The following is a 144179-nucleotide window of genomic DNA, read 5'->3' as shown; positions in this document are numbered from 1 at the left end:
GATCAGTAACTGTTTCACTATCAGTGTAGCCAGATAATCTGGTTAAAAAGGTGGACTGTGCAAAATGGATGGATGGATGATGGAAGCAATGTGTTTTCTAGATAATCTGGTTGAAGACAGTGACGGAGCAAAATGGATGGATGGATGGAAGAAATATGTTTGCCAGATAATCTGGTTAAAATGGTGGACTGTGCAAAATGGATGGATGGATGGAAGCAGTATGTTTTCTGGATGGTCTGGCTAAAGAGAGATGGTGGAAAATATACAGATGGAAGCTCAAGATGCACATTTCTTCCAGGGACGTTACTCAGTTTTGTGTCTTGTATAACTGTATTTTTCCTGTTTTTGATCAACACTGTCAACGCCATCAGGTGTATGACAGCTTCTTTTATGCAAGTTTTTTAAATGTATTATTGTTTGTATACATAAACACTGAAATGGATAAGAGTACCTCAGTATTAGCTGACGATCTCACATATCCGGTAGAGGTATTTGCTCTAAGCAGTGCTGCTCTGCTTTCACGTGCTCGCTGTAGTTTGAGCCTCTGCTGCCACCACCAGCTTCCTCGACAGTCGTTGTCCTCTCGTCGCGCCTGTGAGCACAGTGTGGATTATCATTTATTAATACACAGTACATCAGGACTCATGTTCTGTCTGACTGTGCAGCTGCTTCTTAAATTAGACCGCTTCAAATCGGCCACCGCCCCCGCCTCCCCCCTTCCCCACAGAGATTAAATTCAATCAGCATCCTCAAATACACTCCATGCTCAACAGGATTACGGTTCAGCCTGCAGCCGCACACCAGCATGCATGGCAAGAGTCCATATTTGTCACAGATCACCATTTTGCTGCATATAAATGAGCTGACACCGTCCATCAGGGGGCAGTGTTTACAGCAGTGGTTTCAAACCACTGGCACAGGGGCCTCATCTTGTCCATCAAAGATTTCTCCTATGAATTTGGAGATCAAATCCAGCCCAGGGTCACCACACTACCCTGGGATGGATAACTACAATAATGCAGGTACGATAGGTACATTTATCTGATTTATTGTATTTTTTTTAAACAATTAAACTGGTGAAAGGGTGCATGATGTATCCTAACTGTATAATGACCTTTTGACCTTTATGGCCAATGCCAGCAAAATGTTTGTGCACTCTTGGGTTTTTACATGTTTTAATTTAATTTTAATACAGTTCATCCAGAAAGTATTTACGGCGCTTCACTTCGTCCACATTTTGTTATGTTGCAGCCTTATTCAAAAATGGATGAAATTCATTTTTTTTCCTCAAATTTCTACACACAATACCCCATAATGACAATGTGAAAAAAGTTTGAGATTTTTGCAAATCTGTTAAAAATAAAAAACTAAGAAGTCACACGTACGTAAGTATTCACAGCCTTTGCCATGAAGCTCAAAATTGAGCTCAAGTGCCTCCTGTTTACACTGATCATCCTTGAGATGTTTCTACAGCTTAATTGGAGTCCACCTGGGATAAATTCAGTTGATTGGACATGATTTGAAAAGACACATCTGTCTACATATAAGGTCCCACAGTTGACAGTCAGAGCACAAACCAAGCATAAAGTCAAAGGAACTGTCTGTAGACCTCTGAAACAGGATTGTCTCAGTGCACAAATCTGAGGAAGGATACAGAATTATTTCTGCTGCTTTGATGGCCCCAATAAGCACATCATCCCTAAATGGAAGAAGTTCAGATCCACCAGGACTCTTCTTAGAGCTGGCCGCCCGTCTAAACTGAAAGATCAGGGGAGAAAGACCTTAGTCAGGGAGGTGACCAAGAACCAGATGGTCAGTCTGTCAGAGCTCCAGCATTCCTCTGTGGAGAGAGGAGAACCTCCCAGAAGGACAACCATATCTGCTGCAATCCACCAATCAGGCCTCTATTGTAGAGTGGCCAGAATGAAGCCACTCCTGAGTAAAAGGCACATAACAGTGCGCCTGGAGTTTGACAAATGGCACCTGAAGGACTCTCAGACCATGAGAAACAAAATTCTCTGGTCTGATGAGACAAAGATGAACTCTTAATTTCTTTTTTTTTTTTATGGTGTCATTATGGGCTGTTGTGAGTAGAATTTTGAGGGGAAAAATATATTTACTCCATTTTTGAATAAGGCTGTAACATAAAATGTGGAAATGTCAAGTGCTGATGCACTGCATATCCACTACTATAAGCAACATGTTTGTCATTGTGTTCTGCAGCAAGGTAGGAGGTGATGGTCTAGTGGTTAAGCGTTGGGCTTGAGACCAGAGGATCCTCGGTTCAAACCCCAGTGTGGTTGAAAAACCACTACGAACCCTTGGGCAAGATCCTTAATTCTCAAGTTGCCCCCTGTGTGTAGTGAGCGTCTTGCATGGCAGCACCCTGACATCGGTGTGTGTGAATGTGAGGCATCATTGTAAAGTGCTGTGAGTTTCTGATATAGATGGAAAAGCACCATATAAATGCAGTCCATTTATTTATATATGTCATGTGAAACTCATCTTTATTAATTCCCAATACAGGGTCCTCATTTATCAAACTGTGCATCAAAAATGTTCTAATTGCTGCCATATGAACAAAACTTAGTATGACTGCAAGTACAAAAAAATCTATTTATCAAACAGGCCCATGCTGGTCATACGCACATCAGGAAGTATCAAATGTTCAAGAGAACCACGCTGGTGCATGTTCATGGTCATTTGCTTTCAGAAATGCCCTCAGTTAGCATTTAGGAATAAAGTTAGGAATAAAAGAAAAAGAGAGTTAAAAAAAATCAACTTTAGTGAAACAAAGATCGAGGTGCTCGTGTGTGGTCACAGCAGTGGGATGGCAAAATAAATACACAAGGTGGCAATGATGAGTCTACAAGTACTTCTGAACCTAAACATTCGTAACGACCATTCACTCATGGTGTCATATGTTCTTTCCTAATTTAGACAACAAAATATTTTATGGGCATAATTCTAACAAAAGTTATGAAGCTTCAACAAAGTCACCACAAATAAGTAATCAATTATTTCTTGTTACAGTTGTCCCAGAATCTTTTGTGCTCTCGTGACAGCATAGCACTGCTACTGCTGTCTTTATTAAGATAAAAGCTTTCCAAATGGGCCAATTTTTAATGTAAAACTGGAAGAGGAGAAATTATTTGATTCATGACTTGTCATAGCAGGTGGAGATCGATTGTTGTTGAGTTCAAAAGCTGCACTTTAGCTCATGCAGGTGTCTTTTGTAGGTTTTGACACCAATGAAGCCACACGTCTGTAACTCGATAATTACTACTTGTGTAAGTATTAATTTGAAGAAATAAAGAATGTACTTGGGTGAGGTTGCGAAAATGTGCAGTACTCCAGGCCCCAGGATTGGGAACCACTGCTCTACAGGTAAGGAATGCAATAGCCTGTTACACTATGACAAGCAGATGGCGCTGTGGTTCTCAGGATTTGTTTCACTCCAAAGTGTGAAAAGTCAAAATGAGGTATGCTTCTGTCTTAAGAAGAGGCGGAGCTTCTGTTTGGTGCTGTAAACAGAGGCGGATGATGCTAGTGAGCAGTTATGAATGTCGGTGTGGCGGCGGAGTAATGCATCAATCCGCTTAAGGGCGTTTGCAGCCGTATCATGTTCTACATCTGTAGTGGAGGAGGAGAAGAGAAATGACCTCAATTATACGATTTCTATAGGATACAGAGACTCCGCGGTAACAAAGCACTGCTTTCATTTCCCTCCTTCGTTCATGAATCAGTGTGGTGGGTCCGTGTCTGTGGACACTTTTCCCCACAGAGACACACTGTTTTCTTTTATGATGCTTGTTTTTTCATTAAGGCCCAGCTGTGCCGTCCAAATTAATTTAGATTCTAGTTTCCTATTTCGCTTCACGCCACAGGCAAACGTATCAGGCTTTATTACTTTTGCATATCACCCGCTGTTTGTGTGGAGATTTGACTCAGTCGTTAAACCAGGACACATACGTGAGGAACTATTTCAGGAACCTTTTCAGGAACTTTACTACAAGAATCCAGGAACCAGTTCATCAACTTTCTTAGATAAGTCGGTGCATCCCAGAAGGTCGCGGATTTTAACTGCAGCCAGCTGGTGTGTGAAAATGTGATGGAGAATGTGGTTTGATGTTGAAATGTACTGGACTTGTACAGTGTAACATTTGCACAAATGCCTGCAGTTCATTTTTACAACAACCGGTATGTCTGTGATGTCACTGGATGTACAACGATGTGATGGGCTGCACGAATACCACAAGTGTTTTAGTTGAGTCCACCTCCCCCCAAGGCAGAGTCCAAGTCAGAAACTGGTTTTGGTTGGGTGGACTGAGACAGTGGAGATAAAGTGTCTTGCCCAAGGACACAGACGGGTACCCTGAGCAGGAATCAAACTCAGGTCTACATATTGGGAACCCAACGCCTATCCCCCTTAGCTACCTGTTCTACATCATAAGAAAACTGGCTGAAAAAGTGAGTGTTTGATGAACAATAATCTTTATATCTGGTTTGTCTAGTTATTTATGACCCTGGCTGCACATCCCAGTGTGCAGCAGAATAAGAATGAGACGGTGACCTCCCTGGAGGTCTGATGTCTGTGTGCAGGCTGTAAACTCTACAACAGGATTTGGTTTTCCACGAGAAATAAAAACATCCAGACGACATTTATTTCCAAACATAAGCTCGGTGAAAATTCCTTTTTGTGGACACGCGTGATGGACTGTTCCTGAGGTTCATGAGCCGTAAACACAGATGACGGCCAGCCTCACCATGTGCGGGCAGTTTCTGGGAAGCATGGAAGAGATGTTCGTGCTTTTTCTACTCTCCCCTCTCACACTTTGAGCCGTTTTTGTTTTCTTCTTTGTTATTCAGTCCAGACAACCTTAAATACATAGTGAGGGTCCTAATGAAGTGGACAGTGGATGCGTCATGGACCACATCCCAGAGGGATTCCTTACATTTGAACATGTGTGTACAGGTCATTCCTGTCTACTGTTGGACGGCGTGACGAACGATCACTGCGTTTCTGCACCATTTAAAAAGTCCGAGAAATGACAGAAGTGACGCAACGGCTGAGAAGTAAAAACATATAGATGCTGTAAACACTGAGCAGACAGAACCTGAACCCCAAGAAGAAAACCGAAACTGAATGGACATGTAGATCCTGAGCATCAGCAAAATTCAACAGGAAGGTTTTCAAATGAGGGATCGAAGAGATTGATCAAAGAGTTCTGCTAAAAACATTTTGAGTCAGACAGACAGATAGATTAGTAACAAGGCTTCATAAACAACATGCAAACAAAAGTCCAGACACTGTGCCTACATTGTTATTTAATATAAAAAGGACAACTATTAATTATTATGTTTAAAGATGTTAACATCAGTCAAAATCAGAGGTTTACTGGTCTTCACCCGTCTATTCGAATTTTTACAGGCCGACTAACTCTCTCTCTCTCTCCTTCTCACCCCCACACAGACTCCGTTGTAGTCTGTCCAAGCTCTGCTAATCACAGGGGAAATTATGAGCAGATTTCACTGCCTTTTCTTTACAACAACAGACAAACGTTGACACAAAAACCCAAACTACCCAGTGATCGGTGCGGCTAAAACTGATACCTGATGCCATCATGTGCACATCTGCACATTTTACATCCATGTTGGAAGCTGTTGTGACATTTTACCAACTGTCTCACACACGCTTTTGTTCATCCAATTTCTGAGTGTAAAGAGGGCAAAAAATAGCTCCAGATGGAACATTTGGCATCAAATGGAGATTGTAGTGAATGTGGATTAAGAAACAGGCCAAAGTAAATATAGAACATGGAACACCATATTGTTGAAAGAATGAAAATATTCTTTCCAGTGCACGAATGGAAAACATTCATTGTTTTACGTAGCGCAGAAACAAGTTGTAATTCCACATGCTATAGATAACTTCCACATGTCACCCATGTATTTTTACGTAAAAGCACTGAAGACGTTCAATGGAGCAAAACGTATGGAACCAAAATAAACAGTACATACATAGCATAAATCATACCGTGGAACTTTTGTCTGGAAAACAGGACAAATAAACTATGTCACGTGACATATAATCCATGGATACACAACATCCGTGTCATACAATGACAAGGATGTATTTCAGTGTTATATAACACAAACACAACATAATCCCGTGTCAAACACTTAAACAAGCAATGAAGGATTTAAAACACTGACTCAGAACTTTTCGAGTAACTTAATGATTTATTTATTGTGATTCCGTGATTTGTCACATCCACGTCTCCCTGTCAGCAGTGGAAGTCTTTGTGGGTCGCCCCCCCCGAGGGAACATATTGGAATTCCACTGGCGTTTCCCTTTATCCCCCCGTTTGCTTCATTTTGTGTGAATTCCATCCAGATTTCTCCCACTTGTGTTTTCCTGACGTCTAATCCTGCTGTCAGGCACAATTTCAAAGAACTGTGTCAAAGAACAGTTTTTTAATGACGTTTCAGTGTAAACTGAAGCCTTTCCTGACTCTGTCGTCACAATTATTCATTTTTTGCAGTGAAGCGTGTCCAAACCTGATGATGCTGTTTGTATTTTTGACAGCATATAAAAATACCACAGTTCAAATGGAGGAAAAAAAATTCTATCCAAGTAAAAAGAGAAACACCTGTAGAACCGTGTGCTGTACTTCAATATTGGTTACTGTGTATAGACACACACATGCACACACAGAGACTTTAATTCCTTATTCTCAGTTTTCATTTTGTATTCTCCAAATTTCACTCAATGTTTTATTTAATATCCTTAAAGCTACAGTATGTAGGAGGTAGTGCCATCTAGTGGTCAGGTTGCACATTGCATATGCCAATAATCCCTTCAAATTTTTGCTTCTTTGGTAACAGGGATTCATGCTCTCTTGCCTTCTCTTCTTATAAGCAAAATGTATGATCATTCATTTCACAAAAAAATAAGAGTTCCCAAACTTGTTAGCTAGCACTAGCAACCAGTAGACAGCATGCAGGGGAACAACGTCTGATTCTTCTTCTTTTTTCTTCAGTCATCCAGCCCTGTTGCAAAATGCAAAAGGCAGAATAAGTATGTCCCTTTTGAGCTACTGTATCAACATGGTGGTGCAGCATGGCGACCTGCATGAGGGGACCTGCTACCGTGTAGGCATGAAAGTCTCATTCTAAGCTCATGAAAACACATGGATTTGTTGTTGCACGTAATTACACGATGGAATAGTTATGAATGCTATTCTCCATCCACCCCTGAATCCTGCACACTGCAGCTTTAAGTGTAATTCTATATTCTCCTGTTTTTATTCCACATGATGGCAAGATTTAATTTCCATCAAACGTGATATGTGGATGATGGTCAACCAGAGCTGTCCAGGCAGGGTCAGTGTGAGATGAATCATTTGGCTTCAGGTCAAGTTCACTGTTTGTCTTATGCTTGGGTATTTTCACCCAGTATTTATAAAGCATCTTTTGAGGTACACTTGTGCAGTTTGTCCCTCCTTCTTAGGAAGCAGCAAGACAAACGTCTGCGTCTCTGAGACATGTTTCTGGTGAAGTGGGCCGTCCCTCTCTAACTGTTCTGTGGAGTCTTTTGTTGGCGGTGTTTTGTAAAATATGTAATTAGAGGTGTGAAAACGTTGTACTGCAATTCAGTAACTTCTTAAAATTGAGTTTTCAGTGATGTCCTCCCACATGACAATCCAAAATGTGAAATATAAATGTCTCTACGTTGTCTGGTTGATAAACTCTACAAATCTGATAGAAGACGACCATGACTTCAGCTGTCACACAGATTGCACAGGATGTGCGCCATCAAAGGGTTCACCGTGCAATCAGTCCAATCTCGCTCACATGTCGCAGGGCTTTGTGGACGGGGATTCAAGATGGCCCTGCGTGGCCCGTCCCTTACCTCCTTCATGCACCCAGGTCGTAACAATACAAGACCAAATCAGAAAGTTAGGCTGGTTAGGACAATGCAAATAAAATATATATATTTTTAAAAACAGATTCATTGAATAGTTTGAACAAAAAATATTTCATTTTATGTTTTACGTGGTCAGTTTCATTTCATGTGTTAATATTTACATTCATTTGTGCACTTATAGTCTGCAACACATTCAAAAAAAAAAGTTGGGATTTGCAATTTAGGCTTTTACTGAGGTAATAAAATAAATTAATAATGACATTATTTCAAACAAATGATGTCAACAGGTGACTGTAATCACGATTTGGTGCTAAAGCAGTATCCACAAAACCCTGAGTGCTTGAGGAGCAATGATGGGCAGAGAATTTCCAGATGCATGTTTCTCCATCTACAGTGTATAATATCATCCAACAATTCAAGGAATCTGGAGGAATTTCAGTGCATAAAGGGCAAGGGCGCTAGCTGAACACCCATGATCTCCGAACCCTCAGATAACACTGCATCAAGAACAGTCATTCATCAATAGCTGATATAACCACATGTGCAAAGTTTTACTTTGGCAAACCTTTGTTAAGCACTACAATCAAATCAAAATCAAATCAAATCAATTTTATTTATATAGCGCCAAATCACAACAAACAGTTGCCCCAAGGCGCTTTATATTGTAAGGCAAAAGCCATACAATAATTACAGAAAAACCCCAACGGTCAAAACGACCCCCTGTGAGCAAGCACTTGGCGACAGTGGGAAGGAAAAACTCCCTTTTAACAGGAAGAAGCCTCCAGCAGAACCAGGCTCAGGGAGGGGCAGTCTTCTGCTGGGACTGGTTGGGGCTGAGGGAGAGAACCAGGAAAAAGACATGCTGTGGAGGGGAGCAGAGATCAATCACTAATGATTAAATGCAGAGTGGTGCATACAGAGCAAAAAGAGAAAGAAACACTCAGTGCATCATGGGAACCCCCCAGCAGTCTACGTCTAAAGCAGCATAACTAAGGGATGGTTCAGGGTCACCTGATCCAGCCCTAACTATAAGCTTTAGCAAAAAGGAAAGTTTTAAGCCTAATCTTAAAAGTAGAGAGGGTGTCTGTCTCCCTGATCCGACTTTGGAGCTGGTTCCACAGGAGAGGAGCCTGAAAGCTGAAGGCTCTGCCTCTCATTCTACTCTTACAGCAGCAGCATTAATGCAGAAAACTACTTTGAAATGGCTGCAGCAGAAGAGGGTACAGATACTGGACTGGCCTGCCTGTGGTCCTGTCCCGTCCCTAAAACAGAATACGAGGTCTGTCCATAAAGTATAGGTCCTTTTTATTTTTTTCAAAAACTATATGGATTTCATTCATATGTTTTTACGTCAGACATGCTTGAACCCTCGTGCGCATGCGTGAGTTTTTCCACGCCTGTCGGTGACGTCATTCACCTGTGAGCACTCCTTGTGGGAGGAGTCGTCCAGCCCCTCATCGGAATTCCTTAGTCTGAGAAGTTGCTGAGAGACTGGCGCTTTGTTTGATCAAAATTTTTTCTAAACCTGTGAGACACATCGAAGTGGACACGGTTCGAAAAATTAAGCTGGTTTTCGGTAAAAATTTTAACAGCTGATGAGAGATTTTGAGGTGATACTGTCGCTTTAAGGACTTCCCACGGTGCGAGACGTCGTGCAGCGCTCTCAGGCGCCGTCGTCAGCCTGTTTCAAGCTGAAAACCTCCACATTTCAGGCTCTATTGATCCAGGACGTCGTGAGAGAACAGATAAGTTTCAGAAGAAGTCGGTTTCAGCATTTTATCCGGATATTCCACTGTTAAAGGAGATTTTTTTTAATGAAAGACGTTGCGGACGGGTCCGCGCGTCGGGACGCAGCCGTCGCGGTGCGGCGGCACAAGAAAAACACCTCCGTGTTGATAACCATTTGTAAAATCCAGGCGGCTTTTGATGGCTTTCAGTGGAGTGAGTATATGAGAAATTGTTTAACAACTGGACATATTCCAACTTGTCCTTAAGGCTTCCAACGGAGGTGTTTTTCCTGTGGCGGAGCGTCACGGCGGCTGCGAGCTGACACTGCAATCCGCCCGCACGTCTTTCATTAAAAAAATCTCCTTTAACAGTGGAATATCCGGATAAAATGCTGAAACCGACTTCTTCTGAAACTTCTCTGTTCTCTCACGACGTTCTGGATCACTTTTATCCATCATCACTTCTATCCTTTATTATTGGTATTGAACCACACCTGCCTCCCTGATCTCATGTCACAGCCAATTACAGCTGCTTCCTGCTTGTCTGACAGTAAGTGAGCAGCCAATCATTGCCAATCAGTGTCAGTCAGCAGCAGCCGCCCTGCAGCTGTTGCCATGGTGTCCAAACCTCACATCTTGACCCTGGACTCCAGAGGCCGGCCGGAGGTGTGTCTGCAAATGTATGTGGAAGCACACATCTTATTGTGAACACACTCCTAAGCACTCACACACACACGCACGCATCACCGTGTGTTTGATTGACAGTTCCTCGCCCCGGCTGTGAGAGCTCTGTCAGTTGAAGCCGCAGGAGAAAATAAAACGGTTTTTCATTATGTTGGGTTTAATGCCCATGAACTATTAACCCTGTGATTCCAGCACAGTCGCAAGTATCTCATCACACCCACAAAAACCTGCACTCGCCGCTGCTCGACACCATCCGAGGAATAATGTGCAACTGTGTTATTCTTTCATTTTCATTCAGAGGAAATCTGACAGTCCAGGTCACAGCTGAACCCACCAGATGACGGAGTGACAAAAACGGCACATGAATTAAAGAAAAAAGAAAAAAAGAACTAAATGGCAGGGAGGTATCTGTCCCCAACAGCCAAAAAACAAAGATGTGAAGAAAAAAAATATTGAAACATGTGAGTGTCATGACTGGGTATAAAAGGAGCATCCCCAAAAGGTTCAGCCATTCACAAACAAAGATGGAGTGAGGATCACCACTTTGTGAGCAACTGCGTGAAAAATAGTCCAACATTTTAAGAACAATGTTTCTCAACGTTCAATTGCAAGGAATTTAGGGATTCCATAATCTACAGTCCATAACTCAGCCACATGGGGTGTGCAGCCAGTACATTCTGAGTCCAGGTCCCAAGCACGGATAAATGAGGAGGGTTGTGTCAGGAAGGGCATCCGGCGTAAAACAAGCCAACCCAACTATGCAGACTAAGAATCGAATTTCCATACTGGATCGGTCGCGGCCTGGGTTAATAACGTCCGCCACCGGTGCCGTCGCTCAACAGGGTGCCGGTGGAAATTGGGCTACTGCTGGGCGAAGACGACGACGAAGAAGAGGAGAACGTTTCCACAAACAGCGGGAGAAGAAGAAAAAAACTAGAAGGGTGGAAATTAGAGTAGGGACTTTGAATGTTGGTAGTATGACTGGTAAAGGGAGAGAGCTGGCTGATATGATGGAGAGGAGAAAGGTAGACATATTGTGTGTGCAAGAGGCCAAGTGGAAGGGAAGTAAGAGCAGGAGCATCGGTGGTGGGTACAAGTTGTTGTACTATGGTGAGGACAGGAAGAGAAATGGTGTAGGGGTCATTTTAAAGGAAGAGTATGTTAAAAGTGTGCTGGAGGTTAAGCGAGTGTCTGACAGGGTGATGAGTGTGAAGTTGGAAATTGAAGGGGTGATGATGAATAGCATCAGTGCATATGCCCCACAGGTAGGTTGTGAGATGAAGGAGAAAGAAGATTTCTGGAGTGTGTTAGATGAGGTGGTGGAGAGTGTGCCCAAGCATGAAAGAGTGGTGATAGGAGCGGACTTCAATGGCCATGTTGGTGAAGGGAACAGAGGTGATGAGGAAGTAATGGGTAGATATGGTATCACAAAATCTTGTGTGTTCTCCACATGGTGGTCAGGTTCACACGTGAGGATGCCAGAAACAACCATTTAGCCTTCTTGGACTGTGATGTTACGATTGGAGAGAACAGGCAGCTCCAGACAGAGGTTTACAGAAAACCCACTCACACTGACCAATATCTGCTCTTTGGCTCAAACCACCCCCTTGAACACAAGCTTGGGGTGATCAGGACTCTTCAACACAGAGCCCTACAGATGCCCACAACTGCAGAGGGAAGGGCTAAAGAACAACAACTTGTATGGAAATCCCCCACAGTATGTGGGTACCCACGATGGTCCCTGGACAAAGTGCAGAAGTCCCAGAGAACAAAGAGACCAGATAGACAGGAGACGGAGACAAGAAGAAGAGGAGTGTCTCTCCCTTATTTAGCAGGAGTAGGGGAAAAACTACAGAGGATCTTCAGACAGCACAAAATCCCAGTTTACTTTAAACCGGTTAACAGCTTGAGACAGAAATTAGTTCACCCTAAGGACAGGATCCCTAGTTACAAACAGAGCAATGTAGTGTATTATATCAGATGTCAGGAAAACTGTAATGAACACTACATAGATGAGACTAAGCAACCTTTAAACAAGAGGCTATACCAGCACCGCAGAGAGGTTGCCAGTGGACCTCAGTCTGCAGTTCATCTCCACCTGAAAGACACTAACCACACGTCTGAGGACAAGGAAGTTAAAATCTTAGGCAGAGAGAAGAAATGGTTTGAGAGAGGTGTCAAGGAAGCATTCTTTGTAAAACAGTTGAAACCCAGCCTTAACCGGGGGGCGGGTCTCAGACACGCTTTGTCCCCTGTTTACAATGGGGTACTCAGGTCAAAGCAGTTTCAGTCTTTTGTTCATGGTAATGAGTCATTCACGTATCAGGAGAGTCATCAAGGGAGCCATCAGGGGAGGCTTCCATCCCATCATTAGGAGAGTGCTAACTAGAGCACAATAGGTGCTAATTAGAGCTATTGTTTAGTCACTAGCCTATAGCAGTCGGCCTCTTGGTAGGACGGGTCTGGTTAGGTTAAAAACTCCAGCTTTTGTTGGCTTCTGGTTTATTCTTCTCTACAAGAGTCAAGACAGAAGTCAGACTATCCGAGCAAGAATATGAGCTGAGGAACCTTATGTGATTTGAAGCGAAACGTCCTCACGTCAAGCAACCCAGTCCAGTCGAAGATTCAAGCTTCTCTACTGTGATGAATACCTACATTAAGAAAAGGGAGGAGCACAGGGTAACATATAAGAGTGGAGGAAGGTGCACACAGGTGGACTACATTCTTTATAGGAGGTGCAAGCTAAAAGAAATCAGACTGTAAGGTGGTGGCAGGAGAGAGTGCCGTTAGACAGCATAGGATGGTTGCTTGTAGGGTGAATTTAGAGGTAAAGAAGAAAAAGAGAGTGAGAGCTCAACAAGGGATCAGATGGTGGAAGCTAAAGGAGGAAGACTGTTGTGTGAAATTTCGCGAGCAGGTGAGAGAAGCACTGGTTGGAAGGGAAGCAGTTTTGGACAACTGGAAAAGTACTGCAGATGTGGTGAGGGAGACAGCTAGGACAGTACTGGGTATGACATCTGGACAGTGGAAGGAAGACAAGGAGACTTGGTGGTGGAATGAAGAAGTCCAGGAAGGCATAAGGAGAAAGAGGTTGGCAAAAAAGTTTTGGGATAGTCGTAGAGATGAAGAAAGTAGACAGGAGTACAAGGAGATGCAGTGTAAGGCGAAAAGAGAAGTGGCAAAAGCGAAGGAAAAGGCATATTGTGAGCTGTACAAGAAGTTCAATAGTAAGGAAGGAGAAAAGGACTTGTACCGATTGGCCAGACAAAGGGACAGAGCTGGAAAGGATGTGCAGCAGGTTAGGGTGGTAAAAGATACACATGGTAATGTGCTGACAAGTGAGGAGTGTGTGCTGAGAAGGTGGAGGGAATATTTTGAAGAGCTGATGAATAAAGAAAATGAGCAAGAGAAAACGCTGGATGATGTGGTGAGAGTAAATCAGGAAGTACAAGAGATTAGTAGGGAAGAAGTGAGGGCTGCTATGAAGAGGATGAAGAGTGGAAAGGCAGTTGGTCCAGATGACATTCCAGTGGAGGCACAGAAATGTCTAGGAGAGATGGCAGTAGAGTTTCTAACCAGATTGTTAATAAAATCTTGGAAAGTGAGAGGATGGCTGAGGAGTGGAGACGAAGTGTGCTGGTTCGTATTTTCAAGAACAAGGGTGATGTGCAGAGCTGCAGTAACTACAGAGGCATAAAGTTGATCAGCCACAGCATGAAGTTATGGGAAAGAGTAGTAGAAGCTAGGCTTAGAAAACAGGTGCAGATCTGTGAGCAGCAATATGGTTTCATGCTGAGAAAGAGCACTACAGATGCAATGTTTGCTCTGAGAATACTGTTGGAGAAGTACAGAGAAGGCCAGAAAGAGTTACATTGTCTGTTTGTGGACTTAGAAAAAGCTTATGACAGGGTGCCAAAAGAAGAGCTGTGGTATTGTATGAGGAAGTCTGGAGTGGCAGAGAAGTATGTTAGGGTAGTGCAGGACCTGTACAAGAACTGTGTGACAGCAGTGAGATGCGCAGTCGGAATGACACTCATTCAAGGTGGAGGTGGGATTACACCAAGGATCAGCTCTGAGTCCTTTCTTGTTTGCAGTGGTGATGGACAGGTTGACGGATGAGATCAGACAGGAGTCCCCATGGACTATGATGTTTGCAGATGACAATGTGATCTGTAGTGAGTAGAGAGCAAGTTGAGTCTAGTCTGGAGAGGTGGAGATATGCTTTGGAGAGAAGGGGAATGAAAGTCAGCAGAAGCAAGACTGAGTACATGTGTGTGAATGGGAGGGAGCCCAGTGGAACAGTGCAGTTGCAAGGAGTAGAAGTGGTGAAAGTAGATGAGTTTAAATATTTGGGGTCAACTGTTCAAAGTAATGCAGAGTGTGGTAAAGAGGTGAAGAAGAGAGTGCAGGCAGGGTGGAGTGGGTAGAAAAAGGTGGCAGGAGTGATTTGTGACCAAAGAATATCAGCAAGAGTGAAGGGGAAAGTTTACAAGACAGTAGTGAGACCAGCTATGTTGTACGGCTTAGAGACGGTGGCACTAACAAAAAGACAGGAGGCAGAGCTGGAGGTGGCAGAGCTGAAGATGTTGAGATTCTCTTTTGGAGTAACAAGAATGGACAAGATTAGGAATGAACATATCAGAGGGACAGCTCAGGTGGGACGGTTTGGAGACAAAGTCAGAGAGGCGCGATTGAGATGGTTTGGACATGTGCAGAGGAGGGACCTGTGGTATATAGGGAGAAGGATGCTGAGGATGGAGCCACCAGGCAGGAGGAGAAAAGGGAGGCCAAAGAGGATGTTTATGGATGTGCTGAGGGAGGACATGCAGGTGGTTGGTGTGACAGAGGAAGATACAGAGGACAGGGTGAGATGGAAACGATTGATCTGCTGTGGCGGCCCCTAACGGGAACAGCCAAAAGACAAAGAAGAAGATCATCTACAGTCCATAATATAATCGGAAGATTCAGAGAATCTGGAGAACTTTCCACATGTAAGCAGCAAGGCCAAAAACCAACATTGAATGCCCTTGACCTTCAATCCCTCAGGTGGCACTGCATTAAAAAACAACATCATTGTGTAAAGGATCTTACTGCGTGGGCTCAGGAACACTTCAGAAAACCATTGTCAGTTAACATAGTTCATCGCTACATCTACAATTGCAAGTTAAAACTCTACACGCAAAGCGAAAGCCAAACATCAATAACATCCAGAAACGCCGCCGTCTTCTCTGGGCCAGACCTCATTTGAAATGGATAGACAAAGTGGAAAAGTGTGCTGTGGTCTGATGAGTCCACAATTCAAATTGTTTTTGGAAATCATGGATGTCGTGTCCTCCAGACAAAAGAGGAAAAAGACCATCCAGACTGTTACCAGCGCAAAGTTCAAAAGCCAGCATCTGTGATGGTATGGGGGTGTGTTAGTGTCCATGGCATGGGCAACTTACACATCTGTGATGGTATGGGGGTGTGTTAGTGCCCATGGCATGGGCAACTTACACATCATCTGTGATGGCACCATCAATGCTGAAAGGTACATCCAGGTTTTGGAGCAACACATGCTGCCATCCAAGCAACGTCTTTTTCAGGGACGTCTCTGCTTATTTCAGTAAGACAATGCCAAGACACATTCTGCACATGTTACAACAGCGTGGCTTCGTAATAAAAGACTGCGGGTACTAGACTGGCCTGTCCACAGTCCAGACCTGTCGCCCATTGAAAATGTGTGGCGCATTATGAAATGCAAAATACGACAACGGAGACCCCGGACTGTTGAACAACTGAAGTCGTACATCAAGCAAGAATGGAAAAGAATTCCACCTACAAAGCTTCAACAATTAGTGTCCTCAGTTCCCAAACGCTTATTGAGTGTTGTTAGAAGGAAAGGTGATGTAACACAGTGGTAAATATACCACTGTCCCAGCTTTTTTAAAACGTGTTGCAGGCATCCATTTCAAATGTCCCAAGTTCATTGGAATTGTGGTTGTAAGTTTGATAACTCTGTTTGCCACAATTTCTTAGTTATCTTCCACTGAAAACAGCTGATCATATCTAACTGTGGTTAAGATATGAAATCATTTTTACATGGTATCATCTGCTAATAGAAGTAGGATTTAAACCTCTGTGATCTGATACTATTACAGATTAAAGTGTTTTCGGAGGTACCTGTGCAATCTGTCAAAAATTCACCGGTGATTACAAAAGATATTCATTCAGCCATTTTCTCTTCCTTCTTACTCCACTCAATGGTCATGGGGGGTGGAGCCTATCCCAGCTGTTATATGGCGTGAAGCAGGGTTCGGGTTAGGGTGTCTCTTTAAGTAAATCTTTAAGTAAGTCCTTCCCGCTCATTTGACTGTAGATTTGTAGATTTGATTAATTTTGTTGGTAGCCCTACATGTTTTTATTTAGCCATGGCAACAGCTGTAGTTTTGTGTGTGTAAAGTATGTGTAAAAAGGTGGAACAGAAAACTGTTTTAATGTGTTGATACACATTTTTTCATCCAGTGTTGTTTTTTTTTAATGTGCCTTTTTTGTTCAAACATCAGTTGTACCTGTTTTATGCCAAAACAGTAAGAACGAAGGTGCCACAAACACTCAATTTTCCCCAGTTTGTCCCCAAATTCAAGGAGCTGGTTTGTTGTTCCTGAAATAATTATTTTGAAAATGTACATATTTTAATTCACTTTGTGCACTGATAATTTAGTTAATTTTTTAAAATTATTAATGTGTATCTTGAAGCTGACTCATTTTCCTGAAACTTTAAAAGGTTTTCTATCAGTTGTAACAAAGTAAATTATTCCTTTATGTGTTAAAGAACAACAAGACTTTAAATTTGCAATTTAGGCAGAAAAGACTGAAAAACATCAACAGGTTTTAAGTTATCAATAATTGATTGGAGTCGTTAGCAGCTGTGCTTATGTTTCCTCCTGAGTTCTGGGTTGTAACAAAGTGAAAAAGCAGAAATGATTCCCAGCAGCGTCTTTGGGTTTGTGTCGCGTCCGTGTTAATATTCAGGACAGAACCTGTGTGGTGAAATGTGTGACAGCTGAATGACGGCGCCGAGCGACCGCGACACACTTTTCTATCAGCAGTGAATTTATTCTGTCACCTCTGCAGAGTTTCAAACCACAGCCGCACTGTTTCAAACACGCGCACGCATAAGTGCACGTACAGCACGACATTCTGCAAACACATTTATACAGTACACTGCATATATTCAAAAAAAACTTAAAGTGGTTATTTGTTTTTGTCATAGCAAACGTCCTGAGTGCAGTTCAGTGTGTTTTCAGACTCAGTTTTTGGAAAATGAACAGAAGTTGTTTTTATTCCCTGGTTGGATGTCAAAAAATGTAGACGAGTGAGTGAGTTGTGGCAGTTAGTCTAACAGTCCATGGACCAAGCAGGTTTTCTGTATGATGTGAGGAGACTAAACAACAGTTAAATTCAGCCTCAGTGTACCATCACGTACACAAAAAATGTATGGAGAGCCACCCCAGGGTGGCAGCTGTAGCCAGGTGGGGATGAACACGAATTACACAGGAGTCAAAATTTAAAAATGCTCAAATCATATTGAAAAGTATACCACATTATTTGTCTGATCATAAAAATTCCAAAAAGGTATAGTTTGGACTATCTAGATGGAATGTTTTATACTTATCAGGTATAAACAGCAATAATGGTGACAAAGGCAAATTACAGTTTGTTCAGGGGTCAAAAGTGAGGGCCCCTTCACACATAGTGCCAATCTGGTTGAATTACGGCAAAACGGTTTGAATTAGTACACCATGATACATCACGCCAACGGGCAGGCATGCATGATCCCGGTGTGACGGTTCCTGCACGCGACAGTGTCTTTAGATAAGGAACACAGTGAGCTGCTGCAGCTGCTCACACTGTGGGACGAGCTGCACCACATGACACTGCTGATGTGGAGGAAAATAAAACAAAAACCAGCTATATAATCAGTGAATATCACTGGGTTGATAAAAATAACCCTGGTTAAATAAAAAAAAATGCCACTCACAGGATTTGAACCCACACACTCTGATTAGCAGACAGAAACTTCACCACTACACCACAATCACTGTCTCATAACAGGAACGTGAAATGGTTAAAATCAACAAGCAGATAAATGTATTTTATAAAAAAAGAAAAAAAGTGCTGCGATAACTGAGCAAATGGCGTTTGGTACGGTGTATTTCTGCTGATATGTGACTGAAAGTGGCATATTTGTCATACTGTTGGCCTGTCATATGTTCCTGCGGCGCACTGCTCACTGTCCTGTCAGACAGACGCGACGTTCAGATCGCCTGCTGTATGTCCACATGAACTGGCAATCGAGTCCAGCTCGAACAGCCTGTCAATGTGCGCGCTCTCCAGCCCGTCGCATACACGATATGTTTTTATGTATTTCGATGTGAGGATAGCAAGCACACACACACGCGCGCATCTGTCAAAACATGGTGTGTTCTGCAGCTCTAATGTCCAGGACCAGAGTTGTCAACAGCTGCCACGCCCCCGTCCGTTCAGTGCACAGACCGAGGACTCTGTGATCAGATTAGAGGTGGCTCTCCTGCGGGGTGGGGGTGGGGGGGTGCGAACCACACACATACACGTGTTGAGGGAGAGCGGGGGGAGCACGCAACACACGCACGTTTGTTGTGGGGGGAGCTGACACTCTGGTGCGTCACATGTGCACTTGGCACCCCTACAGTCGTGAAGCACTTAGACAAATTTCAGATCCAGCTCGACAGTGATTGTCTGCTGACTGTTTTCGTGATGACAGTGCGAATGGCCACACATTTTCTAAGTGCCAAACAAGCGGTGTTAGTATTCGTGTGTGTCAGCTGGAATTTGGCCAACACCTGCTGCAAGAGGGTTCAATGGGTTCGCACAGCGCACACTCTGTCTTTCAGCCGCTGGTGTGCACAAATAATTGTAGCAACAGGCGTTCGAGGCAACTACAAATTTACACTGAGGGTCTGAGGGCTGTAGCTCCAGGAAGTGTTCAACATTTGACATTTCCTAGTTCACAATGGGCCCAAAACTGGCACTTCCTGTTTCAGTGTCAACTTGCCACTGAATTCACACGAAATCACTGTTGTCGATCCAGGAAGTGTTCAACATTTGACATTTCCTGTTTCATTGTGGACTCAATTTGGCACTTCCTGTTTAGGCCTCTCTGTGCCATTAGTGAGCTTGCACCGCTTGCGCAACACTTTGCTCGTATTAAATACATGTATGATTTTGCAACATCTCAGGCAAATCTTTACAGGACCTTTGACCTCTGTCTGACATGACTCCATTTTGCATGTGAAGATGGGATTTGCTCTCTTATGACCCAAAGCAGCTGCGTTGAAAAACAGCGGTTGTGCACTTTTTAGGCCCACTGTGTCATTACAATAGCCGTTTTTCCCACCTTATATAACTGCATCATGTGTCATCCCACAAATGCGACAGGCAGTGAAGGAGGCGGCCCTGAGGCGGGTAGGACCCTTTGAAACATCGCTCTGTCTTATCTCCCGCTGCAGATGAAGCTCACAGCGTTTTGCCACCTCTGCGCTGGTGCGACACCTGAGAGATCTGCTTCCTGTTTGAGTCTCTATAGGCACTACGTCTCTGACAGGATATATTTAAATCCCAAAGATGTTTGTGTTGGCACTGGTTATTGGCACGGGTGCTTTAAACTCGGTCCAAGAAATGTTTTGTCAGGTTCCTTCCACAAGGAATAGCCTCCGTCACCACATTTAGAGCTTTTCATGAGAATAATAGCAAATGTAACCAAAGCAGAACCACTGCAACATTTAAGGGGAAAACTGGAGTTGTTTGTCTCTTTGATGCTTTGATGCAGTTTTAATTCCCGATCTGAATAAAAGTGCTGTTTAGCAAAACCTGCTCAGGTTCCCGTGAAGTTCTTCTGACAAGGATGTTGTGTTTTTAGGACCCAAAAACTTTCATGGTGATTTTAGGAACACGTGGCGAAGTGGTGGAGTTTGCACCAAGGAGAAATCAATTAAGATCGTAGCACATCCAGATCAATGCACAGATCCAAGATTTATTTCTTTTTTTTCCCACTTTAACATAGATCTCTAATAATAAATATTAAAAAAAAAAAAGAAATATGGGCACACCTTACGCAGATGAATAAACTGGATCCCAAAATGCAAAACAGCCACACACTGACTGGGTGAAATAAGTGATTTCATTTAACAAACAAGAAGAATCAGAGCACAAAAACTAGGAATCTGTCCTAGAGTCTAAAGTGTACCGCAGGCGTGGGTGGAACAGACGGTGAGGCTGGGCGCCGCCACCACAGGAGGTGCTTCAATGGACTCGTGATGAGTGGATGAATGAGCTGGACTTTTAAACTGCACTGGAGAAGATGATTAATTGCAGGTGCGAGTAGCAAACAGGTCAGCCACACCCAGCCAGAGACTCACAAGATGAACTGAAAAAGGTCAAATCCTCACAGGATGGGTGTTAAGGTCAAGGTAAGTATTCTGCTGAGATGCTGCCTTGCATGACTTGCACAACTCTACTTGGTTTGCCACTGGTAACACAAGTAGAGTTACACTCACATCCCTATGATACATACACCCAGATTTTATTTTATTTATTTATTTATTTTTTTTGTTTGAGAGGGGGTGGGGGGCATCAAATGCTTCATGTCCAGCATGTTACATCCTCAAACTGCGTGCTGGATCACATTCATGAGCAGCGGATGTGTTCACACTCTGGTTTGTCACAGTTATAGAAGTAAGTCCAGCTCTGAGGTCTGTATAGGTCCTGCTCCCCACAGAGCCAGCTAAGGCCCGTACCCACTGACAGCTGGGTGGAATGACACAATGCAGATGAAGTGAATCTGGAAAACGTGATCTCAGACCATCCTCAGCAATAACATCTATGAATGTGAAGGATTTCAACTTTATTACTGTTCCTGAAGGAAATATATTTGCAAAAGGCATCAGGACATATCAAACATAAAGAAATAAAGAAAAGAAAAGAAAAAAAAAACTACTTCAAGCAATACCCCAAACCAGAACTAAACATTAAACAGCATAATATATGGATGCAATAAATAAATACATGTAAAATCAAGTGCTGTACAATGACAACAGATAAAACACATAAGAATAAATAAATAAACTAGAGCACCACGTTCGTAGAGCACAACCCTTCTCCAACACTAGTTTCCAATTACACAAATTTTTATCTTGGAAAAAATTTTCAAGGTCAAAGTGCTGTTAGAAGTGACTTTTCATAGCTAAAGTATAATACAAAATGTAGATCAAAAGGGCTTTTCAATGTTAAAAAGAATCAAATAACTGGTCAATCAACAATACGGATCAGATGAGGATCAAACTTAGTCTATTCATTGAGAGTGCCACTTTGTACCTCAATGTCACTCACTTCCAAATGAGTGATTGAGGCACTTTTGATTGAGATATAAAGCAAAACGTACACCAATGGGCTGTTCAATATTAAATTCAAATGTCCACAAAATCCACAATCCGGATCAGATCTGGATCAAACTTTGTCAGGTGATAGAGAGTATCAGTCTGCACTTCACTTTCAAATATGAGTGTGATTGTGGCACGTTTGATTAAGATATAATGTAAAATATATATTAAATGGGCTTTTCAATGTTAAATTTAAATGACCACAAAATCTGTAAACTGGATCAAACATTGTCAGTCAAAGGATATCATCCTACATAACACTCTCAAATATGAAAGAAATTAGATCTTTGGTGACAGAGCTACGAAATTTTGAAAATTCGTTCAATTTCAAAGATAGGGATTTTCCCAATTTTCCATGATTTTTCCTGACTTTGCCCTTTGACCTTGAAATCTTAACCACTTCTTACCTATCAGGATATGAACCTTCAGTAAATATTTCATAATGATATATGAAAAATTGTGGGCTCCAGGCCGTTCACAATCACACAAACAAACAGGGGCAAAAGATAACCTCCACCAACAAACAAATCAAAAAAAAAAAAATCCAACTGTTATCCGAGGATAAAAATCAACGTGATAAATTCAGTATCTTAATAGCCACAAGGAATAAAAGAAGCAGTGGGCCACTTTCTGTTCTGTTCTGATCTGAATTAAGTGACTCAAACAAACACACAAGGGCTGTTGGTCCTGGTGGAGGTCAGCGCTCTCAGGAGTGTTCTTCTACTTTACAACTAAAATGACATGGAAGAAAAGTTCAAGCTTTTTAAGAAGCTTCTGCAGATTTTTAATGAACAAACTGTTTTGAAGAACAAACGAAGCTGCCAGCAGAGATTTTGTTTTCCTCTTGACAATTTTTCAGTTTTTCTTTTGTGTTTGTTTTTTTATGAATTTCAGTACTCTGAGCATACAACCCCTGGCAAAAATTATGGAATCACCGGCCTCGGAGGATGTTCATTCAGTTGTTTAATTTTGTAGAAAAAAAGCAGATCACAGACATGACACAAAACAAAAGTCATTTCAATCAATCAATCAATCAATTTTTTTTATATAGCGCCAAATCACAACAAACAGTTGCCCCAAGGCGCTTTATATTGTAAGGCAAGGCCATACAATAATCATGTAAAACCCCAACGGTCAAAACGACCCCCTGTGAGCAAGCACTTGGCTACAGTGGGAAGAGAAAACTCCCTTTTAACAGGAAGAAACCTCCAGCAGAACCAGGCTCAGGGAGGGGCAGTCTTCTGCTGGGACTGGTTGGGGCTGAGGGAGAGAACCAGGAAAAAGACATGCTGTGGAGGGGAGCAGAGATCGATCACTAATGATTAAATGCAGAGTGGTGCATACAGAGCAAAAAGAGAAAGAAACAGTGCATCATGGGAACCCCCCAGCAGTCTACGTCTATAGCAGCATAACTAAGGGATGGTTCAGGGTCACCTGATCCAGCCCTAACTATAAGCTTTAGCAAAAAGGAAAGTTTTAAGCCTAATCTTAAAAGTAGAGAGGGTGTCTGTCTCCCTGATCTGAATTGGGAGCTGGTTCCACAGGAGAGGAGCCTGAAAGCTGAAGGCTCTGCCTCCCATTCTACTCTTACAAACCCTAGGAACTACAAGTAAGCCTGCAGTCTGAGAGCGAAGCGCTCTATTGGGGTCATATGGTACTACGAGGTCCCTAAGATAAGATGGGACCTGATTATTCAAAACCTTATAAGTAAGAAGAAGAATTTTAAATTCTATTCTAGAATTAACAGGAAGCCAATGAAGAGAGGCCAATATGGGTGAGATATGCTCTCTCCTTCTAGTCCCCGTCAGTACTCTAGCTGCAGCATTTTGAATTAACTGAAGGCTTTTTAGGGAACTTTTAGGACAACCTGATAATAATGAATTACAATAGTCCAGCCTAGAGGAAATAAATGCATGAATTAGTTTTTCAGCATCACTCTGAGACAAGACCTTTCTGATTTTAGAGATATTGCGTAAATGCAAAAAAGCAGTCCTACATATTTGTTTAATATGCGCTTTGAATGACATATCCTGATCAAAAATGACTCCAAGATTTCTCACAGTATTACTAGAGGTCAGGGTAATGCCATCCAGAGTAAGGATCTGGTTAGACACCATGTTTCTAAGATTTGTGGGGCCAAGTACAATAACTTCAGTTTTATCTGAGTTTAAAAGCAGGAAATTAGAGGTCATCCATGTCTTTATGTCTATAAGACAATCCTGCAGTTTAGCTAATTGGTGTGTGTCCTCTGGCTTCATGGATAGATAAAGCTGGGTATCATCTGCGTAACAATGAAAATTTAAGCAATACCGTCTAATAATACTGCCTAAGGGAAGCATGTATAAAGTGAATAAAATTGGTCCTAGCACAGAACCTTGTGGAACTCCATAATTAACCTTAGTCTGTGAAGAAGACTCCCCATTTACATGAACAAATTGTAATCTATTAGACAAATATGATTCAAACCACCGCAGCGCAGTGCCTTTAATACCTATGGCATGCTCTAATCTCTGTAATAAAATTTTATGGTCAACAGTATCAAAAGCAGCACTGAGGTCTAACAGAACAAGCACAGAGATGAGTCCACTGTCCGAGGCCATAAGAAGATCATTTGTAACCTTCACTAATGCTGTTTCTGTACTATGATGAATTCTAAAACCTGACTGAAACTCTTCAAATAGACCATTCCTCTGCAGATGATCAGTTAGCTGTTTTACAACTACCCTTTCAAGAATTTTTGAGAGAAAAGGAAGGTTGGAGATTGGCCTATAATTAGCTAAGATAGCTGGGTCAAGTGATGGCTTTTTAAGTAATGGTTTAATTACTGCCACCTTAAAAGCCTGTGGTACATAGCCAACTAACAAAGATAGATTGATCATATTTAAGATCAAAGCATTAAATAATGGTAGGGCTTCCTTGAGCAGCCTGGTAGGAATGGGGTCTAATAAACATGTTGATGGTTTGGATGAAGTAACTAATGAAAATAACTCAGACAGAACAATCGGAGAGAAAGAGTCTAACCAAATACCGGCATCACTGAAAGCAGCCAAAGATAACGATACGTCTTTGGGATGGTTATGAGTAATTTTTTCTCTAATAGTTAAAATTTTGTTAGCAAAGAAAGTCATGAAGTCATTACTAGTTAAAGTTAATGGAATACTCAGCTCAATAGAGCTCTGACTCTTTGTCAGCCTGGCTACAGTGCTGAAAAGAAACCTGGGGTTGTTCTTATTTTCTTCAATTAGTGATGAGTAGAAAGATGTCCTAGCTTTACGGAGGGCTTTTTTATAGAGCAACAGACCCTTTTTCCAGGCTAAGTGAAGATCTTCTAAATTAGTGAGATGCCATTTCCTCTCTAACTTACGGGTTATCTGCTTTAAGCTACGAGTTTGTGAGTTATACCACGGAGTCAGGCACTTCTGATTTAAATCTCTCTTTTTTAGAGGAGCTACAGCATCCAAAGTTGTCTTCAATGACGATGTAAAACTATTGACGAGATACTCTATCTCACTTACAGAGTTTAGGTAGCTACTCTGCACTGTGTTGGTATATGGCATTAGAGAACATAAAGAAGGAATCATATCCTTAAACCTAGTTACAGTGCTTTCTGAAAGACTTCTAGTGTAATGAAACTTATTCCCCACTGCTGGGTAGTCCATCAGAGTAAATGTAAATGTTATTAAGAAATGATCAGACAGAAGGGAGTTTTCAGGGAATACTGTTAAGTCTTCTATTTCCATACCATAAGTCAGAACAAGATCTAAGATATGATTAAAGTGGTGGGTGGACTCATTTACTTTTTGAGCAAAGCCAATAGAGTTTAATAATAGATTAAATGCAGTGTTGAGGCTGTCATTCTCAGCATCTGTGTGGATGTTAAAATCGCCCACTATAATTATCTTATCTGAGCTAAGCACTAAGTCAGACAAAAGGTCTGAAAATTCACAGAGAAACTCACAGTAACGACCAGGTGGACGATAGATAATAACAAATAAAACTGTTTTTTGGGACTTCCAATTTGGATGGACAAGACTAAGAGTCAAGCTTTCAAATGAATTAAAGCTCTGTCTGGGTTTTTGATTAATTAATAAGCTGGAATGGAAGATTGCTGCTAATCCTCCACCTCGGCCCGTGCTACGAGCATTCTGACAGTTAGTGTGACTCGGGGGTGTTGACTCATTTAAACTAACATATTCATCCTGCTGTAACCAGGTTTCTGTTAGGCAGAATAAATCAATATGTTGATCAATTATTATATCATTTACCAACAGGGACTTAGAAGAGAGAGACCTAATGTTTAATAGACCACATTTAACTGTTTTAGTCTGTGGTGCAGTTGAAGGTGCTATATTATTTTTTTCTTTTTGAATTTTTATGCTTAAATAGATTTTTGCTGGTTATTGGTAGTCTGGGAGCAGGCACCGTCTCTACAGGGATGGGGTAATGAGGGGATGGCAGGGGGAGAGAAGCTGCAGAGAGGTGTGTAAGACTACAACTCTGCTTCCTGGTCCCAACCCTGGATAGTCATGGTTTGGAGGATTTAAGAAAATTGGCCAGATTTCTAGAAATGAGAGCTGCTCCATCCAAAGTGGGATGGATGCCGTCTCTCCTAACAAGACCAGGTTTTCCCCAGAAGCTTTGCCAATTATCTATGAAGCCCACCTCATTTTTTGGACACCACTCAGACAGCCAGCAATTCAAGGAGAACATGCGGCTAAACATGTCACTCCCGGTCTGATTGGGGAGGGGCCCAGAGAAAACTACAGAGTCCGACATTGTTTTTGCAAAGTTACACACCGATTCAATGTTAATTTTAGTGACCTCCGATTGACGTAACCGGGTGTAATTACTGCTGACGTGAATTACAATCTTACCAAATTTACGCTTAGCCTTAGCCAGCAGTTTCAAATTTCCTTCAATGTCGCCTGCTCTGGCCCCTGGAAGACAACTGACTATGGTTGCTGGTGTCGCTAACTTCACATTTCGCAAAACAGAGTCGCCAATAACCAGAGTTTGATCCTCGGCGGGTGTGTCGTCGAGTGGGGAAAAACGGTTAGAGATGTGAACGGGTTAGCGGTGTACACGGGGCTTCTGTTTAGGGCTACGCTTCCTCCTCACAGTCACCCAGTCAGCCTGCTTTCCCGACTGCTCGGGATCTGCCAGGGGGTAACTAACGGCGGCTAAGCTACCTTGGTCCGCACCGACTACAGGGGCCTGGCTAGCTGTAGAATTTTCCACGGTGCGGAGCCGAGTCTCCAATTCGCCCAGCCTGGCCTCCAAAGCTACGAATAAGCTACACTTATTACAAGTACCGTTACTGCTAAAGGAGGCCAAGGAATAACTAAACATTTCACACCCAGAGCAGAAAAGTGCAGGAGAGACAGGAGAAGCCGCCATGCTAAATCGGCTAAGAGCTAGTGGCTACGCTAAGCTAGCGGATTCCTAAAAACACGCAAAGTGAATAATGTGTAAATAATTTAGAGGTGATTCAGCAGAAGGAGTGCTTTAGTTAAGGCACGTAAAGATTACACTGGGAAACAAATCGTAATCTAGATAACTAGATCAATCTAACTGCGCAGATTAAACAGCTAACAGATACAGAAAAACACCGCTGTGCTCCGGAACAGGAAGTGATACAATACCGCAGTGAGAGCCAACCACCAGTAGAGGATTTCAAATGGCAACTTTCTGGCTTTAAGAAACACTATAAGAAATCAGGAAAAAAAATTGTGGCAGTCAGTAACGGTTACTTTTTTAGACCAAGCAGAGGGGAAAAAATTATGGAATCAATTCTGAGGAAAAAATTATGGAATCATGAAAAACAAAAGAATGCTCCAACATCACTAGTATTTTGTTGCACCACCTCTGGCTTTTATAACAGCTTGCAGTCTCTGAGGCATGGACTTAATGAGTGACAAACAGTACTCTTCATCAATCTGGCTCCAACTTTCCCTGATTGCTGTTGCCAGATCAGCTTTGCAGGTTGGAGCCTTGTCATGGACCATTTTCTTCAACTTCCACCAAAGATTTTCAATTGAATTAAGATCCGGACTATTTGCAGGCCATGACATTGACCCTGTGTGTCTTTTTGCAAGGAATGTTTTCACAGTTTTTGCTCTATGGCAAGATGCATTATCATCTTGAAAAATGATTTCATCATCCCCAAACATCCTTTCAATTGATGGGATAAGAAAAGTGTCCAAAATATCAACGTAAACTTGTGCATTTATTGATGATGTAATGACAGCCATCTCCCCAGTGCCTTTACCTGACATGCAGCCCCATATCATCAATGACTGTGGAAATATACATGTTCTCTTCAGGCAGTCATCTTTATAAATCTCATTGGAAAGGCACCAAACAAAAGTTCCAGCATCATCACCTTGCCCAATGCAGATTTGAGATTCATCACTGAATATGACTTTCATCCAGTCTTCCACAGTCCACGATTGCTTTTCCTTAGCCCATTGTAACCTTGTTTTTTTCTGTTTAGGTGTTAATGATGGCTTTCGTTTAGCTTTTCTGTATGTAAATCCCATTTCCTTTAGGTGGTTTCTTACAGTTCGGTCACAGACATTGACTCCAGTTTCCTCCCATTTGTTCCTCATTTGTTTTGTTGTGCACTTTCGATTTTTGAGACATATTGCTTTAAGTTTTCTGTCTTGGCGCTTTGATGTCTTCCTTGGTCTACCAGTATGTTTGCCTTTAACAACCTTCCCATGTTGTATGTATTTGGTCCAGAGTTTAGACACAGCTGACTGTGAACAACCAACATCTTTTGCAACACTGCGTGATGATTTACCCTCTTTTAAGAGTTTGATAATCCTCTCCTTTGTTTCAATTGACATCTCTTGTGTTGGAGCCATGATTCATGTCAGTCCACTTGGTGCAACAGCTCTCCAAGGTGTGATCACTCCTTTTTAGATGCAGACTAACAAGCAGATCTGATTTGATGCAGGTGTTAGTTCTGGGGATGAAAATTTACAGGGTGATTCCATAATTTATTCCTCAGAATTGAGTGAGTCCATATTTTTTTCCCTCTGCTTGGTCTAAAAAAGTAACCGTTACTGACTGCCACAATCTTTTTTTCTTGATTTCTTATAGTGTTTCTTAAAGCCAGAAAGTTGCCATTTGAAATGACTTTAGTTTTGTGTCATGTCTGTGATCTGCTTTTTTTCTACAAAATTAAACAACTGAATGAACATCCTCCGAGGCCGGTGATTCCATAATTATTGCCAGGGGTTGTACAAAAGAAAAAAAAAAAAACTGAATAGATGACGGGACTCAGCTCGATGGAAGCGCCATCTGCAGCACATCTGCTGCTCGTGGATTCCATCTGCTTTCCACACACACACACACACAATTATTTACAGTACGCTGCGGCGTACACAGTGCAGAGTGCCACGGGACGTGTAAAGACATGAGGAGGCCACCACTGAGGGGATCCACCAAACATGAAGATGCAAAGGTGGAAAGATGAAGGTGCAGCCTTCATCTTCAGAGGTTGTCGACTCACCTTTGACATTTACATTATATTACAGTAACCCCTCCTCCCCCAGATCCTGATAAATTGCCCAACAGGGAAAACCTGGGTGTCCTTGGGCCACTAAACAAGCTCAAACCACTTTCTCCTGAACCTTAAAATTGCACTGTATAGTTATGACCCTGTTATTGTATTTTATGATTACTAACAGACAAGACAGACAGAATAACTCAAAAACATTACGTATCATCATTTTGTAATTCAACAAATTTAAAGGGCATATAACGAGGGAAAGCAGAATAAAAGCTGGTGAACATTGCTGCACGGCATCGATCCTAAAAGCAACTTTGTAGTGCCCACATTATAGCTCATAGGGGCATGCGCCACCTGCTGGCCGATTTGTGGATGCTGGATTGATGAGAGTGAGACTCCAGACAGATAAATTTGATAATTTCCTGATTCTTTAATAGCATAAATGTGTATGTAAAACTCAAATAACAGCCAGAAGTTGAAGTAAAGACTGTGTAAAGGATTTAGCATGAATTTTGATTAAGCAAACATTTCTTCCTTCCTACCTTCTACCCCAAACATGTGAGGCCATGAAATTATATGCTGCTTGAAGTTAGCATGTTCATTTTTCCCATTTCCAAAGCCTAGATTTGGTGGCTATCATGACAACTACTGTCTATGTTTCTGGTGATATTAGTACATCTCTATTGTGACTACATATGAACTACATCCACGCTAAATAAAGTCACCCAAGCTAACCTCTACCAGTGGCGCAGGCCTGATATAAACCTTTTTCCCCCCTTTTCTTTTTTACTTTGGCTGCCTCGGTTGCCACAACAACATTGTGATTTGGCACAGGTTTTATACTGGATGCTCTTCCTGAAGCAGCACTAAAGTTCAGGTCAAAAAGCACAAATATGATGTGAAAAACAAATATGCTAACAGCAAACATTGAGTGAGAATAAGTAAACAATAAAGGGGGTGTTACTGGATGACGCACTCAGTTTACAGATACTAATCAGTGCTGATGACCTCGGAAAAGCTCCGATTTCCTTTAATAAGTGTCTAATCCTATCTTTAATTGATTAGATAAGAATTAATTAGCTGTGACAGAATTAGCTCGGAGCTTCTGTCTAATATTAGGCTGCACATCATGTGACTGGGAGGCTTTGTTTAATGGCGATGTCATGACACAGACAGTGCTAATTCATATTGGATGAGACGCCAAAGCACACGGCGAGTGTGTGCCACAAAAACCTGCCGGACTCACAGATGTCTCCGTCCCTAACCACGACTGAACAACTCTCAAATGGTAGATCGTCTGTTCTCAGATCATCCTAAAGCCTCCACAAAAAATGTCTCAACATTCCTCTGATGTTGGCAATAAAAGGTTTTGGAGTTTTATAGAAACAAGCAGAATATCAGCTTTTCGACAGGAAGCATCTTGATTCAGCGGCAGGTGAAGTTCAGCTAATCAGCTACAAGCTAACTAGCAAAGCTAATCTTTTTGTTTGTGGATTAGCCTTTCAGCTAACTTTGAAAATCATTAGCAGACCACTTAGCTTACACTAAATGTTGTTGTGCTAACTTCAGCTATAGCGGGTACATCAGCTATTACATTTTTAACAAAGTTTAACAGCTAAAAAGTTCATAAACAATCAAATCAGACATTGTTCCTTTTGACACATCGGACAGACACTTTTTGATCTTCCCTGTTGAAAATCCTGTCTAGTTACTGGCAACAAATCTGACAACTTTTGTTACCAGTCAGTTTGTAAATAGTTGAATGATAAAATTACAAATAATAAACGAATGAAATTTTAAAACAACACAATTACTGCTATACCGTGCGCACTAATCATGGTGTCTAATCAGCATCTTGATATGGCACACCTGTGAGGTGGGATGGATTATCTCAGCAAAGGAGAAGTGCTCACTATCACAGATTTCGTCTGGTTTGTGAACAATATTTGAGGGAAATGGTGATATTGTGTATGTGGAAAAAGTTTTAGATCTTTGAGTTCATCTCATACAAAATGGGAGCAAAACCAAAAGTGTTGCGTTTATATTTTTGTTGAGTATACTTGACCAGTACCGGACCCATAGACACGGCCATAAAATAATCCAACATTCAAGAGACCAGGACGACACTCACCTTCCCACCATATTCAAATTAGAAATTATATCATTATAATAATCTAGCGATTTTAGCAACATTTTAGAGAGCCAAATGACTTCTATTGACATTATATTTTATTTTTTATTTTTCTCAACACTGCACAAAGACAACAAGCGTCACCTCGAGCAGATGAAGAAGCAAAACCAGAGTAAATTTCTGAATGAGATTATTAAACTATTTGTATTTCATCATATTTCTTATTTAGTTAATGTTTTCTGCACTGTGTGAATAAACTGTATGTTGAATGGAAGCTAATGTACATTGTGACCGTGATCTAATCTTAGCATTCAGAAACTTTTTGGGAAGCTCCGTGTTCATGTTCCAATATATTCAGATTTCAGCTCTTAGGTCTGTTTTTGTTTTCTCCTCATGATTTTTGTGCCAAAAAAAACAAAGCCAACGCTAAATTCATGTCATAAAAGTTAGCAAATAGTGGTATCTTCTGCTTTTTTGGCAGTTTATAGGTTTATCATTATCACAGTTAAATTTCCAGTTATCAGACTAACAGTTGTTGAAGCCAACGTCCAGGTTAACGCAACATCATGAGCACGACCCAAACCCCAAGTACACTCTTATGCAGTCGAAAAACAAACAAACAAACAACAACAAAACCACCATACCTGCTGAATTACAGGTCAGTTCGCCTCCTGCAGTTTAACATAATAACTCAAAAGCAATAAATGCTCATGCGGAAAACAATGTTCTGACTTGTGATGGACATCCTGTTTGATTCCAGTAGCATTTTTTGCAGTAGCGTAATGAGTGCTATTAGTTTTTCCTAATTAGTCAAAGTAGAATATAGTAATTAATTGACTAGAATGCTGCATATTGTTGATCTTTTAATACATACTCATTAAAGGGATAGAAAGTTGGCAGTTTTTTTAAGCCACACTATTTCTTTGACAAAGTGCTGTTATTTATTTTGTACCTGTCATGTCCATCTCAGTCTCCTTTAAACAGTGGATGTGACTCATACATGCAGGAGTGACTCATGCACACACTCCCTGCAGAAGACGACCGTTCTCTGCAGCCACAGCAGCTCTCAGTTGTCTCATTAATGTGGCCGTCTTTTATTTAGAATTTTTCTGAACTTTAGGGTTGCTAGCTCTTAGACGCAGGGGAGATGATCAATCTTAAATCATAAAGCATCATGGGAACGTGACTCAGAAACCCACCAAGCTCCGGTGACCACCGGTGTGGAAGTTACACAGCATCACAATCACAACAAAGAAGCTAAATTGTGAAAGACGACAGCGGTCATGTCGTCGCGTCCTCTGGAAGATGGTCACTGACCTTCATCGATGTAACTGGTGACAGCAGCAGCAGGATAAATTCAAAAGTCCATATCAACATTTTCTCTGACGATTCAGGAAATGCACCAAACTCATCATTATGCAATACAACAATTAATCACTTATTTTGGGAACCAGCAGACACATGGAACCCAAGGAGACACAGAGAATCCAGGGAGACACAGGGAACCCAGAGAGACACAGGCAAACACAGGGAACCCAGGGAGACACAGGGAACCCAGGGAGACACAGGCAAACACAGGGAACCCAGGGAGACACAGGGAACCCAGGGAGATACAGGGAACCCAAAGTGACACAGTCAAACACAGGGAACCCAGGGAGACACAGACAACCCAGAGAGACACAGGGACCCAGGGAGACACAGGCAGACACAGGGAACCCAGAGAGACACAGGGAACCCAGAGAGACACAGGCAAATACAGGGAACCCAGGGAGACACAGGGAACACAGAGAGACACAGGGAACCCAGAGAGACACAGGCAGAAACAGGAAACCCAGGGAGGCACAGGGAACCCAGAGAGACACAGGGAACCCAGGGAGACACAGGCAGACACAGGGAACCCAAGAAGACACAGGGAATCCAGGGAGACACAGGGAACCCAGGGAGACACAGGCAAACATAGGGAACCCAGGGAGACACAGGCAAACATAGGGAACCCAGGGAGACACAGGGAACCCAGAGAGACACAGGCAGAAACAGGGAACCCAGGGAGACACAGGGAACCCAGAGAGACACAGGGAACCCAGAGAGACACAGGCAGACACAGGGAACCCAAGGAGACACAGGGAATCCAGGGAGACACGGGGAACACCGAAAGACACAGGGAACCTAGGGAGACACAAGGAACTCACAGTGACACAGGCAAACACAGGGAACCCAGGGAGACACAGGGAACCCAGAGAGACACAGGCAGGCACAGGGAACCAAAAGACACAGGGAACCCAGAGAGACACAGGCAAACACGGGGAACTCAGGGAACCCAGGGAGACACAGGGAACCCAGGGAGACACAGGCAGAAACAGGGAACCCAGGGAGGCACAGGGAACCCAGAGGGACACAGGCATGACACAGGGAACCCAGAAAGACATAGGGAACCCAGGGAGGCACAGGGAACACAGAGAGACACAGGGAATCCAGGGAGACACAGGCAGACACAGGGAACCCAGGGAGGCACAGGGAACCCAGAGAACACAGGCAGACACAGGGAACCCAGAGAGACACAGGGAACCCAGGGGGGCACAGGCAGACACAGGAAACCCAGGGAGGCACTGGGAACCCAGGGAGGCACGGGCAGACACAGATGTAAAGAGACCCATGGAGATACACCAACTACACACAGAAAGGACCAGTTTTGATTGGAACCTGAGAACCTCGAATCCACTGTGCCACCCAACAAGACAACAATCCAAAACAGAATTCTGACTCGGAAAAGAACGTTCACCCACACCAGTATCTAATCCCAACACACCTCCCGAGTCATCCACAGGCTTAACCACACCGGGTTCATTAAAACCAACTCTGTGTCCCAGCGTCTCTCACGTACTCTTTTAGGGCTTCATAGAGGTTTTCCCCTCATGTTCAACTGGACTTTTTTTCAGAAAATGCAACAAAATTACTGTTATAATAAACACCTGCCCTCTTTACCTCCATTCATTCATCAGAATGTTATTTTTTCATAACCTCGTTTCCTCTTTTAGAATATTTCAGCTCATTAGTGCTGACTTTACACACATTTTAATAGTTGTTTCTGCTTAATCAGGGAAAGCTGAAAAGTCAGTCACTGCATGTCAGGCAGAAACTATTAATGGGAACTATAATTATGTAATATAATTTTCCACAAAATACATAGTACACTAAATTATTCCAATTCAATATGAGACAATATAATCACAATCTGAATGACTAAATGTTGATTTTACCAAACATTCTCAATACAGGCAAAAATCAGTAACTGCCGAGCAAATGCTTTGCTGCCCATAGGTTTATAGGTCAGTGAGTCATGAAACACAAATAGTAATTTGACTTTTTCTTTTCACTATGAAAGTTTAAATTACATTCATCTAAATATATTATTGTTACTTCATTGTTGTTGTTAGTAATAAGCGAGTTTAGAAAATGGATGGCTGGAAGAATGGATGGATAGATGGTTGGATGTTTTATTATGGCTAAAGGAGATGGTCACCCCCTCCACCCCCAGAATGCCTGCTGGGATAGTTTACTCTTATAATTCTAAGACTACTTATTCTTATGTAGCATTTCAGACCATGAAGTTAAAGAAGTCCTCTTCTGTGTGGAGGACCTGCTACATCAGGTCCAACTCATTCTCATTCATGCTGGAGCACTGTACTGTTCCAAAAATTAGATCATGCTCCCCCTACCACCAAAGTATATCATTAAAAAGTCTTATATTCAGGGTCTACACTTTTACATACTGGAATCTTCAACAGTAGGTGATGCCAAGTACCCATGAAACAAGTATGGCGTGCTCTAACTAGCTTACACTGCAGAATGATGGGGTGATTGTTCTAAATAGAGAGTGCCTCAAAAGTCAGGTTAAGTTAACCAGTAACTGAGAAAATGTTATGATGCGAACTTGAAGCTCATGGTGATAAATCATTGGTTAAAGCAATAAATTTTCATCTGACTGAAATTTTTTCCTGGCAAAAATCAATGCCAGCAATTCCCTAAAATGTGGCGTAGTGGGGGCACACATGGTTTTTTCCTAAATAAATACAATAAACACATTATACAGCATACAAATCTTTTCTAAATAGCCTCTAAGGAGAGAGAGACAAAGGGTGGTGGGGGACGGGGTGTCGTCTTGATTCTGGAGGGTCTGGGGGTGCACCCCCAGAACATTTTTAAAAGCGCAAGTCAAATTTTGTTTATTCTGGTGCATTTTAATGGGTATGAAGCCCTCTGAAACAAAGAAAACTCACTTCAAACTGTCAAGTAAAAATTCTTTGTCTTCCGTAGTATTTTGATTGGTTCAGTTCCGGTAAATGCGCCAAATGGGTGCTGTGTCACTGGTTGTACAGTCAATAAAATACAAAGTTAGGGCCTAAAGCAACTGACAACGTTGTTCTGCTGTGCACAAAGTAACACTGTGACCAGTTTTGAAAATGCATGCGCACTGAGAAACTCAAAGCTGGCATATTCATATTTAATCTGTAAAATGCTCTCACTCGTAAAACAAAATAGGGCTGCAACTAACGATTATTTTAGTAATGGATTAATCGGTTGATCATTTTTTCAATTAATCATTTTTATTTTTTGTTTTTTACTTACATGTGCATTTTGCAGCCGTCTGCTCTGTGTAAGCCTGATCCTGTCAGATCTCAGAAGCTAAGCAGTGCAGCATCTGGTTAGTACTTGGATGGGAGACCTCTTTGGAACACCAGCGGCTGAGTGTGTTTCTCCAGATGACACTGGAGTTGTGTCAAGAAGGGCATCCGGTGTAAATACTTGTGCCAAGTACCATTGCAGATCTATCCACTGTGGTGACCCCGAATAAAAACAGGGGCAGCCGAATGGACAACAACAACAACTTAATGTGAGTTTTGCCATTATTTCTTTGAGTTATTATTAAAAGGCCTTTATCACACAACATCAACATTTGAGCTTGTAATAAAGTTATGATGTTACATTCTTGTCAAAAACATACCTGGAGTAGTGTTTTGTTTTATTTTGCCCATACATACATCACCGACACACCACAAAGAGATTTCCATCAGGTTTCACCCGATTATGAGCATTTTTAGATGCCTACAGCAACTATCTCAACCACTGACAACATATTACAGCAAGAGTCCACAAAAGTATTTTAAAGGCCTGACTAAAGTGTAATATGTTATATTTAATAAGATATTTTCATGAAAAAAGATACAAATATGCAGTTTACTGCATTTTATTTTTTTCTTGTGTAAAAACACATCCTAGATGTGGTTTGACCGAAACAAATTGTCATTAAACTTAAAACAGGGATGAAGTGGAGGTTTAAGAGTCACTAGGTGTTCACAGGAAACAGCTATTTATTTCTATATTTATTTATTTATGTTGTTGTTAGTTGGTTTAATCTTTTCTGTTTTGTTTTATCAGATTCTTTTTGTCTGTTTCTCTAAAACTGTATTGTGGCATTATTAGTTATTATTACTATTATTGTTGTTGTTGTTATTATTGATATATAAAAAAATAAATGAATAAAATATTACAATTTGTAGTACATTTGACTCTTCTACAGCTTAATGCTAACTAACATTCAGGGATGAGATTTTTCCGCGGATCTGCGGATTTCCGCAGATTTGACAGTCCCGGGGGTCGATTTTGTGAAACGTCCAAATCCATTGAGAAAATTTTAGGGGGGGGGGGTAAGAATGCAAAAAAAAATTAATGCCAGGAGTACCTTTGTTTAATAAAATTGTCGTCTATTCAGAACACTGAGTGGTCTTTGTTTGTTATCGCCGATGCAGCAAGTTCGATCAGTCCGTCAGTCAGCCGAACGCGGAAGTAACGCTGTGCTGATCAGTGACCAGTATGAAGTAGGTGCACAATGATCATGTAGTGTAAGGGAGGTAACTGTGTAGTCTTTCAACTTCCAATATTCGGTAGTTTTCCCTCCAACTAATCATAAAAACCGCGACGGTATCGAAGCGCAGTCGAAGCTATTACTTACGCACGTTTTCATTGGTTATTACAAAGCTTATGACCAATCAGCGCCAAGGTTATATATGCGTTTCTCCCGCCCTTACATGTATGTTTGTTGACAAGTGTGCCATGCTGAAAGTGGAGAATGCTGAAAATCAAGTAAGTCTAGTTATGAAAAAATATTTTGGTCACAAAAATACACATGTACAGTAGATGGTCTTAGTAAGGGTTTACAGTTTGAATTATAGATATGAACACCTGGCATTTATAGTAGTTTTTAATATCATTTTAGTGCAATTTACATGTTTTAAAACAGCAAAAATGCTTTGGCTTCAAGCATTGACCCCCTGGCCAGGGCTCTGCCCTGGACCCGCCGGGGCCTGCGGCCCCTGAACCCTGGCTTATTTTCCTCTGAAAATTGAATTTGCCAATCTCATCCCTGAACACTGAAAATGCCATAGACACGCTAATGTGTTAGCATCGGTCCCGTTTTTAAGTTATAAAATACATCTATCAACTGTTTCAGAAAACCATAACAGGTCGGTTTAACATAAAAAGGTAAATATTACTCACAAATATATGCTCTTTAGGGTTTTAGCCGGGAAAAATTAAGATAAAGTGAAATAAAACAAAGAACCGAAGCAGCAGATCGAAGCATTGCTTCATTGCTTCATTGGTTCAAAGCAAAGCCACATCCTGCTCTACTTGGGGAAGGTCTGCCAATGTTCCCACAAAGACAGGGAGAAGAACCGTGGCTTATAGCAAGCAGGAAACGGAGTGGAGAGGAGTGAAAATTCACAGTCCCTTCCTCCGCAGTCCACACTGACATTGCTGCTACATTGATTAGTGCAGAATGGGATGTTGCTTTGACAGTGAGAGTATCATATTTCGGCCCCAAAACATGCATGACACCACGTGCGTGCTCGTATGTGTGGTTAAATTTTCCAAATGACGGAAATCCGTCATGGTGACGGAGAACTTTAACTCATGTGATAAATGTAGCAGTCATCAAACAACTCTCAAGCAGCCAAAAATACAGTCTGAGTATAATGTCAGAAGATAGTGAATCAAAAACAATATGTCAAAAATGCTAAATCAGAAAAGCTTACCGTTGTCCTAAAATTGTGTCAGTATATGGTTAAAATTTGGAAAGAGGTTCTGACAAAAGTGTGCTTTTATTAGCATTATTTCTAAATAAATAAATAAATTATTTATTTAATTTACTCACTTTAATTTTCTCACTCTAAAAATGTCTTGAAAAAGTTGCAATGTCTTATAATCTGAGTCAGCTTACATTCAGAACAATACAGGAATGAACTCGTGATATCAGCGAAGAGAAGCTTCAGGATGTCAGTATGAACGTCAGTGTGGAGTTGAAATGGGACTAAAGTTCAGACACAATATGCAGAAAAAACTGAGGAAGTGCAACTAAAGGAAGGAAGAGGACGAGTCAGCAAAGAGGAAAAGGTGACGAAGGGGAGTGATGATTCAGTGGTGCTGCAGCGAGGAGCTAATTCTGCTTAATCTTCTTCACGTACTGCTGAGGGAAACAAATTCTCTAATGGGCTTAGAAAACGAGCGAGAGAACGTGTTGGGCGAAGAGGATGCCAGGAATAAGCCGAGAGAGATCAGGACAGATGAAAGAGAGGATGAGATTTAGAGGGATAGAAAGGGCTAAAAGTGAGACACGGACAAGAAGACAGACAGGAGGGAAAAGGTGAGAGGATGGAGGGCAGGAAGGGAGAGCGGGGTCAGTGGTGTTCAGGCCCTGCAGCAGCAGGAAGGTTTTATGTTTGAGTCTCGAGGATTGTGCTTGCTTTAAACACGCCTCCTGCAGAGAACTCTCTGTGGCTGCCAGGTTTCTCTCCATCCGTCACTCATCACTCACTTTTATGTCTCTTGACTGTAGGAAATCACATGCAGCATGGTGAGGTTGAGGGTTTAATTCCAGCTGGAGCTTCTCTGTGTAGGTTTACATCTCCTCCTGGACCTGAGGGACTTTCAAAGTTCTGACACATGCAGGATGAGGTTGGTTTTTAACTCACAGCTGCGTCATTGCTGACCCATGCAAAAAAAACAAAGAACAACAGATAATCTGACGTGCAACACCACCAGCTCGTGCACCATTACCACTGACATGCAACCAAACAATGGACAAAATTAAGGAGTTTCATGTTTACAGAGACAAAAAAAATACATAGATTAAATTCAGAACATCAAACTCAGATAGCAGCGTTCACTGAATTTAGTAGGTTATTTTACTATGAAATGACCGGTGCAATACGACAAGGTGGAAACTTCCTGCAATGGACCCGGATCGCAGCACAATTCTCTGACTGCACAAGACTTCCAGCAGTGTGCAAAGTCATAGCATAATTCTGGAAGTATGTTTCAAATTTTCAGAGCTTTAATGTTTTAAACCCTCAAACTTAACTGATTTGCTAAATGCACGCATGAACACACACACACACACACACACACACACACACTACAAACAACAGATCATCCTCGTGTCCTGAGGTTCTTGAAGTGGAGCAATATCTCCATCTGGTGGTGAACATTTATTAATACAGGTACAATAGAATTTTGCCAAGAGCTCGAGTACCGTATACACACACACACACACACACACACACACACAGAGCACCAAACATTTGGACGCACTTTCCCATTCAACAGTGTCTCATGCAAGAATTAATTTGCAGGTTTTTGTTTCTAAATGGAAACGTTGCACTTCTCAGATTTTGCTGTTACTTTGTCACGTTCAAACCTGTCATGCAGCACAGACAACACGCACAACGTCATCACATCAAAAACCTTCTACATTGTTCGATTGCTGATGATTCTTTTCATTGCTGGGTAAAAACGCCATTGACGTGCAGCAGCAGAGTCACGAAAACTGACCTGAAGACCAAATTTAACTACCTTAACATCCCACATTTGTTTGTTCATCTCTTCTCCTCAAACACCCCCCCCCCACGCCACGACACGCCACAGTGATTTCAGTGTCAAGAAAATAGAAACATTTCTTATCGCACCTTGGTGCAAAAAAGAACACTCAGTTGAGTGAGTGAGTTTGTGTGTGTGTGTGTATAGAATGAGCGAGTGGAGGTTGAACCTCTGCAGTCACGAAGCTGCAGCAGCTGATTTCTTTACATCACTTACATCAGACAGACTGCTTGGAGGGAATTGGGATGGAATTAAGAGTTTCTTCTCTCTTTTTTAAGGTTAGATGGTGTTTATGTGGAGGGTTAGCGTTTGGGTCTGCTGGTCTGATCCAGATCTTGCACAGATAAACCTCAAAGTCAGAGAAACCTCAAAGGTGTCGGGTTAGAATGTATCAATCCCCGTTCACTTTGATGATCTGCAGTCAAAGACAAAGATGTTCTTGAGTGAATCTGGATAAAAGAGGAGATCTCTGCGGTTCTTATTATTTTCTTCTGTTGTTCTATTAATATATTTTTGAGGACGTACTCAGAAATGTTTCACATTTCACCAATATTATAGTCAAGCTTAACCATCAGGTTCATAAGTATTTGGACAGGTACTCGTTTGTTTGTTTTTTGGGGGGGGGGATTTAGACTCCATACACCACCACAGTGGAGCTGAAATAAAAAAAGATCTTCAGCTTAATTCAAGTGCTTATCCAAAAATATCACATTAACCATTTTAGGAATTGGTCATTTTTATTCATAGTCCCTCCATTTTATCAAGTCCATAAGACATTGAATAAGTTCAAAGTAAAGATTGTGAATAAAAATCAGCACTTTTGCAGTCAGTTTTCTTTAGTCAAGTCAGGGGATGAACACGTGAACATTTCCAAGTCAATGGATGTGTTTGGGACTTCATTTACGCCAGTCACCAAGAAATACAAACAGTACTGTGTAGTAAACCTGCCTGGAGTAGATAGCTCTCAAAAACTGAGTGACCATGAAAGAAGGAGATGAGTGAGGGTAGCCTCCAAGTGGTTTCCTGCAACTGCAGGCTGTGATTGAAGAAACTCTCCATAATACAACCTTTGTCTGTTGCAGCTCCGGCTACAGCTTCATGACAGAGTGGAAAAAAACAAGGATTTTCATACAAGAAAACATCAAATCTAGGCCTGAGTCTCCCATATGCCAGAAGACATACAAAGTCATATGACAATATTATATACAATATTAAATATTCTTTATAAATTGTGTGTGTATATTAACCGACTACCCACCCCAGGGTGGGTTTGATTCAGAAAGTGAAATGAAAACTTCATCTTCACTAACACAGCTATCACCTCCCACTACTACTATTCTTGCAAAAATGAAGTAAAAACTTCAAAGAAAAAGAAGTTAATAGAAAAGTATGACACCAACCTTTTGGACATTCTGGATGATGATGCAGCACAAAAATGCCTCTCCCCTACACTACTACTACGACGACGACGACTACTAGTACTATTACTACTACTACCTAGGTGCACAATAGCCTGTGTCACTCCATGTATGTCAAAGTACACATGTGCCAAGTTTGGCTCCATTCTGAGGTGCCGTTTGGACAGGAGAGAGACACACACACACACACACACACACACACACACACACACACACACACACACACACACACAGCTAGCTGCCTGTTAGTATATAGATTGTCATATATTATATAAATAAATGAGGTATATCATATATTTTCCACCAGGAAGAATAAGAGGGCTTGGCCAAGGATAGGGAAGTTTGGGTCTGCTGCCATCATGGCCCAGACCCAGATAAGCAGCAGGAAATGAATGAATGAATGAATATATTAGTTTCAATTTTAATTTTCTATTATAAAGCCCTTTGTGCCTGTCTGTGAAAGATACTATATTAATAAAGATAATATATTAATAAATTGTCCTCCCTTATACACACCAGGAGAGGGTCTCGTACTGTGGTGGTGTTCCGATTGGCCAGTTGTTGATGTTGTTGATATCCCATCAGCCCCATCAGATGAACTGCAGAGCACTTGCTCAACCTCTGGACGCCCCCCCCTGAGACGAAGTTACTTTTATGACAACAGTCTACGTAATTTGAACTGTCACACAAAACGTGCGCAGTGCAACACAAGCAGGAAGCAGACAGTCTGCATAGGCACCAACATTCAAATAAAGATGTATCGTTGCCATGGCAATGCCTCGGTGGCGAGGAAGATGGTCGGTGGCGAGGAAGATGATTCCCAGACGGAACAGTGGACCCGTAGGTGAGTGAACAGGCCCCGTCCTGCTGTGTTTGAGGTTATTTGGACACAGCTCTTGTCCCATTTGTCTGCAGGTGTACTTGATGAAAAACAGGCAAGTTTTAAACTGCTCTGTAAAAATGTGCACAGATTCCATTCTGAGACTCTTCTGTGACTGCTCCACAGACGAGGAGCAGCAGCAGTGATAAGACGTCTCACAAAACTTGGAATGAAAACGAGGACGTCTCTGCACCTCTTTGTGTATGTGCACTCTAAACCAAGCAGAGACTTCTTCTGAAACTTCTCCCAAACACAGCCGTGGTGACTGACAGCTGGGTGAGCGGCTTTGAAGGAGTTTACATGAAAAGCTTCATTAAACTGTCATCCTGCTTCTGCAGCGATCACGTAGGCAAACCCAGTAATTGATCGTTTTATATTCTGCTGGTCCTGCAAATGCTAAATAATTCTATTTGTAAAATTATTTCTTTGTCTAAACAGTTGTTTTTGAAATGATAAAAATGTCTGTAAGTGTGAAAAACAAAAAGAATTGTACAAAAAAAAAATCAAACTACTGTGTTTTTTGTTTTGTTTTGTCTTAAATTCTCATGATGACTAAATGTCTATGAAGCACACTGGAGATTTTTTTTCCAAAACACGATTCTCTTTCTACAGAAGACACTTGGTTTTAAGAAAGTCAAATTGTCGTGCACTGAAGTAACGTGCTCATGATTCTGTGACGGCGGCATGTCGTGTGGATCCATGTCTGTAATCAAAAGAATTAAGACAGATTTCCAAAATAATGGATAAGAAAACAAATGAACATCGTCATATGTTCAGCTTTTCAAGTGAATGAAACAATTTACAAACACTGAATACATAAATACTGAATACCGCATATTAATTTGGTAACTGTACTGAATGTGGGACGCATGGTGGCTTAGTGGTCAGCACTGTTGCCTCACAGCAAGAAAGTCATGGGATCGATTCCCACCTGTGGCCTTTCTGTGTGGAGTTTCTGCTGCTTTGAAGATCCCAATGAGCACAGTGGCCTCTATCATCTATAAATGGAAGAAGTTTGAATCCACCAGGACTCTTCCTATAGCTGGCCGCCCATCTAAACTGAATGATCAAGGGACAAGGGCCTGAGTCAGGGAGGTGACCAAGAACCTGCTTTCACTCTATCAGAGTACCACCATTCCACTGTGAAGAGGAGAACCTTCCAGAAGGACAACCATCTCTGCAGCAATCCACCAATCAGGTCTGTATGGTAGGGTGTCCAGACAGAAGCCAGTCCTCAGTAAAAGGCACATGGCAGCCCACCTGGAGTTTGCCAAAAGGCACCTGAAGGACTCTCTGACCATGAGATACAAAATTCTCTGGTCTGATGAGACAAGGATTGAACTTTTTGGCGTGACTGTCAGGTGTCATGTTTGGAGGAAACCAGACATCCTGGATGAAAACCTGCTCCAGAGCGCTCTTGACCTCAGACTGGGGCGACAGCTCATTTTTCAGCAGGACAATGACCGTAAGCACACAGCCAAGATATCAAAGGAGTGTCTTCAGGACAACTCTGTCAATGTCCTTGAGTGGCCCAGCCAGAGCCCAGACCTGAATCTGACTGAACATCTCTGGAGAGATCTGAAAATGGCTGTGCACTGACGCTCCACATCCAACTTGATGGAGCTTGAGAGGTGCTGCAAAGAGGAATGGACAAAATTGCCCAAAGACAGGTGCACCAAGCTTGTGGGATCATATTCAAGAAGACCTGAGGCTGCAATTGCTGCCAAAGGTGCATCAATAAAGTATTGAGCAAAGGGTGTAAATACTTATGTACATGTGATTTCTTAGTCTTTTATTTTTAATAAATTTGCAAAAAAAAAAAACAAAAACAAAAAAAACAAACAAAAAACAAAACATTTTCATGTTAGCGGTTAGATTTCACTAGTGGTTAGCTTGCGTTAGCGGTTAGCTTGCATTAACTAGGTCGATCCCCCTCCCCCTGCTGTTTCTTTTATTTCTGTTTTTAAGGTTCTGCTACTAGCCTATAAAACTGTTCATGGACTGGCACCTCCCTACTTAGCTGACCTAATTAAACCTTACGTACCGGCCCGGGCTTTGCGTTCTCAGGGTGCAGGACTACTTTGTGTCCCTAAGGTGAATAAGAAGTCTACAGGTCACAGAGCTTTCTCTTATCGTGCCCCTGTTCCGTGGAATGATCTCCCTGCATCAATGAAACAGTCAGATTCTGTAGAGACTTTCAAGTCCAGACTTAAGACACACTTATTTTCCCTTTCGTATGGCTAGCATACTGCCATTAGTATGTTACTTTGCTTTTTACTCTTTTAACTTCATTTTATTATTAGTAGTAGTAAACGGAGCGGGCTGCAGCCTCAACTTCATCTAAAGTCTGGGTCTTATAGTGAAGTTTAGGGCTAGTGGCCGGCGATCGCCTTAGTATTTCTTCTGTTTTTCTTGTTGCTTAATGCTGACAAATTATACTGTATTTCTTGTCTTTCTGATGCGTGATTCTGTTTTCTCTCTCTGTTTGAGGTGCGGCTCCATCCAGAGATGGGTGTGGTGTCTGTTTCTGTAATCTTCTGTAATCCTCCTGTCCCCTGCACCGGCAGCATTTCCTGTATATTCGTTTTGTGAATTGTTTTGTAATTTATGTCGGTAGCATGGCACAAGCAGAGGGTCACCCCTTTGAGTCTGGTCTCCTTGAGGTTTCTTCCTCATATCAGTGACAGACTGAGGCACCCTCTGTGCAAAAAGGAACAATACCGCAGGTCGTTCCTCCCTGCTGCTGTCAGACTGTACAATAACACTGTGAAATAACCACCTGCAGTAATATGTCCACATATCATGTGCAATAACAACTTGTTTACAAATCCCAGCACTAATGTCACCTTACCACCTCAACTCCATTTCACATATTGTAAAGAAGATGCTCCTATCTCCTTTTCATTGCCAATCATGTTTATATATATGCATATGGGTGTATGTGTGTGCATATATATATATATATATATATATATATATATATATATATATATATATATATATATATATATATACACACACACACACACACACACACGAGGTCTGTGAGAAAAGTATCTGACCTTATTATTTTTTAAAAAACCATATGGATTTGAGTCACGTGTGATTACATCAGCCAAGCTTGAACCCTCGTGGGCATGAGAGAGTTTTTTCACGCCTGTCAGTGACGTCATTCGCCTGTGAGCATGCCTTGTGGAAGGAGTGATCCAGCCCCCTCATTGGAATTCCTTTGTCTGAGAAGTTGCTGAGAGACTGGCGCTGTGCTTGATCAGAATTTTTTCCAAAACTGTGAGGCACATCCGAGTGGACACCATTCGAGAAATTCATCTGGTTTTCGGTGAAAATTTTAACGGCTGATGAGAGATTTTGGATTGTTTCTATCGCTGTAAGGACTTCCCACGGAGCGGGACGTCGCGCAGCGCTCCGAGACGACGTGGTCATCCTGTTTCAAGCTGAAAACCTCCAAATTTAAGACTTTGTTGACCCAGGACATCGTGAGAGAACAGAGAACTTTCAGAAGAGGTAGGAATCAGCAGTTTATCCGGACATTCCACTGTTAAAGGAGATTTTTTTAATGAAAGATGTGCGGAGGGATTGGCGCGCCCGCCACAGGAAAAACACCTCCGTTGGAAGCCTTAAGGACAAGTTGGAACATGCCCTGCTGTTAAACAATTTCTCAGATACTCACTCAACTGAAAGCCACCAAAAGCCGCCTGGATTTTACAAATGGTTATCAACACGGAGGTGTTTTTCCTGTGGCAGGCATGCGGCGCCGGCTGCGAGCCGACGCCCCAATCCGTCCGCACATCTTTCATTAAAAAAATCTCCTTTAACAGTGGAATGTCCGGATAAACTGCTGATTCCGATCTCTTCTGAAAGTTCTCTGTTCTCTCACGATGTCCTGGGTCAACAGAGGCTTACATTTGGAGGTTTTCAGCTTGAAACAGGATGACGACGTCGCCTCGGAGCGCTGCGCGACATCCCGCTCCATGGGAAGTCCTTACAGCGATAGAAACAATCCAAAATCTCTCATCAGCCGTTAAAATTTACACCGAAAACCAGCTGAATTTCTCGAATGATGTCCACTCGGATGTGCCTCACAGTTTTGGAAAAAATTTTGATCAAGCACAGCGCCAGTCTCTCAGCAACTTCTCAGACAATGAAAATCCGACGAGGGGGCTGGACCACTCCTCCCACAAGGCGTGCTCACAGGCGAATGACGTCACCGACAGGCGTGAAAAAACTCACGCATGCGCACGAGGGTTCAAGCTTGGCTGATGTAATCACACATGATTCAAATCCATATAGTTTTTTAAAAAAATAAAACTGTCGGTTTCTTTTTTAATAGACCTCGTGTATTATATATATATATATATATATATATATATTCTAGTTCTACCTCATTTCTTATGTCTTGTACTGTTACAAGTATTATTATTATTGCTTATCCTTGCACACGCTGTTTGATGAACATTTTCCTCTACTTGCACCGACCTTGTGTGTTTTCTTAAGAGCTATATAAATGAAAATAAAATGAAATAAATTTAAATGTTATTATGGGTTGTTGTGTGTAAACCTCTGAGGGGAAAAAAGAATTGACTCCATTTTGGAATAAGGCTGCAACGTAACATGGAAAAAGTGAAGCGCTGTGAATACTTTCTGGACGCACCGTAACGACAAACTCTGATCAATACACAATCAATCAATTCAATTCAATTTTTTTTTTTATATAGCGCCAAATCACAACAAACAGTTGCCCCAAGGCGCTTTATATTGCAAGGCAAAGCCATACAATAATTACGTAAAAACCCCAACGGTCAAAACGACCCCCTGTGAGCAAGCACTTGGCGACAGTGGGAAGGAAAAACTCCCTTTTAACAGGAAGAAACCTCCAGCAGAACCAGGCTCAGGGAGGGGCAGTCTTCTGCTGGGACTGGTTGGGGCTGAGGGAGAGAACCAGGAAAAAGACATGCTGTGGAGGGGAGCAGAGATCAATCACTAATGATTAAATGCAGAGTGGTGCATACAGAGCAAAAAGAGACAGCAACACTCAGTGCATCATGGGAACCCCCCAGCAGTCTAAGTCTATAGCAGCATAACTAAGGGATGGTTCAGGGTCACCTGATCCAGCTCTAACTATAAGCTTTAGCAAAAAGGAAAGTTTTAAGCCTAATCTTAAAAGTAGAGAGGGTGTCTGTCTCCCTGATCTGAATTGAGAGCTGGTTCCACAGGAGAGGAGCCTGAAAGCTGAAGGCTCTGCCTCCCGTTCTACTCTTACAAACCCTAGGAACTACAAGTAAGCCTGCAGTCTGAGAGCGAAGCGCTCTATTGGGGTCATATGGTACTACGAGGTCCCTAAGATAAGATGGGACCTGATTATTCAAAACCTTAGAAGAAGAAGAATTTTAAATTCTATTCTAGAATTAACAGGAAGCCAATGAAGAGAGGCCAATATGGGTGAGATATGCTCTCTCCTTCTAGTCCCCGTCAGTACTCTAGCTGCAGCATTTTGAATTAACTGAAGGCTTTTTAGGGAACTTTTAGGACAACCTGATAATAATGAATTACAATAGTCCAGCCTAGAGGAAATAAATGCATGAATTAGTTTTTCAGCATCACTCTGAGACAAGACCTTTCTGATTTTAGAGATATTGCGTAAATGCAAAAAAGCAGTCCTACATATTTGTTTAATATGCGCTTTGAATGACATATCCTGATCAAAAATGACTCCAAGATTTCTCACAGTATTACTAGAGGTCAGGGTAATGCCATCCAGAGTAAGGATCTGGTTAGACACCATGTTTCTAAGATTTGTGGGGCCAAGTACAATAACTTCAGTTTTATCTGAGTTTAAAAGCAGGAAATTAGAGGTCATCCATGTCTTTATGTCTGTAAGACAATCCTGCAGTTTAGCTAATTGGTGTGTGTCCTCTGGCTTCATGGATAGATAAAGCTGGGTATCATCTGCGTAACAATGAAAATTTAAGCAATACCGTCTAATAATACTGCCTAAGGGAAGCATGTATAAAGTGAATAAAATTGGTCCTAGCACAGAACCTTGTGGAACTCCATAATTAACTTTAGTCTGTGAAGAAGATTCCCCATTTACATGAACAAATTGTAATCTATTAGACAAATATGATTCAAACCACCACAGCGCAGTGCCTTTAATACCTATGGCATGCTCTAATCTCTGTAATAAAATTTTATGGTCAACAGTATCAAAAGCAGCACTGAGGTCTAACAGAACAAGCACAGAGATGAGTCCACTGTCCGAGGCCATAAGAAGATCATTTGTAACCTTCACTAATGCTGTTTCTGTACTATGATGAATTCTAAAACCTGACTGAAACTCTTCAAATAGACCATTCCTCTGCAGATGATCAGTTAGCTGTTTTACAACTACCCTTTCAAGAATTTTTGAGAGAAAAGGAAGGTTGGAGATTGGCCTATAATTAGCTAAGATAGCTGGGTCAAGTGATGGCTTTTTAAGTAATGGTTTAATTACTGCCACCTTAAAAGCCTGTGGTACATAGCCAACTAACAAAGATAGATTGATCATATTTAAGATCGAAGCATTAAATAATGGTAGGGCTTCCTTGAGCAGCCTGGTAGGAATAGGGTCTAATAAACATGTTGATGGTTTGGATGAAGTAACTAATGAAAATAACTCAGACAGAACAATCGGAGAGAAAGAGTCTAACCAAATACCGGCATCACTGAAAGCAGCCAAAGATAACGATACGTCTTTGGGATGGTTATGAGTAATTTTTTCTCTAATAGTTAAAATTTTGTTAGCAAAGAAAGTCATGAAGTCATTACTAGTTAAAGTTAATGGAATACTCAGCTCAATAGAGCTCTGACTCTTTGTCAGCCTGGCTACAGTGCTGAAAAGAAACCTGGGGTTGTTCTTATTTTCTTCAATTAGTGATGAGTAGAAAGATGTCCTAGCTTTATGGAGGGCTTTTTTATAGAGCAACAGACTCTTTTTCCAGGCTAAGTGAAGATCTTCTAAATTAGTGAGATGCCATTTCCTCTCCAACTTACGGGTTATCTGCTTTAAGCTACGAGTTTGTGAGTTATACCACGGAGTCAGGCACTTCTGATTTAAAGCTCTCTTTTTTAGAGGAGCTACAGCATCCAAAATTGTCTTCAATGAGGATGTAAAACTATTGACGAGATACTCTATCTCACTTACAGAGTTTAGGTAGCTACTCTGCACTGTGTTGGTATATGGCATTAGAGAACATAAAGAAGGAATCATATCCTTAAACCTAGTTACAGTGCTTTCTGAAAGACTTCTAGTGTAATGAAACTTATTCCCCACTGCTGGGTAGTCCATCAGAGTAAATGTAAATGTTATTAAGAAATGATCACACAGAAGGGAGTTTTCAGGGAATACTGTTAAGTCTTCTATTTCCATACCATAAGTCAGAACAAGATCTAAGATATGTTTAAAGTGGTGGGTGGACTCATTTACTTTTTGAGCAAAGCCAATAGAGTCTAATAATAGATTAAATGCAGTGTTAAGGCTGTCATTCTCAGCATCTGTGTGGATGTTAAAATCGCCCACTATAATTATCTTATCTGAGCTAAGCACTAAGTCAGACAAAAGGTCTGAAAATTCACAGAGAAACTCACAGTAACGACCAGGTGGACGATAGATAATAACAAATAAAACTGGTTTTTGGGACTTCCAATTTGGATGGACAAGACTAAGAGTCAAGCTTTCAAATGAATTAAAGCTCTGTCTGGGTTTTTGATTAATTAATAAGCTGGAATGGAAGATTGCTGCTAATCCTCCGCCCCGGCCCGTGCTACGAGCATTCTGACAGTTAGTGTGACTCAGGGGTGTTGACTCATTTAAACTAACATATTCATCCTGCTGTAACCAGGTTTCTGTAAGGCAGAATAAATCAATATGTTGATCAATTATTATATCATTTACTAACAGGGACTTAGAAGAGAGAGACCTAATGTTTAATAGACCACATTTAACTGTTTTAGTCTGTGGTGCAGTTGAAGGTGCTATATTATTTTTTCTTTTTGAATTTTTATGCTTAAATAGATTTTTGCTGGTTGTTGGTAGTCTGGGAGCAGGCACCGTCTCTACGGGGATGGGGTAATGAGGGGATGGCAGGGGGAGAGAAGCTGCAGAGAGGTGTGTAAGACTACAACTCTGCTTCCTGGTCCCAACCCTGAATAGTCACGGTTTGGAGGATTTAATAAAATTGGCCAGATTTCTAGAAATGAGAGCTGCTCCATCCAAAGTGGGATGGATGCCGTCTCTCCTAACAAGACCAGGTTTTCCCCAGAAGCTTTGCCAATTATCTATGAAGCCCACCTCATTTTTTGGACACCACTCAGACAGCCAGCAATTCAAGGAGAACATGCGGCTAAACACAAACAGAAGACTTGCCTGTGTCTGCAGATTAATTTCCCTGCATGAGGCTGTATGAGCCTATAATAAGACTAAACACACAGCCAGTAGGCTGCGTTATCTGTAAGCAGAAAGGATTCACTAAGATTTATAATCAGAATGAGGAGACGTCGCCCCTGAAGTGCAGTTACAATTTTCAAAGCTTTGCGTAATTTAATTTTGTATTAAAAAGCAAAAAGAGTCAACAGATGGATTGTTAGATAATCTATTATATAATCAGTAAATTTTCCCTCGGGCATTCTTTAAAGTGATTACCAGCTTTTTGTAGTTTAGTGGATTAGTTACCATTTGCTGTGGAATAACTGTCGCGCTCAAATAAAATAAAGTAGCCTGAGTGGAGCTTTTTGCTTCCATGATGAATGCAATAGAGTACTCAATAGAGTGAATACCTCCACAAGAGACAAGTCAAGTGCAGGAGCACACGCTGGTGCTGCGTTACATCCATGATGCCACAGAACCACCTTGGGTCATGGATGGCAACAACCCAGGCAGACATCCGGTTAATCCCCACATCTCCAAAAATAGCCATCTCCTGTATCTACCGCAGCCAGGTGAGACATGGGTGTCCCCTGGGGTCCTCGGCACTTAGGTACCTCTACACAAAATCAGGCACAGAGAAGCATACCACATGGGCAAAATGCCGACACTAATGGTCCATCACAGTCCGCTTCTTAGTCTCTCTACGTAATGGCTCATTTGACACAAAGTCATTCCAGTGGTACCCAAGGATCCTACAAAGAGACCTAGTACCAAAACATCCAGTCATCACCTTAGGTCACTGGTTAGCATCCACGTTTCACAACTATACAGTAAGACAGGAAGCACCAGGACCCTAAAGACTTGGGCCTTCGATCACCTGCAAAGAGCTCAGCATTACCAAACACCTCTGTCCAGCAACCTCACGGCTCCATAAGGTCTTCCCAGGTGCGTCTCAATCTCAAAAGCTGAGGACCCAGAGACATGCATGTCACTGCCGAGATAAGTGAGTGTCAATACAAGTTCAACACTTTTACCACATGTAGACACACTTCTCATGTCTGAGCCCAGGAAGTCATTAAAAGCCTGGATCTTAGTCTTGATCAAGGACAACACTCAGATTCTGCACTCAGCTTTTTTTTTTCCTCCACAAAATGCTCCCTCTTATTTTATTTTGTTTTTTACCTTTATTTACAAATTTGTGGCCTCCACCGGTTTTTAAAGGCTGCTATTCCAGGAGAGCTACAGAGATCTGTAGCACCAGGTTTGACCTCCTTCAGGTGGATGGAGATGCAGTAAGTTCAGAAGTATTACACTGCTATCTGTGCCAGGTAAGGTTCTTCCAAAGATTATCCTGAACAGGACTTAGTTCTGCTTAGTTGCCAGTCAACAATCAAAGCAGTTTTGCTTCATGTTAAAAAATATATATATATATCAGCCATCAACTGCATCTGAGCTTTGAGAGTACTGCAAGCATCAATCAGCAGTCCTTCTTTGCATTTCATGCTGGTTTTTGCAAAGTGTTTCATTTGGTTAATCGGGCTGCTCTCTGGGACATCTGGAAAATTTGTGGGATTTCACGTTGCCTGAGGAGTCTGTGGAATCCTCAAGTGTTTGACAATGATGATACATTTGCAAGAGAACAAGGTCCAACTCTTTAAAGTCATGGTGTTTCTAGTCTGAATATATGTTTGCAAGACCTTTGGCCATGTGGCGGGTTTGTCTGGACACGATCCATGTGTGTCAGCGATGAGAATGCTTGTAGATGGAACAGGCCAAGGGGATTCCCATGTATCACCTGGCTACAGTAGATAGATGGCTGCTTACAGATGATGGGATGCAACAATTGTTTGCCTGGGTGGCTGCCATCAAGAACCCGAGGGAGTTCTGCCATTCAGACTCAGGCGGCTAGAAACACTTAAAGATATAATTCACAGTTATATTGTACAGAATAGCAGGACAGTCTTTGGGTCAGGTCCCAGTCATGACAGTGACGGGGTAACTTGATCTCGAATCCTGCCATCAGAAGGCAGACCTGACCTTTGTACAAGATGGTTGGTTGGATTAATTCCCTGCCAGACTGGAAACGCTTACCTTCCTCTGGGTAAATGTTTTCATTGTTATAATTTTCTGTAAGAGTAATTTCTGTTTCTGATGAGGCTGTGGAGTAAAAATGTAGCCCAGCTCTACTGTGACGAGTATCATTATCACTATGAGAACAATGTGGCAGGGCTGGAGTGCACCCCCTATTGGCAAGAGGAGCGTTTATCAGGAATTTCAACATTTGAGCTGCAGTAAAAAGTAGACTTCCGGGAGCATTAGCAATGAATTTACATCTTGACAACTAAAAGCCAAACAGAATAATGGTGTAAATATTTTTAGGTCATAACTGAATCCTGTTTTGACAGACAGACAGCGATAGCTGAGTTCAAGCGATGTGATTTTATCTGCACACTGTTACGTGTTAGGTGTAATTAGATTGGAATGTCATAAAAGTGTGTCTGTTGTAGCAAATGTGGCAATATTTCAGAAATAACGTGATTTCAGCCAAACGCAGCAACAGAACTGAAGGCTGGAAGCAGAAATAAATGCATTTTATTATCAGGTGCAACAGTGTCTTAAATGGAGAAATTTATGCTCCAATAACTAACAGACACATTCAAAGAAGCATGAACAGATTTTAAATGTGCCATGAAGCAGCACGTGCTCATTCTGCAACAACGCCAACAAACTAAAGACTTCAAATACTAACAGTCTGTGAATCAGGACAGAAAACGTGACAAATATCCTTCTTCTCAGTGTGACGTCCACGCGCCTACAAATAAACACACAAATCAAAGAGAAGAATCATTAAAATATTAGCGTGAGGTCCTTGGTGCAGAGCGTGCACGCAGATTCATGAGAATTTGGACAACCATTTTTCACGAAAATATTCTCATCCTGTAGAAAACATTTGAGAAGCACAGAATTCTAGTGTGAGTGACTTTATCATTTCAAACGTGCTGCAGAGATTTGATACTCCTCTTAAAGAGTCACATTCTTCAAAGAGTTCTTTAAAAATAAATAAATAAATCACACTGGGCACACATTCTCTTTGGAAATGTCACCAATTGAACAGTTACTTAATAAAAAAAATGTGGCAATATGTTTTTAGTACGACTCTGCTATGAGGCCCTTTATGAGTCCAGCAAAGTAAAGGACACAATCCTGCAAGTGTGGGCTCAAGATCTTGGAGTAGAGACAGATGAAGCTACAGGGACTGGTATATGGAAACGTGCTCATAACATATCTATATGTAATCGAGCAAAAGAACTGCAATTGAGGATATTACACCGTCTTCAGATATCACCTCAAATTTGACATAAAATGGACCCTAAAAAGTCAGATGTGTGTTAAGTGTAGTAAGGAGGTTGGCAGTTATATACACACTATGTGGACCCGTGCCCGTATTCAGGATTTCTGTGTAAATGTAGTCTCCAAGTTAAATCTAGTTTTCAATGAAGATATGGACCTGGATCCGGTATGTCTTCTTCTAAGAATGACACACACACACACACACACACACACACACACACACACACACACACACACACACACACACACACACACACACACACACACACACACACACACACACACAATTCAAAGGGTCTAACAGAAGAAAATTGCTGTACATGTTAACATACGCTGCACGCAAAAGCATATTGTTAAAATGGATCTCATATAAGCCACCAACATTTTCAGATTGGCATAAGATTATATTCAATATTTTGCCCATGGAATACCTGACACACTGGGTTAAAGGTAAAGTGGGTATGTTTTATGATATATGGACTCCATTCTTTGATTATGTTGGATGTAGGATATCGAATATATTCTGGAAGACACCTCCCAAACCACAGAATGATGACTGAATTTGTATGGGACCTTTGGTTGTCTGTAATTCTCACTTTTCCTGTCTCTCTCTCTCTTTTGTGTGCTTTTGAGAAAATTATATGTAGCTATTTTTTTTTTTTTTAACTTTTTTTAATACCACTATATTTGTAAGATAAGACTGTGCTGTGGGGTTTGTTCTGAAGTTGTGTGTGTGTGTGTGTGTGTGTGTGTGTGTGTGTGTGTGTGTGTGTGTGGTGGGGGGTACATAAATGGAAAACAAAAACACTAATATGTGACATGATGAAGGTCTGAATAACAATAAAGGTATGTTTAGAAAACAAAAATAAATGTATGACCTCTGAGCAGCGTGACCTTTGCTCACAGTCTGAGCTAAGATTCATTTGGTGCTCATTGATTTTTCATTTCTTCTCATTTAAAACTCACTGACGTTGAACAAAGCTTTCGTCATCATCAATATTCACCCCAATAGAGCGCTTCGCTCTCAGACTGCAGGCTTACTTGTAGTTCCTAGGGTTTTTAAGAGTAGAATGGGAGGCAGAGCCTTCAGCTTTCAGGCTCCTCTCCTGTGGAACCAGCTCCCAATTCAGATCAGGGAGACAGACACCCTCTCTACTTTTAAGATTAGGCTTAAAACTTTCCTTTTTGCTAAAGCTTATAGTTAGGGCTGGATCAGGTGACCCTGAACCATCCCTTAGTTATGCTGCTATAGACGTAGACTGCTGGGGGGTTCCCATGATGCACTGTTTCTTTCTCTTTTTGCTCTGTATGCACCACTCTGCATTTAATCATTAGTGATCGATCTCTGCTCCCCTCCACAGCATATCTTTTTCCTGGTTCTCTCCCTCAGCCCCAACCAGTCCCAGCAGAAGACTGCCCCTCCCTGAGCCTGGTTCTGCTGGAGGTTTCTTCCTGTTAAAAGGGAGTTTTTCCTTCCCACTGTAGCCAAGTGCTTGCTCACAGGGGGTCGTTTTGACCGTTGGGGTTTTACATAATTATTGTATGGCCTTGCCTTACAATATAAAGCGCCTTGGGGCAACTGTTTGTTGTGATTTGGCGCTATATAAAAAAAAAATTGATTGATTGATCAATATGCCTTCACAATTACAATCGCCAATGAAACCGGCCGGGCTCAGTTAACAAGATGAAGTACAGTCCAGTTTAACAAGGACAAAAACGTAGGAAGACAAGTGAGGCGCACTGATACGTCCTCAGCCAGAAAAAGAACAGAAGCCTGAAGTATTGCACCACATGTCCTCAATGACCTGATTTCCTTTTTACTTTGTTCCATTATCAGGCTCGTGAGGTAACACAGACGTGATTGATGAGGCAGAACATGATGATGGAGGTATCACGTCATGTTTAACGAGGAGAACGGGAGCTCTTCCTCCCACTGTTATGTCGACTCGCTCCATTCCCGAGACAACACCACAAAAAGAACAAAGGAACTCTGGATTTGGTCCTCGTTTGCTGTATTTCTGACTCATATCAACATTGCTTCTCTGACATCACTCACTTATTAAGTTTCCAGGTACATTATCCTGCCCACTGGGACTGGCTACCTGTGTATCATCTCGGCGTCACATTACCTCCTCCACCATAACGGAGCTTGGCGCCAGGTCACCTGATATTCTAGCGTCACTTTCTGGATGTGATCCATCATGCGATATCCTGGTGGATAGCTTCAATTCAGCGCTCACGAGTTGACTAGACTGGATTTTAATGAGTATCCACAGACACAATCTCTACCATTAGTGTAGGAGCACCGCAAAAGTTCTTCATTGTGCATAACGCAACACTATTCTGGAATATAAGCAAGCATTACTGGCTACAAAAGTGGCTCTACTCCTCTGACTTAATTCACAAAACAAGAACAATTCTAAGTTTTGGTCTGACACTGTGGCTACACAGGTTTTATTCACCTAGAAGAAATACAAGTTAGTACAGGCCATGAGGACCCGTGGTGCGGCTGCTTGTTCCTCCTGGGTTGGACACCAGAACCCATTTAGAGCTTTTAGAGCATTTAGAGCAGATGAAGGGTCTTGTCCATGGACGCGGAGAAGTAGCATGACTGGGAAATGAACCCAGGGCAACATATTGGTCATGGGCAGATCCAGTTTACAAGGGAGACCTGGACAATTTAACATTTCCAATCCACCTAAGCTGCATGTCTTTAAATGTGGGAGGAAGCCGGAGCACCCAGAGGAAACCCAAGCAAACACGAAGAGAACACGCAAACTCCACACAGAAAGGCCACAGGTGGGAATTGATCCTATGATCTTGCTAACCACTAAGCCACCGTGCTGCACTCTTATCCCACAGCTACCTCCTGTACTTTATTTATTCACTACTGACTGAAAATTAATAATAAACAATGCAAATCACTTGATTATTCAGTAATTCATATTTAGTTAGACACATTAAAAAATAGAACTCCAATATACTCAGAATAAATAAATAAATAAAAATAATCATGTCTTGACAGTCATATCCTCTGGTTTTCAGACTATTTGACATTTTTTGTGTCATGTTCAGGTCAATAAATTTTTTATGATGCGTCCTCTGTGTGTTTCATACTTGCGTTTGGAGACGGCGGGTCGTTTGGACGGCGTGTGAACGTTGTCAGATAAATGTCAAGCCTGTGGTGTCCCGGCCTTATTCAGAGCTTTGGTGGCATTTGCAGGTTATTAACTTTTGCTGCTGGAGATGAGCTCATTTGTCGTCTCCTCATCAGCACATTTATCTGCATAAATACTTCAAACATGCAGCTCCACTGTGAGATCGCCTGAAATGTCGACGCTGATTATGACAAAACTCACTGATCATTTTGTGAACCTTTTTTTTTTTTTTTTACAAATTTAATCAACATGGAAATATAAGCAAAAATTCAAAAGCAATGTGACAGTTTTAGCAAAAGGAATTCTGGGATTAAACTATGACTGACTAGGAGGTTATGTTTTAATCTGTCCACTCCTGTAATCAAGATTACTGATTAGTCTGGCAATCCTGATTACAGGATCAAAGACACACAGAGACAAAAATGCAGGTTGAAGGATCAAGGATCAGCTGCCCAGATCACAGTTCAGCAATCAAGAGCAAAGACCCGAGTAAAGATGAGTAATCATTATCAAATCTTGGTGATCAGGATCAAAAGGTCAGCATTTAGTAGAAAATGTCAGGATCAAAGATCATCTATCAATAAGTGATTAGAAACAGATACAAAAAACAATGGATTATGAAGAAATTACAGGATCAAAGGTTAATGATCAGGATCAAAGGTCAGCATTTAGGAGAAAGTGTCAGGCTCAAATATCAGATAAAGCTATTAGGAACAGATACAATAAAACAAGGGATTAGGAAGAAATTACAGGATCAAAACTTAATGATCATGATCAAAGGTCAGCATTTATGTCAGGATCAAGCTAGCTAACAGTATAGCCTCCTGTATTTTGGATCAATTTTACAACTGTCAAAGTTTCTTGTTTGTTTGTTTCAGACTGTAATCAGAGTTATTAATCAAATGATTCATCTGATTTGTGTAGGGGAGAGAAATGCTGTAAGTAAACGTGAAGCTAACATTGAGAACAGTTTGAGCTTGTTAAGATCTACTGAGTTCTGCTTCTCTCAACTTTTGAGATGATTACCATTATTAAGTTCTTTATCATTTTTGGAAGACTTTTCATAGACCTTTAAAAACCTCCCCGCGTGCCAGACGGCCCACGTGCGTCTCATTAACACACTGCATGAGCTAATTAGAGAGGAAAGAAAGAGTCTGATTGTTGAGCTTTGCAGGGGATGTTTAGTTCGTGGACAGCGGACCACAGGCAGCAGCCAAAACTCTGAGCAGAACACACAACGCTCAGTGGGACTCTAAACAAGGTCGTCTCTTCCAAAACAGGCTTCGACTGCTGGAATTCAGGCCCCCGATAGGGAAGAAACACACGAGATCTGAGGTCATCATTTGGGGAGCCATTATTAAGGTGAAGCAAATATAAATTTAAATTAGACAATATTAGAAGAGCAGTTTTACAAGAACTCACACTGGAATTAAGCCATAATACTTAAAAACACAATATTTTTGAGATCATCCTAAGTCATGTTCAGTTTTGTATCTGTAATTGTTAGGAAAATGCTACAAGAGTTGCATTTTTATTAACTCACTCGATGCTATTGGCTCTTGAACGCGTTTTTTTCTGATAGTAACGCCCTGCGCCAAAGACGCGTCATCGAGCCAATTACGTTTTTTTTGTTTTTTTTTGGGGGGTGGGGGGGGGGGGGGGGTAATCAGCTGATCTAGCTTGTGTAAAAAAAAATTTGAGTTGTAATCACAAGGGAACCCATTCTGTGGGGGGTAGCAGTGTGAGTGTGGATATGTGATCATCTAACCTTATCTCAGAGAAGAAATTAAGTCTACTTGTTTGATCTCTGGTTTCAAAAAAAAAAAAAAAAAAAAAGATTTCATTGTAAACGGATAGCCGAGAGAGGGGACCTGGCTAATGCTCGACTGCTCACAGACAGTTAGCACACTGCTCACTGCTAGCCTGATCAAAAAAGTCTGACACATGATCAAACAATTACACACAAGAAATACGAATATGGTGACAGCAGAATTCAATCAGCTCACACTGGAGCAGCAGAGTGTGTGTTCCACCGACATAGTGTAGTGCATTTGTTTAGGCTACTATCCCTCCGATCCTGCCCCCCACAGAATACCTAGCTTCCCCCTCCACCACTGGGTCAGAAAGTTTATATTACGCAGGATGTAAGCAACAATCTAGAGGGCAATATTTGTTTCTATGTGACTGGAGAAAGTGTGCGAAGAAGATGCGTTGTCTATATAAGGAAAAGATAAACAGAGAAACGTCTCAGACAACATGGCAAGACGACGCAGTAAGAAGGGTCGGCCATCGAGCTACCTGAAATAGCTAACTCTGGAGCAGAGTATGTCCAGAGGTTTGGGCAGTGCACCGCCCACTAGCACCCAAATCACCGACAACTACGCGCGAGCCAGAGGGAAAAGACGCGCCGCCGAGAGAAGAGACAGACAGAGTCCCTCCCCTGACGGTTCGGATTTCAGCGAGCCTGACCCTGACTCATCGGATGACTGGTTACCATCATCTGCTGCTACCAGCAGAGCTAGTTCCCCTCAGCCATCTACCTCAGCAACAAGACCCCCTCATGCCCCAGGAAGACATGCAACAGGTGAGTTGAGCTAATGTTCGTTGGTTTGTTTTGAATGCTGCTGCATGTTCATTTTCCCACACATACTAGTTTAGTCAGTTCATATTCCGCTTCTTTTACTAGTACTGACGTGAAGCAATTATCATTTCACAGATGCATCTGGTCATTCTGAGACACCCACTCCTGGTGACAGAGCGGCGAATACAGGTAAGATGTGTTACTCATGTCCTCTTGTGTAAGCGGTTTGGATAAAAGCATTCGCTAAATGCAATTACAGTGTCATGCATCGGTTATAACACCGTTTGGCCTGGATAGTCTGTATTTTCCCCACATATTGTACGCTGTTGAATCTGTCCTGGATGCCTTTGAAATGTTTACCCAAAGTGTTTCCCATGAAGTGTTGCCTTTAGTTGTGCTCTGCTGTGGGGGGGTGGTGGGGGGCATGCACACACGCACACAAGAAGCACTATACCCTTTGAAATGTTTACATGGTTATGTATCTGCTACAGCATACATGTATATGTAAATGAACTGTTCAGTTTTCCAAGAATCTGTGAAATGTACCTACATGATTATAATAATAAATTTGTGTTTTTTTATTTATAAAAAATGTTGTCAGTGTTATTTTTGGTGCATTATACAATAGGATCACTTTTCATAATGTTTGAGATGTCACTGAAGCAAAAACAATTATAATCAAAGACATTTTCTGCTTGAAATGTTGCTTGTCACAAAAAGCCAATTTTCTCAGTTTTTTTTGTCAGAAATCAGCATTTTTAGTGATACCCACCCATGTTCTGCAGACAATTACTAAAGAATGGAAAGAGGTACAAACAAACTTTTTTTTTTTTTTTGATGATAAAGGAAAGTCTGAAGTTTCTTTTGGTATGTTTGTTGTTGACATGGATATAGAACTCAATTTTCTATGGGTCTTGAAAAAACACTCAAATGCTGAAAAAATCCTGGCACTGGGATGTTCTGAACTTTGAAAATGGCTGGCACTCAATGAGTTAATAACATTCTAATATTATGTAAACCTGTTATTGTGTTGCATTCTGAGACAGTTGCTCACCTACATCCTTTTTTTGGTGCTCATATAGTTTACATATACAGTAGTGTTCAGAATAATAGTAGTGCTATGTGACTATAAAGATTAATCCAGGTTTTGAGTATATTTCTTATTGTTACATGGGAAACAAGGTACCAGTAGATTCTCACAAATCCAACAAGACCAAGCATTCATGATATGCACACTCTTAAGGCTATGAAATTGGGCTATTAGTAAAAAAAAAAAAAAGTAGAAAATGGGGTGTTCACAATAATTGTAGCATCTGCTGTTGACGCTACAAACTCAAAACTATTATGTTCAAACTGCTTTTTTAGCAATCCTGTGAATCACTAAACTAGTATTTAGTTGTATAACCACAGTTTTTCATGATTTCTTCACATCTGCGAGGCATTAATTTTGTTGGTTTAGAACCAAGATTTTGCTCGTTTACTAGTGTGCTTGGGGTCATTGTGTTGTTGAAACACCCATTTCAAGGGCATGTCCTCTTCAGCATAAGGCAACATGACCTCTTCAAGTATTTTGACATATCCAAACTGATCCATGATACCTGGTATGTGATATAGAGGCCCAACACCATAGTAGGAGAAACATGCCCATCAAATCAAATCAATTTTATTTATATAGCGCCAAATCACAACAAACAGTTACCCCAAGGCGCTTTATATTGTAAGGCAAAAGCCATACAATAATTACGGAAAAACCCCAACGGTCAAAACGACCCCCTGTGAGCAAGCACTTGGCGACAGTGGGAAGGGAAAACTCCCTTTTAACAGGAAGAAACCTCCAGCAGAACCAGGCTCAGGGAACCAGGCCCATATCATGATGCTTGCACCACCATGCTTCACTGTCTTCACTGTGAACTGTGGCTTGAATTCAGAGTTTGGGGTCGTCTCACAAACTGTCTGCGGCCCTTGGAACCCAAAAGAATTTTACTCTCATCAGTCCACAAAATATTCCTCCATTTCTCTCTAGGCCAGTTGATGTGTTCTTTGGCAAATTGTAACCTCTTCTGCACATGTCTTTTATTTAACAGAGGGACTTTGTGGGGGATTCTTGCAAATAAATTAGCTTCACACAGGTGTCTTCTAACTGTCACAGCACTTACAGGTAACTCCAGACTGTCTTTGATCATCCTGGAGCTGATCAATGGGTGAGCCTTTGCCATTCTGGTTATTCGTCTATCCATTTTGATGGTTATTTTCCATTTTCTTCCAAGCATCTCTGTTTTTTTTTTTGTCCATTTTAAAGCATTGGAGATCATTGTAGATGAACAGGCTATAATTTTTTGCACCTGCGTATAGGTTTTCCCCTCTCCAATCAACTTTTTAATCAAACTACACTGTTCTTCTGAACAATGTCTTGAACATCCCATTTTCCTCAGGCTTTCAAAGAGAAAAGCATGTTCAACAGGTGCTGGCTTCATCCGTAAATAGGGGACACCTGATTCACACCTGTTTGTTCCACAAAATTGACGAACTCACTGACTGAATGCCACACTACTATTATTGTGAACACCCCCTTTTCTACTTTTTTTTTTTTTTACTAACAGCCCACTTTCATAGCCTTAAGAGTGTGCATATCATGAATGCTTGGTCTGGTTGGAGTTGTGACAATCTACTAAATGTAGTGGTACCTTGTTTCCCATGTAACAATAAGAAATATACTCAAAACCTGGATTAATCTTTTTAGTCACATAGCACTACTATTATTCTGAACACTACTGTATTCAGTAACTGCTTTTTAAAATTATCCTTATAATCTATATTTATTCATTATTCTTATGAGAATTACATCAAAATCTTAGTCAATTTATTTCTGAAAAAAGGGGCTTGAATTTTTGCACATTACAAACAAAAAACAAAAACAAAAAATAACAGCTGTGTCTTTGGTTTATGAGTAAAGATTTGCAGCTTCTGCAGGTCAAACATCAGTCAGAACTTCACTGGATGATGCTTTGTGTTTGTTCTGATGTGTGCAAATGTTTTTAAAAACAGTTTGGATGCTGTCAGCATGTCAGAAGATCTGATTCAGTGGAGAAAGAGCTGAAGAGTCACAATGAAGGTTTTCACTCATCTGAAGGTCAAATAAAAACTGGATGTGCTTTTGACCTTCAGACGTAAAGCTGCATGACATTTGTAGCAGTTCAGTGCGGTGTTTGGATTCTTTGGAGAGACCAAAGGCACCAGTCCTCACTGCAGGACCCTGGTTAAAGTCTCAGAACTACAAAGAAAGCAGCAGAGCTCTGGAGACTTGGACCTTTGCTGTCCTGCAAACATCTCTGTCCAGTGAGCTCCAGACTCAATAAGATTTTCCCAATCATCTTAATTTCAAAGTCTGTGAAGTTAAGTGAATGTTTTCAGCTCGACATCTTCACCACAGACATAAAAATCATAAAACCCACAACTGTAATTAACTGGACACTGTGGCTGTAATTGGATATTTAATTAGTTTTAAAAAGTGCCAAAAGTCACTCAAAATGTTGCTGTCCTCAGCGTCACTGTCCGTGGTGCTGAAGCTCTGCTATGTTCTTGCATGAATTCAGCAAAAATAACAAATAAGTAAGTAAATAATGAGGCAATTATGGACATTATAGTGAAAAAGTGACTTTTATCATGTAAATAATATGATGTGACTTTCTTGGCACTTTGGTTTTTTGGGATGTGCAGGTGGAGTGAGTGGAATTCACTGAGAGCGCTTTGTGGATAGACTGGGAATAATAAATTAATTAATCCACACACTAATTATTATGAGAAGCAAAGACAGACTGACGGCTAGCGATCTACCAAGAGAGAAGAAGAAGAGAGTGAGAGACAGCGAGAGGAGGAGGACAGCTGACTCAGAGTGAACGCGAGAGCAAAATACTCAACAGGAGATGAGAGACTTTCAGAAAGTCAGTCCAAGTGGCAAAGGCAGCATCTGAATGTGTGAGTGAACGTGAGAGACAGAGAGAGAAAAACATGTCTCTGCTTTTACTACATTAAAATATTCCACTTATTGAATGTCTTCTGCACACATTTGAGTCCCGATGTGTCTAGAAACCACACAGGAAACACTCACGGAAATGGAAGAGAAATTCTCATGCCTGAAACACTTTGTCTCCACCGAGCTTCTTCTTGGTATCAAAAGATCTGTATTGTTTTTGTAGCTGTTTTTTATGCTATGTTTGTCTGTCCATGTATTTCTAAGAGAAAAACTAAGGAGGAACATCACAAACCTTGACACTCCAATTCTTCACTCAGCTTCTCAATTGCTGCAATCAGGGTATCCACTGATTCTAGAAAGATCACAGCATCACCCATGAAGTGGAGGTCAATAAACCTTTCATTGTGAACAAAGGCACCTAAGCTGCTAGTTTCCACAAACATACCAAACACAAAGTTCACGTAAGCACTGAACAGTGTAGGAGCCACAATACATCCCTGAGGAATGCCAGTTTTCGCTATGAAACATTTAGCATTTCTACTCCAGCTCCAAACAGCAGCCAGGCGACCTGTGCTTAGACTGGTTAAGATGTCCAAAAACGTCTTGAGGATCTCACAAATTATCAGGATGTCTCAGAGAGCATCTGGGGCAATCAACTCAAACATTTGAAGGCTGCAAAGACAAACTGCTGATATTTGCACTTCCGTTCAATCAATAGTTGCAGAGAGGCTGAAGGCCAAAGGTTGAAGGTGTGCAACTTGGGTGTGAAGCCAGACTGTCCACATTTCTAAAACTGCACATTTGGTTTTATATCCTTCATACATTTTATGAGACTTATCCGGGTCCAGGTCACGGTCACAGTCGGCCAAGCAGCTCATCCCACACTTCCCTATCTTCAGCTAAGTGCTCTACCTCTTCCTGAGGGATCCTGAGGCCATTCCCAAGCCAGCTGGAAAATATAATCCCTCCAGTGTGTCCTGGGTCTTCTCTGTGGCCTCCTCCCACTCGGACGTGCCAGGAGGCCTCCCGAGGGATATAACTAAGGGACATCCTCGCCAGATGATCGAACCACCTCAGCGGGCTCTTTTTGATGCAAAAAAAGCAGCGGCTCTACTCAGCATTCCTCCCGGATACTCGAGCTTTTGACCCTGTCCCAGAGTGTAAGCTCATTTCCACCATTGTATCCGCGGCCTTGTTCTTTCAGTCATTACTCAAAGTTCATAACCACAGGTGAGGATAGGAGCATAAATCGACTGGTAAATGGAGAGGCTCACCTTCTGGCTCTGCTCTTTCGTCACCATGATGCTCCCACACAACGTCCAGAGGACCTCAGATGCAGCCCACATCTGACGTTTTATATTGCAACAGCCTTTTCTCACTACTCCTTTTTCTACCGGAGGGTGCCAAATGGCACCACTGGGGTAATTTACAACAACAGGCCACCTTTTCTTATATGAATGCAGCCATTAGATCGGAATGTGCCAGTACCAGAGTCACCAGTGTTGATTCTTATTTTTTGCCTTCAAATGATCATTTGTTGCTCTCTGTTCCATTTGCCTGCACAGAACTGGGAAAAAGGGCTTTTATTTACTCGGCTCTGTCTACATGGATCATGTTGCAAAGACTGGAAATTAACTGAACTTATTTCATTGAGCACATTGAGCCAGACTTGAGATGACGTCTTTAAATTGTAACTGTTTTTGTTAATCTTTTTTATTTAATTGTGTGAATTTAATTCGAATTGTAGTGCAACTTTTTCTGCCTCTTGGCCAGGACTCCCTTGCAAAAGAAAGTTTTAATCTCAGTGAGACTTTCACGTCAGTGGTTTCCTGGTTTCCTGGTTAAAAAAATGTAAATAATAATAATAATTTACTTTGATGTCCACGAATGTATGAAGCTAACTGCTTTTTAATATATACAAGTGCATCTCACAAAATTAGAATATTGTGAAACAGTTCAATACTTTTTCTCAGATATTTTAGAAAGTGACATATAAACTAAAATGTTTCTGTAAGGGTTGTGAGTGGGACCCCAAACCAGGAACAAGGTTGGTGGTGAAAAAACAAAGAAAAAAACAACAACAACAACACCGGTTTATTGTGCAAAACAACACACCGGAAATAAAAAAGAATTCAAAAAACAGTCAACAAAAGTGCAAACAAAACAAAATGGCAGGTTGGCTCAAGGTCAAGAGCAAAAGCAAATGCAAGGTCAATACACTTGAGAGCAGTCCATAGAGCAACAGCCTTTTTGAAGGGGAAAGCAAAAGTGTGATCCAAATAACAAATATAGGTCAAGCAAAAAAAACAGTAGTCGTGCCCTGCAACAATTATACAACTCAGGAGAAACGTGGGGCTCAAAAAGCAGCATGAAGTTCACCGACAAGGATGCAGTATCCAGATCAGACAGGAGATAATATACCTCTGGAAATATAATTTTCTGGCTTGCTAAAAATGAAATTTAACTGTCTGGACAAATAATAAAATTCTGTTCTGCTTCTGACCAAACAGAGCTTGGCTGTAGGTTGCTTATTCACAACTAAATTTATGTAGTATGTTGTCAAAGTAATTTAAAAAAGTCAACTTAAACACCATGACTTCAAATTACCACTGCTCCCGTCGTGGTTCACACTTCTGGTGTTTATGATATCTGGGTTTATATTTCTCGGGTCATCTCCTGTGTATTGTATTCTTGTGCAGTGTTTATATTATCTGGCATTCCTCATCCATGTTAATTAGTCAAGTTTTCCTGTTTATTATTTCACTCATCACTCACTCATCTTCAACCGCTTACTCCAAATAACGGTCACGGGAAAGTACACTGTACGTTCAGGAACACGGCGTTGGCCAGTCGCTGTGTTTTACAACCTGATTGACATTGCAGCACTGAATGCACATCTGTTTTTTATATACTTGGGTTGTCTTTAGAGTTACTTCTTACAAATGTAACTGAAACTATTTATTAACTTTTGTATGTAAAAAAAATTATTTTGACCAAACAATTACCAAAAAATACAAAAACATTTATTCTCGACATGGCTCAGACTATCTGGTCCTTTTGAGAAGTGGGTCTTTTTTACTGTAAAGCACTTTGGCATTCCTGTCCTTCTCCCTAACCCCCGCTGAGTAGAGTGTAATGGCCTCATTTACATAACACTGGTGACAAGCTGGGCTGTTCACAGCCGCCATTTGGCACCACCTTGGGATTTATAGGAAGAAGTGCCATTTGGCACCACTCTGGTAGTTCTATTTTGATGAGTACTTTTCACCGCAATTTGGGTAAAAATTCTAATGATTTGCAAAACCTATATCATGTAATCAAATGTTTTTTCTCTGCTGCCACCCAGTGGATATGTAGATATCTATACAAGTACGAAAAAAATTATTTCTGGAGGAAATTTGTGCACATTAGCTTCCTTGCAGATAAAAAGCATAATGAGCATTTATATGGACAAAAAGAGAGAAAATAACAACAAATCCAAGAGCACAAACAAGAAGAAGGAGAGAAGGATGCATGGGAAGAGGAGAGAGAGAGACAGAAAGGGAGAGAGCGCGAGCAAGAGATCCCAGAGAGGGAGATGCAGAGCGACTGAGTCAGAGAGCGAGAAGGAGAGAAAGGCTGAATGTGAGAAACAACATGATGAGCGGAAACGCATAAAAGCAGGCGGCTCACAACTTAGCCACACTCTGGGAAAAAAATTACAACAAACCATTTGTGCCTCCTGATGGATTTATGAAGATGTCCACTGGAGACGTGTTTGCTTTTTGGAAAGTGACACCAGGAGGAGGAACATCGACCTGGAAGATTTACTGACATTTCCCACCGAGGGCTGTTGAATGCAGGAGGAAGGGAAAAAAAACTAAAGGAATATGTGGCGAGTGGAATGTTTTCACTCCGAGGACGAATTTTGCTGACCTCAGGACTCCTGTGTGAGTTGGTGTCGGCAGAGATAAAGTTAGCGGAGGTGTGTTCAGGTGTGTCTGTCAGAATTAATCATGTTCATAATTCATCTATGTCGGCTGCTAGCGCGCTCTTACAGGTGTGAGGATGAGTTGAGACGAGGAGTCAAGGACATTTGAGGATTCCCAGAAAGATTCTCCTGTGCAACAACACAAACCTGCACAAATGTCAAACTGCACAGTTACAATGTCAAGATGCCAAGGCTGAGATTTTTCTTGTTTTCCGCATGTTTTGCTTGAGGAGTGGAAAGGAAACATCTTGGACTTCAGATTTCAGCACCATTATGTCCTTTGGATCTCCGTTGGACTCCTTAAACAGCACAAAACTTCAACATTGGAACATTTCTTTCCAACAGTGGAACCATTTGGATGATTGTCGCCGGAGCCCAACTGAAGCATTTTTTTCCGGCGGTGGGCGGAATCCATTTGGTTTTTATCCATTTAGCTCCATCTTCGGAGATTAAACAGCTCTCTGAATTCAGCAGGCTGCTGGAGGAGATCAGTTTAGTGGTAGAGTGAATCTCAAACCTGGATTAATGACGCACTCCTACATTCAGGTGAAGATGATAAATTAATCGGGTAGATGTGGCGTCGCTGCTCACCTGGAAAAGAGAAAGTGAGTAAATGATGACCATGCGTTCCTCTTTCTTATCTGCCTCTGACCCACTTTTCAGGCACCAGTCATAAAGCGTTTGTGTCTCGGACCGTGAAGCCGTTTTACGGAACACCATGAGCCTGCGTGGTGGCAACATGTCAGATTGGATTCCTGCCACCATCAGAACCATTAAGCACCTGGAGACCAATCCTTGGTCCCCGCGTGCGTTGGAGGAAAGCATCATCAGACACGGAGGCAACAAGAATGTGACTAACCTGGGGTGCCATGGAAGTGACACCACTCCGAACACCGGCGAAGCACACGTGGGGAACTGGTCTTATGGTGAGGACGAGGCCGGCCTCTACGGGTCATTGTGTCCTCCAGGACAAAAAAACTGGGCGGCACTGCTGATTTTAATCGTGGTGGCCGTCACAGTGATGGGAAACATCCTGGTAATCCTGGCTGTATCCCTGGAGAAGAAGCTCCAGAACGCCACAAACTACTTCCTGATGTCACTTGCAGTCGCCGACATGCTCCTAGGCATCTTGGTCATGCCGGTTTCCATGGTGACCATTCTCTACGGTAAGCTCTGAGTGACATTAAGTTGACATTTGGTGTGTTGCCAAGACGAGTCTGAGAGCTGCACGCTGTTTTGTGGACAAGTCAAAGAATCTCGCCGGGTGGTATTGGGGGGGCACCTGTCAGCGCATTTAAAGCCTCTGTCACACTGCAAATGAAAGTCGTCCAATTTCTTTGCCCCTATTTGTCACTCCGCTGTCTGCGTGAAGAGAAACTGCACAGACGCACAGGTGAAATTTATTTTGAAGACTGATTGTTGGAGCTGCTGAAGGTCATTTCAGTTTGTCTCCTTTAAAAACCTCAAATTGAGGAATTTAGGTTTCTGTGGAGAAGAACCACAGCTGAGCAGAATCTTATCAATCTGACACAAAACAATGTATTAATATTAACTTTCGAGCTTTGTCACGTTTCATACGCCATAACAACAACTTCAGAACACATCCACCACCGACACGAATTCTAAAATAACCAGAATCAGAACTACAAAAATTATCAATTATTAACCAACTCTTAATTATTTGGAATTAAATTAACTATTTGGAAAACTGATTCAACATTCAGAGTCTTTTTTAATCCAAATTCTTTTATTTTAGAGACTTAAATGTGAACTTTTTTTCTGTCTTATTTTCTGTCTTTATTTACTCCCATCTGGCAGTAAAGTGAATATTTGTAGGTTGTGGACAAAAGACATTTGAAGGCATCATCTTGGCATCTGGAAAACATTTTTAACCGTTTTTGCCATTTTATGAACTTAACTAATCAACTTATTCAGAAGATAATCGATCAATTACTCAATTATGAAAATTATTGTTAATTCCAGCCCTAAACAAAATATGACTTTAAAATATTTTGTACAAGTGTGGAAATATATTACATTTAATCACTGTCAGTGTGTCACCTGTGTTTATGTTCAGACTGGTGACAAACCAATATTCTGGGTCCGGTTAAAGCAACAGAGCTGCAACAATTACACACACACACACACACACACACACACACACACACACACACACACACACACACACACACACACACACACACACACACACACACACACACCTCTTCAACCGCTTATTCAAGATCTGGTCGTGGGGGGCTGGAGCCTATTCCAGCAGTCATAGGGAGTGACGTGGGGTCACAACCTGTACAGGATGCCAGTCTGTCACAGGGACACATATAGACAAACAAAATGCATTCACACCCACACGCACAATTTAAAGTTTCCAGTCCACCTAACCCACGTGTCTTTGGATGTGGGTGGAAGCTGGAGCACCCAGAGGAAACCACACAAACACGGGGAGAACATACACAGAAAGAAAGGCCACAGATGGGAATCGATTCCATGACCTTCTCACTGTGAGGCAACAGTGCTAACCACTAAACCACCATGCTGCAGCTGCAACAATTAATTGACTACAAAATTAATTTCCACCTATTTTGGTAACAGAGTCTGTCCTTTGTGTGTGTGTGTGTGTGTGTGTGTGTGTGTGTGTGTGTGTGTGTGTGTGTGTGTGTGTGTGTGTGTGTGTGTGTGTGTGTGTGTGTGTGTGTGTGAGTGAGAGAGAGTGAACATGTGCATCCAAATTCTTTGATTTCAGCCTTTTAAATTTCAATATTTTCTGGTTTCTTTGCTTTTTTCCAAGCATAAAACTTAATTCTTGAGTTGTGGACAGAACCAGACGTGAGCTCATCATCTTGGTGTTTGGGAAACAACAGATTGACATTTCACCATTTTCTGGATCAAACAGCTTCTCAGCTAAATTAAAGTACGTAAGTCCCTTCAGCTGCTCCCTTGTTTACACTCGAGGTTGTCACAGCAAATCTCAGGAGGATCTGCATGTTGATTTGGCACAAGTTTTACACCGGATGCCCTTCCTGACACAACTCCACATTTCATGAACAAATGTAGCAGGGGTGGAGTTTGAACCAGGAACATTCCACAGAATCCACACTGAAACCAAGTGCACGAACCCCCCCCTCCCCCCGCAACAACCAGCTTATCACCTAAATGAGAAAAGAATCAGTACATGAATCAATAATCATTACTTGCAGTTCTGTAAAGCTGTACAAATTATAGCACAAATGATGTTGTTTAGTTTCCAACAAATGAAAAAAAGACATGTGGTGAGTCTCAGAGTTAACACATTGATATCATCTATAATGAGAAAGTATTTGCACCAAAGATCACCAAAAATATGGTTTAATACTCAGAGCTGTGCAAAGAGTACAACAGTCAGATGTGACATAAGCGGGTTCATAATGGACATCCACTCTGCCTGCACATATCATCACCCATCACCTGCCGTCATGGAGCTCCAGGATTTGTCAACCTATGCCTTATTTTTAGATATTTTGTGGTTTAACAATTCACTTAATTCAAAAACAATGTTTATTGGTCCGGTAGTGATTTACAGCACCCTCACACCTAAACACCTGTACAATGGAAGCTGATGTTAAAAGTCTCACAATAAACAGCTTCTTGTAGCTTTTGTACAGGTAAAAATGTCAGTTGTATTTGGTATCATGGAAAGAACTGCAGTGGAGGTAAACATGCATGTGTACATCAGTAAATATAAAGAAACTTTTAAAAACAACAAACTGCTTACCTTAGATTTCTTCTGGTCTGGTGACGCTTGTCTCCAGTAAATTCATACAAACTGATCATCGATGAGGAGCTTCTTCTTCTGGTTACAACTTGAACCACCTACGAAGATAAAAAAGACTGAGCAAGAAGTTGGCCATAAATACATCTCAGACTGGCGTGTACTCATTGCCAAGTCCTTCACAAAAATAAAAGGATACAAGACAGAAGATGGCCCCCTTAGATGGCTCACTAATTCTTGGGCTGTTGCATTTCGCTACTTGTTGCTCATAAACCCAGGTCATCCCATTTCTACAGATGCTTACTGGCTAGTTAGACATTTTAAGGTGAGGTTAGCAAACTTGCAGTTGGTACTGGTTGTTGGCCGTAGTGTTGCGCTGACCACGCCGCTAGTGATAATGTTCTTACTTGGACTGAGTCATATATCTTGTGAGGTTTGCAGACTACAAAAGTAAGCATAGGAGTCAGTTAGCCCACATGCTAACCCACTGTTGTTGAATGATGTGAATTTGTGTATTTGTTATTAGATTATGATGAGTATAATAATTACAATGCCTGGAAGAGAAATCGTTAAATGCAACTTTGACTGAATACTGCCACCCACTTCCTGTTACTCCCTGCATGCACCCATTAGCGCCTCACAGTATTTGGCGCCTGACATTGCTAATAAGTGCTCTTGCATTGATCGGTGTAGTTACGTTGGCTAACTTGTCACCTGTTTGCTATTTTCATCAGAGGAAACCAACGTTTTGTCAGCTTAAGTCTGTCGATTAGCTTGTGTTTGTAGGTTAGGTGTTAGCAGCATATTTTCTCTCATTCAGGTTACGTTAATGCAACATGCTACAATTTATACGCAACACTTGTGTAAACTTTCACAAACATCGTTGTTGATTTCAAATCTTTCAGCTTGTCAACAAATGCACGTTTACAACTACATGCTTTTTCTTTTTTTTGCTGTTTAATACACAATTGTGGTGCCTTCACTTGCACTTTAAACTCACATTATACCCGTTTGTGGCCACTGTGATGTGGGGAGGGCAGCCATTTAAAAACCTATGTTTGATTTGTGGTAATGTGAAATCATTTGAGTGGTGAAGCTCATGAAACTTTCATGTCACTTCAGCGGAACCTTTGCTTTCAGTGTGCGTTGCAGCCCGAGGGCGCACGGCGGTGACGGAAGTGTTGAGTAGAAGGAGAGTGATGGGTTTTCTCAGCATGCTGCTTCAATGCAAGAAGTGACACAAGAGATGCACTGAAAAAGCAATGCACTGACACGCAGAATGTGATTCTTACTGCTCTCACACCTGACTGTCGTACCAGGCACCTCAGGTGATTTCACCAAGTAGCTCTCACATGGCCACATTCTGTGCAAAATGATCCCAAGCAGGTGCACCACTTGGTAAAAGTCTGAAAGTTTTGCTTTTTTTTTTTGAAGCTCTGTGGACTCCCAGCCACTTTAGCCCCACCTGCACTTGGATCAAGATGGCTTGGGGCAGGCTCAACATAACCAGAAGCTGTAGATTTTTATACTGCACCCTTACGTTCTGGTGCAAACACACATTCCAGCCTTCTCAGCTGTTGCGCCTCCCCACCTTTATAAATACACAGCAGTACTCACAGATCACCGCACAGCATAATTTGCATTCAAGATTGATATGAGCGACTTTCCAGAAATTCCTCTAAACACTGTGTACGCAGGCTAAAATGCCTCTGATCAAGAATCGAAACAGAACCAGAATACTTCTGGATTTTCCCACAGAGACTCTTTAGACATGCTAAAAGGATCCAAATGACAAACCTGCTCGATGCAGAGGTGGTTTGGGAGTTTTGGTAATCCCTCTGCGGCAATTAAGATGGTCTCCTAGTTACCTAGACAGGATGGCGGAGTCCTTCTAGAGACGCCTGTGTGTGGGTTAGTTTAACGAATGTCCTTGACATATCTTTGATCTGGTCTGGTGGTTTTTGAAAACCTAGGTGATCAGGGTCTGAGGACCTGCTGCAACCTTCATCCACCTTCATACCTTTTGGGTTACAAGCCATCACCTCCTCCACCTGGTCCACCTTTGAGAGCTTCTTGTTTCACCAGAGCACTATTAGCTGTCTCATGTTCATGATTGCTGTTGCACTTTCATGCAACCTTTGCCCCAACAGGCTACATGATCTGTTACCCATGTGTCACGATGCAGCAGGGAAACCTGGTTTTGGTCCTGGAAACCTGGATGTAGTCTGACATCTAGTGGCAGAAAAAAGTGTGTTTCACCTTGCTTGTGAATCATGTCCAGCCTTCTATCATCACGCTAGCAAGTGTGCGAGGATCCATGAAAGTGCAGCATCAGCACAGTTTTGGCTGCTGCTTCTTCACACTCCAAACTTCAGCAAACTTAGAATTTTGTGTGTTTCGCCATCACCTCCTCCCTTCCTGTTCTTGTCTTTCACCAGCGTTGCCCACCTCCAGCTGATCTTCATTCCTTCGCCTTTTGGCGCTTCCCTCCATGTGTGACACGAGCCGCTGCTTTCATCCGACCCTTTGGGCCCTTAGTAGCAACTTCATTTGCATGAGAACGAACGTGGTAAATTAGTCAATGAGAAGATGAAAGAAGTCATTAGCAACACCAAATATAAACCCCACATATGTGCTTCAGGGAAAGACATTAAAAACCAAGAAATTATCTCATGCTGGTTATCAATGTAAAGAAAAATAAAAGTTTTGAGGTGAAGGTCATCGATTAGAGTTTGGGGGATGGGTTTGTGAAAGAGGCCGTCTGGAAGAATTCGATTATTAACTAGGTCATTTGGTGATGCTGGTTATTAATGAGGGTAGAAATTAACTTAGAGGTAGAGGTAAAGTGATAATTATGAAGGTGATAAACTGGACTCCAGATGAGGTCACATGAGGACACCATAATCTTTAATGACTGTGTCCAAACCTTCGCTGTCCTTCCTTCCCAATGATCAAAAGTCATCAGCGATCACTCAAAGAACACCTCATGAAAAAAAAAAAAACACACGAGGACTTGCTTTCTTTTTATCCCCAGCCAGCAGGAGGTGCAGAGAGTCAGTCAGTCAGAAACTCGGTCAGTGAGTGACTCAGTGAGTCAGTCAGTGAGTGACTCGGTCAGTCAGTGAGTGACTCAGTAATCAGTAATCAGTGGGGAGCTTTTTCAAGCAAGAAAACATGCAAGAACTTAACGAGGACGTCACGACTGAACCACATTATTTTGAACTACAAAATCTCCTTAAACACATATTCAGCTTTTTGTTTTAAAGCAACGCTCGCTTATCACACGATGTGTTTTCTTTGGCAGGTATAGATTTTGGGTCCACAAACCTACTTAGCCAAAGCTAACATTTTGAAGCGTCTTGGGAAATTTGGGATTAAGCTGGCATGGTGGCAGTGCGCACACAGCGGATAAATTCTGTTAATTCACAGATGAAATCACACAATCAACACCTGGTCCCTGGTGCAGGGTTGGTCTGTTTCTGCTCCCATCTCCGACAATCCGTCCCTGGAGACAAGACGTCAAAACAAAAGTGACAGACGGATGCACAATCCTCCAGACGTTCTCGTCATTACTTTAAAAAGCTCCAGTGGCTCAGTTTCACTCAACTAAAACGTGCTCCCATGATGTTTGAAGAGTCACATTAAAGGAGTATTATTGTAAAAAAAATAAAAAATAAAAAGCAATAGTTCCTTTTCAGATGGTTGTTGTGCATTTCGGAGACGCTGAATAATTCATGTTCATTTTAAGGTTTGCAGTTTGTTGTTGTGTGACCCTGGAGAGCTGATCTTTGCACTTGTCACTTGTCACTTGCACTTGTCAGTTTACCATCAGTAAATGTCAGCGTTTGTCTGCGCTGATCTGAGAGCAGTAATCAGACTGCCGCTTGCAAAATCCAAAATAGAACAGGTGACTTTCTTCACACCTTTGTTGGAAGACCAGTTGGATTTTTGAGGAGCAAAAAGACCTCTTCTAAAAACTCCATGTACAGAATATAAATGTTCATTACTTTGGAGTCAAGTGGAAATTTTCAGCACATTTGTTTCACAACATTTGCAGCAAGATTTATTCAAACACCATAGCACTCACATAAAATGTGCATGTGGATTTACTAACAGTACACACTAAGGGTTGCATATTTCAAATGTGCAAAATTGGGCATATCATCCATTTAGTGTGTTCATCTTCATGAATATTCAATTTGGGGTTTGTCCACCTGCGTGCACAAAACTGTGGGAAGTAACATGCAAACAGGTGAGGTTTACACACGCAACACGATTTAACAAGGTCAAAAGGAAATTTAGCGGGTGCTTATGGCACCTGTTTTTCTACCTTTGAAACCTACTGCACTTAAAAGACAGCTGTTCCTGCAGCAGAAAGGCCCCCGCCTGCTTGAACACTGAATATAAAAATCATTCATTGTAAGCATTGAGCATATTTGAAGAGGTAAAGGTTTGTGCTTGTTTCTTCAAAAATAAGCACATCCATGTGTAAAAGGTGGACCACAGTTCTGCACAGAGAACAAAGTGCATCTCAGTGGAACACCTGAACATTACAGCCATCGATGTGTCATGTTTTGTCATCTGCAAAATGCACAGGTGCACGTCTGAGTGAACATGCTCATGTGCTGGCAGTTAAAAAGAACAACAAACAAACAAAGGAGCTGGATCCCAAAGCTCAAAGAAAAGCTTTTCTGATTCCTGAGGCAGTAAATGACAAAAACTCCATCCTCAGCCAAGGACGCGCTAAGAAGTGTTTGCTTGGCACTCAAAGCCGCCAGCTAATGGATTCTTTGAGTCTTTATCCAGTCGTCACATATTTGCTTCCACACTCACTTAACGTACTTATGATGTTTATGTTTTGGTGCCGTCTGTTTTAGCAGACGATCTGAAACCGGGCAGATTTCCAGGACAGCTGAGGAACCTGTTTTATACTGTCTGATGGCAGATCCATTCAAACAGAGTTTAAGCTTCAAGGCTGTGAATAACTGGGAATAAATTAATCCATTTTAAGGTATTCAGAGTCCCCTCTTTAATGGCTGGATTTTTGCTGGAAACTAACATCCATGATGTCCTACAAGCAAGGACAACACCTAGAACACTGACCCAGATCAAAGGAAAGCAGTTTTTGTAATTAAATAAAAAAGAAAATTAGTAATCTCAGGAGCGCCCACACGAGTATTTTGGGTTCCTGCTGCTGTTGTGCAGCTTCTACATATTCACTTCTGCAAAGGAGGCATCTTTAAATCAGTGAATTTTTTTTCCACATTTACATGTTTTTTGTGCTTTCACACCTACCCAGTTTTAGAGATTGTAATCCCAGCAACATACTGCACATTCAGATTTTCACCTCTGAAAGGGGTCGTTTCTTACAATGAGCACTCACGCAAACATTCTGACAGAATTCATTTTAGAAATTCAGTCGTGTTTAGTGTAAATACGTCTCATCACTCATCTCACTCCTCTTTTACCGCTGTTCAGATGTGGGCTGGTCGTCTCTCTAGGGAGGTCTTCCAGGCACATCCAACTGGAAGGATGCCCTAGAGAAGACAGAACACACTGGAGCAATTATATTTCCCAGCTGGTTGGGAATGCCTCAGGATTCCCCAGGAAGAGCTAGAAACCTTGGCCATGGATAGGGAAGAGTGAGTTGAGCGGTTTGGTCGACTGCCACCTTGACCTGGACAAGAGGCAGAAAATGAATGATTTTCAAATTTTGTAATAAATGTTAAAAATTACCCAAAAGAATTCCTTATTTTAAAAGGTCACCAGGAGCAACAAAACAAAGCCGTGGAATTTAAACTGCATGTTATTCTTTATTTATCTGACTTAGTTTATTAAGATAATAAATATACAAATGTACATCATTGTAAGTCTCGTATGTCAGTCACAGTCATGATCAACAGTTTGCGTGGTTAAGAATGAAGGTCTTGGTACTCTGTCTTTGAAGAGAGTCCTTGGGTAGCGCTGGAATGATGGTGTCAAATGAACGGTTACTTGGATGGATGTCAGATGAGGGGACACACTTCTCTGAGTGTGATCCACAGTGCTGAGGAGACCAGCAAGGTTACGGCCTTTGGGATGGACCTGTTGTCTGTCTGGGTGGTTGGCATCCAGAACTCAGAGTGGTTCGGTAGCACGGTGGATGCACTGATGTGTGACAGTAGTGGCCTGAGCTCAACACGTGCAAGGACAGGATTATTATTATTTTATTTTATTTTATTTTTTTTGCGTGTTCTGCAGGTAGTCGAGGACTTCTGCAGCCCCCCCACTTAACTATGCCCCATCAATAAGTAACCTTCTGCAGAGAGACTCGACTAAGAAAAGTCGTGTTTGTGGTTGCAGGACACTTTCTTTTTGGATGATCTTTGGATGAAGCTCGACTCCTCCTCATGAGCAGCGAGCTAAGCTATAAGTTTATAAGTTCCCTTCAAGTGGAATAATAAACTTCGATGTTTAAGATGTGTTCAATCATAAAAACGTTTCTACTGAGGCCTGAGCTCAGTGTATAATTATGTTGAATAATGAGGGCTTATGATGACACACTGCTTTGGCTCACTGTAATTTGGATCAAGAACATTCAGTTAAATCCCACAGGTGGAAACTCACTTTTCAATCCAAGTCTACTGAAAAATCCCGAAAATCATCCATGCGTGGTGAGAAAAGAGCCTTTAAATGGGTTTAATGTGAATAGCTTGTGTGTGCATCTTTCCATGCCGGCAAGGTTGTGTTTTTTTTGTTTTTTTTTGTAAATACAGGTGGGGTTTTTTTTTTTTTTACTTTTTTTTTTACCTCCAGCTGATGTCTTTTAGTCATGCAGCTCAGTGTTTTTTGTTTGTTTGCTTGTTTTTTTTTTTGTTTTGAGCTTTTAATGTGCCATTTTTAAATTTGTCATTGGACACCTGCACACACATTTTTTTAAATTACTTTTCTGGCAGCATGTATTGTGTTCTTGTGTCTACTGGAACATTGAATGTGGTGCACAGAGGCTTTTTGCAGTGAAAAGAAAAAAAAAAGTAATTTTTTTTTAAACTGTCCAGGTAGGCTGTATTTGTGTTTGCACTAGATAAAAAGACTTTGCTTCTTGTTTCACATATTAGACACTTTGCCCCTACTTTCAGGCATTAACTGAATGAATTGACTTTGATAGTGAGTTTTATGCTTTGGTCCTTTTTTGGGACGGGACACTCGGGGCGAGGGTGCACTTGTGTACATGTAGCATTACATGTACACAGTTTTTTTCTGAACTGTTACTCAGCAAAGAAGATGAACTGCTAAAGGATGTGATGGTAACATCATCTGTTCCAGCTGCTTTTCTCTATTTTTCTTTTAGCTCACACACAAATGAATCACAATTTTGTTGATGCAAATCTGAACAGAATTGCCACAGATTTTATTTAATCAACTCATTCAGGCTGAATGTTGACAGTACTCTTGGGTCTCATTAATATTTTTCTATTGCTGGCAAGTTAATATCTCAGGATCTCTGTATCCAAATCTCACATAAACATAGTGTTCTGTTTTAGCTGATTTTTAGGACTAGAACATTCAAGCTGTGCTGCATTCTCATGTTGGCAGAAAAACCATTAGGCTGGTCATTATAGCAGAATTACTCTCCTTATGTTATGCATGTACAACCCCAATTCCAATGAAGTTGGGACGTTGTGTAAAATGTGAATAAAAACAGAATACAATGATTTGCAAATCCTCTTCAACCTATATTCAACTGAATACACCACAAAGACAAGATATTTAATGTTCAAACTGATAGACTGTTGTTTTTGTGCAAATATTTGCTCATTTTGAAATGGATGCCTGCAACACATTTCAAAAAAGTTGGGACAGGGTAACAAAAGACTGGGAAATGATGAATGCTGTTGATGAATGCACAAAGAACACCTAATTGGAAACAGGTGAGTGTCATGATTGAGTAGAAAAGGAGCATCCCCAAAAGTATCAGCCATTCACAAGCAAAGATGGGGTGAGGATCACCACTTTGTGAAGAACTACATAAAAAAATAGTCCAACAGTTTAATAACAATGTTTCTCAAGGTTTAATTGCAAGGAATTTAGGGATTCCCCCATCTACAGTCCATAATATAGTCAGAAGCCTCAGAGAATCTGAAGAACATTCTACACGTAAGCGGCAAGGCCAAAAACCAACACTGAATGCTCGTGACCTATGATCCCTCAGGTGGCACTGCATTAAAAACCAACATCATTGTGTAAAGGATCTTACCGTGTGGGCTCAGGAACACTTCAGAAAACCACTGTCAGTTAACACAGTTTGTCGCTACATCTACAAGTGCAAGTTAAAACTCTCCCATGCAAAGTGAAAGCCATACATCAACAACATCCAGAAACGCCGTCACCTTCTCTGGACCCGAGCTCATTTGAAATGGACAGACGCAAAGTGGAAAAGTGTGCTGTGGTCGGATGAGTCCACATTTCAAATTGTTTTTGGAAATCATGGACATCGTGTCCTCTGAACAAAAGAGGTTAACGACCATCCAGATTGTTACCAGCGCAAAGTTCAAAAGCCAGCATCTGTGATGGTATAGGGTGTGTTAGTGCCCATGGCATAGGCAACTTACACATCTGTGATGGCACCATCAATGCCTTAACGTACATCCAGGTTTTGGAGCAACACATGCTGCCATACAAGCAGCGTCTTTTTCAGGGATGTCCCTACTTATTTCAGCAAGACAATACCAAGCCACATTCTGCACGTGTTACAACAGTGTGATTTCATAGTAAAAGAGTGCGGGTACTAGACTGGCCTGCCTGCAGTCCAGACCTGTCGCCCATTGAAAATGTGTGGCGCATTATGAAGTGCAAAATACAACAACGGAGACCCCGGACTGTTGAACAACTGAAGTTGTACATTAAGCAGGAATGGGAAAGAATTCCACCTACAAAGCTTCAACAATTAGTGTCCTCAGTTCCCAAACACTTATTGAGTGTTGTCAGAAGGAAAGGTGATGTAACACAGTGGTAAACATATCACTGTCCCAGCTTTTTTGAAACGTGTTGCAGGCATCCATTTCAAAAACAATAAAGTTTATCAGTTTGAACATTAAATATCTCGTCTTTGAGGTGTATTCAATTGAATATAGGTTGAAGAGGATTTGCAAATCATTGTATTCTGTTTTTATTTACATTTTACACAATGTCCCAACTTCAATGGAATTGGGGTTGTATGTAGCAAACCTTGGGGGGGGGGGGGGGCATCTCAGGGTTGCCACAGCACATTTCAGTCTTCCTAAACAGTGCAACTTATTCCTTTTTAAAATCCTCTTAGATTAAACAGACTAGCATTCCGGACAAAGGACTGGATCGGGTCCAAAGGTCAGGATCAAAGATCAGTAATTAAAAACAATGATCAAGACCAAAGTTCAGCAGACAGTAACAACAGGTGTCAACAGGATCAAAAGTTTACAATCAGGCTCTATCAATATTAGATCAAAGGAATAATTCATAAACAATGAAAAAGATAAAAGGAAAATGCCAACAACGGAGGACTTGTTGAAGGTATGCATTCAGAGTATAGCTCTAGTTGAGGTTCTATAACCCATGGTTCCTGCAGTGTGGAATAACGTCTGCAGATCAAATATAGTGCGGTACTTGTCCAAGGTTGTACAATTTGAAAATTCAGCAGTAATAAGACCCTTCGGAAATGATGTATGCTTCAAAAATTTGAAGGAAATATATTTTTGAGACACAAAATGCAGGTTTTTATGCTTAGAATCAGAGTGGTCCTTCTGGTCCACGTGCTAACACACACATTCGGCAGCAGTTATGTAAGGCTCACGCTAAAAGCAGTTGAATCCAATTTCTCAGAATTGGAGTACAGAAGTCACATGGTAGCTGCAGCCGCATGAGTCACGGAATGAACATTTTTCACGTAGCGATGCCTGGTAACCAGAGGTGAGGGCCGAGCGCACGGCAGAATGCTGAGATCTCCGTGTTCCAGGTTCAAAACTCAATTTCAGCTCAGACATGAAGAACGCGCTTCTGTTTTGACCTGCAGAGTCTTCACAAGCTTCCAACGTTCATTCATTCATCCTGCATTTAGTGATCCGAGTTAGAAAAAATAACATCTTCAGTATGGAGACACTGTGGGTGGACGAGCCACATTTCACCCACTGCAAAATGTGACCGGTTTATTTGTGCATGTTCCGATTTTATTATATATATATATATATATATATATATATATATATAATAAAATCGGAACATGCACAAATAAACCGATTTTATTATATATATATATATATATATATATATATATATATATATATATATATATATAAAGTACAGATATTAAGTAATAATATACATAAAGTAATAGTACATCACACTATGACCACGACAGATTTAATTTAACCAGGTTTGCCCCATTGAGATCGAGACCTCTTTTGCAAGGGAGACCTGGACAATTATAAAGTTTCCAACTCACTTACCTGCCTGTCTTTAAATGTGGGAGGAAACCGGAGCACCCACAAAAAACCCACGCAAACTCCACACAGAAAGGCCACAGGTAGAAATCAAACCATTGACTTTCCTGCTGTGAGGCAGCAGTCACAGATGATATTCTAGAGTTTCTTTGACACTGAAGACTAAAAGCACTGTGGATGATTTAAATCCAGCTGGGTGCCGCCTGGATGAAGCTGATCCTCCTGCCAGGATGTTGGATGTCTTTGGTGCCTGGGTTCTGCTGGTCGATGTACCAAATCTCAGTGAGACTGCAGGAGGTGAAACAGCATGGGTGGGGTCCCCGGGATGAGGTACAGTGATGGCTGCTTTTAGGAGGTGGGGATGGGCCGTGGTTTGACCGAGTCTTTGCCAGTCAGGATCCAGAGTGGTTCACGTGGCAGCATGTTACCCCCGTGTATGCTCACAGATCGGAACTCACCATTGCGTGATGTTCAAAAACTTTCACACAAAGAGATGTCTGTCCAAAACAAAAAAACATCTGAGCTTGATCATCAATGTCAAGGCCATCAACACCTACAAGCTCTGGAGCTCAGTGGTGCCAGTAGTTATTCCCTGATTCCAGTGTACGACTCCCCCTGGATGGGCCACCAGTCCAACACAGGTTACTTTTCCAGCCAGGCCCAGGACCCATTTACAGGTGGCTGGACTGGAACAATGCAGATGAGGGATTTGATCCAAGTATCCAGTCAGTGCATTCAGCGTGCCGTCTTAAGCCCGCTTAAATGCGAGGGGTTTTGTCAGGAAGGCTATGGTGGAGTAGTGTGGTTTTGGTGTAGAAGTAGAGGTGTTGAAGGTAAGCAAGTTTAAATACTTGGAGTCAGCTGTCCAAAGTAATGGCGTGGTGTCGCCAGCTGTAATTTGAGGAGAACGCGTGCTGACCGCTACAGTTTATTGCCACTTTCTGCTCTTTGACCTGTCGTCTTCACACTAAAACACAGACAGCTGTTGCGCTGCAGTGATGTCACAGATGTGACCTGAATGCAGAGTGATCCGGACGTCAGTGAAACCAGCTGCAGGGGGATTCTGCTTTTTGACTTTTACTTGTGTGTAGTCAGTCTTAAGAGCAGACTGTACGAACGCTACAGGGTGTTTGTCCGACCAGACACCATCATTTGTCATTTCCAAAAGCACACAACAAAACTTAAAAACTATCAAAAATAGAATTTTATCCTACAAAGTCCTTTTAAGATTTAAATCTTTTCACTTTGTAATTTTCCTCCTAATTTTTGTTTGTATTTTATTTACATATTAAATTATTAATTTAGTGGCATTTTTATATTTTTGTTTGCATTCTATTAGGAAATATGCATTATGATTATTATAAGAGAAGAGAAGATAAACTTTATTGTCCCACAGCGGGGAAAATCAATTGTTGTAGCAGCAAGAGTCGTGCAGTAGTAAAGAAAAAGAAAAATATTTACCTTAAAGAAAAGTGACTAAAATATATTGCGATGTTTGCTGGTGGGTGCATAAATACTGATGTGAACAGATTACATGAAAAACAGAACACAGTGAGTATAAGTACGTATAGATATGGTAAAATTATTCCACAGGATAAATTGCACAGTTGTGCATGTAATAAAGCACAAAAGGTGACATAGTTGATAATGCAAAATCAGTGGTTATTATGGTGCTAGAAACATTCTGAGGTATCATACAGTCTGAATGCAGTTGTAATAAATGACCTGTGGAGGTGTTCTGTTTTGCACCAAGCCATTTTCACCACAAAACACAGTGTCAAACTGACAGAAAAACGAGGTCACAAGTCAAAGAATCATAACACTCAATTCAAAAATACAATGAGCAAATGATAAAAGGCTGACAGACTCTTTGATGTGCTGCAGATTTGCAAGAATCAAAGACAAATGTGTTACCATGCATCTGTTAACCATCCTGGTCCTGGAACATCTGACAAAACCAGGAAGGTTAAAGACTATTTCTGAACAATTTTGTCTCTTTCACTAATCAAGTTTGAATATCTGCAGTGCTTTTTTTAAGTTTATGCTGAATTCTACAAAACATTTTATTCAGTTTTCTGAGCAGTTTGGAACATCCTGAGGATTCCCTGGATCCACAATAAGCTGTGGATACCATACTCTATACACAGGTACCGTAAAGACATATGCGGCTTCTTCCAAATAAATTCTGGAGTTCCACAAAGATGTGCTGTAGTTCCTACTCCACTCCATGGACTGGGTTTTTGGTTGTTTCATGGACTCCAGCAACTTGGGTACCTGTATTAATGTTATTTGTGGATGATGTTGTGATATTTGTGGAAGCCATGACTGTCCTGGTTGCAGCATAAATGTCTGATTTTTTAATTGTCCTGGATCGATCAAGTCTAAGACCCCCGTCACACATAGCAAGAATGTGCAGGAACCAGACCGACACAGCAAAAATGCCCATAATACAGGCACAGTCAGGAGGGAAAGAGGCGTGTAAACTGTGGGCGGATCCCATCCAGACTACCTCATGCACAACTGCATGATCGCATCCACAGCGTATTTAGACAACAGACAGATGACACAGGCTGCTTTCAGACGGCCATAAAAGGCACTGAAAACTGCCCGATGTCCAAACGTCTGGATGGCAAACACAGGACCGGAGTGGGAGGGAGTGCTGTGTCCTTCCTTTGCACAGGACCTGCCGGTACTGAACATTGGAGTACAACCAACGTACTGACCGGACTCACGCCATATGTGTCAAAGCCGGCATCGGTGCGTTCACTCAGTCATGCAATCACATCTTCACTCATCCTCCCCTTCCCAGCATTCACTGACCTTACGTGAGTGTGCATGTGTAGAAAAGGTGCTGAAATGATCGCTCACTGTGTGTGTGTCTAAAAATGTATCTGTGTGTTCATAATGGCTGAAAGAGCCGCTGCGTGTGCGCACGTGTGGGCCTTTGTCAGCACTAGGCACCATTTGCTGCTAAAACTTTGCTGCACGCCAAACTTTGCTGCATGTGTGCGCACGCGTACCGTTGTCAGCCACCGGACACCTTTTCCTGCTAAAGTCTGCTGGCAGTGGGCCAAGCTTTCCCATGCACACAGGATTCGTTAGACGTAGCCTTTCCTGCAAACTTTCATTTATTTATTTTTTTTTTGCTGTTTTTGCTCACTTGCATTGCAGCACAACACAACTCTATACATGGCGTTGTCTGGTTGGATTATCACATGGGATTTATTTTTGCCGTGGTTGTTTGCAGCACACAGCAGACGGGTGGGAGGCTTTTCACCACAGGCTCTGGATCCTGGATCCTATTTGCCCTGCGCTGTGAAACACTCCTGGTTCCCTGCTGGAGGTGAGATTCATGTTTAATAATGTTGTCATGGCCTGGCGACACAGTTCCACATCATCCCTCCTACACAGTTTAGATGGTGATCAAGCAATAATATGTATATTACAGCGGTGAGATCCATTTAGCACTGACGCGTGCGATGACGCATTACTGCGCATGAGACCAAAAGAGGCGCAACTGCTGGTTGTGTCACAGATATGATGGGCACAATATTTCACATTATTTATGTCGCCCATGGGAAGAAATAGAAATATATCTTGTATTGTAAGGTCTTTTATGGATATTACAGCCTGCTCATATCTGCAGCGTTGTGTGCTGCGCAGTGGCACACGGTGCTTTCAGTTTGATTGCGCGCTGTTCACACCCACTGCACCTGATGTATGCGTGCCACATACATGTTATTACATATCAACATTTCCTTGGCCAGTGGTCCAGTGGAGGTGGACATACGTGGCATAACATGCCAGCAGGCTTTGCTGTGACCAATCCAACTCAGAGCTCAATCAACAGCAATCAGACTGTTTCAAATGCTGTTCTGATGCCATCAGAATATGTAGACTGTGATCAGATGGAGCAGAAACTACACGTAGGTCGCCGTCAGATGTGCGTTCCATCTCAGCAGTGCCAACAGTGTTTTGAACTGTGCAACACACTTGTGACAGCCAAGCGAATGGGACCAAATATGGAGACTGCCGTCCATCCATCTACAGACCGCACCTCAATACTTCTCAACTGTGGCCGCATGTGTCATTCTGACGTCATTTGGCCTCAATTAGCATATGTGTGATGGGTGAATAATCTGGATGTGGCAAAAAATGTCATATTCACACCCAGAAACAACATGTACTTTGGAGCTTGGAGATGCCGGAAAGAACTTACTGAACCATGAAGTGACGAAACAAAGATGTTTCACATCTTACTTTGTGTGTTTTCTGTTTTTTTCACTCTGCTCACCTCCTATGGTCTCTTACACCAGAGATGAGCTCAAACATTTATTTGCACATTTTTACTGTGAATTATTCAGTGTTTAGTGTATATTTATACATGCCCATACAGAGAGAGTGTATCTCAATCTGCAGTCAAATTCCTTGTATTCTTGTATATACTTGGTGAATAAAGGCTATTCTGATGTTTAGTGATGCAAACACAGTTGCAGGAGAACAGAAGCCCAACTCTTTAAGCTAATGGTGTTTCACGTTTTTACTATATGGTTGTGAAACAAGTATTTTTGGAGGTTCCTTTGGTACGACTGGAATGACTGTGTCAAAAGAGACTTATAGAGACTCTAATGGGGATTACGAACATGAGTCAGTTACCACCTTTAGGCCATGTGGTTTGTTTTCTGAGCATAATACAACAACTGGAAAAGGCAAAGGGAATGCCCATGTTTCACCTGACTGAGAAGCGCCTCTAATTATTGGCCACCTTTCACTCATAATACATTCAGAGTGATAAAAGTTCATCTTCAAGAGCAGTCAAAGTCTCGAGGTGATGCGACAACAGCTCTGGAGACAGGGTGAGAGAGAAGCTGGTGGCAGAACAGTAGAGAAGGTAATGAGAGGAGGCAGGCAAATTTCCAAAGTCTTATCTCGTCAGAGCATCGAGCTCCGGCAGAGTTCACATCCTGACAGCAAACCTCCAGTCGAAACGACAAAACGCCACCAAAGGAAAAACAATGTAGATGACTTCAAAGTGAAACAATAGCAGGGGGCACTGAAAGGCAAAGTAAAAAAAATAAAAACAACAAATCTGAAAAGAAAAATGGAAGACAAGCAATCCTTCCAGAGGCAACAGAATCATCTTGGCATCTTGCTGCCCCCGTGAGCGTTCTGTGATGTCACATCTGTCAGCCTTCTACATCGATCATCACATGCCGTCTGCAGCAGTCTGCCTGTGTGACCGTTACAACATGCTGATTTTACAGACGTTGTGTGCTTGTACGAACGACGGACACCTAACTTTCTGACATGTGGTCTGCACCCAGGATGGCCAGTTTTCGGTGCAAAACCAGCTGCAAATGTGCATGTGCACCTGCCTGTTGCACATTTGCAACATGAAGCACTGGTGTCCCCTATCACTGGTACAACACCTACTCCCGACTGATAACGTGGTATTATTCACTTTGCTCCACCCATTGGAGGACTCCCCTCAAAAAGGGTGTGTTTAAGGCAGAGCTAAACTTGAATGGACAATGCTATCAGTAAAATGTACTGGTTGACTTCTCTTCTAGTTCAGACTGCAACACAGAACACTTTATATTCAACACTAATGCAACAGTGGTGGTGATGGGGATGGGAAGTAAGGACTTTGCCAAAGTTATCCATGAGCCCAAAGAGAACTTTGACCTAATTGGTACCACTTATAGGGACTAAACAACACAAACTCTGCCTCGGTATACTTTGATCTACACGAAAACATATGGTACCCATCCCAGAGTGGCAGCTGTGGCTGGATTGCACAGGGGTCACAATTTAAAGATTCTCCAAACATATTGAAAGGTACACCACATTATTTGTCTGATCATAAAGATTCCAAAAAGGTATAGTTTGGACTACCCACAAGTGAAGGTCAGTTTCAGTTTGGACAGGGGTCAAAAGTTAAAGTCATTCCAATTTTGGATCTTCTCATGTAGAAAATGAGAAAGTTTGTAGTTGCCTGGAAGGCCTCACCAAGCAGTCAACATATGGGAATCCACAAATAACTGTTAACAGGAGTAAAGAACTGTCCAAATCCAGCAGACAGCAGGTGGAGTCGTGACGGCTCGGACAGACAATAAAAGGTTCAGGCTGTTCTCGCTCACTGATTAAAATGATCTCTATTTAACTTTTTATGCAAAATTACACTGCTGCCACTAAAAGTTCGACACACAGACGTTCCACATTAAGATGTTGTCCTTTCCTGGTCTTCAAGAATCAGCAGTTTTGTTGACAGAAGCTTCACTTTGAACAGTCACGTACAACTGGATGTTTTGCACAAAAGAGTTGGAATTAATTTAAACAGTATTCCTGGAATCTCTGCAGCACAGCGATGAGATGTGACTGATGTTATACAGACGGAATAATGCTGAGGAAATTACCGTTCAGCTCATTCTGCCAAACGAGGAGTCTTATTTCAGGTGATTTTTGCCTGTCGTTCGTTTTTCCAGTCTTTATGTTCACGTTAATTTGAATTTTCACAATGTGGAAAAACTGCCATTAGCTTCACAACAACTCAAATAGTTTTTTTTTTTTTTTTTGATGATGTAGCTGAATTTTTTACAGTTTGTTTTTATTAAGTTTTTTTTTTTTATCAAAATATGGGTTTGGATCATTTTATGGCCTTTCATGTGAATACATTTGATATTTCTGGGCTGCAAAGACAGAATCAGACTAGTAACAAAAGTGACAAACCAACTGAAACTTAACACAAGTGTATACCATAATACAATGGTGTGCAACTGAACTCCTGGGGGCTGGATAAGGACGAATAATCACTATGTTAGGGTCCTACCTTGTAATGTATCAATACATAAGTCCATATGGATATTTCCTGGTTTGTAAGACTTACTTTAAAAAATATATTGTGGTTTGAGTATTTTGCCTACTCTATATAAAGACACAGAATTATGTCAGGTTTGAATAATTAGGGCTGTGCTCACTGAGTGACAGGTGTTGTGCTGGCAAGTCAAGGACTCCACTTCCAGAAACTGCTGCTGCTAGATGGTGCTCATATTTTCTAGATTATAAGCAGTGGTGGGCACAGCTAATCGAAAAGTAAGCTTCGATAACCGCTAATCCGCTAAGAGAAAAGTTAACTTTTATAATGCTAAATCGATAAACCACTAAAAAAAAATGTAGCAGAAGTTACAGCTAACCCCCAACTTTTAGTATTGATTCAGTACACTGTCAGCTACTGATAAGCTAGTTTTGAATTTAAGCATCGCAAGGGCTGCTGGGTAAATTCAAAAACAAAAAATGAGCCAGAGCTTTTCTCTTTATGGACCCTGCCCGCTGCTGCTGCTGCTTACTTTTAACATACAGCAACACAGACAGTGGCACAAGAGATCAAACGCGAAGCACTTTTCACTCAGGGTTTCATTTATAAACAAAACTAATTCCGGACAGTTTATTGTCATTAACAGCAACTGTCATTTTTACAAAGTGAAAATATTGCACATATCTTTTAAAGTAATACGCTACTACTGAAAGTTTGAGCGTTAACAGACATGCGCCAAAATGTTATCTCCACTGTTACTGAGGCAATAAGCCGGTCAAACAACCACCATTATGAAGACCACTGCCCAGTCCGTACTAATTTTTAAAAAATATATAAATTTCTAATGAATCAAACATCTGAACTAAGATTAACCTGCTAGTTTTAGCTTGTTCAGCAAGTATGAGGTGGCGGTGGGTTCAAGTTTCCTTCACTGCACTAATCTCGCCGATGCTCCACGCCTTTAACCTTTTTAGGTTGGCCAGGAGTTAGGCAGAGTCAGCCATTGCCAAAATGTTGACTTTTGGATCAGACCCCTTTGAAATTTAAAGCAGCTCTTCAGAAAATCGTATACATAATCTCCTCCGCGCGCGGCTATGGGCCTGCATTGGTATCACTGTAATCATTTAGAATTAGTTTCAAATATAAGTCTTAGGTAAAGTACATAGATTTTTTTTTTTTTTTTGTTGAACAGAGCTGAGCAGAGGCAGTGGTACGTGCTTGGGACTTGAACCAGTCACCCTTCAGGTTGTTTATGAACCACAGACCCTGACAGCGCCTCCTCCACAGATTTCTCAGCTTTGCTCATCAAATCTACACGTCTCTGCCCTCTTGGGAGCTCGTTTCCCCCTCATTCTCTTGCACTCGTCTACAAACATATTTTCATATTCCTTTACTTTGTGAAAGAAGCTGCAGTCGGCTGAGGACAAGCCGTCTCTGTGGAGTCACACGAACCTTGTTTCTCACTGTTCAAATTGAGCCAAAGTAACACTCCGGGATTCTGCGTCTTCATCACAACTCGTCATCCTCATGTAATCAAAACCAAACAACACGACCTCTGATCATGATGCTCACTGCGGTATTGTATCACTTCCTGTTCCGGAGCACAGTGGTGTTTTGCTGTATCAGCTGTTTAATCTGCGCAGTTAGATTGATCTAGTTAACTAGATAACGATTTGTTTCCCAGTGTAATCTTCATGTGCCTTAACTAAAGCACTCCCTCTGCTGAATCACCTCTTAATTATTTACACATTATTCACTTTGCGTCTTTTTAGGAATCCGCTAGTTTAGCGCAGCTACTAGCTCTTAGCTGGTTTAGCATGGCGGCTTCTCCTGTCTCTCCCGCATTTTTCTGCTCTGGGTGTGAAATGTTTAGTTATTCCTCGGCCTCCTTTAGCAGTAATGGTACTTGTAATAAGTGTAGCTTATTCGTAGCTTTGGAGGCCAGGCTGGGCGAATTGGAGACTCGGCTCCGCACCGTGGAAAATTCTACAGCTAGCCAGGCCCCTGTAGTTGGTGCGGACCAAGGTAGCTTAGCCGCCGTTAGTTTCCCTCTGGCAGATCCCGAGCAGCCGGGAAAGCAGGCCGACTGGGTGACTGTGAGGAGGAAGCGTAGTCCTAAACAGAAGCCCCGTGTACACCGCCAACCCGTTCACATCTCTAACCGTTTTTCCCCACTCGACGACACACCCGCCGAGGATCAAACTATGGTTATTGGCGACTCTGTTTTGAGAAATGTGAAGTTAGCGACACCAGCAACCATAGTCAATTGTCTTCCGGGGGCCAGAGCAGGCGACATTGAAGGAAATTTGAAACTGCTGGCTAAGGCTAAGCGTAAATTTGGTAAGATTGTAATTCACTTCGGCAGTAATGACACCCGGTTACGCCAATCGGAGGTCACTAAAATTAACATTGAATCGGTGTGTAACTTTGCAAAAACAATGTCGGACTCTGTAGTTTTCTCTGGGCCCCTCCCCAATCGGACCGGGAGTGACATGTTTAGCCGCATGTTCTCCTTGAATTGCTGGCTGTCTGAGTGGTGTCCAAAAAATGAGGTGGGCTTCATAGATAATTGGCAAAGCTTCTGGGGAAAACCTGGTCTTGTTAGGAGAGACGGCATCCATCCCACTTTGGATGGAGCAGCTCTCATTTCTAGAAATCTGGCCAATTTTCTTAAATCCTCCAAACCGTGACTATCCAGGGTTGGGACCAGGAAGCAGAGTTGTAGTCTTACACACCTCTCTGCAGCTTCTCTCCCCCTGCCATCCCCTCATTACCCCATCCCCGTAGAGACGGTGCCTGCTCCCAGACCACCAATAACCAGCAAAAATCTATTTAAGCATAAAAATTCAAAAAGAAAAAATAATATAGCACCTTCAACTGCACCACAGACTAAAACAGTTAAATGTGGTCTATTAAACATTAGGTCTCTCTCTTCTAAGTCCCTGTTAGTAAATGATATAATAATTGATCAACATATTGATTTATTCTGCCTTACAGAAACCTGGTTACAGCAGTTCCTAGGGTTTGTAAGAGTAGAATGGGAGGCAGAGCCTTCAGCTTTCAGGCTCCTCTCCTGTGGAACCAGCTCTCAATTCAGATCAGGGAGACAGACACCCTCTCTACTTTTAAGATTAGGCTTAAAACTTTCCTTTTTGCTAAAGCTTATAGTTAGAGCTGATCAGGTGACCCTGAACCATCCCTTAGTTATGCTGCTATAGATTTAGACTGCTGGGGGTTCCCATGATGCACTGAGTGTTTCTGTCTCTTTTTGCTCTGTATGCACCACTCTGCATTTAATCATTAGTGATTGATCTCTGCTCCCCTCCACAGCATGTCTTTTTCCTGGTTCTCTCCCTCAGCCCCAACCAGTCCCAGCAGAAGACTGCCCCTCCCTGAGCCTGGTTCTGCTGGAGGTTTCTTCCTGTTAAAAGGGAGTTTTTCCTTCCCACTGTCGCCAAGTGCTTGCTCACAGGGGGTCGTTTTGACCGTTGGGGTTTTTACGTAATTATTGTATGGCTTTGCCTTGCAATATAAAGCGCCTTGGGGCAACTGTTTGTTGTGATTTGGCGCTATATAAATAAAACTGATTGATTGATGTTTTACTTCTCTGGTGTTTTTATCTTCAAAACAAAGCTGACAGATTAATTCTGTGATGGACAGGGAGTCTTTGCAGAAGGTCACATTTCATGCAGAGAACTCTGCCCTGCTGTTTGTTTGCATTTTTTTAAAATGTGAAAATGCTCCATTAAAATTCAGCCCAACGACATAAACCTGAGCCACTAAAATGTTTTGATTTGCTCCGAGCTGAAACTTCACAGGCTGTTGTGTTGCATTCTTCAAAAGCTCCAAACAGCTTAACGTCCAAAATGACAGACATGAAATCCCCTGCAGGCGTCACCGTTCTCAGAGACCTGACCAGAATCCAATCCTTCCCGCCATTTAGCTCCACGCCCATCAGGACATTGAATCACTGCAGGTTCTCCTCCCTTAAGTGTTTTGGGGGACCTGTTCAACAAACCAAACCCAACCTTAAGCTGACTACATTTGATAGAGCAAGTTCAGGCGGACCAGTTCCCAAATTACACTTTACATTTCTGACAGCTTGCACATGAGCTGGATTTAATTTTCTGAACTCTAGCTGATTTTTCCCATTAGGTATCTTCTTGACACAGAAGACTACTTGTGGTCTGTGGCCACCGAAGGTTCAATGACTATCATTCCATTCCATAATACTCTGTCTTGTGGACAGAGTATTACAGGTCAGCATCAGACCATCGTACTTTAGGACCATCTGTTTGAGTCTGCTAGCTAATGTCTTCAACTTATGCCCAATGCTATAAACAAGTACCTGCGCCTTGGGATGTAGTACTTATGTACAGGTATTTTATGGAAATAAAACCATGTTGAGGCCCCCCCAAGTTTTTTGAGGTTGGCATTTCTACAGTTTTCAAGAATTGATAAAAAACGCAAAGTGATTTAATTACGTGCCCTGTGTCCGTGTGTTTGCCATTGTATCCGGGCTACATGTTTGTTTTCATACGAGCTTCATGCTAAATTGTTCCATCTCTGTTGTGCCTGCGCTAACATTGACATTGTTTTAATAAAGAACTTAAGTGTTGAAAGACAGGTATTTGGAGTAAAAAATAGGATGGAGGGTAAAGAAATTACATGAAAATAAATAAGTCCAACTTGCAAGTTATAATGCAGAGAAAACATTGTTTTGTGTACATGCTAATTTATATTTTACAGTAATGCTCATAGGGTGTGCTAATTTATCACTATATGGTCTTAAAAAATGACATACCATTACATATGACATAATTAACTCTGTTTAACTTCACTTTTCTGCTCAGATCACACGGGATTATTCCTATCAGCAGTCTTGACTCAGTGACAGTATCAATTATTGAAGACATCTTATGTAGAAAAAAATAAATCTGGCAGCTTCATTAATATATAAAGAACACTGACAGGTCATAAAAAGCAGATCATGTCAGAACAGGTGGGACAAAGTCACCATCAAGTCACTCTCAAGTCATGAATCAGCAAGAACCAAGTCAACTCTCAAGTCATATGACCACCAATTGTTTGCAAGATGACTTGAGACTTGACTTGGGACTTGCAGATTGATGACTTGAGAATGACTTGACAGTGACTTCGTTCCACTTCCAGACTGTAGTTGTGATATCAAGTTGGATAAATCTGTGGACTAAATTTCCAAGAAGGAGGAAAAAAAATACAAGCTGAGAGGTTCCAGGAATTTTATTAATTAATTAATTAATTAATTTTTTTTAGAGATTAAATCAGTGAGCTTGTAGCCAGAAAAACCTCAGTTCCATTTTCCATCAGACAGGAAAGATCAGTAAGGGCTCTTGGGCAACGTCCTTAATCCCCAAATTGCTCCCGGTGTGCAGCAGAGCGCGCTACATGGCACCAGGTCGATATCTGTGAGTCAGTGTGAATGGGTGAATGTGAGGCGACGCTGTAAAGCTCTTTGAGGGTCTGCATAGAAATAGGTGCTATAGAAATGTAGTCCACTTACCTTTAGTTTCCTTTTAATATTAGTAGTTTTTTAAATAATTAAAATTCTCAGAATATTAAATATAACATGGATGATTATGGGGGCGGGGCTAGTGTATTTATCGCGATAAATGTGAGTGTGTAAGATTTAGTGTGTTTAGTAAGTTATGCAGGGATTTGATCTTAATTCAGTCAGTGTATGACAAACAGGACAGAAGAGACGACATGTGACCTTGGCTGAGGTCCGCGCGCCGAGTAAGCGTTTTAGAGAATTTGATGTTTAACAGAATAATTTAAGTTGAGTGTTGAGTCTCCTCACAGATGGGACAGTGCTACAGTAAATAACATCAGTGTGGAACTGTGGAGGTTAAATGAGGCGGGGAAGCAGAAACATCATCTGCAGGGCGTCTGAGGCCGAGGTGACAACGCCACAACACGCTGGATTTAAACACCAGATCTGTGCTTTCGGGCAGGAGCTTCACTCTTTAGGAGGGGGAGGAAAAAAAACAGCCTGAGTGGGTCCTGTGGGGGTTTGACTTTGTTTAGCGGTTACTTTGCTCTGGTTCCAGGTCGTCCACTGTTGCAGGTGGTGAGGTGGTTCGCTGACATGTGATAATTCCCCTGAGGAGAGCTTCTCCTTTTCCTTTGACAGTTTCTATCTGAAAGTCAAAATGAAGACTGAGTTAAAGAGTGACATCCTCCTTCAGTTTACTGGACCGTGACGGACAACTGACACAGCGACGCCGGTCCACCAGACAAACAGCACGAAGGGGGGGGGAAATCAGATAAAAAAATTCAATAAACTCTCACATCTGAATGCTGGACAAAGTTAACAATGACGAGGGGAAAAAATTATAGAAGGAAAGTAAAATAACGTTCAGCCAACTTTAATCCTCAAACGTTAAACTGGGTTACTAAAAATGTAACAAATGTGTTTTTTGGATTGGCCCAGAAGATTACTTGATATTTGGGTTTGTGGAGTTTTTGTTTGTTTGTCCTTTACACACAAATAAAACATATAGAAATCAAAATTGTTCTTCGTGTTGATGGGATTCGTCAGTTATGTTTTATGGGAATCAAAAAAAAAAAAAAAACAGACGCACACACACACACACAAGTGGAAGAAGCTCCATTTAATAACGGCCCTAATATGACTGTCAAATTTCAAATCCGTGTCCACTTTAAATGTTAGATTGGTGATGGTTGACTTCATATACTGGGCCAACACACCCAGATTTGAGCAGGGGGGCCCAGTAGTGCCACAACAAAATCCATCAAGTCAGTTTTCTTATCATTAAAATTTAAAAACATCAGAGCTATCCAGGCTTTTATGTCGTCAAGACACTTGACTAATGAAGTGACAGAGTGTGCATCATTCTTTTTAAGAGGCACATACATTTGACAGTCAACAGTGGAAAGGAATACCATGCTTCCTAAGTATAGAACCAAACGGGAGGATATAGAGAGAGAAGAGGAGAGGGCCTAGAACTGAGCCTTGTGGGACCCCACATGAGAGAGGGGCGGAGGAGGACACAGAGTTGCCACGGCTGACAACAGTCAGTTCAGTGCGCCACGTACGGCCTGGACCACTCCAGCACAATGCCGCCTGATGCCCACCCACTGCTCCAAGTGAGAAATCAGGATTTCATGGTCCACTGTGTCAAATGCAGCAGTTAAATCTAAAAGCACAAGAATAACAGTCACCGGAGTCAGTAGCTATAAAAGTAATATTAAAAATTCTTCAGAGAGCTGACTGTGCAGTGCAAGGTTTTAAAACCAGATTGGACAACCTCAACAATATTGTGTTCTTGCGGAAAGATCATTAATTGACTAAACTATCTTCTTGAGGATATCTGAAAGAAAAGGCAGATTGAAAATGGGCATGAAATTGGCAAGAACTGCAGGATCTAGTCCAGGCTTTTTAATCAGAGGTCGCACTACTGCCTGTCTAATTTTCAGGGACCACACCTGAGGACAAACTGCTATTAATAACTGCAAGAACATACGGTCCTACAGTGTGGGACACCTCTTTAAATAGTCAAGGAGGGACAGCATCATTTGGAGACCCTGAGGGCTTCGAATGACCAACAATCTCCTGTAAATGGACAGAGTCACAGGCTCAGACGGGTCAAAGACAGCAGAGCAGGGGACAGAGACTGAGGGGACATAAGCAGAAGGTGAAATAAGAGCTCTAATAGAAGAGAGGGTTGGGCTTGAGACCAGAGGATCGTCAGTTGAAACCCCAGCCTGAACAGAAAATCACTAAGGCAAGGTCCTTAATCCCCAAGTTGCTCCCGGTGTGTTGTGAGCACCTTGCATGGCAGCACCCTGACATCGGTGTGTGAGTGTATCTGTGTGAATGTGAGGCATCATTGTAAAGCGCTTGGAGCATTTGATGCAGATACATACAGACAATCTGCGGGGCATGAAGACCCGACTCGATAGTCTTAAACAAAACATGAGGCTTGTGACAGTTTGACAATAAAATCAGACAAATGCTTTTCTTTTAGCATTTGTCAGTTGTTTGATAATGATACCAGCAGTCCTTCAGCATTTAAAAAAAGACACCTGCAGTTTGTCCTTTTTCCACTTGTGTCTAAAAGCACAAGTTGTGTCCTTTAGTCAGGGCTCAGATTTAGTTTTAGGCTGCCTGATTTTTAATCGATCCACAGTGTCTAAAACAGTCTGGCAGGTGGAGTGAAACCATCTGCACTGCACACAGACTCAGGAACGACACAGCTGTGACTGAAAGAGGCCGAGTTGATGCAATGTCACCGAGCAGCAGGTTTAACTGTGTGACCGGACAGAGCAGCTTCAAATAATACAGGCATGTGATCAGAAAACACTGTGTCACAAGTCTCTAAGTTACAAAACAGGCAAACCACGTGATAAAACAAGATCAAGTGTGTGTCCGCATTCTTGAGTGGGTCCAGACACAAACTGCACAAGATGAAAAGAGTCAATGAGGTTTAAAAAGTCCTTTACGACTGGCTTATCAGGACAACACACATGAACATTAAATTCACCAACAATAAGGACACGGTCATATTTAGGCAGAATTTCAGCCAGAAATTCCAAAAATTCATATACAAAGTCCTTATTATATTTAGGAGGCCGATAGACGAGACTGACCCAGCTCAGATTCAAAGCTGGTGGAAGCGATAGCTGATTACATTTATAGTGACTCATATAGACCGTGGCTAATCCTCTTCCTCCTCCTCAGCCCGATGTCCGCGGGGCGTTAAAGTAACAACTGTCACGTGGTTAAGAGTTCAGTGAAACGCTGGACTCACCAACACTCGGCCACGTCTCAGAGGAAATACAGCTCTCTGGACGTGTGAAGAAACCCTTAAGATAAAAATCTTTGTTTGCTAGTGATCTATCATTTACCAGGCCAACGTGGCAGAAACCAGCCGGGGTCCGCGGCATTAGGTGTCTGGGGAGCCTGACACAGAGGCCGCAGGTTACGTGATTCACCCTGTGTCAGCATGGACAAGGAGAGCAGGAGCCGCGGGGCTGGAACACCTCACTCAGGCTGACGACACGTGACAACCAGGTGGTAACAGGGTCCAGCGAGCGCTCTGGAGGGCACCGCTCCAAACTCCAAACTGAGACCAAGCGGCTGAAGAAAAAGCCCACCAGACAAGCCTTCAGCACACCAGCCGACCGCTGCACCTACCCCGGTGGTGGGTGCACTTACGCCGAGAAGGTAGAGCCAAGGACAGAGGTGAGCTGGGATCCTCGCCAGGAACAGGGGCACAGTTCCACGTCCACCATGATCCAACTTTATTACCTTATCAGCATAAAGTTAAAGATCCAGTGGTGTTTGGGTGATTATACACCAGTAGAGCACTGACATTCAGCGACACACACACACACACAGATGCAGTTGCAGTGAAAGGCGGCAGGCCGCACACACTGGTGCCATCTTGGCACTCCTCCCAAGTAAATATACAAGTCTGTAATGGTGTTTATGAATCTGTGTGACTTCAAGATTCAGTAGTTTATTGTCATTGTCAATGTAAGAATGAAATTACATTTAGAGCAATTCATACAATCAGGAACTTGTGCAAAAATAGAGTGATGTAACCAGTACAGTATCTAGGCACATATGATGTAAACACTGACATGGCAGGGAGGGAAAACAGATTAAGACTGTTATTGTAGAATATTGCTTATGGAATGTTTGCTGCATCAGTGAGAGAACCAGTTCACAGTTATGCAGATTGTGAGATATTGGAAGGTGAGTGCGAGTTGAGAAGTGCAAGTGTTCATTTAGGAGCCTGATGGCCTGGGGGGTGGAGGCTATCTGCCATCCTGCTGGTCCTGGCAGGGAGTGACCTGTACCTCCAGCCCAGAGGAGGTAATATGTATAGTCGTGGCCATGACGAGCGAAGCTCTTCAGTATCTCACCATGTCATTTAGTGCTTCAGACTTTTTTTTTTTTTTTTTAGTAAATGCTTCAGTGGAGCAGGATCACGGCTAAAAACTTTTCATCTTCTGGGGGAGGGGCTCTGGTCCCCTAGACCCCCACCTTTTAAAGCATTTTATTTTTTTTTTCCTACAATATGGCCAAATTATCAATATGGCAATATTGTCATATCAGTATGATTCACGACATGACTATGATTTCACACAAAGTGCAGCAACAGTGAAAATTAAACATTCTTAAACAAAACGGTAATAATACCACACTCATTTGCACTCATCATAAGGTTAGGATACTGTGCTCTCCAAAAGTACTGGAACACTTTGGAATTACACAGATATTATGTTAGAAAGACTAAAAAAGAAATAAGGTTATAAAATCAAATCTTAAATGTGCCTTGTGATAGAATCACTACGACAACTGGTCCAAGATGGCAGCCGCATTTCTTGCACCACAGCAACCAATGTGGCTTCTACTCTTTTTTTATAATTGTCTACGTTCGTCTACCGTTGGTTTGTGGCTTTTTCCCCACTGCAGAGATTTTTTTTGTGCCATTGCGGTTTGTGCCTTCGTCTACCATAGAGTGAGCCTCGTATTACAGACTTTCATTATGATTCATTCATACCAATTTATCACAATGTTTTGTTGATCAATATATGCTTTCGGTCATCCATCTGGGTTCTTGGTTGTTGATATACATATTTTAACATGTTTTTCAGGCCATGTTGTCCCTGACCAAACTGATCCAAAATCTGATCCCCTTCTACATATTCATCCAAGTAATATTCCCACCAAGTTTGAAGGAAATCAATGCAGCCACACACACACACACACACACACACACACACACACACACACACACCCACACACACACACACACACAACACACACACACACACACACACACACACACACACACACAACACAACAAAACTAGAGCCCGACCGATATATCGGCCAGCCAATATTATCGGCCGATATAAGCCCTTTTCAAAGTACTCACTATCGGCCAAATTTTGCCAATACTGTAGAACGCCGATAATTTCTCATAACAGAACAGTTACTGAAATATGTTTGTGTCAGCAATGTAAATGTCCAGGGCTGTGAATGAAAATTGTGAATCCGAGGAAAATTTGCAGGGGGTCTGGGGTCTAGGGCTCTGTGGGGCCCCAGAATTAAACTTTTATCTAATGATACTTTTTCAGCATCTCCTGGAAGAACAATCTCAAAATTAGTGGATATTAAATGACCTATATTCAGCCTTTTATTTGACCTGTCAATGATGATGTTGAAACTAATAGAATATGACGTGGAAGTAGGACCTGGAATGATTTAATTGTAAAACCAAATATGCATTAACTCAGAACAAATAAACTACATGAATTTATGAAGACTGAAAAGACCGTTACAGCATTTCAAAACCACAGCTGAAGCTTGTAGATATTTGGAATATTTGTAGAATATTAATAACATACTTATAGTAAAAAGTCACTTATATTCTTGTGTAACATTCTATGCAGCCTAATCCATTCAATGTCTTTTTTACAATAAAAGAAAGCGAGATTAGTGAAAAAAGTCACATAATCTGGTCTAAAATCCTGTTTGAACAGCAGAATGTTTATTTTCCAGGGAGAGAAAAATTCTTACAGTGTTTTCCTGAGAGGGCACAGTTCACTTTTCCCGTTTCTTTTATCTTTCAGGTGTGTTGATGAAGCCAGCGACGATTCCATGGATTCTTGTCCTTATAAGACTTTTTCAAACCATCTTTCTCGCCATCTTCTCTCTGTGCAACGTCGGTCCGTGACACAGACATGCTGCACAAATCTTCTTTTACAAACCTGAAAGCTCTAAAAGTTTGGGATGTCCACATGCTACATTTAGCTTAAGCGCTGCACAGGAACACACAGCGTCACTGCAGCAACCAACCAGTCCTGCTTTACAACTGTCGTAACAGCTACACTTTGAGTGGCATTTTTCCTCCGCGAAACTCCGTGGATCCGAGGAAACTGATTTGTATCTGTAACACAGATCAGTGTCCGCGGACCTATAAAACTTATGTCATAAAAAAAGAGAACACTTTGTAATAAGCATTTTAAAAACTCAGTGATGTTCACGATTAAAGAGTACATCACTAACACCCCACCCCCCTCCCCATGATGAAATCCACGGAATCCCGCAGATCCGCGGAGTTTTCACAGCCCTGAAAATGTCCTTGCACCGTTTGTCCAGTAGATGGAGTTCTGACTCCATTCAACCGAGAGCTGCTTACACCCCTACTTAAATGTGTTCATCGCCGGCCCTCGTAGTTCGCCGTCACACTGCACTGATCAGCTGACAAAAGCATACAAGCAAGTTTACAAGGATGTTGTTTGTAATAACTTTGCGATTACGTTCACCCCACATTTCTCCCGTTTCAGTTCAACTCAATTTGATTAACTCAGTTTATGTAGTAATGTGTCAAATGTGCTTCATTGCATTGGTCACGCTTTTCATTAAGCCCATGTTGTGTAGACCTTATTTCTAGCATGAAAAACTTTCATTTACTGCTAAGAGGTTGAAACATTCAGATTCACTGGTCATCCGTAAGGGTTCTGGGAATTACTGCCATTCGCCATTAATCCTCTGGGGCCGACGCCGTCGTATATGACGGCTGGGACCAAGCTTTACTAAATTGTAAATAATTTTTTTAATGATATGAGATAGAAACTTACTTTTTTTTTTTGCTGAAAAGTTAACTCCGCGGACCTTCAATCCACCGTCGGCCGTCGGTACTCCTCATAGAAGATGTGTGATAACGTGCACAATGTGAGTGTCCAATCAGAATTGGTTCTCCGTCACATGGTTTTCCAAAATCCAATCGTAGGGCAGATTTACCTCACATGATATGGCAAAGATCGTTTTCAGGAGTGATATCTTACTAGTTGGCCCGTTTGAATAGCCCCCTAACTGCTCCAATTGCATTTTTGCATTTTTTTGAACTTGAAAATTCTTCTCTGTTATAAAGTGAATCAATATGAGGGCAAAGTTTCAGCTTTTAGCTCATACCTTTTTTGTTAAGGGTCCAAAAAAAAAAAAAAAAAGACAACATTTTATTCATTAAAAAAAATTATATCGGCTGATTTATCGGCTATCGGCAAATCAGCCAATTTATCGATTATCTGCATTTTTTTTCATCCAAATATCGTTATCGGCATCGGCCTTAAAAAAAATCCATATTGGTCAGGCTCTACACAAAACCCAGTGAAAGTACATCCCGCTATCACCGCTTCCTCACCACATCACCACGAAAGTTAATCAGTTTTCCTCAAAGCAAATTGATTGTTAAATAAATAAATATATATGTATATATAATTTTATGATGATGATTATTATTATAAGATAACTGAGTCATTGAATGGAGTCTATTTATGAAGAAACTTAAGTCACAAACTCTACACTCAGATCTACAACAAAATAAGTCATGGTGGGAATTATTTTTGTAAGAGGTGAGAATTTCTTTCTGTCATTTTGCATTCCCTCACAGATAATTCCATCTCCAGAGATGATTTCGCTCATTCATTCATTTTCTATAGCATCTTATTCCACTTAAGGGGGTCCAGTGGGCAGGAGGCGGAGCCACATTAACATACTCATAGTCAATTTAAATTTTCCAACTAACCAAACCACCTGCACATTTCTGGAAGTGAGAGGAAGCCGGAGCACCCAGAGGGAACGCACTCAAACACGCAAAAAACCAGGTGGGACGCCATCCCATGACCTGACTGAGATGACAGTGTGAACCACTAAGCCACCGTGCCACCCGAACGCCTCAGAGAAGCCTGTCTTATAAGCAGATATCCTATTTTCTGACAGGAGACCATGTTCTCCATGTTTGGACTAAATCCCTCTGTATCCCTGAAGTTTTCCAGAGTGCAGTAACAGAGGAATAAAATCAACATCTTCCAGACTACTGTAACGTTTTCTGAGACAGCCCTCCTGTTGTGAGAAATGGTTTTCTCTCGCCGTACTTTTCATTCAGTAGCAAGTTAATGTCTGCATATTTAAGAGTTCAACATCGTCACTGTGGCAAGATCATCTCCCGAATGGGATGGTGAACGCGGAGAACACCTACATCCAGGGTCGATGCAAAGACACCTGCAAACTGGCTTGTTTAACGTGGGAATGTTATTGTACACCAACAAACACATGGTCCTCGACAGATACTATCCTGGACTCACGTCTGGGAAATCCCAGACAATTTTGAGGGAAAAAGTGAATTTAGTCCATTTTGGAATAAGGCTGTAACGTAACAAAACATGCTGTGAATACTTTCTGCATGCCACTCAAATTCAAATTTATTTATATAGCACATTTAAACACAGCTGCAGCTGACCAAAGTGCTTCACAATAACAGCAATACAAAAGTGTAAATATAAAGGTATATGCTGTATAAACTGTGCAGTACTGCAGCGTTGGGAAGCAAGAACAGCAAAGTGAGAAGGGATGGAGGCCAATATACGAAAAGACCAACACTACTGGGTTATTCAACAGTTATTAAGATAAAATGTAGCCAGATTCTGTGACTGCTGCATCGCCCAATTGTGAGGGAAATGATATCACCACGGTCCTTTGGGTCAAAGCTCAAATTCGCATCCCAATAACAATCAAACATAACCACAATCATCCAGCAACTTTTGTTGAGAACGGCTGAAAACCTTTTGGGTTCTTCTGCCAGCAACACAAACAAACACGGACGTTGATCACAGGATTTCCTTGCTGCGTTACGAGGAAACAGGAGGACAACGAAAATAGAAACGATCAGAAGCTCTCTTGTAAGAAGTCAGCGGTGACCTGGAGCTTTGGTGAGGAGGCCAAATATCTGTCAGCGACCATCGCCCTGGGTATGAGTCAAACATTCTGAAATAAGGGCCTGGATCAGGAGATGCTCACCTGTTGTGCAAATGGACACATGGATGGACAGTGGGTCCTCCTGCAGAGGCTGTTCTGTCTCATCCTTCATGTTCAGGGTGTGATCAGGACTAGCAGCAGCACCACAACCTCAAGCTGCAGCTGCCTGCTCACACCGACAGCTTGGATCCTCCACATGCACACCCTGCAGCATATGTTCACATTTCCATCCCACAAGATGTCACATAATTAGTCTCCGAACCTGCTCTTTCTGCAGGGATGCGCTTTGGTTTTCAGTTTGCTGCTCCTAGTTAATAATCCGTGCACATGTGGAACTTTAAACTGTCGGGAATGAACGAGCATCTTGGAATATCGTAAATTGTCATTTCCAGTGAGTGATTTCAGGACCAATATACAGTGAGATATTTTGGCTCCTGCAGCAGCGCGGCCGTCAGAGTGTGATGTTGGTGCGCCTCGTGCTCGTGCAGCTGCCTCATTCCCAAAGCTTCAGGAGGGAACCTTCAGTGTCCGTGTGGAGAAATGGAGCAGTAATCTCTGCAGAAATGTCAGTGAACATGGAGGTAATCCTCATCAGGACTTCACCTTTCACAGGAGGGTGATCTCACACGTCCACCATGAATGTCGTCTCCTCACACCGAAAAGATAATGCAGTAGTCTTTACCTTCAATAAGGAGATTGTCTTCTCAAACATCTCCTTGGAAGCAGGATTACACAAAAAGTAATCAAGCAAGTTTCTCTTGGAGGAGGTTTTAGTAAGGGGTCAAGTAAGAACCAGTCACAGTTTGGTACTGATCCAGATCGAGGCCTGGACAGAGGGAGGTACCTTGATCTTCTGTCAACATTGCAGGATGGTACTATTAGCGCCAAAGGTCAGAGGTCAACATCAGAGTCCAGGTCTTGGGCCTGCTTTAGGAGGTCCTGGGTTTCAAGCAAAATTAGACACATTTTAAGCCTTATTTTGGCAGCCAAGCAGATGCATGAAAGGAAAAGTCAGGAATACTTCATCCAGAATGTAACAAAAATAAATAACCCTTAATTCCGGAAAAATCCTGGAAATTCTCCTACCTGCAGAGTTCAGTAGTCAACATTAGAGTTCAAAGTTCTACAATCAATCAGGATCCAAAGGTGGACTTTTAGGATCAAAGCTTAGTAACTGGGATGAATAGCTGTGGTCTGCACTCCACTGAGGGCTCCTCTACACACCCACATATTCATTTATTTTAAAGGGACAATAAAATGATGCACTTAGTGTCTCAGCACAGATTCTGATATTACAGAGTGAACGCGTGCATGTGCCCACGTGCATGGCAGAGATGAAACATTTAGTTACATTATCAGTGCTGTTTGCTGGAAAGGTTTTATATTTTTAATGCTGCATAAACAAAATACTAATAAAGAAAGAGTTTATTAGTGACAAAACTGCAAAAATGAGAACAGATGTCTAATAGTTGTCTTTTTTTTTTCTTTTAGGCTTTTCCTCGCTGCCACAATAACGCCGTGCTGAGCCAAGCAGCTTCCACAAAACCTTTCTCAGCAGACACACTCTCAGAAGTCAGACTCTTTTTTTTTTTTTTTTTTTTTTTTTTTAGAAATTGAGAAAAAAAACTGAACATGCAGCAGCGTCTGTCGTCTGAGCTTCCGTAGAGTGAAGAGCAGACTCAGGAGGAAACGTGTCAGAGTCCGTTTGGTCAGATCTTAACATCATCGTGACAAGAAGGAACACTGAGGCCACAAACTGCGGAGCACTTTATCCTTCAGCAAACCTGATCTGCTCAGAGTCCTGCACAGCTTTTCAAGATTCATTTACATTTTAATTTGTGCAGCGTGACTTTTGGTCTTCTCAGATCATTTGGTTAGAAGATCACCGACCAGATGTCACAGACCTGTATAGCAACAGATGTCTGAAACAACCGTGCACTTTATGGTGAAGGCACCAAATTTTTCAGGAATTAATATAATAACAACAATATTTCCTGCCAAGCAAAATGTTTTTAAATGATGCCGCATATATTTAAGTAAATAAAGGGAAAATATTAAGCTTGGCATGGTATCTAAATTAGAGGACCTGGCCAAGGATAGGGAAGTGTGGGATGAGCTGCTTGGTCAGCTGCCACTGCAAAAGTGGCAGAAAATGAATAAAACATTCACACACACACACACACATATATATTTAAATTTTGATGTCTTGACTTGAACGCTCTTCATGATGATCTATAATTATTCTTTGTGTACTTTTATCTCATTTTATGTGCTGGTTCTTACTGCATTGCTGTGAATGAGTTTCTAGAATGCAGCGGGTTAGAACAGCATCAATACGTTTATCACCACGGTCACTACGCAATTATGTTTTTATGGGCTACAACCAGCAATGAATCCATAAAAACATCACAGCTGGTTTGTAAAAACTTTTATTGAATAATCCAATTAAAATAAATGTAGTGGACAACCGGCGAATGTGGACGCAAACAGAAACGACCCATAAAGATGAAGATTGTTTACTTTTGTCATTATAGGTCATCAACCAGCATGTTTGCGGACACAACAGAATAAAGTGATTATTTTGTGCACAATGTAATGCAGTCTTTATTTATCTGGTTCTACTTGTAAAAGTTACTACCTCAGCCAATAAAAAAGACACTCATGTGATCTGTTATCCCCCAAATTTTTCTAAAACAGTTGATGAAACCTGTCAGATGTTTACGACAGACTAAAATATACATCCTGCTTCCTCCAAATGTCCAGCCTCAGTGGAGGTACATACTGTGTGTTTTGTGATTTAAGGTGTTGTTCAGAAAATATTGAAGGAATTTAAGAAAGCTTTTCACACCTGGAGACACAAATATGAGATAGAACAAATGTGCCAAATGTGATTCTGAATCAACTACGTATTGTCTTCTGGCAGCACTTACAAAAGCTCATTTTATAAAACTAGAACTGACCATTTTTTGGAGGTGTTCTGCAAAACCTCACCATTCCATCTCATCCTACAGACTACGGCTGGCCCCTGCCCTCCGACCTTTGCCCTATCTGGATCTACCTGGATGTTCTGTTCTCCACAGCGTCCATCATGCACCTCTGTGCCATTTCTCTGGACCGATATATCGCCATACGCAACCCCATCCACCACAGCCGCTTCAACTCCCACACCAAGGCTCGCCTGAAGATCACGGCGGTGTGGACCATTTCTGTGGGTAAGAACAAACAAAAACAAGTGATTCAAACTCAATGCGAGCCACGCCCATGTTGCCCAGGTCAGCTGAACCAGGTTCTCAGTCATCATGCCGGTTTATGTGTACAAAGAAGGTCATTTATTTTATTGTTAACTGACTTTTTGTGAGATCAGGTGGCACTCCCGTTAGGACTTACAGAGCAGTTTTTATCTTTGTGGTCTAGTAAGATGGGCAGGAGTAGAAGCTTGGAGTCTGATGTCTTGTGCATTCTACCAGAGCCCATTAGGTCAGGTCTGGGATCACCCACCAGTCCCGCATCCACCACACTATAGAACAGTCCGTTTCTCAATGGCAAGCACCAAGGCAGACAACCAGCTTGTCTCCACTTTTTGAAAGTAACTATCTGCCACAGCCAGGTGGAATGTGGGCATCACCTTGGTCTTCTCCAGCCACTTTGGTCCTCAACACTGAGGCGCTGGTGTTCTGGATCACGCCCAAAGAAAAAAATGTCACAGCTGATGTTTCCTCACAATGCCCAAAGGGTACAAGTCCGACCCTGCTCATGAATACTTGACATGTACTTATCATCTGTCAATACTACCCCACATTACTGGATGTACTATAAGTAACTGAGCAAGCAGTAGCACAGTTCAGACATACTATGCCACTGCCATTTGATCCTCCTGTGATATTTACAGATGATGCATATGTGCATACCCACATATGCCACAACATTTTTTACTTTGCAACAGCAGGCTTTCAATGTTTTCATAAGTAAATTTGCATGCCCCTTGGATGCCACTATCATTTACATGCATGTTGGCTATCTTCTTTGAATTGTCCCAGAAAGGTCTTCTGCAGTTCCTGGGCTCCAGCTGCATCGTGGGCTAGCGTGTGTGGTCAGTTTATCTACTATAGTAGATCACCTGGGTACTATTAGAATTATGGGAAGCTGGGGGTTTTCCACCTCTGCTTGCTAGTGTGCTCTGTGAATTAATGGGACAACAAGATAAATGGGTCATATTGTGCAAAATATTTTTTTATTTACCTTTTACGTCAGACACAATGTCTATTCAAAAAATATCCTCCTCCATTTTATCCCACAGAAACAAATGGAGCGTGTGTGTTGTTGTTTGGTTGGGAGATGTAGGGAACCTTCTTGCACATGTGTGAAATTTTCAGCACCCACATAGCGCATCAGTCGCTAGCAGCCAGCCTTTGAGTGTACTGACCACCTGGCCGATTTTCATTGGCTATTTGCTAACGTGTCAATCAAATCAAATCATTTGGCAGCTGGTTTTGGTGCTGACAGAAAGTTCTGTAATGCCAGAAAATGTAATAACCCTGAAATTAAAGCTGACTGTTTGCTTCTGGAACAGATGTTCATTATTTGCTTTCAGGTGTTCATATTTTGTGTTCAACTGCAAAAAACTTCATTCACGGCATCCGTAGAAAAAAGTGAGCTGGAGTTCAGTCCGAGGTGCATGTGGACCAGAGGAGCCTCAGGACAAAGAAACTTTGACAGAGGTGCAGAGACAATCGGGTTCTGCTAATTGGTTTCCGTTTGTCTGGAATCTGGCCGGCCGGGTCAGCAGACCCAGAGGATCCGGAACCATAGCGACGGAGGTGGATTAAAGAAGAGATGAGCTCTGCACAGGAGCAGAGAAGAAAATATATTTTTCTCTTTAGTAATGAGTCATTGTTAGAGACTGCAGCTGTTTTTTCTCTTCTGTCCCGGCTGATTAGAGATTTGTTTGAACACTAAGTTAATTAAAATGAGAAATGGCAGAAAATCTGAGTTTGATATTTATCAGGAACCTTTTTTTTTGCCATCAGTGCTGCTTGTTTACAGCATAACTGAGTTATAAGGATTCTGGCTGATAAGGCTGAAAAGCGGCAGAGTGGGCGGAGTTACAGTTCATCCAAACGTACTGCATGAACACATGAGGCTGCAGTTTGAGGGATGAAGGAAGTACAGCCACAGTAGTTATTAGACACAGTGTGAAGAAACGATCTTAAGACAGTTTTTGTCTTCGTACTGTCTGTGTCAGTACTTATCCATGGATTCAGTCACATCAACCTAATGAGCGTCTATGATTCCACCAGACCAGGACTCCAGTCCATCACAGGTCCCTTCCCAAGCCTGTGCTGCTACTTGTTCACAGCTGGGTGGATTGGGACAATGCAGATTAGATGGATCTTATCTTATCCAAATACACAGTCAAACCAACAGATTGGTAGTCCAACTCCTCATCCCACTGAGCTACTAAAACCACCTAAAAACATAAGTTTTCACCCCAATGTTTTCAAAATGCAACAGTTTGAGTTCTGAACAAGATGAAAAGCACTTTTAAAAATGTTCTTCAGTACTGACTTCAGGATTTTTTTTTTTTTTCCCCCCAAATATTGCTGGGTGATTCCTAGACTACGGGCACTTATTATGTCCTTTGATCATATTGTATGAAAAACAGAAAAAAGGGGAAATTTCACACTTTTATAGTTATCTTTACAATGAAAGTGTGTTAAGAAATTTGTTCTAGTAGTCTATGATGACTTTTTCACCTTTTTTCAGCATCATTATATGCAAATATTGCCGTTTTGTGCTTGTCCCACACCCAGACTTTTGATCTTAATGATAAAAATGAATGGTAAAGAAACGTTTTTTTCTAATGTTTTAAAATATATCTGAATAAAATACCGTAAAATAATCAAAACATAATTGGGGTATTCAATGTCATACAACTGTTGTGATTTTTTTAAACAAAATGTAGTTGTCCCACACTATTGCCGGTAATTTCCACCACAACACTGTAATGTCCCTAAACAGTTTGTACACTCAACAAAAATATAATGCAACACTTTGGTTTTGCTCCCATTTTGTATGAGATGAACTCAAAGATCCTAAAACTTTTTCCACATACACAATATCACCATTTCCCTCAAATATTGTTCACAAACCAGTCGAAATCTGTGATAGTGAGCACTTCTCCTTTGCTGAGATAATCCATCCCACCTCACAGGTGTGCCATATCAAGATGCTGATTAGACACCATGATTAGTGCACAGGTGTGCCTTAGACTGCCCACAATAAAAGGCCACTCTGAAAGGTGCAGTTTTGTTTTATTGGGGGGGATACCAGTCAGTATCTGGTGTGACCACCATTTGCCTCATGCAGTGCAACACATCTCCTTCGCATCATCCGTGAAGAGAACACCTCTCCAACGTGCCAAACGCCAGCGAATGTGAGCATTTGCCCACTCAAGTCGTTACGACGACGAACTGGAGTCAGGTCGAGACCCCAATGAGGATGACGAGCATGCAGATTGAGCTTCCCTGAGACGGTTTCTGACAGTTTGTGCAGACATTCTTTGGTTATGCAAACCGATTGTTTCAGCAGCTGTCCGAGGTGGCTGGTCTCAGACGATCTTGGAGGTGAATATGCTGGATGTGGAGGTCCTGGGCTGGTGTGGTTACACGTGGTCTGCGGTTGTGAGGCTGGTTGGATGTACTGCCAAATTCTCTGAAACGCCTTTGGAGACGGCTTATGGTAGAGAATGAACATTCAATACACGAGCAACAGCTCTGGTTGACATTCCTGCTGTCAGCATGCCAATTGCACGCTCCCTCAAATCTTGCGACATCTGTGGCATTGTGCTGTGTGATAAAACTGCACCTTTCAGAGTGGCCTTTTATTGTGGGCAGTCTAAGGCACACCTGTGCACTAATCATGGTGTCTAATCAGCATCTTGATATGGCACACCTGTGAGGTGGATGGATTATCTCAGCAAAGGAGAAGTGCTCACTATCACAGATTTAGACTGGTTTGTGAACAATATTTGAGGGAAATGGTGATATTGTGTATGTGGAAAAAGTTTTAGATCTTTGAGTTTGTCTCATACAAAATGGGAGCAAAACCAAAAGTGTTGCGTTTATATTTTTGTTGAGTATATGAAAGATTGTTTGGGTAGTTTCTATGGAGATAAACAGTGACCATCAGAGCACATGTATATAGCGCCAAATCACAACAACAGTTGCCCCAAGGCACTTTATATTGTAAGGCAATGGTGTGGTGGAAATTACATTTACAAGGCCAACAGTGCCCGTAGTTAAAGAATCACCCTGCTACACTTTGTCCATATTGGACCTTGAAGTGGGTGCATATACATTTCTCATACCATTGCAAGCAATCTGCTTCCAGCGGGTGAAACCCCAACACACAGAGTCCTTGTTATCTCTGAAGGTAGAGGATGAACGTCTGTGGAGCAGCATTCATGCTGAAGTTAGTCTCAGCAGGATCTAGTGCCAGCTGCGTGCTGCTCAGTGACCAGAGTGGTCTGGAATGAGAACAGTCACACTCTGGAGGTAGTCATCCAGCACAAGAGTGGATATCCACAGGGCTTTGGATCTCCAGCAGGGTTGCCTTGTAATAATCACACTCTTGCTTAGCATCATTTTAATTGGTTGCTTGTACTCACAACATGATTGCTGCTGCAGCAATTTGTCATATGTAAATTCAAAAGTGTTCAACTTACCTGAAAGCCACAAAACACGTCTTTCAGAAACCTCCTCTTTGGCCTCTCTCATCTCCTCCTGCCTCGTGCCTCCATCATCAGCACCCTTCTCCCTATATACCCCAAGGTAAATGGACTGCATTTAAATTGTACTTTTCCATCTGTATCAGAAACTCAAAGCGCTTTACATTCACCCATTCATACACTGGCATCAGGGTGCTGCCATGCAAGGTGCTCACTACAACACCGGGGGTAACTTGAGATGATGGTTCTGTAGCGTTGTGATGTGGCACCAGCACCTTCTCTCAGATCACTCAATGAGAATATTAGGAAATGGCAACAATAAAACACAAGATCAGGTGCATAAAAACTGGAAAAGGAAGAATAAGTCTTGAAGAAACGGGAAGAAAATGTGACGTGTGTCAGAGTGATGTTGGCAAATCTCCTAGGAATGCAAAGATTTAATAATATAAGAGGTAATCAGTATTTCCTTATGAAATGAGAGAAAGTACAATCAGCACAAAGACAGGAAGAGTAAGTTTGCAGTTTAAGGAGGAAAAAAAGAAATAAAAAAAAAAAGACCATTATGGCAAATCAGTTTTGGACAAAAGCTGTTGAACATGTTCCAGTGAATGCGACAGAAATAAAGCTGATCCAAAATAACATTTAGAATATAAACTACTGCTGCCAAGACATGACTGGGGGGGGGGGGGGGGGGGTATATATATCACTTTCAGCCCAACTCAGCACCCTCGATGACCTTTCACGAACTGAACCCAACAAAAAGTGTCTGCTTCTTATAAAACCACTGTACTCCAGCTGAATAGCCCTAATGGTGGACATTAATGATGCAGGAGAAAGCTTCTTGCAGAACATTAATGGTGGTGGTTATTGTCATTATTTCAGTTCTGTTCAGTCTATTGAATGGGTCTTAGGGCCCTTCACACATAACACGAAAGATGCAGAAAACTGGGGAAAAAAAAAAAAAAAAAGAAAAACGCAAATGGGGAACCATGAACCATCGTGCTGCACGAACACACTGCGTGCAGCTGGGATGTGTTGCACCACATCCCACCGCTGATGTGGAGAAAAATAAAATAAAAAGTAGCTGTATAATTAGTGAATATCACTGGGTTGATATAAATAATAAAATAAAAGGGGATGCAATACAGAACCCCGCGGTTAAATAACAAATGCCACTCACGGGATTCGAACCTACAATTTACAAAAGCTCTGATTACCAGACAGAAACTTTAGCACTGTGCTACAATCACCGTCTCATAACAGGAGTGTAAAATGGCTAAAATCAACGAAGAAATAAATGTATTTTTTTTTAAAAGAGAAAAAAGCGCTGTGATAACTGACCAAACAGTGTTTGTTATGGCGTATTTCTGCTGATATGTGACTGAAAGTGGCATATTTGTCGCACTGTTGGCTTGTCCTGTGGTGCACTGCTCCCAGGACACGTGTCCTGTCAGATAGACATAATCAGATCACCTGCTGCGTGTCCACATGATCTGACGGTTCGTTTCAGCTGGGACAGCCTATCAATGTGCGCTCTCACCAGCCCGTTGCAAAAATGTCCAGGCTACACAGAACCATATTTTACGGTACGGCTGAGTCAGTTTGTGTTACTGTGTCAAACATAGAGGGCGCGCATGTTGCACTTCATAGATTTCATAATCGACGAGTTTGGCAACCTCACAGACACCAACATTTTGGACAGTAAATTCAGATAAGTGGATTAATGTTGAGTGTTTCCAGTGATGGAGTCTCCTGTGGGGCTGTACAGGCAGAAACACTCCAAAGTTTAACTTTGAGTTTTTGATGGATCAGATTTCCAAGAGCAGCTCTTCAGTTTAACAAAATAAATAAATAAACTGTACATTCTGATAGAACGTTGTGAATTCATGAGTTCCATCATATTCACACAATACTTCATTTTGCTTTTGCGGGATCACAAACGGGTTTTGACCAAACAAAACCTGTAAGTAAACTATTGATCTGTGATCAAGCTCACAAAATGATATACACTCAACAAAAATATAAATGCAACACTTTTGGTTTTGCTCCCATTTTGTATGAGATGAACTCAAAGATCTAAAACTTTTCCCACATACACAATATCACCATTTCCCTCAAATATTGTTCACAAACCAGTCTAAATCTGTGATAGTGAGAACTTCTCCTTTGCTGAGATAATCCGTCCCACCTCACAGGTGTGCCATATCAAGATGCTGATTAGACACCATGATTAGTGCACAGGTGTGCCTTAGACTGTCCACAATAAAAGGCCACTCTGAAAGGTGCAGTTTTATCACACAGCACAATGCCACAGATGTCGCAAGATTTGAGGGAGCATGCAATTGGCATGCTGACAGCAGGAATGTCAACCAGAGCTGTTGCTCGTGTATTGAATGTTCATTTCTCTACCATAAGCCGTCTCCAAAGGCGTTTCAGAGAATCTGGCAGTACATCCAACCAGCCTCACAACCGCAGACCACATGTAACCACACCAGCCCAGGACCTCCACATCCAGCATGTTCATCTCCAAGATCGTCTGAGACCAGCCACTCAGACAGCTGCTGAAACAATCGGTTTGCATAACCAAAGAATTTCTGCACAAACTGTCAGAAACCGTCTCAGGGAAGCTCATCTGCATGCTCATCGTCCTCATCGGGGTCTCGACCTGACTCCAGTTCATCGTCGTAACCAACTTGAGTGGGCAAATGCTCACATTCGCTGGCGTTTGGCACGTTGGAGAGGTGTTCTCTTCACGGATGAATCCCGGTTCACACTGTTCAGGGCAGATGGCAGACAGCGTGTGTGGCGTCGTGTGGGTGAGCGGTTTTCTGATGTCAATGTTGTGGATCGAGTGGCCCGTGGTGGCGGTGGGGTTATGGTATGGGCAGGCGTCTGTTATGGACGAAGAACACAGGTGCATTTTATTGAGGGCATTTTGAATGCACAGAGATACCGTGACGAGATCCTGAGGCCCATTGTTGTGCCATACATCCAAGAACAGCACCTCATGTTGCAGCAGGATAATGCACGGCCCCATGTTGCAAGGATCTGTACACAATTCTTGGAAGCTGAAAATGTCCCAGTTCTTGCATGGCCTGCATACTCACCGGACATGTCACCCATTCAGCATGTTTGGGATGCTCTGGACTGGCGTATACGACAGCGTGTACCTGTTCCTGCCAATATCCAGCAACTTCGCACAGCCACTGAAGAGGAGTGGACCAACATTCCACAGGCCACAATTGACAACCTGATCAACTCTATGCGAAGGAGATGTGTTGCACTGTATGAGGCAAATGGTGGTCACACCAGATACTGACTGGTATCCCCCCCAATAAAACAAAACTGCACCTTTCAGAGTGGCCTTTATTGTGGGCAGTCTAAGGCACACCTGTGCACTAATCATGGTGTCTAATCAGCATCTTGATATGGCACACCTGTGAGGTGGGATGGATTATCTCAGCAAAGGAGAAGTGCTCACTATCACAGATTTAGACTGGTTTGTGAACAATATTTGAGGGAAATGGTGATATTGTGTATGTGGAAAAAGTTTTAGATCTTTGAGTTCATCTCATACAAAATGGGAGCAAAACCAAAAGTGTTGCGTTTATATTTTTGTTGAGTGTATGTCTCCCCCCCCACGCCACACTGAGAAAATGTCAGAATAATTACGTTCTTTCAGCTTCAACTTCATGCTCGTGGTCGTCACAGAGAATCAGATATAAATTCACATGCACGTCCTTCTTGAACAGCTCCACTTTACATGGAGAATAGGTACAGCTGGTGTTGAACCATCAACCATCTGCTTTGGAACCAAACGCACTGACCAATTTTGGATGTTTTGTGACCAACTCAACCCCGGAGAGCATGCACACTGGTGTCATGCCCAGACAGACAACTGGTCCATCCCCACATCTCTAAAATAGCCATCTTTGTGCTGCAGCCAGGTGAAACGTGGCCGTCCCCTTGGCCTTCTGCAGCCACTAGAGTCCAACACTCCGCCACCTCATGGCCAAAATGTCGACGCCGATATCTTCAACATCTGTTATGATGAAAGCCACAAATTTAAAAAATGAAGTCCTTCTTCACTTCCTCACATGGGGTGTTGCACTCGTGTGAAGGAGTTGTACTTATTAAGTCGATATTATATGACATCAATTAAAACACAAAAGTCCAATTATCTCTGAAAACGTCCAACCACAATCATTTTCCTTGATATTTGAGCTCCCGCTGGGTAAAGGTTCTCGGAGGAGTTGTGCTTATGCCAGATTATGAAACCCAGTGTAGTGGTAAAAAACTACTATGAATACACAGTTGAGAAGCAATATTATGATAATTAGACACAAGAAGACCCATTATAAAGAGTCTGATATCAGTTCTTCAGTCCCGGAGGGGTGCAGAAATAAAGTATGTTAAACAAACAGCTCCCGGCAGCTATGAATGACTGAAGTCAGCCTTCCTCCACGGCGTTGTCTCGTCTAAACCTTATTTACAAAAAAACAAAGGGCCTAATTTCTGCGGTGAGAGTTGTCAGCTATGGGTAATGCCTCTGTGGCCCTGAGGTCTGTGTTCACTTCCTGTTGCCTTCACTTCATTAGCGCCGGCGTTCCGCACTGTGGCTGCTAATGACCGAGTCGTGCCGGAGCTGCAGATCGTTTAGCCTTCCTTCCTACTCCAGATCCAAAGCACGATAGCTGGATCTGCTCATCGCTTACGTTCTCCTCCCGTTAATTAACCTGTTACATCATTTAACTGAGATCCAGTTACTTCCGGACACAGTTGTTAATGTTTCTCCATTTTATGCAGCTCCTCCGCAGTCTAAATAAGCAAACATGATGTTATGACTTCTGCACAATGTTTTCCGTTTCCTCACACACTTATTAACTGAGTCGACTGACTGTGTTCAGGTCTTTTTCAGGGTGCACGATAGGCGTGCCCCCCCCCCCCCCCCCCCGCCACCCCACGTATCAAACGAGATGGTGTCTACAGTCAGCCGACAATTTTAGCACTTCAGACAACTCACCTTTAAAGCCTTTTTACTGCAGCAGAACATACTTTGAGTTTGGCATCTAGGCTCCAACCTCGTCACTCCCTGCAGATCTTTACTTGTGATATTTGGAAGTGATTAGATACACATTTCCCCAATCAGGGTCCACAGGTGGAGGTGGGGCTGAGCAGCAGCAGTGACGTAGATGCAGCAGTGGCAACGTTTGACAGGCCAGGGGAGGGGCTGGGAAATTTGCATCTTAAGTAGCCCGGCGGGAGCATTTAGTGACTGAATGTAGAGGGAGTGTTTCACTGGGAGGTATGTCGTTACTATGTGGAGTGAGGCACGTCTGTGTACACGCAGTGTGCATGGTTTCAGTGCAGAAGGCTCCTGGTTCAAACCTCACCCCTGCCACATTTCCGAGGTCCACGTCAGATCTGCTGTGGTGACCCAGCATGAAAAGAAGGGAGCAGACTTACTTGTAGGTATATATACACAGAGCAGTTCGAGTTGTCTGCCTGAACTTGCTCACACACGGCATTTATGAGTTTGATGACCCCCAACCACCACTGCCACCAAAGAAAAATCATGGACGCATTATTATGAAAAGGAGCCGAAATGAAGGGGAGATGGAACCAAACCGCAGAAAGTCAGACAACAGATACTGCTTTATAAAAGGGACAAATAATCAGTGCCACATGAAATAGAATCCACCAATCAAACGACATGGATCCATTTAGGCCACACCCATAATGGATATTTACCAACAGTGGAGAATAATATAGTCACGTTATTAATGCAGAAAATGTGCATCAGTCCCGGGAACTAGAAGTCTGAAATGAAACTGCCTCTGTTATATTCAGATGACACATTCTGCAGAGTTTAGTATTCAGGTAAGAACTACCAAATTCTTATTTCTCATCTTCTGGGATTTTTTTTATTCCAACAGTGTTGCTTTTGGGCTGCAACGACTGAGAGGACAGATTTTGTTCTTTTCTTCAAAGTCGATAAGAAATGACAGAGACATTATGGTTTGATGATGTAACATCAAATATTCAGATGAGCACTTCCCCTCTGGTATAGAGTTTATTTATGCATGCAGCGATATTTACACACGTGTGAACAGAAACAGTGAGAAAAGTAGAAGCTGGTTGTCAGAGTATGTTAATTCACATGTTTCCATATCAAGAATATTTTATTTTTCTTTCCGGCAGACTTTGCAGCTGTCGGAGAATTTCTCCCTTCTGAATTTCAAATATTAAAAGGGAAGGAAAAATATTTCTAAAGATGCAACACTGTTGTGAGCTCTGCAGACACTAGTTTCAATGCAGTTTGATAAAAACAAACTAATTAAGAGAATTTGAGTTTTCTCTGGATGCTAAACCTTCATGTTAAACATTTTACAAAGACTATGTTCAATAAATAATAAATAAAAATACAGTAATAGTTAATGAGCTCCTGCATGGAGAATGTCAGCTTGCAAATGCCAGATTTTAAACATGTTCATGCTGAACTTTTAAAAATGTTCTTTTTTGTTATTACCGGTGTTTAAAAAAAGCCCACTCATCTACTGCGTGACATGCAGTAAAGACATACATCCACAAGTATGACAAAGACATTGCTATAGTTTTGTAACTAAACAAATTCAAAGAGCATATAATGATGATAAAGTGATTGGATATTGATCAATTATGAGGCAAGAGATCAATCCAAAAATCTACTTTGTTTTGCTGGACAGATCTACAGCACAATGTATGCAGCAGATGAAGAACAATTTAAGTAGAAGGGCAGTTAGAGCACTGCCACCCTCTGGGAGAATTAGGAAGCTGTGTGTTTCAAACTGCACGTAGAGCTTGAGTTAATCCAAAGGTAAACCAAAGTTGTGAACAGTAATTTTTCTTATACTATGCATATTAATGTCTTATTAATTCATTCATACTACTCATGAATTAATGAGTACCACTGCTGTGAACATGGCAACACCCAGACATAGGCTTCATAGCCGTCACACAGGCTTTGTACAGTACATGTACACTACAGCTGAAACTAATCGAATTAATCGATTAAAATCGATTATTAAAATAGTTGTCAACTAATTTAGTCTTCGATTAGTTGCTTAATAATTGTTTTACCACAAATGTTTCGTTTGTTCCATATAATCAACCGAGCTTTGCTTTGAATCTTGGTTTCATTTGTTTTATTTCGCTTTATCTTAATTTTTCCCCACTAAAACCCTAAAGAGCATATGTCTGTGAGGAATATTTACCTTTTTATTTTAAACTGACCTGTTATGGTCTTCTGAAACAGTTGATAGATGTATTTTATGCTAATGCTGATGCTAACATGTTAGCATGTCTATGGCATTTTCAATGTTAAAGTTAGCATTAAGCTGCTGGCATTTCAGCATGTTTGTGCATTTATTTTCTGTATAATAATTAATGGCTCAGCGTTTATTCCACAGCTCAGCATTTATTTTTATTTATATATTAATAATAATAGCAACAATAGTAGTAGTATAATAACTAATAATGCTACAATACAATTTTAGAGAAAGAGACATGAGTCACATGTGTCATTGTGAAATGACCACAGTTTACACGTTATACAGAGAATGTTGCACATATAATGAGTCAGGCTACAGTTTTTGATTTAGGTTTTATGTTTAACTGGTTATGCTAATTGCTCACATATATTTTATAACATTTATATGTTTCAATGTTGTTTTATGGCAACTCAGCACTTTGATAAAGCAATGCCATTTGAAATAATTATGTTTGTTCTTTATTATAAACTGTTTTATTCTTTATTATTTTATATTTCAACAGCCAAGGGACATTTGACTATTTGTTGATTTTCAAGTATTTTAAGTTTTCAAATAATGTTCTGTTGTTAAATAAAGTGATGGAAGGAGATAAAAATTGTTTCCCTGGCACATTTTTAAAAATTTTAAAAAGATTTATCGAAGACCCAAATAATCGTTTGTTGCAGCCTTAATGTACCCAGTCTACAACCTCACCTCATTCATATTATATATGTATATATATATATATATATATAGTCCGATATCAAATCTATCATTTTGTCTAAAATTCTGGAAAAGGTGGTTTCACAGCAGCTCATTTACTACGTTCCTGAGAAGAATAATCTTTTTGAGCCACTACAGTCTGCTTTTAGAAAATATCATTCCACAGAGACGGGTCTCACTAAAGTGGTGAATGATCTTCTGCTTGCAGTGGATTCAGACACCACTACGGTTCTGGTGCTGTTAGATCTCAGTGCTGCATTTGATACCGTGGATCATCATATTCTACTCGATAGGCTGGAGATTCATTTTGGGATTACTGGGAGTGCCCTTGCATGGTTGACGTCACACCCGACCAGTCGTTCTACCTCTGTTTTGTACAGTAACACTACCTCTAACCTTAGTGTCATGAAATTTGGGGTTCCACTTAGGCCCCCTGCGTTTTTCCCTTTATATAGCAGCCCTTGGGCACATATTGGGGCGTTTTGGGATTACCTTTCACTGCTATGCTGATGATACTCAGTTATACGTGTCGATAACTGCTGGTAATCTCATCCACATAAAATCCTTAGAAGATTGCCTTGCGTCAGTGAAAAGCTGGATGTCTAGCAACTTCCTACTTTTAAACTCTGATAAGACTGAAATGATGGTTCTTGGTCCAGTGAGACATCGGCATCAATTTGACCAGCTAACACTTAGCCTAGGCTCGTGTGTCCTACATCACACTGACAAAGTGAGGAACCTTGAGGTCATTTTTGATCCTACGTTGTCCTTTGACCTCCACATTAGAGATATTACGAGGACTGCTTTCTTCCACCCACGAAATATAGCAGAGATTCGTCCCATCCTGTCTATGGCTGATGCTGAGACCCTGATCCATGCATTTATCTCTTCTATATTGGACTACTGCAATGTTCTATTTTCTGGTTTACCACAGTCCAGCATTAGGGGTCTCCAATTGATTCAAAATGCTGATGACAACATTACACCCATTTTGGCATCCCTTCACTGGCTTCCTGTCCTAGTGAGTTCAGATTTTAAGGTTCTGCTACTAGCCTATAAATTTTTTTACGGACTGGCACCTCCCTACCTAGCTGACCTAATTAAACCCTACCTACCTACCCAGGCTAAAGAATAAAAAGTCTGCGGGTCACAGAGTTTTCTCTTATCATGCCCCTGTTCTGTGGAATGATCTACCTGCATCAATAAAACAGTCAGATTCTGTAAAGACTTTCAAGTCCAGACTTCAGACGCACTTATTTTCCCTTTCGTATGGTTAGCATACTGGCATAGTATGTTACTACGCTTTTTACTCTTTTAATTCATGTTATTAGTAAACAGCGCGGGCTGCGGACTCAACTTTATTTAAAGTCTGGGTCTTTTAGTGAAGCTTAGGGCTAGTCGCCGGCGATCACCTTAGTATTTCTTTTGTTCTTCTTGTTGCTTAATGCTGATAAATTATACTGTATTTGTTGTCTTTATGATGCCTGATTCTGTTTTTTTTCCTCTCTCTCTCTCTGTTTGAGGTGCGGCTCCATCCAGAGATGGGTGTGGTGTCTGTTTCTGTAACCCTCCTGTCCTGTGCACTGGCAACATTTCTTGCATATTCATCCTAAACCTCACCAGCATACACCTGCATCGTCGGAATTCTGTTCTGGTTCGCCACCAACTCAGATCCACCACAAAAGTTGAATGTCTTCAGTCTCCATGTGGAATTGGTTTTGTTGTGCCATCCTTTGGTTTGGTTTCTTTGAGCTCAATGCTTCTTGACAGGTCTCTTTGTTGCTACGATCCCTGTGAGGTTTCTTCTTTGATGCACCCACACTTGTTCCAGAGTAAGTGCTTCTGCCTTCTGCAGATTTAATGCATCTTCGGACAGCTTGGGACTAAAGCAGAAACTCTGCTCTGATGCATTTTAACAGAGTCGCCACAGAGGTCAACGGACCGAGCGGGTTCGAGTCCCAGTGTGACGTTGAGCGTCTTTGCCTCCAACCACAGCACGAGGATATTTCAGCCTCAACAGGCTCATTGTGCTGGTTTATAAAGAGGAGACGGGGCTGAGGTTTCCTCACGGGAATGCGGGGAGACACCGAGCGTGAAAAACATTCCTGTTGGGATCTGACTGTGCGTAACGCCACACAGGAAAGCAGAGTGGGTGCACGTGCCGTGCATGCACCAGGAAACATGGAAGCCTGAAAGGGACATCATCATGATTACATAATCCAGACTGGAAACTTGGTCCGTTTCAACACCAAAACCTGCAGTAAGTTAGTTCATAGAGCAGGTGCCACGTGTTTAATGCTAACTTCAGCTGCTAAATATCAAACGTGGTGGAGGGTTGTGGTCTGGGCTGAGGAGGAACCTGGTAAATTTCGGTGGTGAAGTTCTGCGTAGTTCAAGAATGTGGACAAACTGGCAACATTTTGCACTCTTGAAACTGAGCGCTATTTTAATTTTTTTTTTTTTTTTTTTTCAGAATTGCGCCTTAAAGCCCAACGAGTCTGCAGCCTAGCAACCGTTGAAGTTGCTGTCTGTTCAATGGGTTTGGATTAAGGTTTGGTTTAGGGTTTATTTAAATGTACAAACAGGTTGGAAATTTGAGAAATGTTGTATCCAGACTGCAACTTGGTACACTTCCAAAACTGCATCCAGTCTTGTGCAGTAGCAGAATTCTATTATGGTTCAGGTCCACTTTGGGAATATTTCACATTCACAGACTTCACTCATTAATGCAGGTCCTTTAATCCCAATTGCTATGGTCACGTAACCTGGATCAAAGGCCAAAACTTAACATCAGAGTCAGTTCATAGTCAAAGTTCAGCAAGTGAGATTAAAGATCATTAATCCAGATAAAAGACAGTGAAATGTGCTCTAACTGCCCTTCTACTTAAATCAGTGGTGTCCAAACTATTCCAGAAAGGGCCGAGAGCAATATTTGAGGGAAATGGTGATATTGTGTATGTGGAAAAAGTTTTAGATCTTTGAGTTCATCTCATACAAAATGGGAGCAAAACCAAAAGTGTTGTGTTTATATTTTTGTTGAGTGTATATATATATATAATATATGTAATATACATTTTGAAATTTTCAGCCTCTAACTTGGTCTGGCTTCTTTGAAAATGTCAACTTCTACAGAGCATTATTAAATAATAATACTATACTATTTTTTATTTTGGATCCAAATAAGATGCTGCTCCATCTGATGATGAAACTGAGTACACGCTCTGTACATGCATACAAAGGTATTTTTCAAAATGTGTTAATCAGATGCTGTAAAGTTTTGAAATGTAAACAACTGTAAACAACTCATTTAAAATTGGGCCATTGCTCTACTTGTATTTTGTTGTTTCAGACACTAAAGCTAATATAGTGGGCGATTTTAACATCCACACAGATGCTGAGAATGACAGCCTCAACACTGCATTTAATCTATTATTAGACTCAATTGGCTTTGCTCAAAATGTAAATGAGTCCACCCACCACTTTATTCATATCTTAGATCTTGTTCTGACTTATGGTATGGAAATTGAAGACTTAACAGTATTCCCTGAAAACTCCCTTCTGTCTGATCATTTCTTAATAACATTTACATTTACTCTGATGGACTACCCGGCAGTGGGGAATAAGTTTCATTACACTAGAAGTCTTTCAGAAAGCACTGTAACTAGGTTTAAGGATATGTTGCTTTCTTTATGTTCCCTAATGCCATATACCAACACAGTGCAGAGTAGCTACCTAAACTCTGTAAGTGAGATAGAGTATCTCGTCAATAGTTTTACATCCTCATTGAAGACAACTTTGGATGCTGTAGTTCCTCTGAAAAAGAGAGCTTTAAATCAGAAGTGCCTGACTCCGTGGTATAACTCACAAACTCGCAGCTTAAAGCAGATAACCCGTAAGTTGGAGAGGAAATGGGGTCTCACTAATTTAGAAGATCTTCACTTAGCCTGGAAAAAGAGTCTGTTGCTCTATAAAAAAAGCCCTCCGTAAAGCTAGGACATCTTACTACTCATCACTAATTGAAGAAAATAAGAACAACCCCAGGTTTCTTTTCAGCACTGTAGCCAGGCTGACAAAGAGTCAGAGCTCTATTGAGCCGAGTATTCCTTTAACTTTAACTAGTAATGACTTCATGACTTTCTTTGCTAATAAAATTTTAACTATTAGAGAAAAAATTACTCATAACCATCCCAAAGACGTATCGTTATCTTTGGCTGCTTTCAGTGATGCCGGTATTTGGTTAGACTCTTTCTCTCAGATTGTTCTGTCTGAGTTATTTTCATTAGTTACTTCATCCAAACCATCAACATGTCTATTAGACCCCATTCCTACCAGGATGCTCAAGGAAGCCCTACCATTATTTAATGCTTCGATCTTAAATATGATCAATCTATCTTTATTAGTTGGCTATGTACCACAGGCTTTTAAGGTGGCAGTAATTAAACCATTACTTAAAAAGCCATCACTTGACCCAGCTATCTTAGCTAATTATAGGCCAATCTCCAACCTTCCTTTTCTCTCACAAATTGTTGAAAGGGTAGTTGTAAAACAGTTAACTGATCATCTGCAGAGGAATGGTCTATTTGAAGAGTTTCAGTCAGGTTTTAGAATTCATCATAGTACAGAAACAGCATTAGTGAAGGTTACAAATGATCTTCTTATGGCCTCAGACAGTGGACTCATCTCTGTGCTTGTTCTGTTAGACCTCAGTGCTGCTTTTGATACTGTTGACCATAAAAATTTATTACAGAGATTAGAGCATGCCATAGGTATTAAAGGCACTGCGCTGCGGTGGTTTGAATCATATTTGTCTAATAGATTACAATTTGTTCATGTAAATGGGGAATCTTCTTCACAAACTAAGGTTAATTATGGAGTTCCACAAGGTTCTGTGCTAGGACCAATTTTATTCACTTTACACATGCTTCCCTTAGGCAGTATTATTAGACGGCATTGCTTAAATTTTCATTGTTACGCAGATGATACCCAGCTTTATCTATCCATGAAGCCAGAGGACACACACCAATTAGCTAAACTGCAGGATTGTCTTACAGACATAAGGGCATGGATGACCTCTAATTTCCTGCTTTTAAACTCAGATAAAACTGAAGTTATTGTACTTGGCCCCACAAATCTTAGAAACATGGTGTCTAACCAGATCCTTACTCTGGATGGCATTACCCTGACCTCTAGTAATACTGTGAGAAATCTTGGAGTCATTTTTGATCAGGATATGTCATTCAAAGCGCATATTAAACAAATATGTAAGACTGCTTTTTTGCATTTACGCAATATCTCTAAAATTAGAAAGGTCTTGTCTCAGAGTGATGCTGAAAAACTAATTCATGCATTTATTTCCTCTAGGCTGGACTATTGTAATTTATTATTATCAGGTTGTCGTAAAAGTTCCCTGAAAAGCCTTCAGTTAATTCAAAATGCTGCAGCTAGAGTACTGACGGGGACTAGAAGGAGAGAGCATATCTCACCCATATTGGCCTCTCTTCATTGGCTTCCTGTTAATTCTAGAATAGAATTTAAAATTCTTCTTCTTACTTATAAGGTTTTGAATAATCAGGTCCCTTCTTATCTTAGGGACCTCATAGTACCATATCACCCCAATAGAGCGCTTCGCTCTCAGACTGCAGGCTTACTTGTAGTTCCTAGGGTTTGTAAGAGTAGAATGGGAGGCAGAGCCTTCAGCTTTCAGGCTCCTCTCCTGTGGAACCAGCTCCCAATTCAGATCAGGGAGACAGACACCCTCTCTACTTTTAAGATTAAGCTTAAAACTTTCCTTTTTGCTAAAGCTTATAGTTAGGGCTGGATCAGGTGACCCTGAACCATCCCTTAGTTATGCTGCTATAGACTTAGACTGCTGGGGGGTTCCCATGATGCACTGAGTGTTTCTTTCTCTTTTTGCTCTGTATGCACCACTCTGCATTTAATCATTAGTGATTGATCTCTGCTCCCCTCCACAGCATGTCTTTTTCCTGGTTCTCTCCCTCAGCCCCAACCAGTCCCAGCAGAAGACTGCCCCTCCCTGAGCCTGGTTCTGCTGGAGGTTTCTTCCTGTTAAAAGGGAGTTTTTCCTGCCCACTGTCGCCAAGTGCTTGCTCACAGGGGGTCGTTTTGACCTTTGGGGTTTTTACGTAATTATTGTATGGCCTTGCCTTACAATATAAAGCGCCTTGGGGCAACTGTTTGTTGTGATTTGGCGCTATATAAATGAAATTGAACTGAATTGAATTAAAGCTGTCACATAGTTAATTTTCAATTTCATAGAGTGTACATTGACATGTGTGAATGGATTGACTGCTTTACATCAACTGTGATTTGCTGCAATGTTCCTACTTCTGCAAAACTATAATACATTCTAATATTTACTTTAACTGATTGACCAATTACTTGTGTGCCTTTCTGTGTGTGTGCACGACATTACACAGTGCACATCAACCACAATCAAATGCACAAAAGTATTTGTGCATTTGATTGTGGCTGATGTGCACCGTTTGGGGGGTGTTTTGAGTGAGTGAGTGTGTGTTGTGTCAAATGAACATTATTTGTGGGGGGGGGGGGGGGGGGGCCTTTGTGCGTGTTCACAAGTGTATAATATGATAGAAAGTATTCAAATAGTGTTGCATTGCAAGAGCTTATAATGCCCATAGATTTAACAAGTTTTTGTTTCTATTTACTTTAGTAATCTATCAAAAACTACACTGCGTGTACAAGTCATAAATGGCCTTAACAGAGCTTAATAATATTACAGAACTCGACGAAGGGCTTTATTCTGCAGAAATTGGTGAGTTTGACCCTAATACTACCGACCTGATTCCACTGTGTGGCGTTTGCGCCTTTTGCGGGACGCAAGATGGCCGACAATGCAGCGGCTTGGCTTCACTCGCTCAGCCGTGACGCCCATTCCACGTAGTGTATAGTTCAGTGGATGATACCCATCTCCCAGGTAGAAACAAAGATTGTTTGCAACACCAAGAGAAAAGCATCTCCACCCTCAATTCCACAGACCCCTGGACATTTCACCACCTTTTCAATATTGGCTGGTTCACAACAGACTCCCAAATCAGCCACAGAACCCTGGTACCAGAGATCCCGGCAGGAGGTTGAGCTGTTTCACACTTTACTGATAGAATGGGAGCTGATTGATGTGTTTTGCATCACAATGGTCTGCCCCACTTCTCCGTGGGCCTTTTCTTCTACATAATGATGCTTTGTAATGTCACAGGTGCACTTTAAATACATTTAAAAGACATGTAATTTATGGAGATTATCGCACCATGAATGTATTTGAATATCTAATGTATAATTTAAAAAAAAAAAATCATATTCAAACATACGACTGGAAATATTTTTAACAACCATAGGATTTTCTTTTTCCCTGCATTTTCCACACTATTTAATCCACTAAAACACACTGTTTAAGGTGTATCAGAAGTAAAAGTCCATCAATTCCAAACAAGCTGCATTTTCTTAAACATCTCTGTCGACCTCTCGTTCAGTGAAGTCTGCCTCTTCATCTCTTATTTTATATTTCTGCCCCCAAAGAGCCTCTCACCACCTTGTTTTCTCTCACTTAATCTTCTTTTATCTTCACTCGCACTTCTGTCAGTTTTTTTTCTTGCTCTCTTTCAATCTTGTGTCTCTCATTTCCCATATTTAGAGCACAGAGCCGCCATCAGTGAGTGACATAAAATCTGCTAAAAAGCAGCATTTGATTTCTGGATGGCGCGAGTCAGTCGTGGTGATGGATGCTCGAGAGTTTTATCAGTGAAGCTACCACTCATACCAACAGAGTCACCTCCACAAATATTATTTAATTAGGCGTGAATGACGCAGCCACGAGACTAATCTGCACGTCTGAAATTTTATCTATCGAGATGTCATGTTGTTGCCTCCGTGTGTTTGGGTGTTTGATAACAGTCTTTTCTCAGAATTAATAAATGCAATTTTATGAAACATAATTGAAAAAAAAAAAAACATCAAAGCTGGTGATGATCTGGAGGCAAATCCACAAGTTAATTAGTGTTTTAAGGTCAAGGTAGTACTTCAAAGACCTTTTGAACACCAACCCAATCATTGAGGAGGAGAAAGTGCTCAGCTATCTACTAAAGCAGGGGTGGCCAAGTTCGGTCCTCGAGAGCCACATTCCTGACACTCTTAGTTGTCTCCCTGTTCCAATACACCTGAATCCAATGAAAGACTCGTTAGCAGACTTTTTGACTACTACACACTGGTAGAACATCCACAGGAGTTTCCACAGTGCCAAAGGTTCCACATGCAGGTCTGGGGGTGCTTAGGTAGACGTTGAGGCGTGGGCCAGTCCCATTAGACAAGACCTTTATGATCCCAACAGGAAGTGGTGGTGGAATAATGAGGTGATGAGGACTGTAAGTGAAAAGTATGTGAGATGATGGCTTCAGGTGAGATTCTGTCAAACATCCTGCACTGAGTGACGAATATCTGTGGTTGACCTTTTTGCTTCAGTTGTGCAGCACCATGTCTGTCCACCCTGTCAATTTCACTGTCGTCCTCTTTATTACAAGCAGGGAACGGGAACAGGGAGTCAGGAAGACTGTTGGCTTTATCTCGTCCTGCCCGGCTCCCGTTCATGGAGAAACCACAAATCCGCTCCCTCGCTCACACCGACCTATTGAGAGATACGGTCGTGATTCGTGGTGACTAATTTGCAGAGGTTCGATCTCACACCGCTGTGGTGGCAGCAGAGTGAGCCTCGGAGGGTCGGATGTGCAGACTGACCTGGAAACCCCTCCGAGGAAACTACTTTTCCTCCACACACTCAGACAAACGAATAAATGGAAGAAAATCGACAAATGCAGACGTAATGAGAAATATGACACAGTTTAACAGCAAACAGCAGCTCCTATCTGCTGGAAAAACACAACACACTCTGGCTCATACGAAACCACAAAAAAAAAAAAAAAAAAAATTAAATGTCATGAGCAAATGTTTAACAGACGTCAATCACTACCTACATAATCCAAATTCGTGAAGTACTGCTATATATACTCAACAAAAATATAAACGCAACACTTTTGGTTTTGCTCCCATTTTGTATGAGATGAACTCAAAGATCTAAAACTTTTTCCACATACACAATATCACCATTTCCCTCAAATATTGTTCACAAACCAGTCTAAATCTGTGATAGTGAGCACTTCTCCTTTGCTGAGCTAATCCATCCCACCTCACAGGTGTGCCATACCAAGATGCTGATTAGACACCATGATTAGTGCACAGGTGTGCCTTAGACTGCCCACAATAAAAGGCCACTCTGAAAGGTGCAGTTTTGTTTTATTGGGGGGGGGATACCAGTCAGTATCTGGTGTGACCACCATTTGCCTCATGCAGTGCAACACATCTCCTTCGCATCATCCGTGAAGAGAACACCTCTCCAACGTGCCAAACGCCAGCGAATGTGAGCATGTGCCCACTCAAGTCGGTTACAACGACGAACTGGAGTCAGGTCGAGACCCAGATGAGGACGACGAGCATGCAGATGAGCTTCCCTGAGACGGTTTCTGACAGTTTGTGCAGAAATTCTTTGGTTATGCAAACCGATTGTTTCAGCAGCTGTCCGAGTGGCTGGTCTCAGACGATCATGGAGGTGAACATGCTGGATGTGGAGGTCCTGGGCTGGTGTGGTTACACGTGGTCTGCTGTTGTGAGGCTGGTTGGATGTAGTGCCAAATTCTCTGAAACGCCTTTGGAGACGGCTTATGGTAGAGAAATGAACATTCAATACACGAGCAACAGCTCTGGCTGACATTCCTGCTGTCAGCATGCCAATTGCACGCTCCCTCAAATCTTGCGACATCTGTGGCATTGTGCTGTGTGATAAAACTGCACCTTTCAGAGTGGCCTTTTATTGTGGGCAGTCTAAGGCACACCTGTGCACTAATCATGGTGTCTAATCAGCATCTTGGTATGGCACACCTGTGAGGTGGGATGGATTATCTCAGCAAAGGAGAAGTGCTCACTATCACAGATTTAGACTGGTTTGTGAACAATATTTGAGAGAAATGGTGATATTGTGTATGTGGAAAAAGATTTAGATCTTTGAGTTCATCTCATACAAAATGGGAGCAAAACCAAAAGTGTTGCGTTTATATTTTTGTTGAGTTTCCTTAGTTTTCTGTTCTTATATATTCTTTGGTCCACTGTTCTAATAAAACAAGTCATTTTAGCCTCTGAAACTATGACAGAAATGTATTCTTTTTTTCTGGTATTTTGCACTTAGAATCAACGAATGAATTAATCATGAAAATGACTGTTAACCACATTATATTTTTACTTATAATTACGTTCTCTTGTGCTGAACTAAACTGCAGATATTAACTGAATCACTGTTCTAAAAACATACACTGTTGTCAGTGAAATGGCCTTTTAGACCTTATGTCTTTAATGTTATCATGAACAGTTATAAACATGTCTTCTCACTTCCTCTCACTCTGCTGTGGTCTCACTGCACTTGTAGTTGAACATCTGCTCTTGTTACTGTTAAATTATCAAAGTTAGTTATTTTCATTGTGCAAAATTAATTGTGCTGTTTTGTTTTGCTTTTTTTTACCTGCTGAGTTTGCCCATGGCTCAAACATGATGTGAAACAGCACCGAGGTGTTTGCGCGCAGCGCTGAGGTGTTGGTCCTGCACTACTAGCTACTGGTGGTTGGCTCTCACTGCGGTATTATATCACTTCCTGTTCCGGAGCACGGTGGTGTTTTGCTGTATCTGTTAGCTGTTTAATCTGCGCAGTTAGATTGATCTAGTTAACTAGATAACGATTTGTTTCACAGTGTAATCTTCACGTGCCTTAACTAAAGCACTCCCTCTGCTGAATCACCTCTAAATTATTTACACATTATTCACTTTGCGTGTTTTTAGGAATCCGCTAGCTTAGCGCAGCTACTAGCTCTTAGCCAGTTTAGCATGGTGGCTTCTCCTGTCTCTCCCGCACTTTTCTACTCTGGGTGTGAATGTTTAGTTATACCTCAGCCTCCTTTAGCAGTAATGGTACTTGTAATAAGTGTAGCTTATTCGTAGCTTTGGAGGCCAGGCTGGGCGAATTGGAGACTCGGCTCCGCACCTTGGAAAATCCTACAGCTAGCCAGGCCCCTGTAGTCGGTGCGGACCAAGGTAGCTTAGCCGCCGTTAGTTCCCTCCCGGCAGATCCCGAGCAGCCGGGAAGGCAGGCCGACTGGGTGACTGTGAGGAGGAAGCGTAATCCTAAACAGAAGCCCCGTGTACACCGCCAACCCGTTCACATCTCTAACCGTTTTTCCCCACTCGGCGACACACCCGCTGAGGATCAAACTCTGGTTATTGGCGACTCTGTTTTGAGAAATGTGAAGTTAGCGACACCAGCAACCATAGTCATTTGTCTTCCGGGGGCCAGAGCAGGTGACATTGAAGGAAATTTGAAACTGCTGGCTAAGGCTAAGCGTAATTTGGTAAGATTGTAATTCACGTCGGCAGTAATGACACCCGGTTACGCCAATCGGAGGTCACTAAAATTAATATTGAATTGGTGTGTAACTTTGCAAAAACAATGTCGGACTCTGCAGTTTTCTCTGGGCCCCTCCCCAATCGGACCGGGAGTGACGTGTTTAGCCACATGTTCTCCTTGAATTGCTGGCTGTCTGAGTGGTGTCCAAAAAATGAGGTGGGCTTCACAGATAATTGGCAAAGCTTCTGGGGAAAACCTGGTCTTGTTAGGAGAGACGGCATCCATCCCACTTTGGATGGAGCAGCTCTCAATGCTAGAAATCTGGCCAATTTTCTTAAATCCTCCAAACCGTGACTATCCAGGGTTGGGACCAGGAAGCAGAGTTGTAGTCTTACACACCTCTCTGCAGCTTCTCTCCCCCTGCCATCCCCTCATTACCCCATCCCCATAGAGACGGTGCCTGCTCCCAGACCACCAACAACCAGTAAAAATCTATTTAAGCATAAAAATTCAAAAAGAAAAAATAATATAGCACCTTCAACTGCACCACAGACTAAAACAGTTAAATGTGGTCTATTAAACATTAGATCTCTCTCTTCTAAGTCCCTGTTAGTAAATGATATAATAATGGATCAACATATTGATTTATTCTGCCTTACAGAAACCTGGTTACAGCAGGAAGAATATGTTAGTTTAAATGAGTCAACACCCCCGAGTCACACTAACTGCCAGAATGCTCGTAGCACGGGCCAAGGCGGAGGATTAGCAGCAATCTTCCACTCCAGCTTATTAATTAATCAAAAACCCAGACAGAGCTTTAATTAATTTGAAAGCTTGTCTCTTAGTCTTGTCCATCCAAATTGGAAGTCCCAAAAACCAGTTTTATTTGTTGTTATCTATCGTCCTCCTGGTCGTTACTGTGAGTTTCTCTGTGAATTTTCGGACCTTTTGTCTGACTTAGTGCTTAGCTCAGATAAGATAATTATAGTGGGCAATTTTAACATCCACACAGATGCTGAGAATGACAGCCTCAACACTGCATTTAATCTATTGTTAGACTCGATTGGCTTTGCTCAAAATGTAAATGAGTCCACCCACCACTTTAATCATACCTTAGATCTTGTTCTGACTTATGGTAGGAAATTGAAGACTTTAACAGTATTCCCTGAAAACCACCTTCTGTCTGATCATTTTCTTAATAACATCTACATTACTCTGATGACTACCCAGTAGTGGGGAATAAGTTTCATTACAGTAGAAGTCTTTCAGAAAGCGATGTAACTAGGTTTAAGGATATGATTCCTTCTTTATGTTCTCCAATGCCATATCCAACACAGGGCAGAGTAGCTACCTAAACTCTGTGAGTGAGATAGATTATCTCGTCAATAGTTTATATCCTCATTGAGGACAACTTTGGATGCTGTAGCTCCTCTGAAAAAGAGGAGCCTTAAATCAGAAGTGCCTGACTCCGTGGTATACTTCACAAACTCGCAGCTTAAAGCAGATAACCGTAAGTTGGAGAGGAAATGGCGTCCTCACTAATTTAGAAGCTCTTCACTTAGCCTGGAAAAGAGTCTGTTGCTCTATAAAAAAAGCCCCCTCCGTAAAGCTAGGACATCTTACTACTCATCACTAATTGAAGAAATAAGAAAAACCCCAGGTTTCTTTTCAGCACTGTAGCCAGGCTGACAAAGAGGTCAGAGCTCTATTGAGCCGAGTATTCCTTTAACTAGTAATGACTTCATGACTTTCTTTGCTAATAACATTTTAACTAAGAGAAAAAATTACTCATACCATCCCAAAGACATATCGTTCTCTTGGCTGCTTTCAGTGATGCCGGTATTTGGTTAGACTCTTCTCTCCAATTGTTCTGTCTGAGTTATTTTCATTAGTTACTTCATCCAAACCATCAACATGTCTATTAGACCCATTCCTACCAGGCTGCTCAAGGAAGCCCTACCATTAATTAATGCTTCGATCTAAATATGATCAATCTGCTTTATTAGTTGGCTATGTACCACAGGCTTTTAAGGTGGCAGTAATTAAACCATTACTTAAAAAGCCATCACTTGACCCAGCTATCTTAGCTAATTATAGGCCAATCTCCAACCTTCCTTTTCTCTCAAAAATTCTTGAAAGGGTAGTTGTAAAACAGCTAACTGATCATCTGCAGAGGAATGGTCTATTTGAAGAGTTTCAGTCAGGGTTTAGAATTCATCATAGTACAGAAACAGCATTAGTGAAGGTTACAAATGATCTTCTTATGGCCTCAGACAGTGGACTCATCTCTGTGCTTGTTCTGTTAGACCTCAGTGCTGCTTTTGATACTGTTGACCATAAAATTTATTACAGAGATTAGAGCATGCCATAGGTATTAAAGGCACTGCGCTGCGGTGGTTTGAATCATATTTATCTAATAGATTACAATTTGTTCATGTAAATGGGGAATCTTCTTCACAGACTAAGGTTAATTATGGAGTTCCACAAGGTTCTGTGCTAGGACCAATTTTATTCACTTTATACATGCTTCCCTTAGGCAGTATTATTAGACAGCATTGCTTAAATTTTCATTGTTACGCAGATGATACCCAGCTTTATCTATCCATGAAGCCAGAGGACACACACCAATTAGCTAAACTGCAGGATTGTCTTACAGACATAAAGACATGGATGACCTCAAATTTCCTGCTTTTAACTCAGATAAAACTGAAGTTATTGTACTTGGCCCCACAAATCTTAGAAACATGGTGTCTAACCAGATCCTTACTCTGGATGGCATTACCCTGACCTCTAGTAATTCTGTGAGAAATCTTGGAGTCATTTTTGATCAGGATATGTCATTCAATGCGCATATTAAACAAATATGTAGGACTGCTTTTTTGCATTTGCGCAATATCTCTAAAATTAGAAAGGTCTTGTCTCAGAGTGATGCTAAAAAACTAATTCATGCATTTATTTCCTCTAGGCTGGACTATTGTAATTCATTATTATCAGGTTGTCCTAAAGTTCCCTGAAAAGCCTTCAGTTAATTCAAAATGCTGCAGCTAGAGTACTGACAGGGCCTAGAAGGAGAGAGCATATCTCACCCATATTGGCCTCTCTTCATTGGCTTCCTGTTAATTCTAGAATAGAATTAAATTCTTCTTCTTACTTGTAAGGTTTTGAATAATCAGGTCCATCTTATCTTAGGGACCTCATAGTACCATATCACCCCAATAGAGCGCTTCGCTCTCAGACTGCAGGCTTACTTGTAGTTCCTAGGGTTTGTAAGAGTAGAATGGGAGGCAGAGCCTTCAGCTTTCAGGCTCCTCTCCTCTGGAACCAGCTCCCAATTCGGATCAGGGAGACAGACACCCTCTCTACTTTTAAGATTAGGCTTAAAACTTTCCTTTTGCTAAAGCTTATAGTTAGGGCTGGATCAGGTGACCCTGAACCATCCCTTAGTTATGCTGCTATAGACTTAGACTGCTGGGGGGTTCCCATGATGCACTGAGTTTTCTTTCTCTTTTTGCTCTGTATGCAGCACTCTGCATTTAATCATTAGTGATGATCTCTGCTCCCCTCCACAGCATGTCTTTTTCCTGGTTCTCTCCTCAGCCCCAACCAGTCCCAGCAGAAGACTGCCCCTCCCTGAGCCTGGTTCTGCTGGAGGTTTCTTCCTGTTAAAAGGGAGTTTTTCCTTCCCACTGTCGCCAAGTGCTTGCTCACAGGGGGTCGTTTTGACAGTTGGGGTTTTTTCTGTAATTATTGTATGGCTTTGCCTTACAGTATGAAGCGCCTTGGGGCAACTGTTTGTTGTGATTTGGCGCTATATAAATGAAATTGATTTGATTTGATTTGTTTTGCGTACAGAATTCAGGTGTTTGCGCACAGAGTTGATTAAAAGTCAGCAGAATGGATTTTTTCCCCCTTTAAATGATGTTTTTGACTTCAGACTGGATTCAAAGTTTTGGATCAGGATACCTGTTCTGGCTTCACCAGCTGGCCGAACTCACGGCTGCCAAATACGAGCATCACTAACCTACTTTCACATGCTGTTTCCTCACATTTGCATTCAGGGACTCATAGATAATGAGGAAACCAGAAAAGCCTTCATACACAGAACAGCACAGGGACACTGCAGAATAAATTCACAGCTGCTGTTTCACCCTTAATCTCGTGGACAATGCACTCATAATTATATTAATTACCCAGCGTCCACGGCGCGTGGGGTTACAGCAGTCAAAGATCCATCACATTTACAGCTGAGTGTGAAGTGTTGAGATCAAACTGCTGGATGCCCTTCTTCAGGTCGAGATTTCCAGGATCTTTTTTTCGTAAATGAGGCTGAAAAAAAATGAAGCATGAGCTCCTGAGAGGAACGGCACCAGGTGAAGACGGGAGCTGAGCCACAAGGCAAAGCTCTTAATTTAACTGTTCCTTTCAGTGCACGCTGGATCAATTTGATCAGTTCAGAAGAAGAACTGGAGACCTGCCCAGGCTCTGAGGTCACACAAGACAAGAAGCTGTACAAGACCAATCACAGATGTGTCTCCGCAGGAGGCATTCAAAGCGGCTTGATGGCCAAATATTCAGGTGCCAGATTGTCACCAGCACTGCGCCCACATTTGGATGCAGATTATCTGGCTGCACACCTGTTTTCAGGGTGGATTTATCCTGCCTGATCGTTTACAGCGTGCAGTGGAGAAAATCCTCAGCATTGACCACTTTCTCCACAGTGAAATCTCTCCCCACTGTGGAGCTGCTGCTCTCTATAAAGAGACATTCTGAAAATTGAGTCTTGGAGTAGTAGCAGTTTGATTAATGTTGGATAAATTAACGTCTGTAGGTCCCATTAGTGCCCACATTTCTCTTCTGCTTCCAGATATTTAATCCTCCTTGGCTTAAGATGGTCGGCCTTTCTGCTACTGGCTATTCCTCTATTTACGTATTGGTGGCATTTTCCTTTGATCTTTTTCCATTGTAGGAGGGTATTCCTTTTATTTCTCTACAAAGATTTTACATCCTAATTGGTCAACTTTGACCCTGACCAGTGTTGCACAGTTACTTTGAAAAAGTAATCTGATTACTGATTACTCCTTGAAAAAGTAACTAAGTTACTTTCCTGATTACTCAATTGTAAAAGTAACTAAGTTAGATTACTAGTTACTGTTTAGTTACTTTCCCCAGCTGCCGACAACAACCCCTCTGTCACCCTCAACATACAATGATACTGTTTTGCCAAAACTCACTTTATAGGCACCCTTTCTTGACTTCAATGAAAATAAATACTGTTCTAAAAGTAAATAAAGACCTCTCTTTGACCTCATATTTAACTGTTGACAGCACTTGTAAACAGTAAAACTTGCAATTCGAGCCTACATTGTTTATAAAGGTAACTATTAATTCTAACATTTTTCTAACATTTAAATTCTCTCTAAACATTTTACTTGTCGAATATTATTATTTTAAGCAATATTAGTGTAGTAAAAAACGGCTTCAAAATTGCACCTTTAATCAGGGGTGTTGTGGGGGAGGGGCACATCCTTGCCCCACGCCCCCATTCCATCCTGGATTCGCCCCTGCTTTGGCGTTTGAGCACAAAGAATGAATAACATTTATTTATGCAGAAAACATGACCAGATTTACAGGTAAGAAAGTTTTATTGCGTTTTCACATCATGTGGTCCTCAGAAAGAGAGTTTAGGTGCATTGAGTGGAAAAATAGTGTTAGTTGTTGACGCGTCGCGGAGGATCAGCTGTTTTAACGACCAGATACAGAGCGGCTCAGCTCAGAATTCTAAATAAAGGAGGAAAAAAAAGTATAAAAATGTCTTTGTAAAGTTCAGTGCAGGTGTGCTGATCACCGTGCTTTAAGAGGTGAGGACGAGTCGAGCAGCTGCAAAAAACCGCGGATTAAAAGCTCACAGCTTGCTTAAAGTGGGACGTTCAGTCGAACCCCGACCTCCTGCCCACGGACCAAGTTTAATGCTGTTATCGACCCACAATGAAAAATAATAGTAACGCACAGTGACATGGAGAAGTAACTTTAATCTGATTACTGATTTGGAAAGATTAACGCGTTAGATTACTCGTTACTAAAAAAAAGTGGTCAGATTAGAGTAACGCGTTACTAAGTAACGCGTTACCGGCATCACTGACCCTGACTGCTGTTTTTTTCCCCCTAATCACTGATCTCTGATAGATGATTGATCCCAATCTCGGTCCACTGATACTGATTACTCTTCTTTGAATAGTAATTTCTTGATTGCTGATTTCTGACCTTTGAGCCTGATCTTTGTTTCTGATTACTCATCTTTACCCATCTCGATCCTGAATATTGGCTGTGGATCCTCATTGAGCTTTGACACTGATATTTGTTTCCGCGTCACTCATTTGGATGATCTTTGTCAATGATCTTGATCACTGAGTACTGATCCTGATCACTCATCCTGCCACAATGACTTTGGATTGCTGATCTCTAGTCACTGATTCTGACCAACAAACTTTGATACTGATTAATCATCTTTGATGTTTCTTTGGTCTTGATTAATGACCTCTGCTGAATATGATCACTTGCTGACCTTTGACCTTTATCCTGATCATTAATCTTTGATCCTGATCTTTATTTATGAATACTCACCCTTGACTGCTGATTCTGGTCTCTGGCCTTGGATGCTAATCACTGAGGTTTGGCACTGATGCATGTCTTCAATCCTAATCTCTTGCTATGATACTGATGCTGAGCACTCATCCTGTCTGCATGATGATTTTGGATTGGTAATCTCTACTCCTTGATTCTGATCATTGAGCTTTGATACTAAACTTTGATTCTGATTATCATCTTTGACCTGTTTCTTTGATCCTGACTGTGAGTCAGAAATTAAATAAAGGTAATCACCTCTGTTTAATCTGGTCACTTGCTGATCTTTGACTGTTGCACAATGTCAATAGGTTAAGTTTTCTTTGCTGTTTCTCTGCCTGTATGTATGTCTTGTTTTGATCGTGTAATTTGGATCAAATAATGATCAGGCAAATATGGATCTCTGATCATGATTACCAAACATATTAATCTCTGATTACAGATTAAGAAATTATGATTCAAGATCACAGAAATCAAACTCAAAGGCAAAGATTGACCCTGGGTCCTGATCCACATCAAAATGTAATCTACTGATCTCTGCACAAAATTTCACTGAAATCCGTTCATGTCATTTTTCGGGTTCCTGGTTACATTTTAACGGGGTACGTCTTTGGCTCATGCATGTCTTCAACATTTGTACTTATCTATTGTTTAAATTGTGTTTTATAGTATACTTTTACTATCATATGTCCTCAGAACATCATTTGTTTGTGTCATGTGCATCATGTACTCGAATGACAAAGACATGAAGAATCTTGGAGGAGACACAAACGTCCTTACTGAAGTCCGCTGATGGTCTCTGGTGGAGGGACAAATTGTCCACAGACAACAAACAAATCTGAGGGCCCCTTTACACATAGTGCGAATTTGGTCGATTTGCGTACAACTCCAGGGCGACTCACCGCGGGTAGCGCTTCATATGAGCACACCACGAAACATCACGCCGACGGGCAGGCGTGCACCGTGGTTTTGTGCATGCAGTGTGAACTGCTGCAGTTGCAACTGTATTCCATGGGACAAGGTGCACCACATCGCACCACTGATGTGGAGGAAAAAAAAAAAACAGCTGTATAATTAGTGAATATCACTAGGTTGATATAAATAATACAGAAAAGGGGACAATACAGAACCCCGCAGTTAAATAACTCTGGTTAAAAGAAAAAAAAAAAAAAAACAACACCACTCACGGGATTTGAACCCACTCACTCTGATTACCAGATGGAAACTCTACCACTGCACAGAAGCTGTAACAGAAGCGTGAAATGGCTAAAATCAACAAGCAGACAAACATATTTTCTAAAAAAAAATGAAAGAAAAGTGCTGTGAAACTGACCAAACGGTGTTTGGTACGATGTTTCTGCCGATATGTGACTGAAAGTGGTGTATTTGTCGTACTGTGGCCTGTCATATGTTCCTGCGGCACCCCACTCACTGTCCTGTCAGACAGACGTTCAGATCACCTGCTGCATGTCCATATGGACTGACGGTCCAGTCCAGCTGGAACAGCCCCTCAGCGTGCACACTCTCCAGCCCGTCGCAGAAGCAATATATGTTTTTATATTTTTCAATGTGAGTACAGCAAGCGCACACACGCGTGTGTCCATCAAAACACGGTTCTCCGTGTTCTGCAGCTCTGATGTCCAGGACCAGAGATTTCAACAGCTGCCATGCCCCCGTCCATTCAGCGCACAGACCATGGTGGCACTCTGTGATCAGATGAGATATGCCTACCTGTGCGGTGGGGGGAGAGGACCACACGCATGAACATGTGTGGGTGGGAGCGGGGGGAGCCCGCAACACACACACACGTTGTGGGCGGAGCCGACGGCATGCCACATCTCGGCAACTCCACAGTTGTGTGGAATTTAGACAAATTTCACTGCCAGCACGACAGTGGTTGTCTGCAGATTATTGTCGTGCCAAAAGTGCAACTGGCCACACATTTTCTAAGTGCCAAACAAGTGGTGTTAGATATTCGTGCGTGTCAGCTGGAATTTGGCTGACCCTGCCACAAGAGGGTTTGATGGGTTCGCACAGTGCACACTTTGCCTTTCAGCCACTGGTGTGTGCAAATAGTTGTTGCAACAGGTGTACGAGGCATTAGAAGCAGGAATGATTTTACATGGTTTGCACACGATTCCTGCGTCATGCGCACTTTGTGCCCATTTCAACCAAACGTCTCGCACTATGTATGAAGGGGCCCTGAGCGCTCTGATTTCAAGTTTGTCTCCAACATCTGTTAACATCCTTCATATCCATTTTTCACACTGTCTGCTGTTGGTGCACGTTTACCTGAACTATTGTTAGAAAATCATCTTCTTCAATCAAGCGCAAACAAAAAGTTGAACTGCTTCTCTTAAACAGTTTTGCATGATGCTGGCTGTAGGGCTGAGCACACACAGGTGCATCACCATTATAGCATTGTTGTAACATTATGACAGAGCTAAGAGGAACTCAGACCCAAACAGGGGAACCAGATAGAACTTGCTCCACTTTTTATGTGTGGGTCCATCATTTTTACGCTCCGGTCACATTAGCTACAATGAGGGTGACAAGCAAGTTGGTGTTTGCTGCTTGATGGGCGTTCCTGGGGCGTGGCCAGCTTGTGGTTACTTGTCATTAATGTGCACAATGTTTAATGACAGTAGATTATAAAGGATGTGAAAACCCAACACTGTCACTGAGTTTGTACCTTATGTTTGACTGCTAAATGGAACCAAATTTCACTTGATTTGTTTCAATCCAAAGTATCGCTAGTTAGCATGCTAACATCTCCATAAGATGCCTTGTAAATCACTTCAGAGGCGTTATCCTGTTACAAAAAAAATGTTTTTACTTTTAGAAGTGTTTTTTTTGCTAACGTTTACAAAATACATGAGAAAATGCCAAACATAGCAGATTTATATGTTTCTGAACATTTTCCGCCCTCTTGGTTTATTTTGTTCGAGAGAGCAACCAGCTGACATCATGCTGCTTTTTTACTCAAATTGGCATCTGCCGTGTTGCGTCGCTCACCATTTGTATAACATAGATTTCTCTGCAATTTTGGCTCCACCTAGATTGTAGTACAGTAGTGTTCAGAATAATAATAGTGCTATGTGACTAAAAAGACTAATCCAGGTTTTGAGTATATTTCTTATTGTTACATGGGAAACAAGGTACCAGTAGATTCAGTAGATTCCCACAAATCCAACAAGACCAAGCATTCATGATATGCACACTCTTAAGGCTATGAAATTGGGCTATTAGTAAAAAAAAAGGTAGAAAAGGGGGTCTTCACAATAATAGTAGTGTGGCATTCAGTCAGTGAGTTTGTCAATTTTGTGGAACAAACAGGTGTGAATCAGGTGTCCCCTATTTAAGGATGAAGCCAGCACATGTTGAACATGCTTTTCTCTTTGAAAGGCTGAGGAAAATGGGACGTTCATGACATTGTTCAGAAGAACAGCGTAGTTTGATTAAAAAGTTGATTAGAGAGGGGAAAACTTATATGCAGGTGCAAAAAATTATAGGCTGTTTATCAACAGTGATCTCCAATGCTTTAAAATAGACAAAAAAACCAGAGACGCGTGGAAGAAAACGGAAAACGGATCAAAGACAGTCTGGAGTTACCTGTAAGTGCTGTGACAGTTAGAAGACGCCTGTGTGAAGCCAATTTATTTGCAAGAATCCCCCGCAAAGTCCCTCTGTTAAATAAAAGACGTGCAGAAGAGGTTACAGTTTGCCAAAGAACACATCAACTGGCCTAAAGAGAAATGGAGGAATATTTGTGGACTGATGAGAGTAAAACTGTTCTTTTTGGGTCCAAGGGCCGCAGACAGTTTGTGAGACGACCCCCAAACTCTGAATTCAAGCCACAGTTCACTGTGAAGACAGTGAAGCATGGTGGTGCAAGCATCATGATATGGGCATGTTTCTCCTACTATGGTGTTGGGCCTATATATCGCATACCAGGTATCATGGATCAGTTTGGATATGTCAAAATACTTGAAGAGGTCATGTTGCCTTATGCTGAAGAGGACATGCCCTTGAAATGGGTATTTCAACAAGAGAATAACCCCAAGCACACTAGTAAACGAGCAAATTCTTGGTTCCAAACCAACAAAATTAATGCCTCGCAGATGTGAAGAAATCATGAAAAACTGTGGTTATACAACTAAATACTAGTTTAGTGATTCACAGGATTGCTAAAAAAGCAGTTTGAACATAATAGTTTTGAGTTCGTAGCGTCAACAGCAGATTCTACTATTATTGTGAACACCCCCTTTTCTACTTTTTTTTTTTTACTAATAGCCCAATTTCATAGCCTTAAGAGTGTGCATATCATGAATGCATGGTCTTGTCGGATTTGTGAGAATCTACTGAATCTACTGGTACCTTGTTTCCCATGTAACAATAAGAAATATACTCAAAACCTGGATTAATCTTTTTTAGTCACATAGCACTACTATTATTCTGAACACTACTGTATACCGACTGCTGTCGCTGCTCCACTCCTGCTCTGACTGAAAGTTGTCACTTTGCCTCTGTCACTTGTAGCTAACGTAACCGTTAGCTTAAGGGACTAGAAGTGTGTTATTCACTTGTCATTTCACCGTGTCTTGGTGCTGCCCCAGTAACTTTATGCTTCTTCTTCCAGGTTAAACATGACGGTCTCATCAGAGTTTGTAAAAATCACTCTTTTAGTAATCCTGATACCAGCTACCAGAGTCTAGCAGATATTTGCGAGAACATGGAAAAAAAATGCACCAGAATCACACTGATTGCTTTTGATTGTATAATTTCGTACTGACTTTCCTCTCAAGGTCGTTTGCTTTCCCAGCACAGCCTCATCTTCCTCCTTTCTTCTATCTCCTCCCGTCTACAGGGATCTCGATGCCTATCCCTGTTCTGGGACTCAGAGACCACTCCAAGGTCTTCAAAGATGGGAGCTGCCTGCTGACTGATAATAACTTTGTGCTGGTTGGCTCCTTCGTGGCGTTCTTTCCCCCTCACCATCATGGTCATCACCTACTTTCTGACCATAAATGCCCTGCAGAATGAAGCCACCCTCTGCTTAGACCAGCTGGTCCCACGGCCCAAATGGAGCACATCTTTCACCTTAAGCTTCTTGCCCCAAACTTCACTGTCCTCTGAGAAGCTCTTCAGACGGTCAATTAGCCGTGAAACCGGCGGCCGCGGCAGCAGTGGTGGTCTGGCGGCTCGTGGGAGTATCTCCGGCTCGCTGTTTGGCCGCCGCACCATGCAGTCAATCAGTAATGAGCAAAAAGCCTCAAAGGTCCTGGGGGTGGTGTTTTTCCTCTTTGTGGTCATGTGGTGCCCGTTTTTCATCACTAACGTGCTGGTGGTCGTGTGTGACCCAGAGGTGTGTGACCCAGTGCTCATGGGAGGGCTGCTGAACGTTTTTGTCTGGGTTGGGTATCTGTCCTCCGCAGTCAATCCGCTGGTCTACACTCTGTTCAACAAAACATACCGAGCAGCATTCCTGCGCTACGTCCGCTGCAGGTACCAGCCGGAGAAAAAGCCTCTACAGTTGATCCTGGTGAACACAATCCCACCGCTGGCGTACAACTCCAGCCAGTTGATACGAAACGGAGTGCCGCACTCCAGTGGTGCTGCAAAAGACTCGTCTTCGTCCAGGCAGGAACCTGAGAGACACCAGCCGGGGGGGATAGGCCATAGAGGCAAAGACGAAAGTTGTGTGTGATTGTAGGTCAAATGCATTTGGTGCTGACAGTCTTAAATAGAACTTAAAGCTCATCCTGTGTACCGTGGATCAGGTTAGAATTCTGTCGGGGTGTCACTTTGGAGCAAAGGGTTCATGTTTGGAGGCTGAGGCCAAAGTGCCAAAGACAAAGTGCCTCCTATCAGGATTTTGGGAAATAATGAATCTAGTTTATGTATTTCAGTGACCCAATCTTCAAAAATACTTGGCAATAACTTCAATCCCAAATCGGCCAACAACTACCCAGAGAAGAGTCCCATCAACAGGTTTGGGATCAGTTGAACAGGTTCATCTGTTCTTGGACTAGAGCTGATAATCTTGAATCACTTCTAAGAAAAAAAGTCTTATTTTCTACACTAAATACTAAACTGCTGTCATCACACTGCCAGTCGATAAAATTTGGGTAGAAATCAGCAATAGAAGAGTGTCACATTATGTGACATTATAGAAACCTTTTTTTTTGGAGAAAAGTGTAAAAACTTCACAGTATCAAGCATTTTCCAGAGAGGCTTAACTGCACTGACCTCAGTGACCCCATCGTCTCACCGGTTCGTTGTTACCAGGTGGAGTCCGTGGGTGTGATGGGACACGGACGACCCACCTTCAGGTGGGTTGGCAGGGATCA

The 144179-nt window shown here is 41.7% G+C and overlaps 1 protein-coding gene across 1 annotated transcript; it reads left to right on the top strand.

The window, feature by feature from the left end:
- The first annotated feature begins 68637 nt into the window (after positions 1–68637).
- LOC117525229 (5-hydroxytryptamine receptor 2A-like) lies at positions 68638–143536 on the top strand. Its single transcript, XM_034187056.1, is given in 4 exon segments — positions 68638–69294; positions 107009–107209; positions 142697–142814; positions 142816–143536. Coding segments are annotated over 4 exon segments (1488 nt in total). The 5' UTR covers positions 68638–68846.
- Positions 143537–144179: the final 643 nt, after the last annotated feature.

The sequence above is a fragment of the Thalassophryne amazonica genome, chromosome 14 (assembly GCF_902500255.1).
Source record: "Thalassophryne amazonica chromosome 14, fThaAma1.1, whole genome shotgun sequence".
NCBI classification, from domain to species: domain Eukaryota; kingdom Metazoa; phylum Chordata; class Actinopteri; order Batrachoidiformes; family Batrachoididae; genus Thalassophryne; species Thalassophryne amazonica.
This window is presented reverse-complemented; position numbering and strand designations above follow the sequence as displayed.